This window comes from Danio aesculapii, chromosome 22, assembly GCF_903798145.1.
Source record: "Danio aesculapii chromosome 22, fDanAes4.1, whole genome shotgun sequence".
Classification (NCBI taxonomy): Eukaryota; Metazoa; Chordata; class Actinopteri; order Cypriniformes; family Danionidae; genus Danio; species Danio aesculapii.
Genome location: NC_079456.1, coordinates 13,493,134 through 13,637,312, shown reverse-complemented (window position 1 = coordinate 13,637,312; position 144,179 = coordinate 13,493,134). Strand labels below are relative to the sequence as shown.

Genomic DNA, 144,179 nt, shown 5'->3' with positions numbered 1-144,179 from the left:
ATTATGAGCAGCGTCTTTTGAGGATTCAAATACTTATGTCAGAATTCATTAAGTCTGATGTAAACATTTCAGCGCACTGGTACACCCAGACAATATTTATTCACAATGAGCTCGATTCCCATTCTCAGTCATCTGCGCTGGATTCCCGAGAGGAAACTTTTGGAGAAAAACAGGAAAATTTAGTTCAAAGAGGAGGGTTTTTAATCGATCCAGCAGTTCACAGTTCCCATGGGCTTAGATATGTAAAAAGAAGGTTTCATTTCTACAAAATTATTCTGTCGTTCTCCCATTCCACTGATCTCAGTTTTGTTTTGCCAGTGAGAGAAAGTTTGTTCTAATCATTTTGTCACAAACCTGGGCAGATTAAATTAGGCACTTGATATTTCTTGAACTTTATTCACATTTTTAATTAAATTAATTTTATATATTCAATCACCGGCCATTTTATTAGGTACACCTTACTAGTACTGGGTTGGACCCCCGTTTTGCCTTCAGAACTGCCTTAATCCTTCATGCCATAGATTCAACAAGGTACTGGAAATATTCCTCAGAGATCTTGGTTCAAATTGACATGATAGCATCATGCAGTTGCTGTAGATTTGTTGGCTGCATATCCATGATGCGAATCTCCTGTTCCACCACATCCCAAAGGTGCTCTATTGGATTGAGTTCTGGTGACTGTGGAGGCCGTTTGAGTACAGTGAACTTGTTGTCATGTTCAAGAAACCAGTCTAAATTAAATGCAAAAAATCCTCAGATTATGTGAATTTCCCATAAGAACGCCTTCGATTTTACATTTTCAAATCATTCAGGAAAATATTTCCACATAAATTGTGGGAAACCAAAGTTATTGTCACCATTCTTGACAACATAGTAATTCCCTGATTTAAATGAACGGAGACAACAAATTAAAAATAACATTCTGCTATCTGACATTTTTCTCAGAATGTGACGCACGCAAAAATTCCACATCTCTGCTAATGCTTTCTCCATGTTTGGATCAATCAAAAGATCTCAGATTTACTGCTATGCTGCAAAACGATACTAAACTGGCTTGTACTTTTCAATCTCTCTAAAATATCTCATCCCACAACGTTCATACAAGCATGAATAAAACCTCAATTTATGTGGTTAGTTCAAAGCCTAGCAAAGCATTAGCAATTACCCTAAAGAGCATAAAGGCACTAGCATCATGCTAACAACCACTCAATGCTTTTTAGTGTGCTAGTAGTGCAGTTGCAGGAGCATAATTAGCTTAGCTTTTTAAATCTTTGGCATAAAACATTGACCAAAAACCAAATTTTCTCCTCGATTTTGAGCAGAACCTGCTTAAAAGAACATTGCTAACTCTTTCCAGATTAGCAGTAGGGACAGAAAGAACTGCTAATGTCACTTTACTCCCACACAGGAGCATCATGTGCCAGTTTAAGACGTTTCACGCCACAGAAATTCAAGCTTCGAGGTCAAAACAGAGCGTTTCTGGACATAGTGTGACGACTCAATTTGAACCGCAGATGTAAACAAGTGAATCAGTGAAATAATGCGGAGAGCGTCAGGAAAAAAATAATGGCCTTTGTCCTCTGAGGTAAACAATGACAGAAGATATCTACTCTATTTTTCCTCCAACTAACCAGATGGGTTTGAGTCAGAGCCGTCGATTAGTGACGTCATGGCGATGGAGGCAGATGTGAGACGGTCGAGGGAATCTAAATATTTGCCCGTGACTCATTTCTTGTCCTGGGTGACCTTTCGTTTCGCTCTGTTGTTCCATCCATTGCTCTTTCTTTGTTTGTCAGGGATTTGTTGTCGTTGGCTTTTGCTAAAGATTGGTAGGTTTAGAGACTTTCTTGCTTTCCTTAAGGGTAAAGTGTGTATTTTTAATATTTCAATGTGCCGTTCTTTAACTTGACCCAAAACATATATATATATATATATATATATATATATATATATATATATATATATATATTTATATATATATATTTATATACACTACCTACGTCGGGAGATAACTGGACTTCTAGTTGATCATTTGCTATCAGAAGCCTCTAGATATGCCTTGATTTTTAATTATTTAATTAGGATAGTAAGGTCTGATTTTTCTTAGACAGAAGTCTTGTCACTAAACAGAATGGCAAAGAAAGCGTTCTTGCAGGACTCCCAGAGTTCATCAAGATTCTTTGGATTCATCTTCAATGCCTCCTCCTTCATCTTACCCCAGACATGCTCAATAATGTTCATGTCTGGTGACTGGGCTGGCCAATCCTGGAGCCCCTTGACCTTCTTTGCTTTCAGGAACTTTAATGTGGAGGCTGAAGTATGAGAAGGAGACTATCCTGCTGAAGAATTTGCCCTCTCCTGTGGTTTGTAATGTAATGGGCAGCACAAATGTCCTCAGGTTGTTGATGTTGCCATCCACTCTGCAGATCTCTTGCATGTCCCCATACTAAATTGTAACCCTAAACCATAATTTTTCCTTCACCAAACTTGACTGATTTCTGTGAGAATCATCGGTCCATGCTGGTTACAATAGGTCTTCTGCAGGATTTGTGATGATTGGGATGCAGTTCAACAGATAATTCATCTAAAAAATCGACCTTCTGCCACTTTCCTAAATTATCAACTAGAAGTCCAGTTATTATTTGTTGCTCTTACAACTTGGATCGACAGCAAGATATTTGTCAGGTAGACTGTAAACAACATCTAGCTAAATATATTACCTATAACCCATGACTACATTTTTGGGTATAAAAGTGTTTCAGTGACACTTTACATAATTTCAGCAAAAAACACTGTGTAACAATAACCTAAATATTCTAGGATTAGCGATGTTATCATTAGCATCTTGCTAATTATATTCCGCTTATTCCATTACTTCATTTAAGGTTTGTATTTCAAAAACTGTGTCAGCTTTATTGTCAAATTACATACATTCTGCAAAAACAATACATTGTGTTAGCAAAAATATTAAATTAATTACTATCTTGCTAAATTGCTTCATTTCTGAATTTGTATCAGTGCCATTTTACATCATTTCAGGAAAAAAAAACACTAAGCAAAGGATTTGGTTTAAGAATAACCTAAATATACATTATTTATATACTTTTTTTTTTTCAAATGTAAGACTCATACAGGTCTGCTGTTGCTACTCTAATTCACACTGCTGTCATTAGCAGCTTTATTGTTAGCATTAGTATTTAGCTTATCACATTAGCTTACTCATTACTAGGGCCAGACGGAATCTGCTGACATTTTTTGCTATTTCTGCGGAGAATTTTGGTAAAAATCTGCGGATTTCTGCTGAATTATTTTGGGAGTATCAAAACTAAAACCTTAATATGTGAAATAAATAGTAAAATCTTTTTAACTTTTATTTAATGTTTAAAATGCAAATCCAATTATATTTACTTTATTTGGTAAACAAAGCAAGTATATAATACTTAATATAATAGATCTACTAAAAGACAGAAAAATATTACTGTACAAGCTGCATTGTACATAAATCAGATGAACATTTCATATTAATCAATAATATCACTGTACTTAATTTAAAAACTAAATAAATATAAATTTACACACATTTACTCAAGTAAATAAACAGAATTAATGATGGGCGAAAAATCTGCACACGCAGATTTCGTGTGGGCCTACTCATTACTTTATTTTTGGGTTTCTGCATATAAAAATGTATTCGCTTCAGAGTCATGTAATTACATAATTTCATGAAAAGTGACACAAGCTCCTCCTCTCACATTACATAAACCATTGTGGCTAATAATAGCCAAAACACAAACTATGCTACACTTTTAGTTTTGTTTTGTTCAGTCGCTACTTAAGTTACCTATGTTAGCATTAGCATCTGGCTAACTATATATACTTTGTTTTATTTCTAGATATGTATATATTGACAAAAGTGTCAATATATTAGTATTACTACAATATTACTAGAGTAAAGTCATGGTCTCAAAACCACGGTTTTTAAAGCTGCAAACACACCAAAAAAAAAACAGTGTTATCAGAGTATTACTACAATGTTACTATAGTATAGTCATGTTCTCAAAACCAGGGTTTTTAAAGCCACAAACACACCAAAAGAGTCATGGTACCATTTTCTACAGTGGTCTCACAGTATTAGTACTATGATATTACTATAGTAAAATTACAGTACATACCAAAAAAACATGGTTATTACAGTCAAATTTACTATAGTAAAACCATGGTTAATTTTAATAAGGGCAACACACACAATTCCTTGTAATAAGAAGCAGGGCTTGAAAATTGATCATAAATATGTCAGTGGTTGATTTTTACTATCACATTTAGACTTTTGATTTGTAACAGCGACCTTAAAAGCGTCAGTCACATGGCCTTAAAAGCGGGCTCAGTTTGAATGGTGGTGACGCTCATGGACACAGGCTTTGGTCTCCTCCAGTAACCTTTTTCTCTGTCACTCCGGCTCGTCTTTTGGCCTGCAGTCAAACACGAGGGGTGTTACACTGATCTGTCTGTTTCAGTGAGTGTCTCTCTCTCTCCCTCTCTCTCTCTCTCTCTCTCTCTCTCCCAGATGAGCTCTTTGCTTTCCAGCTCACAACATCAATGTCATTATTTCAAAGTCTTTGCCTTTTTTTTTTTGGTCAACAGGACAGACTGTCCACCATGGGATGTGCAATCATCTCTGTCTCTATATCCCCTCTGCCCCAGTTAACTTCTTCCACCAGCAGAAGTGTAAGTAATCGGCTGATGCGCATCTGCTTTTGCTGCAATTCTGCTGCTTTTCAATTATAGAGTGAAGAAGCACAATTCAGATCCTTCTTTCATTAATTAATATAACAGCATAAATATAGCATTGAATGTGGGATAAAGAGTAATCAGTATATTAAATGAGCATAAATGAACAAATAACTGTTATTTTATTAACTTTTGGGTGTCTTTTTGTTATATTTCTTACAAAAAATGTTTTGTAAAAAATTGATAAAACTGCATACGTTTATATGTTAATTATCCTAATTATGGAATTTTCAAGTTTTCATAATATCAGTTTTGTTATTATTAATATTAATATTATTATTATTATTATATAGTATATTAAAATATATACAGTTGAAGTCAGAATTATTAGCCCCCCTGTTTATTTTTTTCCTCAATTTTTGTTTAACGGAGAGAAGATTTTTTTCAGCACATTTCTAAACATAATAGTTTTAATAACTCATCTCTAATAACTGATTTATTTTATCTTTGTCATGATGACAGTAAATAATATTTGATGTTTTTCAAGACACTTCTATACAGCTTAAAGTGACATTTAGAGACTTAACTAGGTTAATTAGGTTAACTAGGCAGGTTAGGGTAATTAATAAAGTTATTGTATAATGATGGTTTGTTCTGCAGACTATCGAAAAAATATAGCTTAAAGGGGCTAATAATTTTGACCTTAAAATGGCCTTTAAAATATTTTAAACTGCTTTTATTCTAGCCGAAATAAAACAAATAAGACTTTCTCCAGAAGAAAAAATATTATCAGACATACTGTGAAAATTTCTCTGCTCAGTTAAACATAATTTGGGAAATATTTAAAAAAGAAAAGAAAATTCAAAGGAAGGCTAATAATTCTGATTTCAACTCTATATTTTTAAATATATCTTATATTGTGAAGTACAGACTGTTTTCCATAAGTAATTTCTGTATTAAATGTATTATTTTGTTACTCTGTGTTATTATTATAGACTTTATGGTAACACTTTACAATTAGGTTGATTTAGTTAGTTTGTAACAATGAACAATACATTTATTGCCGTATTTATTAATCATTTTCTATATTAGTGAAAATGTTAGCTCATAGTGTAGTAACTAATGTTAAAGAGCACATCTTTTGATTTTAATAATGCATTCGTAAATGCTAAAATGTTTAGTAAATGCTGTATCGTTCATTACTTATAATAACTTATATTTACATTAGTAATTATACACCATTAACTAACATTAACTAATGAATCTTTATTGTAAAGTGTGACTGACTTTAAAATTATAGGCCTATTAATAGTTTTAATTTGTATATAATTTATAACTTATTTCAAAAATCCCATTGTTATATATAAATATTGTGAATTATTAATATTTAATATGCATCTTTTACCTGAAGAATTTATTGTTTTATTTTCCTTATTTCCGTTTAGTTCTATTACTAGTTGTAATAATATTTAATTCTATATTAAAATGTAATATTTTCTATCATATAATGAAAAAAAGTAAGTGAAGTTTTTTGATGATACCGTCGCTCTATTTGATCTGCAACAATATTTCTTTCGTAGGCTTCCAGTCTGACTTTCTACTGGACCCACTGTTTTTACATTTGACTTCATCACCAAACGTCTGATTCATCCTGTGACTCATTAGCATCGGATGATTAAAGTTCATGTTCACTGTTTTTAGAGTGAATGTTTACAGAATGGCTGGATGAGACTCAGTTAGAGAGAGAGAGAGAGAGAGAGAGAGAGAGAGAGAGAGAGAGAGAGAGAGAGAGAGAGAGGTGCTGTTTTCGAGCTCTGCTATAAACAGATTGTAATGGGAGGTCTGTGTTTTTGTGCACACACTGCTTCCTCAAGCTCCACTGTTTTCTCCAGAACACAGTGAGTGATGTTTAAATGTGAAGCAGTGTTGAACTCTGTTGGTCAGGACGTGAACTGCATGTTCTGCACCAATGCCAGAGTTTTCCGGGGAAGGGTATTGACCTTATTCTTCATTGCGGAAGTGTGCGCGTTTTTGCGATTGTTTTAGAACTTCCGATTCAGTTGCCTATGGGAGAAATGACTAGGAATAATAAACGGCAAAAAACGGTCAAACTACTTACTCTACAAACAAGTGTTTGCTTTACAATACAGACAAAGTAGAATAATATGATACGTAAATATCAGTTTGCAACACCAAGCAGCAAAACGAGCTGTTTTTAACGTTTAAAAATGAATGGAAGTGAATGAGACCGGAAGTTTCGAGCCAAAATGATTCAAATGGCTGCGCCCACTCATACGCGGAGAATAAGGTGAATCTTAGTCCTGGAGGGCCGGTGTCCTGCAAAGTTTAGTTCCATCCCTAATCAGACACACCTGGGCTAGCAAATTAAGCTCTTACTAGGCTTTCTAGAAACATCCTAGCAGGTGTGTAAAGGCAAGTTGGATCTAAAATCTGCAGGACACCGGCCCTCCAGGACCAAGTTTGGACACCCCTGGTATAAACAAAGGTCAGAGCCAGCTCCAAATGGGCTAGTCTGCTCTAAGTGGATGGGACTTGAGCTCCAAGTGGGCTGTACACACCTCCTTTCATTTATTTAATGTCTTGTACATGACACAAAGTCCAACCTATTGTGTTACACCTACCCCAACTCTAAACTCAACCTCACTGTAACCTATTGTGTTTTACTAACATCTTAACTGACTGTACTTTAACCCTAAATCCAACCTCAAGGTAACTTTGTGTTTATTTAATTCCACACCTACACCAACCTAAACCTCCCAGTAACCTGTTGTGTTTTACTATCATCTACACCTATACCTCAACCCTAAACCCAACCTCACAGTAACCTTTTGTTTTGTAATAACATCTAGACCTACCCCAACATTAAAGCCAATCTCACAGTAACCTTTTGTGTTTTATTTACGTCTACACTTACTGAAACCCTAAACCCAACCTCACAGTGACCTGTTGTGTTTTATTTACGTCTACACTTTCTGATTCCCTAAACCCAACCTCAGTGATCTGTTGTGCTTTATTTACGTTTACACTTACTGAAACCTTAAACCCAACCTCACAGTAATTTATTGTGTTTTATTAACATCTACCCTTTCCCAAACCCTAAACCCAACCTCACAATAACCTGTCACAATAAGCTTTTATTCATGTCTACACCTACCCCAAACCTAACCTAACCTACTTGCAGTGTAATGCCTCAGGACTACATCCATACATCTGGAATGGCAAAAAAAAGCGTTCTTGCAGGACTTCCAGAGTTCATCAAGATTCTTTGGATTCATCTTCAATGCCTCCTCCTTCATCTTACTCCAGACATGCTCAATAATGTTCATGTCTGGTGATTGGGCTGGCCAATCCTGGAGCACCTTGACCTTGTTTGCTTTCAGGAACGTGGAGGCTGAAGTATGAAAAGGTGCGCTATCCTGCTGAAGATATTGCCCTCTCCTGTGGTTTGTAATGTAATGGGCAGCACAAATGTCTTGATACATCAGGCTGTTGATGTTGCCATCCACTCTGCAGATCTCGCGCACACCCCCATGCCTAATATAACCCCAAACCATGATTTTTCCTTCACCAAACTTGACTGATTTCTGTGAGACTCTTTGGTCCATGCAGGTTCCAATAGGTTTTCTGCAGTTTTTGTGATGACTGGGATGCAGTTTAATAGATGATTCATCAGAAAAATCTACCTTCTGCCACTTTTCCAAATGATCAACTAGAAGATTATTTGTTGCTCTTACAACTGGGATCGATGACAAGACTTTTGTCAGGTAGTGTAGATAGACAGATAAAAAAACAGATAGATATAGACAGATAGAAATAAACAGAAAGAAAGATACGAACAGACAAACAGAATAGAATGAAATGATTGGATGGAAATGAATTGACCCTCCTGTAATCCAGGATTACAGTGTGATGTGTGTGTCAGTCGTGCTGCACATCTCCTGCTGTGTTTACTGCCAGATGAAGTGTTTTAATCCAGCAAACAGCACAAATCACTCCTGTGACTCAAGAATGACCGTCTCACTCATAACACTGAATCCTGATGACAGAGCATCTACAACAGTGAGTATCTATCTATCTATCTATCTATCTATCTATCTATCTATCTATCTATCTATCTATCTATCTATCTATCTATCTATCTATCTATCTATCTATCTATCTATCTATCAATTCATCTTTATTTCTATAGCGCTTTTACAATGTAGATTGTGTCAAAGCAGCTTAACATAGACGTTCTAGTAAATTGAAACTGTGTCAGTCCAGTTTTCAGAGTTGAAGTTCAGTTTAGCTCAGTTCAGTGAGGTTTAAATTTCACTGCTGAAAGTCCAAACACTGAAGAGCAAATCCATCAATGCGCAGCTCCCCAAGTCCCAAAGCAAGCAAGCCAGTGGCGACAGTGGCAAGGAACAAACTTCACCAGCTGATGAAAGTGAAGGAAAAAACCTCAAGAGAAACCAGGCTCAGTTGGGCATGACCATTTCTCATTTGGCCAAACTTCTTGTGCAGAGCTGCAGTCTAGGCGCCGGAGGCTGGAGAACGCTGAACATCCATTGTGGAGAAGCTCCAGGGGTGAATAGTATCTGTCTGTCTGTGTTCATATCCATTTACATATCTTTCTTTTTTCTATCTGTCTGTCAGTCTGTCTTTTTGAATGTTTCCTTGACATTTGTTTTACTGTATTTAACATTGTTCATAAATTCTTTCATTATTATTAAAAATAAGCAAGGAAATACTATATCGTTTACAAAACAAAAACCATGTAATGGACCAACAAGACTGTTTCAGGTCAGAGCTGTAGTTTATATCAGAGGTACTGATGAAACTCAACCCTACTTGAGCAGATACTTGAACAGTTACATGATCTGAGGGGCTCAGGTGAACAGCGGCGGCCCACCTCGTCTCATCGTCCAAAATCCACAGACGAGTAAAACAAATTAGGTCAATCCTGTCGTGACTTGGTGACATAGAAAGGAAAAAAACTGTATGGTATGTATACATAACATTACACATTATTTCTGCATAACATTTATGTTCAGAACTCAACATATGCAGGTCAGAATGAGGTTTTACAGAGCTTTAGATCTAATCCCACTTTGTCTATCCGTCCTTCCCTTTCCTATTTGAAGATAGATGGAGCGCTCATCAGGGTTTTTTCACTTTTATCCCTCTAGTAATATCCCAAACATAAAGAAATAAGCTGGTTTTAACCTTTGATCTTTATTTCATTAAATCTGTCATCCTCATGTAGATGGGTGGAATGTATAGATTGACATGTGAGAGGAAACTGCACTCATGGGTAAAATCTTTTTTTAATGCAAGGGAGATTACGAGCTTGATATTTTAATGTATAAAAGACAGAGGAAGACTATCCCATAATGCACCGTTCTATGGTCTCATACACTGGCATATCAGTTTCTTGAGTAAATCTACTCTGTCACCTTGTGGATGGCAGCACCCAACCCGCACGCTCTCCATCACCCTAAGATTAAGTCCACAGTTGTAAGGAAAAGGAGGCATGAATTGGTGAAGATTAATGTAAACTTATTAACAAAATAAACAACTGATCTGAAGAGGCAGCCCCTCATCAATGAATGTCGCTTTAGCATAAAACAGGAGGTTAAAATAGGCCAGGCCTGGTACTCTTTTGTTCCTCACTGTCATCATTCCTCCTTTTATCCTCTTTCTAGCTTCCCCATGGGTCTTGAAGCTGGTGTGGTGTTGAACTGTCATTCATTAACACTTGTGGCACCAGCCTTGCTCCATTCCATAAGTCTCGACTACCATAACCCCAGTAGCCCCTATAGACCAAGAGTGCCCCTTGGTAGACTGTGCTCTACTTCCATTTCCCATGGGCAGTTGTCACGGCGGGCATGGCATTTGGGAACAGGTGAGGTGACAGAAAGGAGAAAGTAGGATGAAAGTCAAGAGAGGGGAGAACAGCCTCTTGAACACACTGCTACCTCCAGGTCCAAGTGTACACTCATGATGTGGTAAATAGAAAGACTGATAAATGGATGTAGACTTTTCCGTCCCCTTGTTAGTCGCCAATGACTCTTCCGATTTCACGGACCCAGCAGTGGCTCCCCCATTCCCTCTCTTCTTTCATGGTTATCGAAGTTCTACGTAGGACAGGTGTGTAGTACTGTCACTCATTAAAACAGCCTGGTTCTGCTCCCAAAGCTCTCAGCCCTGTGCCAGTCATCACATGTACCACCCTCAGCCCTCGCTGACAGGGGGATACCCATGAGACTCTACTCCCTAGGCAGGCTGTAACAGTGGCTATGGCAACTGAGGTATAGGAGGAAGACAGACAGAGCCATTGAATTATAGAGAGGTGAGAATAAAATCAGGTTTCTGAACTGCTGAGAACTCATTGATGACTAATAAGGGGTTGGAGGAGTCTATTTGACAATCTGTCCATTTACCATATCATGAGTTTGGGCCTTTCAGCTGGTGGAGGACCAGGAGGCAACACTGTGTTCAAGAGCCTATTCTCACCTCTTCCGAGACTCACTGTCTCTCTTTATACTTCTGTCTCCATTCTGTGGCCTCATTTGTCTTTTACCCTAAATGCTAAGTCTGCCACAACAGCCTGTTTGTTGTTTGATTAAACAACAAAATGAAACCTTTTAGGATGTCCCAAACTCGTCTTAAGGCCGGCTCACACGGTGACTTTTTATAATCCTGAACGTTGGTAGTATGTCAGACTGGACGAACATGGCTCCCAAATCACACTGTAAGATCTCAGCTGTCATAAAGTCAGACTGAACGACAATAAAGACGTGCCAAACACGAAAGAAAATGCCCTCGGAGTTTGACGTCATCCACCCGTGACACTTTCACTTTCCCACGTTCTGAAATGATTCCTTACAGCAAACGTAAACAATCTGTAGTGGCAATTTTGCACACAGCGAGTCTCAATAATTAAACCAAAAAGAAAAACATTTTTGACATTTCCCCGCGGTCATTTTAATTGTCGCATGAATCACGTCATCAAATTCTGAGCTCTTATTGGTTCTTGGATTGACGCTCATCGCAGCTGTTGTCACACTGCAGGAAAGTGTCTGAAATCTTCTGACACTGCCAGAACTTCATAGGGGAAAAATCTGATCGCAACAAGCAATTAGCGGCTGTCAGTGAATGTCAAACCAATGATCAAAGATCACCGATTTTAGCGTAGGATTTCAGGAATCCTATAGGATTTCACAAATTTGTCTCAGATGACAGAATCGTGGCTGAAATGAGGGCTTTAATGACCAAATTGTAGCTGAAATTGCAAAAGGTGGACTGGTCTTTAATTAGCTGGTTTTGCTTAATTAGAGTAGGAGCTAAACAAGGAGTAGGCAAGGCAAGTTTATTTATATAGCACATTTCATACACAGTGGCAATTCAAAGTGCTTTACATTAACATGAATAAAAGAAACAAGTATAAAAGAAATAAAAACAAATAATAAAAATGGTAAAAAAATTAAAATAAAATAAAATAAATAAGCATAAAAGCAGATAAAATGTGTTATAAAAGAATTAAAAAGAAGAGAAAGACATAATAGTGTGATCTGTCAGACGTAGCACAGTGCTCATTCAGTAAAGGCACAGCTAAACAGATGTGTTTTCAGTATTGATTTGAATGTGCCTAATGTTGGAGCACATCTGATCATTTCTGGAAGCTGATTCCAGCAGTGAGGGGCGTAGTAGCTGAAAGCCGATTCACCCTGCTTTGACTGAACTCTTGGAATTTCTAATCTATTTGATCCTAAAGATCTGAGTGATCTGTTGGGTTTGTATTTAGTGAGCATATCTATAATGTATTGAGGTCCTAGGCCATGTAGTGATTTATAGACCAGTAATAATACTTTAAAATCTATTTTGAATGTAACTGGGAGCCAGTGTAAAGACCTGAGGACAGGTGTGATGTGCTCTGATTTCCTGGTTCTGGTCAGAATTCTGGCCGCAGCATTCTGGATGAGCTGCAACTGTCTGACTGTCTTTTTGGGAAGGCCAGTGAGGAGGCCATTACAGTAATCCACCCTGCTGCTGATAAAAGCATGAACAAGTTTCTCTAAGTCTTCACTGGAAACAAAGCATCTAATTCTTGCAATGTTTTTGAGATGATAGTATGCTGACTGCATGAGTAGAACTGCATGTCTGTGTGCTTGTCTGTCTGGACAAGATATCAATTGTCCACCATGACACACTTTTCGAGATTATACTATTGTTGTTTATTAATCATCATGATACCCTAAAATTGTCATGACACCATCAAATGTATCATGCATGATATTTGTTGTCAAACGTCTTTTATTTTCCTATTTAGAAAACATTTACCCAATTGAGCTTCATTTCAAATGTGTGAATGTTCAAGTACTGAAAGCGTAAAATTCATAATTGCCCTCCTGAAGTGATGCAGTTTGCACCCTCTCGCTGTGTCTGTGCCCTCCGCTAACAGTGTGAAATATTAATCACTTTGCTCTTTCTCTTTTCTCTTCTCTGCCAACAGCTGCTACTGTACAATAGCATTTCCCTCCCAGTTCCAAACAGACACTGTTTCATGTACACAGACACAAACACACACCTGTGGCTGCTCCTTTGATGACAGACACCAAACTCAGGTAAGGGCGATTTATACTTACTTTTGACCATGTAAGTTGACATTATGTTTGTAGAACTGAAATAAACCCTAGAACAATGTGCTGGTAGGGTGTTTATGATAAGATCTGTGTCCAGGACGTGCGATACGCATGTCACAATATGATACATTATTAAAAAACTAACCCAATATGCCTAAGTGTGCGATCACTTTGTATTTTTAATGGATTGTACTTTGTATTTTTTGTTATGAGCATAAAGCTATGCAGAACTCTTCAGTTTATGCACATATCAAACTATCCTTGACCAGTAATTGTATAACAAGCATTGAATGCTTGTTTACTCAGCTGTCATACCGCTTATTTATAATGGAAAATATTTGAGTCGCAGCATCTAACAGCTTTACAAAACTGTGCTGGATCCACAATTCAGGATGATAACGAACACAGAGACAATATATTGGGCATCAAAAATAAACTATTTTCAATTTAAATAATATTATAATTCTTCTACACTTTTTATGTAGCATTCAGTTAAAACAACAAATCTATATAAAATGGTTTATAAAATTTTAAATACTAACAAGTTATTCACACAATGATATGGATTAGATTATATACTAATTATTATTTATATTATTATGTTTTATAGTTATATTAAAATTATTATAATTATTCTAAAATTACAAATATTACGTTGTACTTGAGTATTATTAAAATTAAACGTTTTCATACCGCTTATTTATAATGACAAATATTTGAGTCGCAGCACCTAACAACAGAGACAATAGAGACAATAGATTGTGCTTCAAAAATAAAAATAATTGTTAAATTCAAATAATTTTATAAACCTTTTTATTGTAGCATTCAGTTAAAACAACTAATCTATATAAAATGGTTTATAAAATTTTAAATACTAACAAGATATTCACACAATGATATGGATTAGATTATAAACTAATTATTATTTATATTATTATGTTTTATAGTAATAACATTTATTATAATTATTATTGTTCTAAAATTACAAATATTATGTTGTACTTTAAGTATTATTAAAATTAAACGTTTCATACCGCTTATTTATAATGAAAAATATTTGAGTCGCAGCACCTAACAACAGAGACAATAGAGACAATAGATTGAGCCTCAAAAATAAAAATAATTGTAAAATTCAAATAATTTTATAAATCTTTTTATTGTAGCATTCAGTTAAAACAACTAATCTATATAAAATGGTTAATAAAGATTAAAATACTAACAAGTTATTAACACAATGATATGGATTAGATTATAAACTAATTATTATTTATATTATTATGTTTTATAGTAATAATAACATTTATTATAATTATTATTGTTCTAAAATTACAAATATTATGTTGTACTTTAAGTATTACTAAAATTAAACGTTTCATACCGCTTATTTATAATGAAAAATATTTGAGTCGCAGCATCTAACAGCTTTACAAATCTGTGCTGGATCTGCAATTCAGCCTGATAAATCGAACAGAGACAATAGATTGAGCCTCAAAAATAAAATAATTGTTAAATTCAAATAATTTTATAAATCTTTTTATTGTAACATTCAGTTAAAACAACTAATCTATATAAAATGGTTAATAAAGATTAAAATACTAACAAATTATGCAGATAATTATATGGATTAGATTATATACAATGTACTATTTGTAATTATAATTTATAGAAATAATTAAAAAATATATATTATTATTATTATTGTTCTGATGTCCATATATTATGTTTAACTTACTTGTGTAGTAATTTATTAATTATTCAAATAAACACTTTTAATAATTAACAATTATCAAGTATTGAGAAACATTAATTATGTTCAAGTATAATTTTATTATTATTGGTTATATACAGTTGAAGTCAGAATTATTAACCTAAATTGAGTTTACAGTCATCAATTGAGTTTAAACAACTCCTCTCACATGAAAAACAGTTAAAACTTCATTTGAAATTTGTGGTTTTTAAGGATTTAACAAACTTAATATAGGTAGAAAAATTATACAATTATGTTAGCATTACCTAAAAACGCAAGTTTTATTGAATACTAGTAACTTAAAATACTGTGTGGATTATTCGAATAAATAGGTACATTTTACTTAAAAAAAAACAGGTTTGACGAACTTAAAACTACAAGTTTGGAACTACAAAATTGATAAATTTGAGTTGATTTTACTTGAAAGTGTAAGTTGAGAACATGCAAAGTCTAATAGGACAAACTAAAATAAAATGAGTTTGAAATACTCAAAAGGCTGATGCAAATAGTTGCCTCAATTTTTTTAAAACATTCACATTATTTTTACAGTGTGCCTAGTTAATCAAATTGAGCCTTTAAATTTCACACAGCTGTATAGAAGTGTCTTGAAAAATATCTAACAAAATATTATGTATTTAAAAACGAGTTGAAAAACTCTTCTCTCCGTTAAACAGAAACTGTGGAAAAAAATAAACAGGGGGGCTAATTATTCAGGGGGCTAGTAATTCTGACTTCAACTGTACAGTATGTAAAACATTATACAGAACTTCTGTCATGTCATATTTCATTGTTATTATTTTAATATAAATATATTTGTATTAAACATCTGTAATATTACATCTGTAAGCTAGTAGGTTTGACTGAGGCATGGTTTAATGCAAACCCTTTTAGTTTCTCCACAGAACCTCCAGGATGCACCTGTTCTTCGTTCTTCCCCTGGTGCTGGAGGTCCAGTCTATCTCCATGAGCCATAACTTTACCTGTGACTGTATCTGCCATGAGGGATTCAAAAGTGCTTACTGTGCCAACAGTAATATCACCCAACTGCCCATCGCTCTTCCACCGTTCACCGAAACACTTTACCTGTCCCACAACCACCTGAACACCATCCCACCACGAGCCTTCAACACCACACGAAAACTGCATGTCCTATACCTGAACGACAACAATATTAGCATGTTAGCAGACGGGGCGTTCTTGCTACTGGAAGGTCTTAGGAGGTTGGACTTGAGTCGAAATCATATATTATCCTTGAGTGAAGGGTTTTCAAAGGGTCTCGGTTCCCTTCATTGTCTTTCATTGGCTGAGAACAGATTAACCAGCGTAGACAGCAGTTATTTCTTCCACATGGACTCATTACGAAGACTCAATCTCAGCCATAACTCCATCCACACCATCCAAATGAGGGCGTTTGGGTCTGTAAGTACGCTACGCCACCTACAACTTGACTGGAACAAAATAACAGTCCTCAATAATGGTATCTTCTCCATGCTACGAAGTCTTGAAGACTTAAATTTGCATCACAACCAGATACATAGCTTGGACGTTGGGGTACTTTCACCACTGACCAGCCTTGGTAAACTAGACCTCACCAACAACAACCTCTCCACGATTCAATTCAAGACCTTCTTGAGTCTCAATACGTACAGCACTCACATAATGCTGCGAGGAAACCCCTGGCGGTGTGACTGCGATCTTCAACGAGTTTTCCAGAAGCTCTGTAACGTCAAACGGCTGTTTCTGGATGACTACGACAGCCTCACTTGCTACTCATTTAACGACGAATTTAACGGAAATCACACTGTTTTTAAAGCGGTTGAGCTCTGTGTTGCAGAGATGGTTACTGTCCTGGTCATTACAATCACTGTGGTCATCACGGTTGTGGCGGCAATTGTCATGGCGGAGAAAAAAAGGAAAAAGAAGAACAAGGAAAAGCATTGGACTGAAGTCGGCGAGGTGTCTTGTGGATCACAAGACTAAATGAATGACAAAATATACATTAATCAATAACTCAAACTCTCATTACTTAATAAGATGATGAAATCTCACATGAACTATAACTGAATGAGCTCTATGCACAGTGTTTTTCAGCCAATGTTAACCTCCGGTGAGAGCTTTATGTGACTACTTTTAATTTCATAAGGTTCTACAGGTTTTACAGCATTGATGTTGTAATGTAATTCAAATATAATCAGCTAAATAGACTTAAGCATCCGTTTGGTTGTTAAAGTGTAAAAGGAGACGAATAAACGCAGGCGTCAAATTGCATTGACAATACTGGTAAAATGAATTTCCATATTTTTAAAGACATGCCGCGGAAAACTATTATTTAATGCAGTGCTTCTTGTTTGGTCTGATACACTTTATATCATCTCAGCCAAGTGGAGATCGCTGTTTTTTTTTAAAAGAACTCAGATCTTAAACGCAGAGATTTTCTATGCTGACTCAGGCTGAAATCTTATTCAAAAGACGGCATACACTGTAAGAAATGCAGATTTCCACACAATTCATTCATGCTGTCCCAACACAAATCGATTAAGTTAACTTAACACTAGCAAATTTATGTGGATTAAACATAAAAAAATTAAGTTGTCCCAATGAAATCTCAAGAATTGTTTCAGCTCATTTTAATTAAATAGTTTGAACAAGTAAAAAACTTTATTGTGAGTGTATATACAAGGAAGAAAAACGTTAAAAGGCAATGAATTCATGTGTATATTGAATTGTTATGTGTATTTATTTAACTGTATTGTGAGCTGAATGGCAGATGCTCTGAAAATAAAATATTATCTTACCTGCACTCGTTTGAAATGGACGTAAACTTTCCACGAAGTGAAAAAGACAAACAAAAAAAAGGTGTTTCGTTTGTGAACACAAGATGGCGCTAGATAGCTGTTTTTGCGTGTTGGTGTAAAATGAAGGGCTTAGTGGTGGCAAAGTGAAACAAGTTGCAACGATAAAATTATTTCAAATCAAAGCCTTTCCCCCCAAAAAAATTATTTAAATTTTTGATATTTATATATACATGGGTTTCCTCCGGGTGCTGCAGTTTCCCCCACAGTCCAAAGACATGTGGTACAGGTGAATTGGGTAAGCTATTGTCTGTAGTGTATGATTGTGAATGACTGTGTATGGATGTTTCCCAGATGGGTTGCAGCTGGAAGGGCATCCGCTGCGTAAAACATATGCTGGATCAGTTGGCGGTTCATTCCGCTGTGACGACCCCAGATTAATAAAGAGACTAAGCCGAAAAGAAAATGAATGAATACACACACACACACACACAAATATATATATATATATATATATATATATATATATATATATATATATATATATATATATATATATATATATATATATATATATATGTGAGGGGGGAAATAATCCGATATGTAATGCTAGCTAGTCATAAAGCTTGTCGAAATAGTGCCAATCTCTACAAAAGCATGTTGCTTGAGGACTATTCTCGATTTTACTCAACAGTGCTTAGAACAATGTACAAAGCTGAAGAATCTTGTTCTTCATCTTGCAAAACAGCTACGCCCAATTCATGTGATGTAGCATAACAGTAATTGTTGAAATTGATTCAATGTTTATTATTACGATTACATTCCTAACAGAGTGTGTCATATCACAGTAGTATATGCGTTATAATGTTTTTAATCACCTTCAGGTGGTACACAGATTAAATTACACCAATTACGATACTTGACCGTTGTTTTGCTACATAGTTTTAACTATGGTTATTTAACTTAAACTTTGGTAATTCATTAATACAGTAGATCTTGTGTACAGTATCTTCATTGGTATTGTCTTTTATGGTCAAATATTCAGGAGCCCTCCTTCTCATTGAAGCGACCTACTTAATATTCGAATTACAGGTCTTTACGATTGGAAGACTGTCCATAAACGTCAGAACGTTTGAATTACTATTCAGAAGCCATGCCTTCGAAAGGGAAATATGATACTGAGCAACGTCAGCACTTCATTATTATTCATGACGTAAGCCCCAAGTCGGTTTGTGTGCAGGTGAACTCTGGATTCTCGCCACCAAACAACAGAAATGCCTTGACAGGATATGAAATAAAGGAGAAATTACATGTTTGAACTGGCAGAAACGCCAGAAACCAAAACACGGTTCGTTACGCGAAATATTAATCGGAAATGGAAGAAAACCAACTTCATTATCGAACTGTTTCAAAGTAACCGACTCACCTGGAACTGCCGAGGCTACAGGTAAATAAACAATGACTGTTTTCACTTCGCATGTGTGTGTCTGTTTAACTGTAAACATGTAACAATGTAAAATACTGAGGCTTTGTATTTTTCATCATCTCCATTTCCTGCATTTCTTGACTAAGAGATGTTTTTAAGACCGGTCTTCCTGTTTTAGTCACGTTCTCGTAAGACAAAGAAGAAAATGATTTCTAAAATTAGCTGTAAGACTAAGTACCGAATAAAGTATAAAGTCTATCTTTTGTTAAATGACCCAGCAGTTAAGGAAGTTATGATACTTCCGTAAAAGTATGACCGTTTTAGACAGGCGCGCCATAAACCTCGATGACGTCATTGTGCAATAAACATCATCATGTTATGCACCTGTAATAAATGAAAAAATATGTACCTAGTAATTAATGAATACATACTATACACTGCATGCTACTTACTTTTTGTATGCCCAGTATGAACTGATAAACATGTTAAATTGCATTATGTGAAATATTGTCATATGCCTTTTTATGTTTTTAGGGCACACATAATGGTATTGTTTTAAAATTATGATTATTTTGGAGAATGTAGTATGTTATCTGGGTATTCATACAGAATATTTGCATACTGTGAATATGCTACTTCTGTTGCTGCAATAAAACTATGCTGGACTATCAGAAAAGACATGCAAATCTATGTTAATATTATAGTTCACTCACATATAAAAATTCCTGAGGGGGGTAAGAAAAACTTTAAAATAAAGAGATTTGAATAAAGAGAATCCTTAAATAAGCTAAAAGAAACCTTAATATCAAAACACAATACAACTTAAACTGATAGTTCACCCAAAATACAATTAACTCTCTCTAAACATGTTCCAAACGTGTTTGAGATTCTGTTAAACATAAAAGAAGATACTTTGAAGAATGTTGGAAACTGGTAGTCATTGAATACGTTTACATGGACATCAGTAATTGAATTATTTGCCTTAATCGGAATAAGACAATAATATGATTAAGGTGTTTACATGAGTTGCTTTTTGAATGTTCCTTTTATGAGCCCGTTATACATGTTATAGCAGATAATACGATTACCGTCCTTGTGTCATCGCGCTTACCACGTTTCCTCCGGAGTTTCATATAATTTCAAGTGTTTCATTTTTTATTTGTCGACATTAACTGCAGTTTGACACGTCCACTTTCATTCGGGAACATTTCAAGCATGCCCCCCTTGACAAACAATATATTGGATACGAGTATGAACTGCTGGAAGAGTGTTGTTTTATTGGAATTGATCCCGCATGCCGAATGGGTGAAAAAAACCCGCGGTATTTCGCGGTGTGTGTGTCTGTGGTGCTTTACTGACTCGGTAGGTGCAGAGAATAGTGTCACCAGCCGTGTGTGTATGGAATATCCTGTCGCAAAATGCGGTGAAAATCCTACACGACGGTAATAGTTTGATTGCAGTGTTTACATGTACTGCACTTCAATAATGCGACTAAAATCGGCATACTCCACACGTCATAATCTGATTTTTATTTATTTCGATTATGACCTTAATAGGATTAAATGAATCAAAAACCGTTGATTTTATGGTAGACTCTTAATCAGATTATTGTCTTCATCGTATTAAAATCAGATAATTGGTGTCCATGTAAACGCACTCATTGACTACCGTAGTATTTTTTCTTTACTAAGGATGTCAATGACTATTTTTCAAAATATCTTCTTATGTGTTCAATAAAAGAAATAAATTCATAAGGGTGAGTAAAAAATTAGCTTTAGTTTGCATTGGGTTTTGAAAGGGAGTACATTTTTGCTCTATTTATTTTCTTTTAGAAAACATCAATTTTCTTTTTTTCCAGGATTTATTTTCAGCATTTTACCCTATTCTCATTCCTTTTAAGTCAATTATGAAATCCAAAATGACCCTATTTGTTTTTTTTTGTTGTTTTTTTATATGAAACTACTAGTGTGTATACAGCTGCACAATATATCATTTGAACATCGATATCAAAATGTGTGCGTCACATAGTCACATTGCAAGATATGCAATGTTGAGTTGGGATTATGGATAGCCAGAAACAGGTCAAAACACACAAGATTTATGGAGATACTGCAGAATTGATCCATAATAAATGTATCATCTGCGTGTGTTTTTAAGGCCTGTGACTATGTTTGCATGTTAAGAACGGTTGAAGCATTTTAGTGAGGCATAAAAGTTTAATAAAGAGTAATTTTATTCAATACATTTTTTATGACAAATTATGTACCTGAATACTGTTACTCTCTCTCCCGAAAACCATAAAGCGTGGTTTATTTCGCTTTAACATTTGATCCATTGGGTTTATTTATGATACATAGTAGTTTGTTTATTAAATGCAGTGCTTCCCACACATAAACTTTACTTGGGTGGGCCGCCCAGGTATATTTGGTGACACTTTATTTTTTTATTATCATCCTTTTTTTCCCACTTTTTTTTTTTGTTTGTATCCGCCTAATAGCCAAACATCCGCAATCGATTAACCAGTGGAAAATCTCCTCTCGCCCTACACGTTTCCTACTTCTCTTTGTATGTGCGCAGTCAACTGTCAACACTCCCAAAGACAATCTCACATGCTCTGAAGAGACCCACAGAGACGCGCCTTTTTGAGACTTAAAAATGCGTCCGTCTGGGGTTTCTAAATCTCTTAAAATGTCAGAGAATCAGCTTTTGGTTTTGTTTTCTAAGCCGTCCTATGTGTTTTTGCATGACATTTTTATTTTAAGCTTGATTTACCTTCGCTTGGCTTCATAGCTGACAGCTTGTGCACAGTGGCAAGAGCAAGAGAAACACTATATAATTAATTATTTGATTTCAATGACTCCGATTTTTAAACTTCAATCCAATGAAAATGTACGCGCCCCCCGGTTTCACAAACAAGGTTTAAGGCTAGTCAAGATTAAATTGCATGTTTGTCTCAACTCAAAATAACTTACGGTGAGATGTCTTAAAATACGTCAATTTCATTTTTGAAATATGTCTCCAGGTGCACACCAGTAGTAAATTCTTATAAGGCCATTTTTATAAATAGCTTAATTTAACTAAAAAGGCCTAACTAAATAGGCCTATTCCTGGCTTAATCTAAGCCCTGTTTGTGAAACTGGGCCAGAGTATAATAAATAAAACTAATGTATTTCTCTACATTGATTTATCAACTTTCAATACTTTTTAAGACCCCATGGATACCCTGAATAATTACATATAAATATATTTACATTTCACTCTCATACAAATCATCCCAATCAATCTAAAGTAGTAACTTTGCAAATAGTGAAACTGGTGAAATTGCATATATATCTCAATATATATAGCAAAAGAAAAACGCAATGTCAAATTTTTCCAATATCAAGCAGCTCTAGTATCCTATCTACAGATGGCATCTTATATTAATTGTAAATGTCATTTTTAAAATATTCCATACTTTTTTTATGTTCTTTGACCCAACCAGAAACATCAAGCGTCCCAGAAAAGATGGCAGACGACAGAGTGGCCATCTTAACAGAAGATGAAGAGGAGCTGAAGAGGAAACACCTTGAGCGCTTTGACCGCCTGTCACTTGAGATTCAATCACCATCTCAACCACCTGAAAATGATGTACCAAATGATACAGCGCCCACCCCATCCCCTCAACACGACATGGGCTGCTGTGAACGGTTGTTCCTACGGGTCAACCGCCACCTCCTTGTGTCAAAAGTGTTTTATTTGTTCTTCTATGCCGCCTATGGTTCCCTTCATCCCCTTCTTGCTCTGTACTACAAGCAGCTGGGGATGAATCCAACTCAAAGTGGTCTCCTAGTGGGAATCCGTTATTTCATAGAGTTCTGTAGTGCCCCTTTTTGGGGCATTGTCGCAGATCGATTCAGGAAAGGAAAGGCAGTCTTGCTGTTCTCAATGTTATGCTGGATCCTCTTCAATGCTGGGATTGGCATCGTGAAGCCACCAATTATGGCATGTAAAGAGGAGAACATCCCGACAACAACAACCAAGGTACCAACTGTCCATCCTACCCCTTCTAATGAAACATACTTCCCCAATACTAGTTCAACAAGTCAAATGAGACGACGCAGGGATCTGATTGTACAGTACCCTTGGCAAACCATCCTTTCCTCCGTTGAGTCTTCAGGCTACATCTCTGAACATCGGATCAAACGGGATTCAAACTCGAGTTTTACCCCAGCACCTGAAGAACTGGCTAACATCACACAAACTAACCAAACCAGTTCAACCACACAACCCAAGCCAAGCACATCCATCTCAACATCAACCCCCAGCAGCACAAACACAACATCTAGCAGCACTACCAAGAGTACCACAACCAACCCAAACTTGCCACCCCCTGAGTATAACATGGACCAGGTTAACGCCATTTTTCTGCTGATTCTGCTCGTCATCATCATTGGCGAGTTTTTCAGTGCTCCAGCTATTACAATTGTAGATACGGTACGTAATGCTTTTTATTCAAAATTAGCTCAGGTATAGGGTTAATTTACACATAAGTTAAAATTCTGTTATTAGCTAAACTCACCCTTGTGTTTGGATTTAATCCCTTCTGACCTTTGTTCATATTCTGAACACAAACTCCAGAGTCCAGAAAAGGAGCCAAAAAACATTTTCACATTTATCATCATCACAGTTGCTGCTGTACCATGGCTGCTGCAGGAACATTGATATTACACATTGTATCATTGGAATATCATTGCACCTGCTGTAGCCATGGTATGGCAGCAAAGTTACTTGATTATTACACTGTAATAAGAGAACAGTTCCTCGCCATATCAATCTAGAAAATAACCTTAGTCTTAGTATATAACTACTAAAGAGTCAGATGTTAAATATAAAAATTGTTAAATTCTCAATCTCTGTCCCGGAGGTGTCCTGCAGATTTTAGCTCCAACCCCAATCAGACACACCTGGGCTACCAAATTAAGCTCTTACTGGGCTTACTAGAAACATCCTTGCAAGTGTGTTGAGGCAAGCTGGAGGTAAATACTGCAGGACACTGGACCTCCAGGACTGAGTTTGAGAGCCCCTTGTCTAATGGTGCACCCTGGTCTAATCTGTGCTCCTTATGAAGGGTAATATTAGCTATATGCACCAAAAACCATCTTTTGGTTTGAGTTACTGGCTTCATGAGGAAAAGCGAGATGGTGCCGCTTGAATCACACTGAACGCCTCTGTGCTTCTAAAAACGCAAGAGGCAATGATTTGGTATGGAAAAAAGCCCAACATAAAGCATGCAGGTCTCTGGGCACAGTCACTGAGTTCCCGTGAGCAGAAACTTGCAGTGCTTTGAGCTCTTCTGATTGGTCCAATGCTGTGGGACTGATAGTGATGAGCTGCACTGAGTGAGAAAGTTGAAGATCCTGGAGGTCTGGTGTCCTGCAGATTTTAGCTCCAACCCAATTCAGACACACCTGGGCTAGCTAATCAAGCTCTTACTAGGCTTTCTAGAAACATCCTTGCAGGTGTGTTGAGGCAAGTTGAAGCTAAATTCTGCAGGAGACCGGACCTCCAGGACTGAGTTTGAGAACCCCTGGTCTTATCTGTGCTCCCGCCAGACCCGGAGATTAGCTAAAAATTAACAAATCGTAAAACTCAACTCCTTAACTCTAATGGAGTGTTCCTTTTAAAACCTGTCCGTTATGAAACAGAAGTTAATATTGGTGTCCCTGGTGAAGTTTAAATGACAAATGAAAAACAAGACTTTATTAAATATTTGTGGGTCAATATATTTTCAAACCATGTTCATTTCTGTGCAGGATTTGTAGCATCGTAGCTAGTTACTTCAGGAACAAATCTTTACTCCAAGGGTTAGGGTTAGAGCTCCCTAGGGACATAAGGAATTAATCATGAAAAAAATCTGGTAACTTATCGTAAGAAATACTCTGTAGCTTTACCTTTTTAGCTTTTAAAATCAATAGAAACTCTGAAGTAGTCTAAAATGTTGGTTTAAATTGTTGTAGGTGACACTACACTACCTGGGTCCACACCGTGACCGCTATGGCCTGCAACGTATGTGGGGATCTCTAGGCTGGGGTCTTGCTATGCTCTGCATTGGCATCTGGATTGACCACACCAGCACCAACCTTATCATTGGCAACATGGAGTGCATTATGAAAAATTACAAGAACTACCACATTGCTTTCATTGTGTTTGGCGTATTAATGGTAGTCGCTCTGATCGTGGCAACTCAGTTTAAGTTTGATGTTCAGCACCATGGTACAAATGAAGGACAAGAGGTTGGTAGCCAACAGGAAAATGTCCGACCTAGAGGTTCCCCTGGAACAGGGAGCTCGGAGACCCCAACAATTGTCCAAGCTGAGGAATTTCACTTCTGGGACTTGATGCGACTGCTGTGCGGCGTACAGTACAGCACAGTGTTATTCGTGGCCTGGTTCATGGGCTTTGGCTATGGATTTGTTTTTACTTTCCTTTACTGGCATTTACAGGACCTGACAGGAACCACAACGCTGTTTGGTATTTGCTCTGTCCTCAGTCATGTGTCGGAGCTTGCTGCTTATTTCACCAGCCATAAATTCATTGAACTGGTGGGACACATCAGGTGAGGTTCCTGTGATTCCTTGTTGCTTTGAAAAGTGGTCTCAACCTTAATTCATTGTCATTAGGTGTATTTAACTTTATGCATCACTGCACAGACAAAATTGAAGCGGTGCATGCTGTTTAGAAATTTTGTCTGACTTGAGAAGGCACTAAAGCCATGTCACAGCTGGCTGAAATGAAACCGTACTTTCAGTGTGAGAGCATGTATCTCTTCACACCTGCAGGTGGCAGTATCTGTATTTTCATTCTCAAAGTTAAACCAGAACTAGATCTTCACACATTCAAACCATAAACAAATCAGCGTTTACATACCATTTTCACTACTACTTCTCACCACAGAGAGACTCGCTCATGCAAGATGTCTGATAATTTGATAATCCATTTTGGTTTGCAAATATTTAAGACATACAACGTAATGACACTTGTTCCTTCTTGACTTGCGTTCTTTGCTTGGTTTCTTCATTTCAGTTTTTGTTCCAATGGTCTGATTCATAGCTAAGCAGCCAATCCAACGTTTTCTTTCACTGATGGCCGACACCGATTCTACATACTGAATCAGGCAAACTTCCTCCAACATTAGGGCCAACAAGAGGCAACGTGTAACACACCAAAAAAACTAGCCTGACAAACTCTCACCAATGTGGCTGATGCTGCCCATTGGCCGATTGTCAGCTTGGTGTGTCTTGGCCCAAAGGACATGCTTACATTGAGCAACATTGCCTTGTACCAAATGTAAATGTACACGGGAATGTTTGACTTGTACTGCACATACAGTTAGGTCCATAAGTATTTAGACATTAACACAATTCTACCATTTTTGGCTTTATACACCAACACAATCCAATTGTTTTTCAGCCTAATGAAGGCTTGCTTGAGTGACAGCTCTTTGGATCTCATCTTGAGAGTTGACTAACAGATTCCAAATGCAAATAGCACACTTGAAACGAACTCTGGACCTTGTATCTGCTCATTGTAATTAGGATAATGAGGGAATAACACACAACTGGCCATGGAACAGCTTAGAAGCCAATTGTCCAATTACTTTTGGACCCTTAACAAGTGGGAGGCACATTTACAATCTGTTGTATTTCCTAAACCATTCACCTGATTTGGTAAATACCCTCAAATTAAAGCAGACAGTCTGCAGTTAAAGTACATCTTATTTGTTTTATTTCAGATCTATTGTGTTGGTGTATAGAGCAAAAATGTTAGAATTGTGTCGATTTCCAAATATTAATGGACCTAACTGTAACAGATTATTACAGAGACAGCTGTCAGATCTTCTAATGGGAGTACACCCTAAGGGCTTATTCCCACATGTCTTTGCTTCTAAAATGTGAGACACAACGTTTTGGTTTGGAAAAAAAGCACAGCATCAAAAATGAGGCTATCTGGACACAGCCACTCAGCACCTGTAAACAGAAACTTGCAACCCTTACTCCACCTCCGAGCTCTTCTGATTGGTCCACTGCTGTGGAACTGACAGTGATGAGCTACACTGAGTGTGAAAGTTGATGATCTTTTAAAGTGACAAGCTGCGTAGTGCTTCAAAGGAGATTGAAACATACTTCCTTGTGTTTATATTGAAAAATAACTAAAAAGTAGCGCACTAGAAAGGAAAAATACATTCTATGTGAACGGCCCCTAAGGCATAGACAACCCTTACATGGATAAAGCAATATTAAAATTCATTACAAAAATCATGACACGGTTGCATACTGGTTGCTGTCAGTATTGCCAATCCAAGCAAGCTAATGCATAAACATTCATATCTGTTGTTCTCATTTAGCTTATCAAGCTGTTAGCTTAGCCACATGCTAACATCAAATTCTATTGAAAAGAACTGTCAGCGTTCAGATTATCAGTGCTTTTGCTTTGGGATCAAACCATCATAATAGTAATAGTCATAATAAAAAGCATCTCACTGCACCTCGTGTCTCCAGCTCATTTGATCCTGGTCTTGAATCAGTGAGCCTTTGTGCGTAGCGCTGTTCTGCGACTCTGTAGGTCTGCGCTGGGATCAGTGAGCCATTGTTTGCTCGGAAGGCCTGGTTAAAGAGCACAAAGCCTTTTTCTGTGAGCAGTGGCCCAAGTCCACAATGCATTGCACAGCAGCTACAGTGTCCACTCTCTCTTTTTACAGAGAGAACATTCATGCTCTTATTTTTCTGTAAATACATAAAACCATTTGAATGATTGACAGATCAATATAAATTCATAAGCCACCCCCAACCTCCTTTCGAGTGATGTAATTTCTTGTAAAAGGCGGTTCAAAATCTATAGTTTCCCGTTCAGCATCATTCAATATTTTATAGACTCGCTTTCAGAGATAGCCTCAATAAACTGTAACAATTTTTAGGATAAGCTATGTGGTTAAATTTTAACTAAATTTATTATTGTTCAGCAAAGAAGAGGAGTCATCATGACTTAAATAAATCTTAATAAAGCATGTTTAAAAGAGTAATAAATGAGATTTAAATGAGATTCATTACAAAAAATCTGAAGAAAAAAGCTTTTGTTATGATTTTGCATGTGTTGCAATCATGAAAATGCATTTTTATTAATAAATAATAATAAGTTTATGCTTTCAAGTGCAACTGTCCTACATTTAAACTGGATACATGTTGTTGAGATGTTTTGTAATAACTATGTGTTAATTTTCTTCTCTGGCAGAGTATTGTATATTGGCCTGGCCTGTAACACAGCACGTTACCTCTACATCTCGTATCTGGAGAACGCCTGGACCGTCCTGCCCATGGAAGTACTTCAAGGTATGAACAACCTGTCATCAAGTTCTCATTGCTAGGAAGGGAGCAAATAAAATGTGGTAAATTCAGTCGTAAAAGACAAGAGATCAAGAAGTCAGTTTGACATCAGTTTCACCACCCTTTCCTTTGGCAAAATGATGAAGAATAAAAGAGTTAATGCTATTCAAGCATAGGAATGAAGGCCTGGATCAAGTCTGTTTACATTCAGGACAGACACTGTTTTGTTTGACTTCATCTGTTTAAAGAAAATCAGCAATGTCTGTTGCAGTTTAATATTAGCCACCTGTACTTTACTGTACCGGAATTTCCAGTTTAAACATATAATTTGTTTTCAGGACAGACTTGTAAATAAACTGAAGTATATAGATGCAGACTGGAGTTCATCTTTAGCTTATTAAACAATGTGTTTTATGTATCAGCACCAGACAAAGGAATCCATTTTTTGTATACATATATATATATATATATATATATATATATATATATATATATATATATATATATATATATATATATATATATATATACATATATATATACATATATACATACATATACAGTTAAAGTCAGAATTATTAAACCCCGTTTATTTTCAAGACACTTCTATACAGCTTAAAGTGACATTTAAAGGCTTAACTAGGTTAATTAGGTTAACTAGGCAGGTTAGGGTAATTAGGCAAGTTATTGTATAACGGTGGTTTGTTCTGTAGATTACTGGAAAAAAGTAGCTTAAAGGGGCTAATTATTTTGACCTTAAAATGGGTTTTAAAAAATTAAAAACTGCTTTTATTCTAGCCGAAATAAAACAAATAAGACTTTCTCAAGAAGAAAAATATTATCAGATATACTGTGAAAATTTCCCTGCTCAGTTAAACATCATTTGGGAAATATTTAAAAAAGAAAAAAAAAAATCAAAGGGGGGCTAATAATTCTGATTTCAAATGTATGTAATTTTTTTTGTTGTTTGTTTGTTTGTTTTTAACATCTTTACTAGTTTCCAGTTTTTCAGGCTTTTCTTAGTGTTCAAGTTCTGTTGTTTTATTTGGTTTGTTTTATTGTTGTTGGTTTCTTGTTTGTTTGTTGTTAATAACTTTGTTTTTTATACTGGTGTACTTGTGTTTCTAATAGTTTTATTTCCTTGGTTTTACTTTATTTTTTATTTTTCATCACTCAGATGCTGTTTGGGTTTGACAAAGCAATACAGCTGATTTATTTATCCTTTTGTTTATATCAGTATTAGAAACATTGTTAAATAAGACCACATAGATGAAAATAGTCAACACAATCTCACTGCAATTCATAACGTTTTAATTTAGAGACAAAGTTTTTTATTAATTTGTACAATATCATTCGTACATTTTACGATTTTATCATCCTCCAATGGGGGGTTGGGCTAGGGGTGGGGTTTGGGGAAATGCATCTTTAAAAAAAAAAAAAAAAACATTTTAAGAAAAATAATTTTATAAGAATTATTATTTTTTGACTCATATATATATATATATATATATATATATATATATATATATATATATATATATATATATATATATATATATATATATATAAAATTCATATATTTTTTTTCTTTTTTAAATATTTCCCAAATGATGTTTAACAAAGCAAAATATCTAGTCAAATATTATTTACTGGCACATCATGGCAAAGATAAAATAAATCAGTTATTAGAAATAAGTTATTAAAACTATTATGTTTAGAAATGTGTTGAAAAAACCTTCTCTCCATTAAACAGAAATTGGGGGAAAAAAATAAACAGGGAGGCTCATAATTCTGACTTCAACTGTATGTAAGTATGTATTATGTATATGTATATATATATATATATATATATATATATATATATATATATATATATATATATATATATATTTATATATATTTATATATATAGTTACGTCTCCTCATGAGCTCGGGCCAAAATAGTCGCAAATATCTTTGTCCTTTTAATAATGTATAAAACGTACTTTTCTAGTGTAATAATTATCACGAGCATGGAGTGATACATTTTCAAAAATAATATTAGTTTGTGTAATAACACACTGCATTGTGTACTTGTGCAGGCATAACGCATGCGTCAGTCTGGGCAGCATGTATCTCATATCTGAGCGCAGCTGTACCTCCTCCACTTCGGACATCGGCTCAGGGTATCCTGCAGGGGCTCCATCTGGGCCTGGGCAGAGGCTGCGGAGCGATGGTCGGCGGGATATTTGTTAATTACTTTGGTATTAATGCTAACTTTTCTTAAATGATTTTATTGCATTACTAATGCCAGCATGTACTCTGTATAAACTAGAGGATGTCTTATTTTTCCAGGCGTTGCTGAAACGTTCAGGGGAATTGGAATGGCCTCGCTTGTTATTTTACTCATCTTTTCATTTATTATGTACATCACTGGCCAGAATGAGAAGAAAGGTGAGCAACACATTTATTGTCACTCATTGGTTCATTTTCCATCGGCTTAGTCCCTTTGTTTATCAGGGGTTGCCACAGCAGAATGAACCGCCAACTTATCCACACTTATACACTATGGCCAATTTAGTTTATTAAATCCAGCCGGGGCTCAAACCAGCGACCTTCGACCCTTAAGGCGACAGTGCTAACCACCGAGCCACCGTGCTGCCCACATTCATATTCATAGATTATTATTCTTCAGTAACATCTGATTTTATTTGAAGTTGTCATTTCAGATCATTAGTATTTTGTGGCCTTGAACATCTAATACACATGTACATGAGAAAACACTGTTGATGTGCAAATGAACAGCCAAAATGCTTGCGTTTTCAGTTTTTAATGTTGTGTAAACAGCCCTCAGTTTTTTTTAATGACACCTGAGCTTTCTGTCCATTATCTAGGTCAGTGTTTCTCAACCACATTCTTGCAAGACCACCAGCACTACATGATTTGGATGTCTCCTTTATCTGTCACATCCATTACAGGTCATTCAGTCTCTGCTAGTAAGCTGATGATCTGAATCAGGTGTTAAATTAAGGAGACATGGAATATGTGCAGGGCTGGTGTTCCTCTAGAAACGTGGTTGAGAAACACTGGTCTACAGTAGGTAAACATTCCTCGAAAAGCTTAAAAAGATGTCATTATAAAGTGAGAAAACTTCATTAAAAATATCTTTATTAATATTTTGAAAATCTCATGGCTTTGGAAGGACCGTTTTCATTTTAGGCTAACTATCTCTTTTGAAAAATATTGAACAAGTGTGCTTTCAGTTGATCCTTTTAACCCCATACTTTAAAAAGCCTAAAAAGATGTCACAAAATAAGGTTTAAAGATCTCGTTGCTTTTTGGAAGGACAATATTCATTTTAGACAAACTATCTCTTTATTTATTTCAAGTTTTTATTGCAAATAGATGCACAACATTAGTAGACATTTGTCACTTTTCCAGCTTTTCCAGTTTAAATTTGCTAATCAGGGATAAAAGAGGAAACACACATGACTGTAACAGAATGACATGTATCCCTCATTTATACCAAAGCTATTTACAGAAGAAATGGGGTGTGGAAGCGATATTTACAGTCAAAATAAATCTTTTTTAGTTTTATAGCAAACAGAAATTTGGTTGAATGGGAGTAACATACTCAGTTCATTTGGACCAAAAGTCAACAAATTGTATCTTTTTGGTTATGCCCACAGTATGACATTTTCTCCATAATGATTATGTTTTTCAAAATGTCAATCCAAACCTGCATTTGTGGAGAATTAGGTTTATACCAGCAACTAGTAATAGCTTTATTTTAATTGAAGCATGTTTAACAGAGCAAGGAATTTTTCACAGTATTTCCTATAATATTTTTTCTTATTTGTTATATTTCGACTACAATATTAGCAGTTTTATTTTTATTTTATTTAAACCATTTTAAGGTCAGTTTTGTTTGATTGTCTACAGAACAAACCACTGTAACTTGCCTAATTAACCTAGTTTAGGCTTTAAATGTCACTTTAAGCTGAATACTAGTATCTTGAAAAATATCTTGTAAAATATAATTTACTGTCATCATGGCAAAGATAAAAGAAGTCAGTTATTAGAAATTAGTCATTACAAATATTATGTTTATAAATGTGTTCCAGTTAAACAGAAATCAGGGAAAAAATATACAGGGGGGCTAATAATTCTGACTTCAACTGTATATTTGTTATCTATCTATATAGCTATCTCTTTAAAAAATGTTGAATGTGTGCTTCCATTTTATATTTTGAACCCTACAGAAGACAAGATGCTAGCAGAAAACATCCCTATCCCGTCCAGCCCTGTTCCCATCGCGACCATCGACCTGGTTCAGAACACAGCGGACGTGGCGACACCCGCTCGACCCGAACCCAAACTACCAGCCCGCAAAACTCAACACCAGGAGGAGCAGGAGGATCTGAATAAACCTGCCTGGGTCCCGTCCGGCTCTCCATGGGTTTCAGTTGCTCTCCTGGTTTACCAGATCAGAGAGATGGTGCTTTTGGCAAAAGCACAGCCCACTGTTGAGGTCCAGCCACTGCAGGTACAACAGAGCATGACAATCACTTATACGAATATCAGTTCAAAAAATGATTCATGGTTTCTCTTTTTCATGCATTCCATGGCAGAAAGGTGAGAATGCATAGATTTAGTTACATTGTTTTAACGAGTATTCCAACTCCAGGGTGTCCGTGAGGTTTAAAAACTAAATTTTAGGCCTTAAAATGTAGGCATGGGCCAGTAGAAGATTCTGACGGTATAACCTTGGATAAAAATATCACGGTTTCACAATATCACGGTATTGTAATTACTGCCCTAAAATATATTCTTTTTAAATGTCTGGATAAAAAACAAAACCTTTTTTTCCCCTTTGAAAACAATATATTTTATTTTTTAAAGAATAAATATGAAGTTTATTTTTGAAACTGTAAATATGTCAAGTTGAATAATTCAAATGAATCATTGACTTCTGCTGTCTTCATAAGTTTCAAAAACACTGATTTCTGTCCAATTTAAAATGGCATCTTTGGGGTTTTTTTCTGCTGGAGATACTGTTGTCCTAAAAAAGCAAACAAAAAAAGTAAATAAAAAATCTTACACATACCTTAGAAATGGTATTACAGAAAATTTTGGCGGTTTTAAAACCTTGACTTTTCCAAATTGCGGTATATCTTGAAAACGGTTATCGTCCGATGCCTATTAAAAAGTCTTACAGTTACAGAAATATTGTGTTGTAGGTCCTAAATCATTTTAAACAGGTCTTAAAATGCCTGTATTCATGTAAAGGCCAGTTCACACCGGGACTCTTTTTGCTCACATTTTTTGTGGACGTTTAATGCTTCATGACTAAACAAAGGGTGCCAATGTGATCGTGCACACCAACACGCAAAACGGCAGGCATAAAAGCGTCATTTTTAAAGAAACACTTCATGCTTGTTTTTATTTGTTTGTTTGTTTTGACACGCCACATCAAAAACTTTACCACCAATCAGATTGGCACTTTTGTTCACGTGCTCGAAGCTGCTGAAGTTACAGTAAACACCACTTGAAGGCGCTTAAGTGGAAAACAGTCGAAGTGATCCTAGTTTCATTTTCATTCAATGAAGAAGGTGATGGTTGCTTGATTGGATATGGTTGCGGCCGGAAGTTAACGAGAATTATTATATTATTTATTCAATTTCCCATTTTTTGTATTTAATTAACGTCTACACTCACCCCAATCGTCACAGTCAAGTAAAAACAGTAGTTGTACCGATTATTATTTATGCTATCAATTAAATTACCCAATAAACTGTATTTTTAACGTAACCCCTAAACCCATAAACGTGAGCGAAAAGCATCCTGGTGAGATCCAAATCAAACCAGCACTCATCCAGTCACCATCATTCCATCTCAATAGAACTTTTAAAAGTTCATGTGTTTAACACCAACATGATTTAATTGTCTTCCTTACAATAGGATTTGTTTAAAAGTTCATGATGTATTCATGGTGGAGACACTGGCCTGGACAGACTGTTGTGCATACATCTCGTTTAGTACAGTTTTTAAAAGTTGTCTATTTTTGTTTACAACTAGACTTTGCTTGTTTTGACACATAATTTAAAATATGTGGTTAAGAAATAACTATATTTTTTGATGACGCAAGTAAAAATCCATAGTGTTTAGCCCTGTATAAATCTAAAATTTCATTCATAATGGTCTTAAAGTCTTAAATTTGACCAGCTGACCTCCTGATTTTTGTTTAGCAATTTACAACCTCATATAATATCAAGTACGACTTTTTGGGTCTCATCAAGGCTCCATTTATTTGATCCAAATCAGCAATATTGTGATATTATATGAAATATTTTTGTGTTATTTATTTTTGGTGATGCAAAGCACATTTAATTTGCTCTTGAAAAGGTAAAATAACTGTAAAATAAAAATCTATTAAATAATCATTAATAACTAAACTAAAATAAAAACAATTTGCACAAAAACCCAAAATACGCAAGAGAGAATATTTTATTTTAGTTTTTTGTACAGACATTGTCTCAATTTATTTATTTCTGTCTTTGCTTTGGGTTTTTTATTTAATAGGGATAATGAGGGAAAGAAATACATTTAATAAATGTATAATGTATAATTTAAAAAGTAATAAATGTATTAAAAATAATATAAAATGTCTTCAATCAAACGTTTACACAAACTTTCTGAACTAGAAACCAGTTGTCAACTGAATTACTCAGCATCTGGAAGATCTAAAATCTGCAAACATTGTCACGTTACTGAGATGCTAATTAAATGTGCTAACCTGATTATTCTTCTAACCAGGATACAGATGAGGTCCGCTCGGACTCTCAAGAAGACCAATCACCTCCCGTCTTTAGCGACACCATGCAGAGTGAAAACACTCCCAGTGGCCTTCAGGACCACCCCGGCTCACCCACTGCACAACTGAACGTCCCAACACGGGAAACACAGCCTCCATCACAACCTATCAGCTGACACCAAAAACAAAACTGACCCGGTAACCACCGACTGCATTTTATCTAGACTTTTTACAAATCTACATTGGAAAAACACAGGAACGGGAAACTTTTTAATGGCCTTTGTAGGATTTTTAACTTATTTCCAGGTGTTTTGCACACAAAAAAATATTATAATAAAGCCTGGTGGGTTTTAAAGTGTAATGTGTGGCTGTTTTTACTTGCGTCCACCTCTAGAGGGCAGCAGAGACAAACACATCCTATAATAAGGAGAAATTGTTCTCTTTGTGAAAATCTAAATTTAGGAAGAGTTAAATAGGTGAAACCTTGTTATTATTTACACTTGCCTAACATCTTCGTCATTGTAAATTACATGGATTTTGCTTTCACACTTTTACCTTTGACTTGTAGTGTAGGTGTGAACGATTTTAAAAGGGGATTTTCTTTTATTGAGATTAAAGAAACTAGCATTAGATTAGATCACATTTTAATTATCAGAGGTCAGTTATGTCCTGTTATCAAGCAAAGCAGACCATACAGCTCTGCTTGTTGTATATACAGAGGTTTCCTGGTAATAAGATCAGATCAGAGTTGTTTGTCTACTATGTGCGAGAATTATTATTATGATTATCATTCCCAGAATTCATCTCTTTCAGTGGAATCAAACACCTTATTTGCAGCGCACACCCACTCACAGCACAGATTTCATCTCCGGTGGGATTAGCTGTCACTAGCGCAATATGCCCTCAGACGACGCTCTGCCAAGTGTCGGAAATCAGCTCAATGCAACTTATAATATCAGGATGTTTGAGCGAGACTAAAACGTAAAGATGTTTGACAACAAAATGCTTGTTTGCTTCTGAGCAGTTCGGTTTTGGTGATTTTAATTCATTGGTTCTTTTTGCTCTTGCTCATTTTTTTAACACTGTTTTTTGATTGTTTTGCTTTTTTTGTTCCTTTTTATTTATTTTCTTTCTGTTTCTTTATTTTGTTTGTTTTTGTCATTTATTCAGTTTTGTTTAATGTTTGTTTATTTTGAGGGGTATTTTGAAGGTTTTATTTATTTATTTATTTTACTTTGTTTAATTTTGGTGTTTTTATTTATGATTTGATAGTCATTGTCTGTTTTTTACTTTTTTATTCTTTTTTTATTAGTTTTTGTTTCATGTTTGTTTTTGTTCATCTTTCTATCAGTTTTTCCTAAATGTTTATTTGTTTTACAGGGCTTTTCGGTCAGCTTAGTTTCATGTATTTTTGTTTCATGTTGCATTTTGTTTGTTTATGTTTTGTCTCTCTTGTACAGTTTTGTTGTATTTTTTTGTTTTATTTACTTTTTTGCCTTTTTTGTTTAGTTTGTTTTTGGTTAGGAGGTCTTTTTTTGTTAATTTTCCTATTTACTGTTTTTAGTTCATTCATTCATTCATTCATTCATTCAATTTCTTTTTGGCTTAGTCCCTTTATTCATCAGGGGTCGCCAGAGCGGAATGAACCACCAACTTTTCCAGCATATATTTTACACAGAGGATGCCCTTCCAGCTGCAACCCAGTACTGGGAAACACACATACATTACTGACAATTTAGCTTGCCCAATTCACCTATAGCGCATGTCTTTGGACAATGGTGGAAACCGGAGAACCTGAAGAAAATGGGGAGAACATGCAAACTCCACACAGACAGCACCTCTCACTGCGCCACTGCATATATACTTTAAAGGAGAGAAGATTTTTTCAACACATTTCTAAACATAATAACTGATTTATTTTATCTTTGTCATGATGACAGTAAAGAATATTTGACTAGATATTTTTCAAGACACTTCTATACAGCTTAAAGTGACATTTAAAGGCTTAACTAGGTTAATTAGGTTAACTAGGCAGGTTAGGGTAATCAGTTAAGTTATTGTATAACGATGGTTTGTTCTGTAGACTATATATAGTTTATAGGGGCTAATAATTTTGACCTTAAAATGTTATTTAAAAAATTATTTTTAAAAAACAGTTGTTTTTTTTCAAGCCGAAAAAAATATTGTAGGAACTGTGAAAATTTCCTTGCTCTGTTAAACATCATTTGGGAAATATTTAAGGGAAAAAAATTCAAAAAAAAAAAGGGGGGGGGGGTGCTAATAATTCTGACTTCAACTGTATATATATATATATATATATATATATATATATATATATATATATATATATATATATATATATATATATATTACTATTAATATTAATAATATAATATATTCATACTGCTTGGTTTTGTGAATAGATTTCTTGTATTTTTGCTCTTCCCGGTCATGTAATTTCTGGAATATCCTGTTCCAGACATTTTTTGTTATTTTGTCCTAGTCATAGAATATCAGAGATTTTTGTTTGTCACTTTAAATATTAGTTTCCTTTTCTAGAAATATCATTTTTCAAAACCATGTTTTACTTTGTATTTTTTAATGCTTTGTTTTTGTTTTTAATGTTTTGTTTTTGTCGTACAGTTTTGTTCTTTGTTTGGTTTATTTTTCACGTTTTTGTCTTTTGTTTTGTTCAGTTTGTTTTTGGGTAGGAAGTCTCAAGGTTGCCATTGGAATTTCTGGACTATCATGGCATTTTAAAAGATCTGTTTTATACATTGATATCAGGATTTTTTAAAATTTTGTCCAAGTTATGTGATATCAGAGATTTTTGTTTGTTTCTTTAAATATTAGTGTCCATTTGTCTAAATGTATTTATTCAAAACCATGTTTCTTATCCTATTCATTCATGCCTGTAGTTAGGGTTAGGCTATTTTTAGCTCCCTTTTATCAACTGGCAGTCACTGAAGTCAAATGCAGAATTATAAGGCTTACATGTCAGGATAATATAAAAGTTAAGGGGCTTTGGATTCAAAATGACCATTTCAAAGATTGGGTGTTAAAATATGACAGAAAAACAAAATGTAAAACTACTATCAAGCTATCAAATATGGGAGAGGGAGCACTTTGCAGTCACGCAAAGAGTAAGTACTTGAGATTTTGTTTTCCAAAATCTGAGTTAAATGATTCATTGTTGTTCTCATAGTGGCTATTGTAATGCTGCAAAATGATATCCAATACAATTTTAATATTATAATTCAGCAGCCTGTTTTATTATTCATTATAGGTCATGGAAATTCAGCTTTTAGTCAGTGTGCGTCAGGGAATTTGATATGGGGTTTAGAGTGCGGGAACTATAAAAAATACTGGGTTCCACACAATAACTTCATGTTGTCCCAACACAAATCGTTTAAGTTAGTTGTTTTTACAAATTTATGACGATTGAACATGAAACAATTAAGTTGTCCCCCAAAAAACTCAAAAAGCCCATTTTAAATAAGGAGTTTGAACAAGCATCAGCACTTTTTGAGTTCTGGTTCTCTTGTTTTTGCCATGTTTTTATACAAACAGTATATTAAAAATATCATTCATGCCTACAATAGCATTGCAATTGCATTAATTCTGGAAACCAGGCAGAAAATTGCCACAAATTGTCTTGAAAAGTTGTGTCTCGGTGGGAATCTGTAGCAGTATGATGTGCATGGAGTGAATGTGACAGACGTCAGGTAGGTTTCGGTAGGGTCTGGAAGGGTTGAGTCATTAGCGGAAGAGACTGCAGGTGACTGACATATACTGATGCAGACATCCAGCTCTGCCTGACTCGCATAACTAAAACAGGGGTGCTTCTCTGCTTGGGACTACCTGCTTTATGTTTTCTTTTGCTTGTATGTTTGTTTTCATATTCGGTTTGTTGTCTGTTTTGTGTTTTGTTCAGTGAGGTGTTTTTGTTTTTAGTTGATTTTTGTATTCAGGTCATGTTTCTTTTTTATGTTTGTTTTGTCTTACATTTGTTTAGTACAATACTCTTTCTTGTTTTTATGTTGGCTTGTTTCATGTTGGATTGTTTTACAGTTTGTTTTGTTTTGATGCATGTTGACTTTCTCCTGTTTGCTCCTGTTTGCTTCTACCTTATTTTGTTTAGTTTGTTTTTTAGTTGTGAATAATGTTTATCAGATCACCTTTTCCTTCCAAACTTCAATGCATTTTAACACCGTTTTCTCCAAAGTTAAATCTTCAGGTTTCTAACCCCCATCCAAAACTGCTGATCCAGAGAATAGTCTGGCTTTCTGAGCGAATATTTCAGCGGCCTTCAAACACAGTGTGGGCCGCTACCGCCTGCTCACAAATTCCTCAAGCCAACATCCAGCCCAAGCTAAGGGTTATTGGGGAAAAGCATAATGTCCTGTCTAAGAGGTTGCTGAATGGCTGTTCTGACCTCCAAATAGATCCCAATCAGATGCCAAAAGTGAACAACAAAAGGTATTAATAATATACTGTACTGTTATACTGTAAGAAATCATGATGGTAATGTTTTGTCCATGCATAAATTGCCCTCTCCACTTTGAAAATAGGTTCATTTTACAGCTCCCCTAGCGATAAATATTTGAGTTTAGCATTTTTAAAGCCAATCAGCCGTTCTCTGGGTCTGATGGGAGCCCTTTAGATTAGCAAAGATCAAATACTATATAAAATCATGATGGTGATGTTTTGTCCATGCCTGAATTGTCCTCGCTATTTATTTATTTTTATTTTTTTAAATAGGCTTACTTTACAGCTCCCCTGGAGATAAATATATTTCTTTTACCATTTTAAACCCATTCAGCCCATCTCTGGGTCTGATAGGAGCCCTTCTAGCTTAGCATAGATCAAATACTATAGAAAATCATGATGGTAATGTTTTGTCCATGCCAAAATTGTCTTCGCCACGTATTTTTTAAAATAGGCTCATTTTACAGCTCCCCTAAAGAAAAATATTTGAGTTTTACCATTTTAAACCCATTCAGCCGATCACTGGGTCTAATCAGAGCACTTTAGCTTAGCTTAGCATAGATCAAATACTGTAAAGAAAATTATAAGGGTAATGTTTTGTCCTTGCCTAAATGGTCATCTCCACCTTTTTTAGAAAATAGGCTCATTTTACAGCTCCCCTAGAGATAAATATTTGAGTTTTACCATTTTTAAACCCGTTCAGCCGATCTTTGGGTCTGATGGGAGCACTTTAGCTTAGCTTAGCATAGATCAAATACTATAGAAAATCATGATGGTAATGTTGTGTCCATGCCTAAATTGTCCTCACCACAATTTAAAAAAAATAGACTCATTTTACAGCTCCCCTAGAGATAAATATTTAAGTTTTACCATTTTTTAATCCAATCAGCCGATCTCTGGGTCTGATGGGAGAACTTTAGCTTAGCTTAGCATCGATCAAGTACTATAAAAAAATTATGATGGTAATGTTTGTCCTTGCCTTTATGGTTCTCTCCACCTTTTTTAAAAATAGGCTCATTTTACAGCTCCTCTAGAGATAAATATTTCAGTTTTACTGTCTGATGGGAGCACTTTTATCTTAGCTTAGCATAGATCATTGAATCAGATTAGACTGTTAGCATCTATATACTAAAACCAATGGAAAATTAAAAGTTGCTATTTTCTAGGCCCTGCTATTTTTCTTCTATAAAGAAACTTTGCTGCTGTACCATGCCTGTAGCAGGGACGATGATATTACGCAGCACCAGAAAATAGTCCCCAACTAGACATATTCTTCTATAATGAAAAACTATAATGTTGGTTATATTGACTGATTTTCAGGCACTGCATATTATCATTGTGCCTGCTGCAACCATACGGCAACAAAGTTCCTTAATTTTTACGTAGAAATGAGAGTATAGTTCCTAGTTATACTGACCTATAAACTAGGAACTTTCATTTTCCATCAGTCTTAGTTTACAATGCAGCTACATAATAGTCAATCTTTCAATATAAAAATGATAGAAACTCTGTGGTAATTTTTGAGAGAAATGCTAATGGTCTAATCCGATTCAGTGATTTATGCTAAGCTAGGCTAAAAAGGCTTTTGCCAAATTCGGAGATCAACTGAATGGATTCAAAAATGGTAAAACTCTACTGTTTTTTAAGTATAGTGTTCCTTTAACATGTGGATACCAAGTAAATTAACTAATGTCTTAACATGATACACTTACAGGAAATGCACTAAGTAAGATGTCATATAAACAAACACTGATTTATAAGAAACTGCTAATTTGTTATGCAGACTGAGCAAGAACACTGAGTCATGCTCATTGGTGTATGAAAGAGAAGTAGATCTGGACTGCAGATACTTGAATCATTTGTTGTTGTAGCTGTTGTTGTTGGTTTTTTCGCTGTTGAGATGCATTTTGCTGTTTTTGCGGGTTGTGGTTGATGTTCAGACGACACCAGATTCAGGAAAAGGTTTCTGCAGATGCTCACCAAGGTTTCGCCTTGCTCCGAGTCACTGAGTGTTGAATTTCCGTCTTACAATTATCATTAATGGAGTTATGGTTTTCCTCTAGTGAGGTGGGAGGAGTCGTGGGTGGGGTTGTTTCCTCACGGGCCTCATTTTTCAAATCTGAGGTCCCGAACATCAAAGGCTCCTCGCTGATAATCACCACGCCTGATGTGTTTACTGCATTTCAAAGCGGCGATTGAGTTTATTATCTTCAATTATGCCGCTCTCATCTAATGAGTCCTTTTGTTTTGTCAGATCTCAGAATTTCCATTGTTCCTTATAGCTTTGTTCATGAAGAAATGTCACATTATTCACGTCGCACGCAGGAGGCTTTCATGTGGAGATAAAACCTTTGAAATGTCACAAGTGTGGCAGGTGAAAGGGTCCCGATCTTTTCCAAGTCATTAATTCACTTCGTTAGTCTTGAGAGAGCTTCGGAGGTGACATAAACGGTTTCTTGTGCCTTTATACGCTGATGTTTGTTGTAGTAGAAGCTTTAATTTCATATTTAAACATCAATCAATTTTTATTATTGATGATAATCTGTGAACAGCTTGTAAATAAACCTGTCTATGAAAGCATGTAGAGTGATTTATATAACTAATCATGAAGGCTGTGAGTTGCTATGTTTGTGCAAACAGCCATATCACAATGATCAAATGCTTTCTTCACTACTGTTTTCTCACTGCCGCCATTTTGTTATTGGGAGAAACGAGCTCGGCACACATTCAGTGTGGATCATGAATGTAACAGCACATTTATGTCCATTTGCTAAGTATTTTAAATGCTTTTTAGTAAAAATAATTGTCCCAGTTTCTTAGTTTTTAATTTCATTAGCACATTTCTTTCATCATGTGAAGTCTTTTTAGCATGTTGCTACTTGTCTGCTAAGTGTTTTGAGTGTTTTTAACACCTTGGAATGCATTTGTTATTATTTTAGTTCTTTAACATCGATATGCATTGTCTAAACAGTTTTGAATGATTTAAGCACATCCCTATGCAGTTTCTAAGCTGTTTTGGGTGTTTTTAGTACATCGCTATGCAGTTGCTAAGCTGTTTTGAGTGTTTTAGCACATCACTATGCAGTTGATTTCTGAGTGTTTTATCAAATCACAAAGCAGTTGCTAAGATGGTGTTTTTAGCAAATCGCTATGCAGTTGCTAAGTTGTTCTGAGTGTTTTTAGAACATCACTATACAATTGCTAACATGTTTTGAGTGTTTTAGCACATAACTATACAGTTTCTAAGCTGTTTTGAGTGTTTTTAGCACATCTCTATACAGTTTCTAAGCTGTTTTGAGTGTTTTTAGTACATCACTATGCAGTTGCTAAGCTGTTTTTAGCACATCGCTATGCAGTTGCTAAGCTGTTTTGAGTGTTTTTAGCACATCGCTATGCATTTGCTACTTTTTTTAGTTCTTCAACATATCAATATGAAGTTTCTAAACAGTTTTGAATGATTTAAGCACACCGCTATGCAGTTTCTAAGCTGTTTTGAGTGTTTTAGCACATCACTATGCAGTTGATTATTGAGTGTTTTAGCAAATCACAAAGCAGTTGCTAAGCTGGTGTTTTTAGCACATTGCTATGCAGTTGCTAAGTTGTTCTGAGTGTTTTTAGAACATCCCTATATAATTGCTAACATATTTTGAGTGTTTTTAGCACATCGCCAAACAGTTGCTCACTCTTCTGAGTGTTTTAGCACATAACTATACAGTTGCTAAGCTGTTTTGAGTGTTTTTAGTACATCGCTATGCAGTTGCTAAGCTGTTTTTAGTGTTTTTTGCACATTGCTATGCAGTTTAAGCTGTTTTGAGTGTTTTAGCACATCACTATGCAGTTGATTTCTGAGTGTTTTATCAAATCACAAAGCAGTTGCTAAGATGGTGTTTTTAGCAAATCGCTATGCAGTTGCTAAGTTGTTCTGAGTGTTTTTAGAACATCACTAAACAATTGCTGACATGTTTTGAGTGTTTTAGCACATAACTATACAGTTTCTAAGCTGTTTTGAGTGTTTTTAGCACATCTCTATGCAGTTGCTAAGCTGTTTTGAGTGTTTTAGCACATCACTATGCAGTTGATTACTGAGTGTTTTATCAAATCACAAAGCAGTTGCTAAGCTGGTGTTTTTAGCACATTGCTATGCAGTTGCTAAGTTGTTCTGAGTGTTTTTAGAACATCACTAAACAATTGCTAACATGTTTTGAGTGTTTCAGCACATAACTATACAGTTGCTAAGCTGTTTTGAGTGTTTTTAGTACATCACTATGCAGTTGCTAAGCTGTTTTTAGCACATCGCTATGCAGTTGCTAAGCTGTTTTGAGTGTTTTTAGCACATCGCTATGCATTTGCTACTTTTTTTAGTTCTTCAACATATCAATATGAATTTTCTAAACAGTTTTGAATGATTTAAGCACACCGCTATGCAGTTTCTAAGCTGTTTTGAGTGTTTTAGCACATCACTATGCAGTTGATTATTGAGTGTTTTAGCAAATCACAAAGCAGTTGCTAAGCTGGTGTTTTTAGCACATTGCTATGCAGTTGCTAAGTTGTTCTGAGTGTTTTTAGAACATCCCTATATAATTGCTAACATATTTTGAGTGTTTTTAGCACATCGCCAAACAGTTGCTCACTCTTCTGAGTGTTTTAGCACATAACTATACAGTTGCTAAGCTGTTTTGAGTGTTTTTAGTACATCGCTATGCAGTTGCTAAGCTGTTTTTAGTGTTTTTCGCACATTGCTATGCAGTTTAAGCTGTTTTGAGTGTTTTAGCACATAACTATACAGTTGCTAAGCTGTTTTGAGTGTTTTTAGTACATCGCTATGCAGTTGCTAAGCTGGTGTTTTTAGTACATTGCTATGCAGTTGCTAAGTTGCTCTGAGTGTTTTTAGAAGATCACTATACAATTGCTAACATGTTTTGAGTGTTTTAGAACATCGCTAAACAGTTGCTCACTGTTCTGAGTGTTTTAGCACATAACTATACAGTTGCTAAGCTGTTTTGAGTGTTTTTAGTACATCGCTATGCAGTTGCTAAGCTGTTTTTAGTGTTTTTCGCACATTGCTATGCAGTTTAAGCTGTTTTGAGTGTTTTAGCACATCACTATGCAGTTGATTACTGAGTGTTTTATCAAATCACAAAGCAGTTGCTAAGCTTGTGTTTTTAGCACATTGCGCAGTTGCTAAGTTGTTCTGAGTGTTTTTAGAACATCACTAAACAATTGCTGACATGTTTTGAGTGTTTCAGCACATAACTATACAGTTGCTTAGCTGTTTTGAGTGTTTTAGCACATCGCTATGCAGTTGCTAAGCTGTTTTGAGTGTTTTAGCACATCGCTAGGCAGTTGCTAAAGTGTTTTGAGTGTTTTTAGCACATAGCTATGCATTTGCTACTTTTTCTAGTTCTTCAACCTATCAATATGCATTTGCTAAACAGTTTTGAATGATTTAATCACATCGCTATGCAGTTTCTAAGCTTTTTTGAGAGTTTTTAGCAAATCGCTATGCAGTTGCTAAGCTGGTGTTTTTAGCACATTGCTATGCTGTTGCTAAGCTGTTCTGAGTGTGTTTAGCACATTACTATACAGTTGCTAAGATGTTTAGTGTTTTTAGCACATAACTATACAGTTGCTCACTATTCGGAGTGTTTTTAGCACATCGCTATGCGGTTGCTAAGCTGTTCTGAGTGTGTTTTAGGACATCACTATGCAGTTGTTAAACTGTTTAGGTCATTTTTAGCACATTGCCTGTACCATGGAGTCAGATTAGCTGGAACTTAACTAGCTAGCCAGCTATTCTGGCTTCGTGGTACAGGCCCCTGATCTGAGTGATCTGAGCACGTTGCAGTTGCTAAGCGGGTCTGGGTGTTTTTAGCACATTATTATGTGGTTGCAAAACTTTAAAGTTGCTAGGATATTGTTGAGTAGTTAATAACCCAAGCTTTTTCATTATTGTTATGGCTCCGGTGTGATGGCTTAGTTTAACACCTAGCATCAGCATTACATAAACCCTTGCTACAGTGAGTGATTTAGTGAGATGTATCACATTTGGTGGGCATTGTTGTGGCGTTGAAGGTTCAAAAGAGGGTGAAGTGTCTGTCACTGTCGCCCACATGCTCTCTGTCGTCGGCTGCTGAAGGTCAGTGAAGGTGTTCTGCCATTGTGCTAGTCATAAGGACACTAATATGCTAGCAAATATGAGTGTGTGTATGTGTATGTTTGACATTGGCGCGTCTGCATGTAAATTTCTGTCATCTAATCTGTAGTTAAAGCTCCAGCCAATAATCCATTTCACACTCTGGGTTATTTTGTGGCATCCACAGTCTTAAAAGACGCCAACGGCACGCCACCTAATCCTGCCAAATAAAGGCTCGGTGTGAGGATCCACGCACTGCACAAACACTGACATCGCCATGCTAATCTGACACACGTCACTGCTGCTGTTGGTGGAGCTTTGTTCATCCCAGCTCAAGGATATCATCTTACAGTTCATGAAGCACCATAAACGGGTCAAAACCGGATTGTAGATTGTGTAGCTTTGTTTGTGCTGAGGTTACTTGTTGAATGTATCACCTATAGTGTTGACTTTAAAGGGCAAATAACATTTGAACTAATCTACATTATATTAATTATTACATTTTATTATTATTATTTTATCATAACTACAATAAAAACAACTTTCATTTCACTATTTCAAATTTAAAAAGTTCTGTATTATTAAAATCTGAATTATCCTATTTCCTATTTCAGTATTAACTAAACGAAAAAAATCAATTTTAATAACATTTTATATATAACATTCAATAAAATAATACAAATTCATCAATAAGTTACAATTGGGTAAAAATAAAAATAATGGGTAACAAATGTACCTCAAATCTAAAATATAATTTGCATTACTTTGTTTAATAGGATAGTTTTTGCTATTTTCGTTTGTTAATCTTATTTAAACAATTAATACTGCGAAAATATTTAAACTAATATTTTAACACTATCTCTATATATCAACAGAATAAAGAAATAAAGTTAATTCTGCAACATTGAAATGATTGAAATTATTCATATACCCACACACACACACACATATGTACGCACATATACATCAATATTTAGATCTGGTGACTGTGCAGGCCATGGGAGATGTTCAACTTTACTTTCATGTTCATCATCAGCTTTGTAAATTGGTGCATTATCATCCTGATACAAGACATCATACAATGTTTGAACCATTGGGTACACATGGTCCTCCAGAATGCTTCCATAGTTGGCAGTGATGTGCGCATCTAGCACAAGTATTGGGCCTAGGGAATGCTATGATTTTGCAGCCCAAACCATCACTTATCCACCCCATGCTTCACAGTGTGGGTGGTACTTTTCTTTGGGGCTTTTCCACACCGTAACTCTCTCGGATGTGGGAAAGACAGTGAAGGTGGACACGTCAGAGAACAATACATGTTTTACATTGTCCACAGCCCAACATTTTCACTGCTGGCACCATTGAAACTGACGATTGGCATTGGCACGAATGACTAAAGGTTTGGCTATAGAATCCCGACCATGTAAATTGACCCTGTGGAGCTCCTGACGAACCGTTTTGATGGAAACAGGAGAGTTAATTCAATTCAGCAGTGAGTTAGGCAGCTGTGGTTTTATGTTTTTTGAATACAATCCAGGATAGCACCCGGACATCCCTTTCAGACAGATTCCTCTTGCATCCACAGTTACTCCTGTTGGATGTGGTTCGTGCTTCTTGGTGGTTTGCTGTCATTACTCTCGATAGCGTGGATCTTGATACAGCAAAAAGACCTGCTGTCTTGGTCACAGATCCACCAGCGAGACGCACATCAACAATTTGTCCTCTTGTGAAATCTGGCCAGTGTTTCAGTTTCATTGTCCAACCCCTGTGTCAGCTAAAAACAGAAAACTGAGGCTACAATTCACACGTGCTCACCAAAATTGGTCAATAGAAGATTGGATAAACGTTGCCTGGTCTGATGAGTCTCAATTTCTGCTGCGACATTCGGGTGGCAGGGTCAGAATTTGGCGTCAACAACATGAAAGCATGGATCCATCCTGCCTTGTATCAACAGGTCAAGCTGGTGGTGGTGGTGGCAAACTTTGGGCCCATTAGTACCAATTGAGCATCGTGTCAACATCACAGCCTACTTGAGTATTGCTGCTGACCATGTCCATTCCTTTATGACCACAGTGTACCCATCTTCTGTTGACTACTTCCAGCAGGATAATGCGCCATGTCATAAAGCGCTAATAATCTCAGACTGCTTCTTGAACATGACAATGAGTTCACTGTAATCAAATGGCCTCCACAGTCCGCAGATATCAATCCAATAAAGCACATTTGGGATGTGGTGGAATAGGTTTGCATTATGGATGTGCAGCCAACAAATCTGCAGCAACTGCGTGATGCTATCATGTCAATATGGACCAACATCTCTGAGGAATATTTCCAGTACCTTGTTGAATTTATGCCACGAAGGGTTAAGGCAGTTCAAAACGGGGTCCAAACCGGTACTAGTAAGGTGTACCTAATAAAGTAGTCGGTGAGTGTATTCCCTTATTCTGTCTCTGCAAGCCAGACCCATCACTTCACAGCAGTTTTCTCTCTCCAGCAAGTTCAGCAAAGCATTGTAGACAGAAGTGTCTTCTGCATGTTAAAACTCGACTCAATTAATTAAATCTGAATGTGAGCGTGAAGTTGGATGCCAAAGGAGGAAGAAAGAGGATTTTCTGAGTAACTGTCAGCTTAACCATTAAAAACCACAAACCCACGCGAACCCTGTCAAACAGCCCAACCCGACGATGACAACAACTCCCACTCCGAGCAGGGGCCCCCTAAACACACACACACACACACATGCGCATGGACGAAGTGAGAGGTGCTCGTACGTCACAGACAGCCTATGTGTGTGTGTGTGTGTATGTGCACACATGTGCGTATGTTGTGTGTGTGTGGGCGAGGCGAATGTATGTGGGTGTTTGAGTAGGAAGACACGCTTGACTCGCATCAGCTCTGCAAATTAAAGGAATCTTCATGTTTTTTGTTTAGTTTTTTCCATCACCACCCCCTTTTTTCATCTTTCTCTCTCCCTGTCTTTCCTTATGTTTCTCTAGCGTGTGTTAGAGGTCAGCTATTTCCAGATATAAACCGAATAAGATTGTGTGTGGCATTATATGGGAGTTTGAGATATGTATGTGTATGTATATTTACTGTACATCAATAAACAAATATCATAATTTAACCATCTTTATTAGCTTCTTTGCTATATTGAAGACACATAGTGGCATGTTAAAACATTCTGAGCAAGGTTTTTTTTTATCTATATGTATACATTTTAATATAATACATCTTCTACAGTATTTTATAAAACTTTTCATTTAAATGTACACTTATTAAATCCAACCAAAAATGATTTGTGTGTGTATACTTTGTGGCATATATTCAACAAGCTACTGGAAATATTCCTCAGAGATTTTGATCCATATTGACATGATAGCATCATGCAGTTGATGCAGATTTGTCGGCTGCACATCCATGATGTGGATCTCCCATTCCACCACATACCTTTTGCTGCTGTAGCCCGTCTGCCTCAAGTTTGGACGTGTTCAGAGATGCTTTTCTGCATACCTTGGTGTTATCGAGTGGTTATTTGAGTGACTGTTGCCTTTCTATCAGCTCAAACCAGTCTGACCATTCTCCTCTGATCACTGGCATCAACAAGGCATTTGCAGCCACAGCCACTCACTGGATATGTTCTCTTTTTCAGATCATTCTCTGTAAACCCTAGAGATGGTTGTGCGTGAAAATCCCAGTAGATTTCAGCAGTTTCTGAAATACTCAGACCAGCCCGTCTGGCACCAACAACCATGCCACGTTCAAAGTCACTTAAATCACCTTTCTTCCCCATTCTGATGCTCGGTTTGAACTTCAGCAGATCGTCTTGACCATGTCTGCATGCCTAAATGCATTGAGTTGCTGCCATCTGATTGGCTGATTAGAAATTGCGTTAACGAGCAGTTGGATTTTAATTATTTAAATGCACTTTTCCACATCATTGATAAATCATTATGCTACATTTGAAAATGCATTTATTTTAAAACCAAAGTCATTTGAAAATATTTCATCTAAATGTCTTTTGTCGTTATTTTTGTCATAAAACCGTGGAAAAGTACATTTTCACAGTAATTATTAAACCAAAATCACGACTTTGTAGATGCGCATTCTAGAATTTATTCGGTAAATGTGTTTCCATCATAGTTAATGTGCATTTATTCTTATCGAATATAAGTTTATCCTACTCAATTGTGCGCAAACATTTTTTATGCATATTTACATATATAAATACATAAATATAACCCTATTCATGCATTCATACACAAGTATAATGCATTCTGTCAAGCAGAGTCAGGTAAAGCGACGTCGTGAAAACATCATCAGATTCCCTTGAGAGCAGATATGCTTTACGAAACTAGTAACAGAATCTGTGATTGCAGGCAAGGTGCTGTCACTTGTCATTTCTGTCACATAAGATGGAAAAAGCCTTGGAAGAGCTTTTGTTTTGAGGAATAGACCAACACAGAAGTGGGGAGGATGACAGCAACCACCACGCACTTCCTCCAGGGGCTGTTCGCCCGGGCCTCTTTCCCAAAATAACTCAAGATGCTCAGGCAGATGGGAGGCTGCTGATGCGCCCCTCCATTTAAAGATGCATGATTACTTTCCATTTTAATACGCAGCTTGTGCATTTCTTAAAGGATTAGTAGTTTGCTTCCAGAATCTAATTTCCCTGATAATTTACTCACCGCCTTGTCATCCAAGATGCTAATTTCTTTCTTTCTTCAGTCAGAATATATATTTTTTTTGTTTGTTGATGTTTCTCTGTGGACTTTTATGGTGCTCAGTGGTTTGAACTTGCAATCTGCAGCTTCAAAGAGCCCTAAATTATCTGAGCTGAGGATAATAATCAGTCATTTTGTGTTAAAATAAAGGTGAAGCTGTACTTAAACCACATTTTGGAAGGTCAAACCACTGAGCACCATAGAAGTTCACTATGTGGAGAAAAATCCTGCATGTTTTGAAAAAATAAAACATCAAGAAATAACCAAATCAACATCTTGAATGGCAAGGGTTTTGCTTATCAGATGTGAACTAATCCTATTAGCTATTATGGGGGAAAATGCTGGGTTGTTTTTAATTCACTCACTTTTGTGTCAAATATGGCCAAACCCAACTGTTAGGTTAAAATTTTCAATTGGGTTTGTCCATATTTGTCCCAAAATTCATCGTTTTCCGAGTGTAGTTTGATGTAGATTCTGCTGTTGTTTTAGTTTAGGTGTTAATATAAGCTGTAGTTTTTATTGATATGCGACAAAAACATCGTGGCTGTTTTGAATGTACAGTCCTATTATCAGTGTACTCAAGTGGGCTTTGGGGGGGATTTCTCGTCTAAGAAAGCGTGTGTGAATTTCCTGTCTGTAGACGAGAAGAATCATCACACAGGTCACATCTCTGCATTGTATGTTGCTTAACGTTTTGCATGGTTTGACATTATAAAACGTGTTGTCAGTTCGTAACATGCACTGGTAATATGGTTTGTCCATATTATTAAATAATTAAAGCTGCATCTATTTTTTACTTTTAGCAGCCAGACCTGAAACTGATATTTCATAGTGTTTATATCAGTGCTGGAGTGTAACTTTTTAACTTTCAGTTTTAGTACATTCAGTTTCATTTTAATAGCTTTTTTGCAGCCACAACTTTAAAACATGTATTTAATAACCAAACTTAACTTTCTAAAGTGATCCTTGAAGTAAAATGTTTAAAATATTCAATTTTTTTTCTTGTACTCATACAGAAACTAACATAATGTGTAATCATAGTGTAGTCTGGGCTGCAGTTTAATTTCACATTGTCAATATTGCCTTTTGGCGTCCTTTTTTATTAGCTTGTTTCACAATGAAAACCAATGCATAAAGTTAAAATTGCTACTTTTTTTTAAACTAAACATTTGTTTTTAGCAGTCAACCCTGCATGTATTTGTTCTGATACAATGGGCTCTATTTTAACCATCTAGGTGCAAAGTCTAAAGGGCATTGAGCAAAAGCATTAAGGCCGTGTCTGAATCCACTTTTGCTATTTAAAAGACTTAAAAATAAGGATTGCGCCCCGGCACATGGTCTAACAAGGTTGTGCTTATTCTTTTAATGAGTTATGGATGTGTTTTGAGCATTACCTGCATTAAACCAATCAGAGATTCATCTCCCAGTCCCTTAATGAGTCAGTTGTGTTAAAACTGAAAAAAGCCCCCCACAAGGTGAAGAAGGCATAGAGGTAGTGTGTTTTATATTTATGTAGAAAATAATATTTTTTGATATGTAAAGATATTTGTGTATTGCTGTACATCTTGTGTGTATTAAGGATTGTGTAAGCATTTGAACCTGCATAGACGCATAATGTGCTCTGCGCTGGACTTTAGACCAACTTTGACTTGGTCAATGGCTAGGTCCATTTTAGTTTTTCAAAATAGTAACGCACCAACAATGCGCCTTAACAACCTATTTTTTAGACCGGCACACCCATGAGTCCACAAAGTGGCGCAAATGGATTTGCTATTTAAACAACGTGGTGCAAAACATGAAAATTAGGGTTGTGCAACAAATTGTGTCATGCACGTCTTGCGCCGGGTGTATGATAGGGCCAGGGCTGGCGCGTCCATAGAGGCTTGCTCTGGCGCTGGATAGGGCCCAATGACTTTAAAGTCCTCATGAAATCAAAATACCTTTTTTTAGATGTTAGCATCAGTATGCTAGTCTAAATCATATCTATAAGCTAGTGTCCTCCAAAACGGTGACAAAAATCGCATTTAGAAGATATAAACATCCAAACTTTGCATATTGTCACTTCCACCTAAAAGGATCACCTATTTTTTTTGACGTCACCTCATAGCCTACTTCTGTTTAATCAGTCACAACTTTTTATCATACATTTACCTATATCACTAACTTTTAAAAGTAAAACCTTTCATGAAAAACATTTACCGTTGTCCAAAAAAGTGCAATAATGTGCCCCGGTTTCCCTTATTTACATCTACGAACATGGACACCACAAAAAAGTTAACTGGCCCACAGAAGGCTGTGTGGGTTAGCGTCGAAAAAAACACTCTATCACCAAAGTAATATTCCTCAATATGTCATCATAAATGTGTGTGTGCGCGCGCGCGTGTGTGTGTTTACCGTGTATGACCGTTCAGGTCCTCTCTCTTTCTCTCTCTCTCTCTCTCTCGGCGGTATTCCGTCCCACGCGCACCGCCGCCCACGCGAGGATTTGCGTCAAACCGGCGCGTGGGAGTGAGAGAGCAATGCAGCTTTACATCGGAATATCCCCGCACAAGAAAGAGAGAGAAAGAGAGGTAGACAGATCGAGAGAGAGAGAGACAGAAGCGATGAGCCTTCAACGCACTTTCTCTCCTGCGCGAGAGGCGGAGCGCAGCCTCGAGACACCGGCGAGCACCGGGAGCAGTCGCGCGCTCCAGCTGCGGAAAAGAGGTACGTAAAGATGATATCCTACACAATTTATGAATGCATGTATACAGGCATTTAGCTCTGGAGGGTAGACAGAGCAGATTCTGATGGTCTGAGCTGCTATGGACTTGTATAGAGAGAGTTCTGTCTGTGCGTTAGATTCACTGGTGCATGTGAGGCAATAGCTTGAGGTGATTTGCAGTTTGCATTGTGAAGAATAGTGTGATGCACTGTTGTGTTTGAAGCAGAATGAACTTGTGTGTGACATCTCTGTTTGCATTTGCATTTTAAAGTGGTGTAATGGTAAAAGAATTTGACGCTAAGTTAGGTGCCTTTGTGCACTTGAGAAAGATGCATGAACTGTGCCAAAAGGATTTCCCCTGCTGTAAAGTCGGTCTGAATCAAAATATCTGATAAATTACTTGCATGGCCAGTGTAAAACTGTCAAATGTTGCTATAAGGAACAGAAGATGGACAGGTTATTTCAATTTACAGTCATTCATTTCTGTTTGAAAGCAAAATAAGCATTGTGTTGACTACAACCTTTTGCAAATGCTAGATTTTTGGATATAGTTTGAGATTTGAATGCATTAAAAGTTTGCATACAAACATTGTTCATTGATATGACTCAGTTATATTAATCAGTGTAGATGCCAACATGAATTATGTGCTAATGAAAACGTGTACATACTGTATGAAGTTGCCTAAATAACATTTAAACCCACAACTTCTTAAGCTTTGATTTGAAATGGTACCATATGTCTATAAGCTTGTACAGTACAGTCCACTGAACACATTTATCTTAACACAATTAGGCTACATTTTCATTCCTGTCAAAAATTAAATATGGCACTATGTTACCCTGGCCAAAACCTGTCAAAATAATTAACAATTGCTTCTTAGTTAATCATCGTTTACATTAAATCTGCAGACTACTGCAACCCATGATAAGTTCCCTCCAAAGGCATTAGGCACATTCAAATCAAGACTGAAAACACATCTATTTAGCTGTGCCTTTACTGAATGAGCACTGTGCTACGTCCGACAGATCACACTATTATGTTTTTCTTTTCTTTTTCATTCTTTTATAACCTGTTTTAACACATTTTAATCTGTTTTTAATCATTTTTATTATTTGTTTTTTATTTTCGTATACTTGTCTTTTTTATTCTTGTTTATGTAAAGCACTTTGAATTGTCACTGTGTGTGAAATGGGCTATATTGATAAATTTGCCTTCCCTTGCCTTGCCAAAAGCTTTTGAAGTTGTTACTAGTAGTTTAGTACATATTGACCATAGTCAATAAATGGGTAAATGACAAAGTTGTTCTGCTAGTTTTCAAGCTTCATTAATGTCTTTGCAAATACCCTGTTTACTCCTAGTATAAAGATGCATTTTTGTCGATCCAGTCATGTGGACAATGCTATATACAATTGTAAATGGGGTCTGAAACATTTCAAGTTTTGATTGCTTGTGTGCTTGAATGTGTTCAAACTGTTACTAAGGAACACATTGATAACATTTCGGTTTGACTGGAACAATTAATAACCACAGCATTTTACATCTAATATCTTTATATACCCTTTTCCAAAGTGTTCTTTTGGATTCATATGGACATTGTGAGAATTTATTTCACAATATTAGAAAGATCAGAAAAAGCATATACGGTAGTCAACATTAGAAGTGAATCAAAAATGTTTTTCAAAATTGTCCTAGGACAAGAATGGGTGTTGTTCCGTAGTTTTAGGATAACTTTGAAAGATGATGATCCACTTAAAATGTTCACACGCCTTCCCGAAGATCCTCCCCTCAAAGAAATCAGGAAAGTTGTTGAAAGTTAACCAAGAAAATTAAAATGTGTCTTTTATGTTTAAAATACAGACAAAGTGTTTGTTTGCAAACGTTAAAGTTAGCTAGTAAAATGTTGCCTTTCAGACAAGCTTGAATTGACAGTGCCATGTTTTGTTTTTGCACATGTAGCCATGTCAGTGCTCCTGCCACGCTCCTTGGGAGAGCTTCAACTCTATCGTATCCTGCAGAAGGCAAACTTGCTCTGCTACTATGAAGCGTTCATCCAGCAGGGCGGCGACGATGTGCAGCAACTCTGCGAGGCTGGCGAGGAAGAGTTCCTCGAAATCATGGCCCTTGTTGGAATGGCAACCAAACCCCTTCATGTTCGACGACTCCAGAAGGCGCTACGGGATTGGGTAACCAACCCTTCCCTCTTCAATCAACCATTGACGTCTCTTCCCGTCTGTAGTATCCCAGTGTACAAACTCCCCGAAAGTTCCCCTGGCGTCCACAGCAATGGACAACAAAACCAGCTCGTCGTTCCTAGGGCTTTATTACCCACAAGCCCCAGTCCCGGAAGGCTGGATCTCAGCAGGGACGGGACTCCAGGTTGCTCACCGTTACAAGGTGCAAGTGAGAGTCGTTTCTGGGGAAGCGAGAGCGAGCATAGTTTATCTCCATCAGGAGCTTGTTCCCCGTGTTCACCTCATGATGCCCTCGATACTCTCGATTCGGCTGGTGTCCAATGTGTGATTGAGTGCGTAGAGCGACTCGCCCAAACATTGTCCAAGAGTAACCCTACGGAGGTCAAAGAACACATTCGTGCTAACAAGAAGCTCAGTAAGATGATCGGCCACATCTGCGAGATGAGCGACGACGATCCACAGAAGGAAGTGGAGATTCGGAAATACAGCGCCATCTATGGGCGGTTTGATTCTAAGAGGCGGGACGGACGGCAGCTTACAATGCATGAGGTTTGGCTGGTTCTTCTTCTAAATCCCGGCTCACACTGATTTTTAATAACCATTTAAAATTGTAGCTTGTCAGACTGTTGCCAAACATGTAAGCTGTAAGATCTTGGCTGTCGTAATGTCAGATAATCAAGACTCAGTAAATACAAACACACACAAGACTCATTTGGAGTTTAACGTCATCAATCCATGACCTGTTCAGTAACCTGCATTCTGAAATGATATTTTACAGTAAATATAAACAATCTGTAGTTTTAATTTTACTCGTAACATGCTTGATAATAAAACCAGGAAAAGAATAATATTTAAAAGTTTTGTTATTTCCTTGAGGTGGTTTGAAGATGATTGTGTCATTAGGTTCAGCACTCTTAATGGTTCTTGTTGAGTCTCACACTGCAAGAAGAGTCTTGCTATAGCTATAAATCTGTGAAAATTTCCAACTAACGATCAAGGACCACAGATTTTTGTCTTTAGGATTATAAGAATTTTTTAGGATTTCCAAAATTTGTCTCAGACAACCAAATTGTGACCGAAATTGCACTGTGTGAGCAAGTCTTAAGACAGAGGTGGCAAATTTGAACCTGGAAAAGGTGCAGTCCTGAAAAAACTGTCCACATGAGCATGGGTATTTTCAACACCACAGCTTTTTCTATGCAGTTTGGTCGTTCGTCTACACTTAAACACAGCATCAGGTCACTGAAAGCACTTAGCTTATCTCGAGCCCTGGGCTCCCTCCCATTAGCAGGACGAGAGGGGAGTTTGAGGTCAGATCTCGATGAACTCCCCGACTTGTTAATGGCCAATGACAGATTATAGGGATAGCTATACTGCTTACTTAAAGCTTGTCTATAGTACCAATTTGGTATGGTCAAATTACTTTTATCACATGTTTTTGGACCGTGGGAGCAAACCGGGAACTAGAGAACCCAGGGGAAACCCACACGAGCATGGGGAAAACATACAAACTCTGCACAGAAATGTTGACTGGTCCAGTAAGTACTTTTAACCAGTGGCATTCTTGCTGTGAGGAAACAGTGCTAATCACTGGGCCGCTATGTTGCCCGATCTTGAAAAAGGAGGGAGGAGTAGGGGTGGGAGGGGGGATTCTTCAAGACGAAGATACTAAAGTAAGAAACTCTGGTTATTTATAGTGAGTTAGGAATTAGCTATAGTGAGTTAGCTAATGCAGGCCCAGCCATGGACAATCATAAGTACGTGCTCCTCTCGAAATTAGTTTCTACATAAACTTCACTTAAAACTCCAGTTAGGGTGAATATTTTCAAAAACACTGCTGTCTGTGTAGATGGTGAAACCGGAGTTATTGGCTTGTCCATGGAATCATTTCCTGTGTGTGATGTCAAATTGTACACTTGGGTCCCCGTTGTTTACAAAATGCACATCTCTGTGCACCATGTTGACAGCTGAGCCAATATTAACCCTTTTTTGAAGCTTCTAATTGGCCAACATGACTTTGTTTAGGAGTATATCTCCACCTTTTGCTTTAGCATGCTCTTGACAATGGCACTTCATAGAGCGTTTTTGCATGTTCATGTGGACAATTTTTTTAAGTGAAGTTTCACAAACTAATTTCGAGAGGAGCACGTGATATGATTGACTGCAGCTGGCCACTCATCTACATTCACTAGTTAGCCAATCAGATTAACCCCAACTCACTATAAGTAGCCTAGCTAGAACTACTCTCTTATCTTCGTTTTCCGAAGAAACCCCCCATCCACCCCTTCTCCTCATTTCTTCCTTTACCACGGGAAGCTCTCGAGAACCACCTGATCTCGTACTCCCCTCATATGCTCTATGGACCAGGCGGGAGCCCTGGGCTCACCTATCTCCGAGCTCAGGGTTCTCTCCTGGGACAGCATGCCAAACCTGCTAACAGTTGTCAAACAATATCTAAGTGTGAACTCTTGGAACCATGCTTGTGTGGATGAGATTTTTAAAAATGAATGAGGAAAAACTCGGTTTACAAAAATACCCATGTACTTGTAGACATGACCTTAGACCTTGATTAGGTTGTTCATGTGAGTTTGATTATGGGTGGAGGAAAGGTTTTCAGGACTGCGGCTTTACAGGACCTGGCTACTCCTGTGCTACATTAACTTGTGATTAGCAAAACTTGTTTTATTGTAAATTACTAAGTGATCTATGTTTTCGTTGTTTTGTTTATTGTTTAGCTAACAGTGAATGAAGCATCTGCTCAGCTGTGTATGAAAGATCTATCACTGCTGACCCGAAGAGATGAACTTTTCTCACTGGCCAGGCAGATTTCTCGTGAGGTGACCTACAAGTACAGTCGCAGGAGCAGCAGGTAAAGGGCTGGTGGTCACACAACACTTTTCATTTCATTGACTTTCATTTATATGCCTGCAAATTTCACAGGGATCCAAAGTTCAAAAGTGTTGATTTGGTGAACTCTGACATATGAATTTGAATCGCTTAAAGACATGTCACCAATAGAAGTTGGGCTTTCCCTTTTTGTTGAAAAACAAAGATTTCTGAAAATCAGAAAAATTGCAAAAGAGATGCCATTTTAAGAATTAAGAATCTAAGAATTTTTTGAGTGCTCAATGTCTAGTGCATTACTAGTTTGCAATTTTTTACATATCTTTTGATTCAATAGAAGATCTGTTGTTAAAATGATTAATTAATGCTTTCCAGTTGTTGTCAATTGGTTTGTTTAAAATAGAGATGTACTGATACTAAAATTTTGTTTGATACGATAAACGATATCCTTATATTTGGAATCTGATTAATATATATATATATATATTAGGGTTGTCATGATACTGGAGTACTGGTATTCGGTACCAATCGATACTGAAGTTTTAAAAATATCCATTTCCCGCTAACATTTGAGCGCTACTGAGCACGTTCTTAAACAGTGATAATTTGCCATTGTGTTCACGTGCTCAACAGAAATGACTGATTGGCCGTGAAGGTCATTAGTTCACTGAATTCTTTACTGTTTACTGAGTGTAACCACAGATACAAGGACACTGGCGTGTTTTAAAGTCACGTCGATCAGCTGGTTTGTCTATAAGCTGACATACGAGTGATCCGCTGATGAATCACGACTTAAAAACGCTCCAGTGTACCTGCATCTGTGGTTACACTCAGTAAACAGCGGTGAGTTCGGTGAACTGATGAGCTTCACAGCCAATCACAGTCATTTCTGTTTAGCACAGTAGCGCTTAAATGTCAGCGGAAATGGATGTTTTTACTATTTCTGTATCGATTGGTACCGAATTCCAGTATCGTGCAACCCTAATATATATATATATATATATATATATATATATATATATATATATATATATATATATATATATATATATATATATATATATATATATATATATATATACACACAGACCAATATATATAAATCTTGATTCTGAACCTGATTCCAGAAACACAGCATTCATTGACTAATTCCAATATGGCCGCCGAAGCAACCTGAGCTTAAATAGTAGCTAGGCTTAAAGAGGGAGGGGCTTTCTTATCCAATCGAGTGTCTGATTGGACAAAATTTTCACACTATAAAAATCTATTCGTTGACTTTACTTTTAAACATTTGTAGTAAACGTTACCTTAAAATCTTTCAGTAAATCAACCGTGTATAATTATAAAAATTGTCAACTTACCAGTTCCGAGTTGCAGTGGGTTTACTCACTTTAAGTAAAGTCAACTTGTCCCATTGGAGTAAATGGGCTTTTTTTTAAAAGTAAAATAACTAATTGCTTTTTACAATGTATAAAACTGCACAAATAAGATGAGTTATTAATTTATTTTGTCCATTGTATAATTTTAGAGTACATTAGCATATACTTAACAAGTAAACTTGCTTAAAAGTCACAAAACATTGGGTTTTAGTTTTATTTTGGGTCATATACACTCAGAAAAAAAGATTATTTTCTAAATTTATGCTCACATTTTTAGCAATTCCACTACTTTCATTGCAATTACTTGTTTAAAGACACTGTAAACTCAAAATCCCTCTTTATTTTAGGTCCCACTGCGTTGATGAAGACGAACCCTCTCCCAAACGGATTAAATCTGAAGTAAGTTTAACTCAGCGTTCATTTGATATTCATAAACTCCACTGCTACAAACATCTTTATTTGCATGACACGCCTCAGCTTTGTAAATCGAGCTCCAGGTGGTTTCTTGGGACTTCTTTATTAGTTTTGCACTCTTGTCACGATATTTATTGCCATCCGCCTTCCCGTTGTGTCTGAATTAGCGCAGTGTTTGTGCGCTCCATCTCAAGAGAGTAATTAGTGTCATGATTCACTCCGAAATGTCGCGTTCACACAGATTTTCCCAAGAGCGGCGGTCTGCGCCTCTGGGTGAACATCTTAAAAGTAAATGAAATTGTTTTTGTATCTCTGTGGTGCCGCAAAGTCAACAAAACCACCGCAAACAAAAGTCTCAAGACGTCAAATTAAACTGAAATTCGCTTGTTTGTTTTGAAAGGAAGTTGTTTTATGGGGTTCTCTGAAATGCATAACTGACATATTATAAACATTAGTTATATGTATAATACTATATATGATGTGTATAATGATAAATTAATATTATTTTTTATTAATTGCTGTTTAGCTTTATTATATATTTTATATCTGAGGCTGTTGACCTATTAACAGATTTTTTAATCCGAGATCAAAAAAGTAAATATTATGTGAATACAAAATTACAATTTTAGCATGGAATCATGTATTTATCAATATTTACTCTACTATATCTTATACACTTACTGACCACTTTGTTAGGAACACCTGTCCAACTGCTCGTTAATGCAAATTTCTAATCAGTCAATCACATGGCAGCAACTCAATGCATTTAGGCATGTAGACATGGTCAAGACGATCTCCTGCAGTTCAAACAGACCATCAGAATGGGGAAGAAAGGTGATTTAAATGACTTTGAGCAAGGCATGGTTGCTGGTTGGTGTCTGAGTATTTCAGAAACTGCTGATCCACTGGGATTTTCACGCACAACCATCTCTAGGGTTTACAGAGAATGATCCGAAAAAAGAGAAAATATCCAGTGAGCGACAGTTCTGTGGGCGTAAATGCCTTGTTGATGCCAGAGGTCAGAGGAGAATGGCCTGACTGGTTCCAGCTGATAGAAAGGCAACAGCAATTCAAATAACCACTCGTTACAACCGAGGTATGCAGAACAGCATCTCTGAACGTGTCATGAGCATTAACATGAACACGTCCAACCTTGAGGCAGATGGGCTACAGCAGCAGAAGACCACACCGGGTGCCACTCCTGTCAGCTAAGAACAGAAAACTGAGGCTACAATTCTCACAGGCTTACCCAAATTGGACAGTAGAAGATTGGAAAAACGTTGCCTGGTTGCCTGATTTCTGCTGCAACATTCAGATGGTAGGGTCAGAATTTGGCGTCAACAACATGAAAGTATGGATCCATCCTGCGTTATTTCAACAGTTCAGGCTGCTGCTGGTGGTGTAATGGTGTTTGTAATTGTTTCTTGGCACACTTTGGGCCCATTAGTACCAATTGAGCATCATGCCAACTCCACAGCCAACCTGAGAATTGTTGCTGACCATGTCCATCACTTTATGACCACAGTGTACCCATCTTCTGATGGCTACTTCCAGCAGGATAACGCGCCATGTCATAAAGTGTCAGTAATCTGGTTTCTTGAACATGACAATGAGTTCACTGTACTCAAATGGCCTCCACAGTGACCAGACTCAATCCAATAGAGCACCTTTGGGATGTGGTGGAACGGGATATTCACATCATGGATGTGCAGCTGACAAATCTACAGCAACTGTGTGATGCTATCATGTCAAAATGGACGATAAAAACTCTATGGCAAAATGGGGTCCAACTCAATAAAGTGACCAGTGAGTGTATATTTGAGATCAAAGAGTGTTTAAATGGTTTTAATTTATAACCAAATTTATAACTAAAATATTACTAAATATGTTTTTCTGGATTGTATGCATCCAAAAGAATAAATATTTGATTAATAAACTGACATTTAAGAATAAAACACTATTTAATAAGTATTGTATTTATTATTATTATTATTATTATTATTATTATTATTATTATTATTATTATTCAGTTTTTTATTACTATCTGAATGGGCTATATTGTTTTTTTAATACTAAATTAAACAATATATATAATTTTAAATACATTTAAATAATTTAAAAAATTTGTATAAAGTAATAGTTAAGTAAATATAATAGTAATATATATATATATATATATATATATATATATATATATATATATATATATATATATTTGTATAAAAGTTAGGATTTAAAAAATCTAGACATTAATCAAGATTACACAAATAAATGCATAAATGCCATGGTTGAAATTTCTTTTCAAAACAATAAATAATCTCGATGTATATGATATAATGAACATTATTGTTTTCGGATCTCTGTCAGTCTCCTAAGTCAACAAAAGCACTGAAAACAAAACTCTCCAGCTGTCAAATTAAAGCTGGAATTAGCCGGCTTGTTTTGAACGGAAGTTGTTTTCGTGTGGTTTTCTGGATAAAGAACAGCAAACGCACAATCATTCAGGCGGAGAAGCACACAGTGGACTGAAACACATAATTGACATCATCCTGTGGGTGCTTTCTGAATTACCCACGCATTGCTGTGGCTGTCGAACGTCATACGTGGACACACACACACACACACACACGCACACACACACACATAAGTGATGACCTCAGAGGAAAATGTGGAGGTTGGAAAGGGGTGACACAAAGTGAAAAATTGGTTGAAAGGTGACAACGGCTAGTCTTTTAGAATAACAACAGAAATATTGGTGAAGATAAACAGGAGCGTTGCCATGGCAGAGAATTTGTTTTGAGAAATAATATGTGTTTCAAGTTTGCATACAAATTTAAGTAAATAAAAAGCAGCAAAGATAATTTTTCAAAGCATCTAAAATTATTAATTTATTCATATGTACATAATTTTAATTTTAAAATGCAAGAGATATTCAAATTATTATGAAATTATAATAAATGAATTGGATGAATTCATGCATCCAACACCCAATTTATTAATTATAAATAAATAAATAAATAAATAAATAAATAAATAAATAAATAAATAAAATAACATTTTTATTAAGCTTTACACTTTTGTTTTAAGCTTTATTTTTATTTTAGCTCTCACTATATAAAATATTTATTTAGGCTTTTATGCATATTATGTATTTTTAAGAACCCAGTAAGTTAATATCATTTGAATACTACATTTAATTTTTCTAATAAATTATAATTATGATATAGTTTTGAATAGTTATCATTTATTCAATTTCAGGACAGAAAGCTTCGAGAAAAAAGGACAAAATATATTTATTACTTAATAAAGAGTAATATAATAATAATTCCTAACTTAAAAATAAATTATTATAATTTTGTCTTGACCTAAAAAAGTTCATTATGTTTCATCTGTAGATTGTCTTACGTGAAGTATTTAAATGAATTCTAGTATCTGCTTGTTAAGTGTGACGGCACACGAAGCGGCTTCCGGGTCCAATTGCTCCATCAAACTGTATGGGGAGGTTCAACAAATGTTAATAATAAATGTTAACAAAGCTATATAATACTTACGAAAATCACAATCGCAACATATATATCCATGCCTAATATTTGATGGCCAGAATGAGAATTGTTTTTTCATAAATTCTTAAAATATTGGTGTTTGTGATGCAGCAAGTCCCGAGACTGATGTGTACACCATGATTTAATATAAAATTCACTTTAATGTGTGATAGGACTAAAAAGTGGTCATAAACGAATATTTTCTCAATTCAAATGAGTAGCGGCTTGGACCCAGAAACTGTATTTCGTATGTCACGACTTAACAAGCGGATTATGCAAAGAAACAACAATCAAACAATTACTCTGTGCTTGTATAAATGGCCAAAGTTTCAGATTGTAAGTGAAACCCATCCAACAAACCTTTAGCAGCATTATAGGTGTAGTTTTAGGAAAGCTCAAATGCAACACAAGTGTAAAACATGATTATTTGTGTGGTTCCTCCCTCCAGCAGCGTGACTTTCCTCCTCTGGCACTGCCGACTGCAGATGTGATGAGTCAGTTTGTGCTAACAGCTTTCTCCATTTGTGCAAATGTCATGTGTGCACTGGAGAATCAAATAAAGGAGGCATCTTGAAGAAATGAAACTTTCTTACTTCGGCTGATTGTACTGAAAGTTGTTTTTTTTTTCTTTTCCATGAGCTCATCTTTCTCTCTTTTTCTTTGAGGATGGTGTCTACGATCTTCAGGAGGCCCTTCAGGTTCTGCATTCGCGCCAGGAGACGGTCAAAGAGCAGCTCGCAGTCGCCAAATCTAAAGGAGAGGAGACCATCAGACACAGTCTACAGGTAGATCCAGAGGCCACAGACACACACTGATGTTTGCAGGATTTCTTTTGAACCATTTAGTGTTTAAAGGTTTCATTTCAACGTTTTAAAGGGATAGTTCACCTAAAAATGAATATTTATTCCGCATTTACTAGTTTGAAATGTTTTACTGTTTCTCTTTTCTATTGAATGCAAAATAAGATATTTTGAGGAATGCTAAAAGTCTGTTAGCCTTAAATGTTTGAGAGGTTTTGACCTTTTCAAAAGAACTTAGTTTGAACTTTATTTGAAAGTGCGAGCTCCTTTTAAACAACATTTGCATTGGTTTCATTTCAACAATGTTTTAAAGATATAGCTGAAGTGTTTTAAAAAGAGTTTATTTAAATGTTTGAAAACAGTGTTTGTTTGAATGTTTTAAATTTAGTTTGAAAGTTGTTTGAACATTTCGATGTCCTTTATGAATGCTTTTAAACATTTTTGAAAGCTTACAACACAATTTTGTTTGAACAAACTTTAAATCGAAGTTTAAACAATTTTGGAAATAAAAATATTCAAAGCTCTTTTTTTAAAAAGCCATTTAAAATATATCTGTTTAAAATAGATTTCATTTAAAGACTTAAGTGTTGTTTTTGAAGTCAGTTTTAAAGCAATTTAAACATCAGCGATTATCGCAAGTGAAACTCATCCCGGTGTGCACGAGGCTTAAAGGTTTGAAATGTTTTGAAACCTTTACAACAGAACTTTTGTTTGAACTTTATTTCAGTGCGATTTCCTTTTAAACAATGGGTTTGTATTGGTTTAATTTCCACAATGTTTTAAAGATGTAGCTGAATGTTTAATAAGTGTTTATTTAAAAGTTGTTTGAAAACAGTGTTTGTTTGAATGTTTTAAGTTTAGTTTGAAGGTTTGTTTAAAAGTTGTTTGAACATTTTAACATAATTTACAAATGTTTTTAAACATTTTTGAGCTTTCAATGCTATTTTGTTTAAACAGGCTATTTTTCACAATTGTTCATGAAGTTCATTTTTTTGTTTTTTAAAGCTGTTTAAAAAAAGTCTTAAGTGTTGATTGAAGTCAGTTTTAAAGTCAACAGTTAGACTAAACTGTTTTCACATTAAACCAGGAAAACATATATTATGCTTTTATGTCTGCCATTTGGCTCATCGGTCTGCATATTCACCTTGATGCACGTTGTTTAGTAACAAGGCATTAAACATAAGTGATAAATCCTCCTGGTGTGCATGAGTCTAAAACGTTTAAAATCTTTTGAAACATTTTCAACAGCATTTAGCACTAGAACTTTGTTTAAAATTGTGATTTTCTTTTTAACGTTTGTTTTGAAATGTTTGTTCTGACTAAAGCATGTTTGGAAAATATGTTAGAATTTTGGTTTAAGTACTTTAAGTTTTGAGGTTTGTTTGTAAGTTAATGCACACACTTTTAGTGCATATTTTTCATGCCCTGCTCACATTGAGTGTTTGTGTGCACAGGTACAGCTGGACTCTCTGTTGGCCAAACAGGTGGAGCTCCTGCGGGATGCAGCCGTCCAGGAGAGATTGAAATCTCTGGACTGGCGGATTCCAACAGCGGCTCTGAAATACCTCACACCCACCGCTCAGCACTGCAACAGCGGACTCTCCCATCTCTCTGGTGCATTTCCCTTACATTTGCTAGCTGCCACTTTACCGTTGTTTGTATAAGAAGTTGTGTAATTTCACCTTTCTGCTTTTTAAAATCCAGGCGAAAGACCTCTAAACTTGCGCCTATCCGATGTTCCCCTCGGTCGTCAGTTGGCCAATGAGCTCAAACGACATCATAAACACAACACAGAGGAGCGACATCAGAACCAACACAGCTCTGAAGAGAGAGTGACGGCGACCAAAGGTTAGTGCTTACACTTATGGTTAATAGCAACACCGGTGGCCATTAAATGAACTGCAGATAATGACTTTTTTCTTGCTCTCTCTTTCACAAGTTATGGGGCGTTCACACCGAATACACATTGCTTGTAAAATCAAAGACTATAGAATACACAAGACATGTCACTTATACAGTTTTAAAAGGTGAAAAGTATAATGGTCAATATGGCGAATGAAGCCCCGCCTTCTAGTACAGGAGCCAATCATTGATCACTATAAACTGACGATTCTCAGGGGGAGGGGCTCGGACCAGACGTGAGTTTCTGCAGATTTTGTGTGATTCAAACGTTTAGAAATAAATTAAAGGAGATCGTTTTCATTTTATTGGGGATTGTGAATATTAAATCTAATCGTAATTTGACGTTTCCCCATTCAGACAAAATCCCCGAGCATACTGCCGAGAGGTGTTTCAAAAACAACAGACACATAATCACTTCGGTTTCATTGCAAAATGGCTGACATGGATTTTGTTGAGGGGGTAGCTGTGCTTTATGTGATATGGAAGGCTTAAAAAAGAGCAATGGACTCAACTCTCTTCGGCCACTAGTAGAGCAAGCTCCTGATTGGTTAATTCAGCGCAAATTTCCCCCAAAGAATAGATTTTTCAACTGGATCAGTTCACGAAAATTATGCGTTAAGCGCGTCAACAACCCCAAAACAATCCATTCGCAACATGTCATTCGCTCAAATTGCGTCTTTCGCACAGCCTCAGTCAGGATAGCAGATGTCTAATTTTGTCTTTGCATTGACATAACATGTAAATCACTCATACTTAACGATTCATCCACGTCTGGTGTGAACACACCAAACATCGTTCCCAAAAATTTGGACATGCCTTTGTAGTGATACAAGTAATAAATATTGTAATAATTAAAAATACAATAAAAACGAAGTAAATAAGAGCGCGTTAAGAAAAAACAGCAAGTTAAGAAAGCATCTGTTGTTGAAATGTTGATTTTTGTACAAACGATGCCATTCAGTAGCATCATGTCAACAGGTGAGGTCATTACACTGTTTTTTGTAAGCAATTAACATGTTTATTTAGCAAAAACTACATTAATTAGCATTGTAAACTTTCCACTTGAGGCAAAATGCATACATTTTTTTCATTTTAAACAAACACTGCTCTTTTAAACTTTCTTTTCGTCATTAAATCCTGAATAAAATGTATTACATATGAAATCACGTATAAAACGTAAAAAATGTATAGATATTTTTATTATTAAAACAGTACAATAACGTCACAATAAACTTGTCGAAGAATTAACAACCCGAACAAACTGGTGTGACTTTAAAATCAAAAAATTGAAGAGGGAAATACTATTATGATAAATGTTGGCCGATAGCCAATAACGATTTAAATTTTTTCATGAAATCATTTACATTTGCAATTCAGATGTCCTCTACAATTCATCCCTCTAGCAAAGATCTTCTAATGTTGGGTGACGACTTTCAAATGGTACCAATCAAAACGCCTAATTTATCGGCTTTAATATATCGAGCTTCGCAAAATATCATTAGGTTTATATATATTAGCATAAATAAAAAATTGTAAAAAACAATTTAGATTTTTTTTATACTAGTTTCATTACTGGGCAACAGGGAAAAAATCACCACATTGGACAAGAAAAAAAATGATGATGCTGCAATAAATCGCGGCCAATGTAAATTGGTTGTGTCGATTTTATTGCGTTAATTTTATTTCGACGTACATTTGTGTCACTGTGTAAGGACCTTAATACTGTAAATCTGCTTACTTTGAAGTAATCGATTGTAAAAAGTGCTACACTTTTCACTGTACCTCCAATGCATTCTGGGATTCCTGCACATTTCGCAAAGAATACATGTGGCTGTGCCTTAAAAACTGTCCAAACCGTGGGACCTCTGAAGTCAGCGTAACGTTTTTTTTTTCCCGCCCACCTTCTGGAACAGCCTTCAAATGCTGTCTAGGTAGAGCTCTAATCTTCAAAGAAGAATCTGCTACACGATTACCACAGCTCCTGTTGGACCGTGCAACGAACTGGCACTGTTTTATCGCAGTATCACCCTGGCACATCGACACCTACAAACGCGCTCCATTAAAACCCCCCCTCAAACGCTTCAAACGTAACTTAACTTTCTTTTTGGTAATGTATGCAATCTCTGGCATGCAAATGTAGCACTTTCTCTGTGAAACTCCTACCTGCCTGCGCAAGCTGCGTTCGTGAGTAGGTGAAAAAAAGGGGGGGGCGTAAGGATTCACTCGCTTGCTTGACGTTTTCGGGTTTTTCTTCCGCCACCAATGTGGGTAGAGCCTGATGTCAATCAGTGTCATTTACTGAGCACACTGATCTCAATGAGCTGAAAAATACGCTCAATGCACTCAACTGGGCTGTTGGGTTTGAAACGGCGTAAAAAGTACCAGGCTTTATTTTGGCGTAAGCACTTGCGGCTGACTGGAATTGGCTGAAATTTGATGAAAATTCCAACATGGTGGATTTTTTTGTGGGGCACTTTTACTATTGGTGAAGTGTTTTTAAAAAGCACACAGTGCACTAAATGCATGCATTAATAAATGATATTAATAAAGCATTATAATGCAATCTCAATACATTCTTAAAAGTGTTCGGAATTTGAAGTTCTAATATGTCATTCATTTCATAGATTTTCTTAAATGTAATCAAATTTTTATTGAATTATTTTTAGGATTTTTTTATTGTACAAAGTATTGTGTGCATTAAACTTTATTATGCAAAAAATCTTAGCCTTTAATGCAAGCATATCTTCAATTCCACAAGTTTTCATATTTAATCTTGTTAACATATTTATATAAATCACTAAACATACTAATTAAATGAAAATATATTAATTAATTTCCAAATATATCCTACAATAAAGTTATTTATCATATGAAGAGATCGTTTTATAGTGCAAAGGTTTACGTCTGAGACTAATTAATCACATAAAGTATTAATAAAGTATATAATAAAGTAATAATAAAGTATTTTAAATACTAAAAATAAAGTATTTTCTTGCATCTTAAAGGTAATTTTACAATTTTATATTCTAGAACTTTTACATTTTTAAAAACATCGCCATATAATAAAACATATTTGTTTGCATTTGCTTTTTGGCACTTGTACTCTTGTTTAACATGTTTTAAAACCACAGATGAACCAAATGCATACCGATTAAAATGACAAATTAAGACATTAATAAATATATTTTTTAAAAGACTGTGCACATAAATTTGAATGAAATTCAAGGTTTATTGAACAAAAATAAAACGCAGTAGTAGTTTATAACATTTTAAACTATTTTCATAAAAATCATGCTTATTTTTCAGATTTCTCTGTTTTGCTAAATACAAAATATTATTCAGCTAAATATTTATCGTTATTTAACTTAAATAGATTGTTTGCTCATTCTGGAACTTTTATAATTTCACTTTTTTTATAATCAAAGAAATTTTAAAATAGCATGTCTTGTCTTATTTTTTTTATTTTATTGTATTTTTTGGGGTGGATAAATTAGCTAAATTTTAATTTAAAAAAATTCCAGTGAGTAATAATTTATCACCATTCAATAAAAATAAATAATAATAATTAATAAAAATTTGTAACTCTTTACAATCAAGTTCTACATTGTAAACATTAAATAAATATATAAATAAAAATAATTAAACACACTATAGACACTATAGAGACACTATAGTTAAAGACACATTAATAAATAAAAAAATATATATTATTAATATTCAGCACACGCGGATAAATCGTGCTATTTTAAATAGATGCGTAAACATTTTGAGTTTACTTGCTTTATTCTCGCGTCAAATTCACTTCACAATAGATGCGGATTCGCGTCATGAACAGGGCTTCTGTCTGCCCGGTGACTCTAGCTTCGTTGCTAAATGGCTAACATGGATTTTATTGAGAGAATAGCTGTGTTTATGTGCTTTAGGAAGGCGGAAAAACAGTGTCGATTCATTTGGCGCTGTGTCTGAGTCCACTAGATCCATTCAGAGGTGCACCCAGTTCATCAACATCTCCAGAAACTATACCTGGATGATGAAAGCTTTGAGCGGTGCTTCTGACTGAGCTGAGCCCAGTTTGATGAACTGTTGTCTGATGTCTGCAGAAGGATTTTCCACCGGGACACCAACAACAGGCGCTACATCATAAACACTCCCCTACAAGAGAAAGCTCCTGATTGGTTTATGCAGCGCGAATGTCCGCTAAAGTTTCCGCTAAAAGATTTTTCAACTCAAGCGATTTGCACATATCGAACCACAGGATGTCTATTCGCATCTTTGCATTGACTTAACATGTAAATCACTCGCGCTTGCTGCTTGATCCGCGTCTGGTGTGAACGCAGCACAATACTTCAAAACATTAAAAAAGATTAATAAATATACAATGTAGCAACTTTATTGTTAATTATTAGCTTATGTTGTTGAATGCAAATAAATTTCATTTATTTCAATCTATCTTTATTGAGGAAAATCTACGATACATTATTAAGGACTCCAAATTATATAATGTTGCCTTTTTATTTCAGAAAACGGGTCTCAAAAGGAGCTTTTGGACAAGAAGAAGATCAAATCAGAGCCAGAGGATTCCAGATAACATCCTCAACATCTTTCCCAAAGCGCCGTTTGATTGCTCAGTGAATCTAGTACCGAAACTGTGTGGCCTTACGAACTGTAAATGCCTAGAGATTAATTTATTTTGTTTGTATTTTAATTTGTACGAATTATTTTTAGTTTTAATTTTAGAACATAAAACATGAATGTCCTGCAGTCGGTGTGGACAGAGAGCTGTCTTAGAGTGTATTTGTGACTGTACATAATCTGTGTTTGCATGTCTTATTTTTATTGAAACTATTCGTTATTCAGCACTGAAGTTTCGTAGAAAACGCTTGTGTGTAGTCCTTAGATTAGTAGGTGATTTTAAGGTTAAATGATGACATTCATCTGTTCGTATTGGTTTGTCAGTGAGGATGAACGTAACGTGTACTTTGTAAAAGAAAACTGAATATGTAGAATTAGCTTTGCGTGTTTTTTGATCGCATCACTTTCGATGTTAGCACTAGAAAACAAAGTGTGTAATGTATTTGTTTCCAGCCTTATTCTCAGCATAAAACACTGTGTATATTGCTGTCGTTAAATGTTACAATGTGACAGATTGTTTGCAAAAAATGTTCGCAAACGTTTTTTATTTCGGTCTTTGTTAGTTAGCCATGCTAGTCTGTTGTGTACTAGTCTTTTTCTATGCACATTTGTCAAGTGTTTGTATCTTGTCTTTGTAAAATTGTTGTACGAATAAAACTAATCCAGAAAAGTAAAAACAAAATCGCATTTTTAAAATATAGAAACTACTTAAAATCATAGGGCTCTATTTTAATGATCTAGGCGCAAAGTCTAAAGCGCATGGCGCAAAAGCATTAAGGGCGTGTCTGAATCCACTTTCGCTGTTATGAGGATGGAAAAATACTGTCTGCACCGCCTGGTGTGTGGTCTAACAGGGTTGTGCTTGTTCTCTTAATGAGCTATGGGTAGGTCCACATGGAATCTGCTAAATTGTCCGTAGTGTATGTGTGTGAATGAGTGTGCATGGATGTTTCCTAGTGATGGGTAGCAGCTGGAAGGGCAACCGCTGTGTAAAACATATGCTGGATAAGTTGTCGGTTCATTCTGCTGTGGCGACCCCTGATTAATAAAGGCACTAAGCCGAAAAGAAAATGAATGAATGAATTTTAGATTACAAGGGCAAACCACAAAACTAGCAATGTAAGCTAACAAAATAAATACGGTTCTTTTATTCATGAGTACTTTAAAATTAGATATATGATCTCGCACATTTCATTTACAAACAGCCGCACCCGTTGTGACGTAATTAATAAGGTTGATAATGTTTAATAATACATTTCACGTCTGATTTGCTATTTAACTTCCCACAATTAAGCTAAGAAGTTAAAATGCGGATCATAATCTGGAAGCAGTTCATGAATCAAGCTGATCCAGCAGTTTCCGGTGCTGTTCATGTCAACACATACGTTAATGCTAAGCAGATATGCGCCCACACACACACACACACACACACACACACACACACACACACTTTTTACGTGTTCATTAGCGGTTTAGATCTAAAGCAGCCCTACACAGGTGTTCCTCGGGAGACACGTCACTGCAGTAAGCTACCACCTACAGTATGTGTGTGTGTGTGTGTGTTACTGCGGTGACCCAGATGTGTGGGCGGAGCTTAAATGTGGGCGGAAACATTTCGAGCAGAGAGGCTTGCAGTACAGACAGACCTGTTTATAAGAGTGAATGGAAGCGAGATAAACAATTATTGCTTTATTTAGCGATTAAACAGCATAATTTTAATTGAATTTCAATTTAAAATTATTTTCAATATAGCTTTCTTATATATTAGCCTACTTGAGCAAAATGTACAAAATATAATTAATATAATTAAAATAATGTGTAATTATTATTATTATTGCCATTATTATTGTATTTTAATATTATTCAACTAATAATTTAATTAACATGATTGTCTAATAAAATAAAACGTAAAATATTTACAATATTACAATAATTATAAAAGTATTAAATACCTTGTGTTTTAATTATTAAATGATTTATTAATAATATAAATCTAAATGTTTAATATATAAATACATTTCTGAAATAAAATATTATTCATTCATTCCTTTTCTTTTCGGCTTAGTCCCTTTATTAATCTGGGGTTGCCACAGCGGAATGAACCGCCAACTTATCCAGCACATGTTTTACGCAGCGGATGCTCTTCCAGCCGCAACCCATTTCTGGGAAAATAAAATATCAGATTATATATATTTATTTTTATTAGCTATCAAACATGTTTACATGTATAATAAAATCTGAAATAATATTTGAGTAATTTATATTATGATGTGTACCAAATGTTCTAATAACATAGAACGCATGGAATTATATGTAAATTATAATAATTCTGGGTATTTAATATTGTATGAAAGATTATTAAAGTAGCCTACCTGTGAAAATATTTAATTTGTTTCATATTTAAACCAATAATGTAGAACATATAACGTAGAATTGTTTTATTTTTAAAAAGTTATCGTAAAGCTATCAGTTATTTTATAAAGTTACTGCATTCTACCTGTGTAATATATTAATAATAATCATTTATATATAATAAAATATATTTATATATGGGATGTAATATATCTATTTTTAAACTTTTAAATTTCTTTTCAACTTAAATTACATTAAGAAGTAAATTTAATATAATCAATAATAAAATTATAAATAAAAAAATTCTAATTCAACTGGGAAATTAATCCAAATAATTGTATACTTTCGGGATTCATTTACAGTTTTAAAATCCAGTTATAATTTAAAGTGGTTTCTTAAAAATAAACATAATATCTAAAAAACAATGTTACAAAATTGTTTAGTTTCAGAACAATAAGCTTTTACATTTGTTAAACATAAAACAATAACATATTTCATAAATGAAATTTTATTTTATATCTATACTAAAAAATGTAATATTTAAATAAAGTATATGAATAATGATAAATTATTATATAGAATATATAATTAACACTACACATATGTAATTGACCAATATATATATATATATATATATATATATATATATATATATATATATATATATATATATTGAAGTCAGAATTATTAGCCCCCCTTTTGAATTTTTTTGCTTTTTGTTTTTTGAAAACACATTTTAAGGTCAATATTATTAGCCCCTTTAAGCTATATTTTATTCGATAGTCTACAGAACAAACCATCGTTATAAAATAACTTGCCTAATTACCCTAACCTGCATAGTTTACCTAATTAACCTAGTTAAGCCTTTAAATGTCATTTTAAGCTGTATAGAAGTGTCCTGAAAAATATCTAGTCAAATATTATTTACTTAGGTGAATTGGGTATGCTAAATTGTCCATAGTGTATGTGTGTGAATTAGGGTGTATGGATGTTTCCGAGTGATGGGTTGCATCTGGAAGGGCATCTGCTTATTCCGCTGTGTGAAACATATGCTGGATAAGTTGGCGGTTCATTCCGTTGTGGCGACCCCAGATTAATAAAGGGACTAAGCCGAAAAGAAAATGAATGAATGAATATTATTTGTCATCATGACAAAGATAAAATAAATCAGTTATTAGAAATGAGTTATTAAAACTATTATGTTTAGAAATGTGTTGAAAAAAACTTTTCTGAATGAAAAAAATAAACAGGGGGGCTAATAATTCCATATATAATGTAATATATACAGTAGTAAAAAAACAGTCACAAGTCTGTCATTCTTTCAAATGTCCACAAGGTGGCATAACATACTAAGGCATTGCTACTATTTTAAAGAAAAATCCATTCCTAAAATGAGTAAGAGGTGTAATTTAACCTAATTATATCAATCAGTCGTTTGTTACAGAAGTTTGCGATCAGACATTTTTAGAATCGTTTTCGGCCACCACATTAAACTTTTAGAGTGACTGTGGACATTTTCTCTTCAGATTCTCTTTGCTACTGAGTTTTGAGTTGAGCTCTCAGGCATTCACTGTTTACACTGGCCATTATTACTGATTACAGATCAGTCATCCGGCGAGAAACAGATCTGACGCTCAACACAGTCGATATCACGCTATAAACAACCAGCTACAGACGGCATTTTAGCATGCTAGCCTAATATGATATCACATAAAATGACAATAATGACTCCCTGACCAACAATTATAATGAGCCAAAGTCTGAAAATGCGTCTATAAACACATTATTATTCCTAAAAACCTTCATTTTTATCGCTATTGTAAGAAAAGTCATAATGGGACAGGATTAGCATCACATCAAGATTCAAATTAGCATACTATTAGATTACTAATTTAATTGAACACCAAACATACCTGCATCCCTTTGCAATGTAAGTTTCCACCGTCGAATGAACCCCACTGTGACTTTTATCAGGGATTGGTTAGTAAAAATAAATAAATAAATAAATAAAAATTGCACACCGTTTACCTTAACTAAAACAGTTAAGTTACCTTTTCAAATAGTAAAGAACTAATATGTTTAGGCTACAGCTAATAGGAACAATTTTGAAAAGGCACCGAGCTTTTCTCCCCAAGAGTATATTGCTTATAACAAGCATATATTATTGTTTACGGTATCGCTATTTGTATTTGTTATTCCAAAAGGGTTAAGACTGAATCAACAATGTATAAACACAATTTGTATTACAGTTGTATTAATACAATTGAATAATTAGGTGCAGTGTAATAATTAATAATTAGGTGAATTAAATTAATATATTTATATGTTGATAAGAATTAATTTGTTAAAAATGTATTAATATGAATCTTTCACACACACGTATGTATTAACATGTAGGCCTAGTTAATAATGCTAATATTATAATAATGCTAATATGAATTCATAGTAATTATATGTTTTAAATATTACAGAATAAATAGCTTATATTATAAGAAATACGTTTACATTGAATATTAGTTATTTATTTGTTATAAAAGTAATTCATTACCTAAATTACCTAACATTTCCCAGTGATGGGTTGCGGCTGGAAGGGCAACTGCTGCGTAAAAACATTCTGGATAAGTTGGCGGTTCATTCCGCTGTGGCGACCCCAGATTAATAAAGGGAATAAGCCGAAAATAAAATGAATGAATGAATGAATGAATTACCTAACATTTAATATTAATTAATTACTATATATAATTAGATGTGTATTATATTATTTTATATTATATTTATTATATTAAGTTTATTAAAATTTTACTCATGTCCAGTTCTGAACTCAAGCTAACAGGTTTGGAAAAATGTTTTAATTTTACAATAAAATACTTATGCAGAACATATATTTTATAATGTTTATTTGATATTATTTTTATTTAGTTTATTTAGTTTATTTTTGTATTTTTTTAAATGTACATTTATTTAATAATAATATTTAATATTATTAAAATCCATATTTTATCGATTATTGTTATTATCATCATCATCATCATTATTATCATTATTATTATATCATTAATCGCATCCAGAGTAGTGTCCACTGCACGTGACACTGAACTGCACAGCAAAGGGAAGTGATGTGCGTCATAATGATGATTGACGCACACCCCATCCAATCAGCGTTTGCTACGACGTCCCTGTGACCAATAGCGTGCGCGAGCAGCGTTTTAATGGGCGTATTTTATTCTATAGCGTGAAAACACACCGAGGGACGAGGGAAGAAGAAACACCGGCACGATTCAGTAAAATAGCAGATCCACAAATTAACAACTAGCACATAATAATAGTCGTTTTATTGTCGGAAATATTTTATTTAGTCTGTCAGGTCTGAAATGTTACACTTTAGGCTCTCGAGGGCGTTAAAGGAGATCTGCAAACCCAATGTAAGGCGCGTTTGGAGAAATAATACAAATGAAACAACGGTCGCCGGAGGACGCGCATCTTCATCCAGACGAGCTCTGTGCACGCAGACAGATGCGGCCAATGACAAGTGAGTAAAGCCGAAAACCAGCTCTAAACCTTCCTGACACATGTGGCTTTGACACAACAGCAGTGTTGTAGATAGCAGGTTTGGTTTCACTTTGACATTGAATGTATTTCATTCATTCATTCATTCATTCATATGGGGGCCCCGCATTTCCTTCAGAAGACTCTCAGGCCTTGATCGTGATTGTGAATGATTTCTTTCTGCTTTTGATATCATTTAACATTAACTGTAAGGTGGTCATGATGGTAAACACTGAGTACACCAAGAGAAAGAGCTTACACAAAAAGGCCGGGGGCCAAATTCCCAGGGGCCTCTGTGTGATGTCCTCTGTGAATAATAGGAAAGGTTGGATTGTAGGGCGGGATTTGATGTATATTTAGTTGTTTTGTATGAAAATCATGATTTATTTTCTGTACAAATCTGCATATTGCAAGTGCAAAAGTTTGTAGAAGGTCCTACAATTCTGTCGAAGGACCTATATTTCCAAATCAAGATGTGTTTTTGTGTATGTGGTGTGTTACACCTGGTATTTGAGGTTTAGCAATGTAAAACAAAATATTAAGTCTATTATTTTTAGTTCTCTTTTAAAAAGAGTCTTTAGTGTATAAAAATATCATGCATTATAATTAGTCAATCTTTGCTCTGTTCTCAAACAAACTGGTTTGAAAATGCACCAATTTATATATGTAACTATATATAGTATAATATAGTAATATTAGCTTTTATTATAATAATACAGCCTAAAGTGACATTTAAAGGCTTAACTTGGTTAATTGGGTTAACTAAGCAGGATAGGGTAATTAGGCAAGTTATTGTGTAATAGTGCCTTAGTGATGATATACAGCCCCATCGCACTGGTACGAGTGTGATATTGCATTCTGAACAGTTCGATGGCAGAATCATGTGTATAAAAAAGAAAATCAAACACAGAGAGTCTCAAAACCCTTTTGAAAGAGGAACTGCTTTCTTCTGCCATTCCTTCACAGAACAGCAGAAACCATTGCTCATTCACCAATGTCACTTTAGAGCTATTATTTGAATGATTCTCTAGCGTAATGTCTAAAGTGATGACAAAGCAGGTGATTTTGCTCACATTTTAAGATTATAAGGCATGAAATGCCATCAGTCTACAGAGATCTCCCAGTATTTCCCTGTTGCAATCGGGAGGTCACAATAGTACTATAGTATAAATTCCACACTACAACATACAAAAGAGAGAGATCGACTTAGAAAGTCATTTACCTGTTTAATAATGATTTCATCAGCTGTAGTTTGAAGTTACGCTGTTTTTCTCGTATTATTATGCGGTCTCTGTTGCCATCTTGTGGATGAACATCATGAACCGTCTTTGCTCAAAGACAAGCTAATGGCCGCCGATGCGCTGTCTCTCAGAAATTATAAATATTTAAAATAGGCACTATCCTTATAAATAAACAGCGTAGTTGCAATCAAAACAACTACATTCTCGCCTAAAAAGCCTCAAAAGTACATTATGTTGTCCAACAGCAGCAGTATTTTTCAAACTGTAGAGTGTCCTCTGCTTGTCGCAGTGTGTGGGTGGAGTAATACACAAGGGTGAAGGGTTCTCCAGTTCTGTCTGGCCAGTAACAGCACTCGTCTATATATATATATATATATATATATATATATATATATATATATATATATATATATATATATATATATATATATATATATATATATATATATATATATATATATATATATATATATATATATATATAAATTTTGTAAATAGGCCCAGTTTTATTACCAATTTATTATTTGATTTTACAAGAGTTTGTTGTTAGCATGTTGCTAAGCTATTAGCATATTACTCAAATAAGGCCACATGAAAAATATAGACAGTTGATTTTGTGTTTGCGGCTACTAACGTAATTCATCAAATAGCAGTAGAAATGATGCGCAATTGATTTTAGTTGATGTGTACTTGTTAGCATGAGTGTTAAGTGTAATTTATCAATCAGGAGAACATTTTAAGCACAGTCTGCTGTTAACATGATGCTAAGCTAACAATACTCAAATAGCACACAATTTGCTATTGGTTTTAACATGGCTTGCTGTTCCTATGTTGCCAAGCTAACAGTGTAATGCATATGTAGGCAAACAGGATAAACCTTGCAATTGATTTCAGCAGAGTTTACAGTTAGCATGTGTTAAGGTGTAACATTCAATTAAACAAACAAACAGAACAAAGGGGAAATATTCAGTCGTTAAGCACAGTCTGCTGTTAACATGATGCTAAGCTAACAATACTCAAATAGCACATGATTTGCTATTGGTTTTAAGATAGTTTGCTGTTTCTATGTTGCCAAGCTAACAGTGTAATGTTATGTTCATAAACAGAGCCAGGACTAGTCCTTAGTTTAAATTTGAGCACTTAAGCAGCTTTTATTAATTCAATAAATACGTGTGTGCAACTTGGGACAAAACATTGTCACTGATGTATTTTAACAAATGATCAAATGCAGTTTAGACTAGCCTTAAGCCTAGTCTATTAGACAAATGGATAATATATGTGTGTTTTATAATCCCTTGTCACACCAAAAGCAGTCTGAAACTGTGATAGTGTCCTTACTAACTTATCAGTTTATTTATTTCAGACAAGGTTATTCAGTTCTTCAAATGCATTGATCTAAAGCATGCTAGATCAAGGCACTTCCTCTTCCTGTAACGACGACATTCAAAGCTCGGAAGTGTCGAGACCGGGGATTCCTCGCAAAACATTTCCTCTTAATCTGCTGCTCTCCAGTCGACCTTCCAGTATGCGCTGCATGTGTCAGAGTAGCCCGGCCTGTCATTTTAGCATTCACTGCTTTCATTTATTCAGTATACGCACTGAGTGTTTGTCCTTGGAGAAATGGACTGACCTTTTTCCCCATCTGTCTCTCAATGAAGATCATGTCTCAGCTTATCGTAACATCTGTGTGCTGTTAATGATGCTGAGGAGCTGCCATTTACTGTCATCACTGAGCTCGCTTGTGTTCGTGTTCAAACATGTAGTATCCTGACTAGCCTGCTACATACATACTGTTAGCATACTGATAAGTTAACAGCTTATTATACAAACCGATATGTTATAATATTTAGTTTAGGTTTAGTTGCATTTAATTAATAAATTATTAAATAAAATTAGCAATAAAAATAATATGTTACAATATGCTGTTGATTTCAGTTAATATTCAAAATATTCGTGGGATGTGCGCCAATATATGGTAGACAAGTTCGATTGCCTGTAAACTTTGCTTCTTTTCTAAATAATATAATTGCTAATAAATTAAAAATGCAATTTATTCAGTATATCTATACATCTTCCAGACAGTTTTCTGTTAGCATTTTCTAAGCTAACAGTGTAATAAGGAAATATTAAAAAGATTTATAGTATTAAAAAGAAAGATTAGTACAGTTTGCTGTTAGCATGTTGCTAAGCTATTAGCATAATACTCAAAGAAGGTCACATGGAAAATATTCACAGTGAATTTTATATGTGTTTGCAGCTACCAACGTAATATTTCGTCAGATAACAAAGTAGAAATGATGCGCAATTAATTTTAGTTGACGTTTACTGTTAGCATGTGTTAAGTAAAAAGTGTAATATTCATTTAAGGAAATAGGAGAAAATATTCAGTTGTTAGGCACAGTCTGGTGTTAACACGATGATAAGCTAACAATACTCAAATAGCACACAACATGCTATTGGTTAGGGTTGAGCCAATAAACGATATTATATCGAATCGCGATAAAATTGATGTCAATAACAATGATAAGCTCTGGACTTTTTAACTCTGTGTTGATCCAAGAGCCGATCACTCAGCGGAAATGTGCAACAATGAGAATCTAAAGTGTGTTGATATTAGAGATGTACTGAGTTTTCAGCCACCGAAAATTTATCGGCCAAAAATATGTTATGCCATTTAATGTCTCTAATTTTTGTGGCTTCAGTCATTGTTGGGGTACACTTTTAAACCTGGGAGCATAAACAACTTGTATCGAAATATATAACATTATTGTTCAATATGTAAAATAATTATAGAGATTGCTTTTTTACCATGTCGCCCAGCCCTACTATTGGTTTTAAGATGTTTGCTGTTACTATTTTGCTAAGCTAACATTGTAATGCTCATGTAAACAGGAGAAGCAATTCAGAATTGATTTCAGTAGAGCTTATCGTTAGCAGGTGTTGTAATATTCAATTAAAGCAACAGATAATAGGAGAAAAGCTTCAGTTGTTGCGCAGACTTCCATTAGCATGAAGCTAAGGTAATATACTTATCGCAGACTATAGTCACTATTGATTTTAAGAGAGTTTGCTGTTACCATGTTGCATAGTTAACAGTGTAAGCAAAGTGCACACCAGCGAAACAAATTCACACTTGATTTTACAAGAGTCTGCTGTTAGCATGTTGCTAAGCTATTAGCATATTACTCAAATAAGGCCACATGGAAAATATACACAGTTGATTTTATGTGTTTGCGGCTACCAACGTAATTCATCAAATAGCAGTAGAAATGATGCGCAATTGATTTTAGTTGATGTGTAGTATGCGTGTTAAGTGTAATCTATCAATCAGGAGAATATTTTGTTAAGCACAGTCTGCTGTTAACATGATGCTAAGCTAACAATACTCAAATAGCACATAATTTGCTATTGGTTTTAACATAGTTTGCTGTTCCTATGTTCCCAATCTAACAGTGTGATGCACATGTAGGCAAACAGGATAAACCTTGCAATTGATTTCAGCAGAGTTTACTGTTAGCAGGTGTTGAGGTGTAACATTCAATTAAACAAACAAACAGAACAAAGGAGAACATATTCAATTGTTAAACACAGTCTGCTGTTAACATGATGCTAAGCTCACAATACTCAAATAGCACATGATTTGCTATTGGTTTTAAGATGGTTTGCTGTTTCTATGTTGCCAAGCTAACAGTGTAATGCTTATCTAATCAGGAGAAGCAATTCACAATTTATTTCAGTAAGAGTTTAGTGTTAGCATGTGTAAACATTTGAGTTGTCGCACAGTCTTCCATTAGCATGAAGCTAAGCTAACATTATACTTATCGCACACCATATTCACTATTGATTTTAAGTGAGTTAGCTGTTACTATATTGCTAAGCTAACAGTGTAATGTTTGTGTAAGCAAAGGGTGCATAGGTGAAGAAAATTTACAACTGATTTTACAAGAGTTTGCTGTTAGCATGTTGCTTAGCTAATGAGCATTATTTTCAAATCTAAATTTACGCATAAATATTGAGGAATAGACAGTATGTTTAGAATAAATCATTTTTATTGTGTTCATGTTAAATATTAGTGTATCTGTTACCATCTTAAATGATATTTTCCCCTCACAGTACGTAGCGGAGTATTCTAGAATTGATATTTCAATTTTTTAAAAACCAGGCCAAACAAACTGTAGTAAAACATAGCACATTTATCTTCCCCTTTAAGTGTTTATTTGTCCACATATGGTACCCAGTATGCTGCCTATGTAGTCAACACACTTTGTAAAACAGCCAGTAATTAGCAGTAGTTCAGCAACAGTGAAGAACATAAGCTGGTTGTCAATGGAAACCTCACATTCGGGCAGATGCTGTGTGATTTCTGTGGAGTCAGCCTTCCCCCCCTGCTTCTTTTTTTAGCCAAGTTGATTGGTTCATTGATTGTATGCACCAGTAGTTCATTTGTAAACCCAATACATGTTTAATCTCTCTCTTCCAGAATCATCCTTTTGCTCTCACAGTGTTCATAAGCATCATATAATGCTCTCTGGCATGCTATCTTGTTCACTGCACTGTAATTCGTGGTGTCAGGTTACAGAGGAACATGTGCTCTGTCCTGGGGGAGTCGTGTGGCCTCTTGATATCTTCATTTTCACACCAAATAGAAGTGGTGTTTTTTTTCTCATACAATATAAACGTGCATTGCGGATAACTAGTGTTTTGATATATTTTTCACCTCAGTTACACTAAACTGCATGAAAATATCTGATGTTTACATTTAATGCCTGGAATGCCTTGGCAATCACATAGCAACCAATCAGAGCAGCCTACTATTTTAATATTGTCAGTCAAGCACCCTTGTTTTTAATAATTTGTAAAAAAAATTTTTAGAAATGTATCTTATTCTTATCCATTCCACAATGATAAAATGTAGAATAAAAAAAACATTTATCGGCTGATACTGATATACTGATTCATTGTGAATAATTTATTGTCTTACCCGGTAAATAATGATAAGATTTAAAAGTAACGTTTATCTGCCAAAAAGTCCTATGTCTGCCGATATAATGATATGGCTGTCAATATATTGTCTTATCCGACAGATAACCATAAAATTGATAATAAGCATTTATCATCCGATATCGATGTAGCTGCTGTGATATTGTGTTACGGGGGTGATTACGATAAATTTAATAATAAGCATTAATAGTACAATACCAATATGGCTGCAGATATATTGTCTTATTTGACTGATAATAGTAAAATGAATATTTAACGTTTATCGTGTGATACCGATATGACTGCAGACATATTGTCTTATTGGACTGATAACTGTAAAATTTATAATAAGCATTTATCATCAGATACCAATATGGCTGTAGATATATTGTTATATTTAGTTGATAACTGTAAATTTAATTATAAGCATTTATCGTCAGATACCGATATGCCTGCATATATATTGTCTTATTCAACTGATAACGATAAGTTTGATAATAAGCATTTATCGTCAGATACCGATATGCCTGCATATATATTGTCTTATTCAACTGATAACGATAAGTTTGATAATAAGCATTTATCGTCAGATACCGATATGGCTGTAGATATATTGTCTTATTCCACTGATAACTGTAAAATTAATAATAAGCATTTATCGTCAGATACCGATATGGCTGCATATATATTGTCTTATTCGACTGATAACTGTAAAATTAATAATAAGCATTTATCGTCAGATACCGATATGGCTGCAGATATATTGTCTTATTCGACTGATAACAGTAAAATTAATAATTAACGTTTATCGTGTGATACCGATATAACTGCAGACAGATGGTCCTATTCGACTGATGACAGTAAAATTAATAATTAGCGTTTATCGTGTGACACCGATATGACTGCAGATATATTGTCTTATTCGACTGATAACTGTAAAATTAATAAGCATTTATCATCAGATACTGATATGGCTGCAGATATATTATCTTATTCGACTGATAACTGTAAAATTAATAAGCATTTATCATCAGATACCGATATGGCTGCAGATATATTGTCTTATTCGACTGATAACTGTAAAATTATTAATAAGCATTTATCGTCAGATACCGATATGACTGCAGATATATTGTCTTATTCAACTGAACTTTAAAATTTATAAGCATTTATCATCAGATACCGATATGACTGCAGATATATTGTCTTATTCGACTAATAACTGTAAAATTAATAATAAGCATTTATCATCAGATACCAATATAACTGCAGATTTATTGTCTTATTCAACTGAACTTTAAAATTAATAAGCATTTATCATCAGATACTGATATGGCTGCAGATATATTATCTTATTCGACTGATAACTGTAAAATTAATAAGCATTTATCATCAGATACCGATATGGCTGCAGATATATTGTCTTATTCGACTGATAACTGTAAAATTATTAATAAGCATTTATCGTCAGATACCGATATGACTGCAGATATATTGTCTTATTCAACTGAACTTTAAAATTAATAAGCATTTATCATCAGATACCGATATGGCTGCAGATATATTGTCTTATTCGACTGATAACTGTAAAATTATTAATAAGCATTTATCGTCAGATACCGATATGACTGCAGATATATTGTCTTATTCAACTGAACTTTAAAATTAATAAGCATTTATCATCAGATACCGATATGACTGCAGATATATTGTCTTATTCAACTGAACTTTAAAATTAATAAGCATTTATCATCAGATACCGATATGACTGCAGATATAATGTCTTATTCGACTAATAACTGTAAAATGAATTAAGCATTTATCATCAGATACCAATATAACTGCAGATATATTGTCTTATTCGACTGATGATGATAAAATTGATAATAAGCATTTATCAACATTAATCAAACATTAATAATAATAATTTATCTAATACCGATATAGTTACCATTACATTGTCTTATATTGATTATAATGTTATTATTAATAAGAATATATTTTTCGATACCGATATGGCTCCAGATATATTGTGCATTAATAGTTTTAAAGCAACATGAGCGAAAGTACACGATGACAGTATTTACATTTTTGACAGAATTATACCCTATAAACACAATAAATAAACTAACTCTAAATTATACAACAAATCTTTTACATCAACACAGTGCAATATTTTTTTCTCAATAACATTGTATCATTACACCTTTCGTAATAGTTTCATAATTGAAATATTCCAATATTAGATGTTAGTGACTAGTGAAATATCAGTCAACCAAAAGGGATTTTGCTAAAATTTGGTTTTAACAATAAACGTACAGCATCAATACTAACAGTAGTATCAGATGAATCATTCTCAGCAGACTCACTGCCATCTGAGGTTTATCTGAAGTGATGGCACCAGCTGACACGTGAGTCTGTGTGTGTGATGTGTGTGTGTGTGTGTCACGCTGGCATGGTAGTCATCAGTTCATGCCATTTCTGCAATGAAAAATGCATCTTCAGCCAAATAGCAATGTCAGATTATGTCACAATTGTTCATGTGTTGTGGAATATAAGATGAGAAAAAAACGTGGAAATATTGTGGTACTTCTCAGTTAGTGGCAGCTGGTTCATTTTCTGGGGTTTTAGTCACCAGGAGCCAAAATATGTTGTGTTGAATCTATAAACATGCGGCTCTGTTGAAATGTCAGCTGTTTTGCTGGTTATTTGAGCGATTTTCATTGAGCTGGAAGAAGATAATGAAGATGTTGTTACAGAATCATCTCACTTCCAGGTGTACACACACACACACACACACACACACACACACACACACACACACACACACACACACACACACACAAATACAGTATATTCATGCTCAGACTCGTTTTCACAGGGTTTGTGATTCTACTTGAGGCATTTTAGCAAGGACATTATAACCTTACACATGCGCACTAATTATAGTTATTTATTTCGTTTTACTTCGACACAAAAATACATTGTTTTTTAAATATTCACTTTAAATACCATAGCATTTGAATATGCTATGGTAAAGCTCTTATACCATATTATCACCACAGTGCTTTGTTGTCAATGCTTACTGGAAATTTGAATATGTTTATTTTTTTAAAATATGTTTATGAAAAACACATAAAAGTACAGATAAAAACTTTTTTGCAGTTTATTTTGATCTATAAACCCATTTTTGGAAGTTGCTAATGAGTGTTATTTACTAATTATTACACACACTCCCTGGCCACTTTATTAGGTACACCTTACTAGGTACTGGAAGTATTCCTGAGAGATTTTGGTCCATATTGACATGATAGCATGTCAGTTTTGGTGAGTCTGTGCCAATTGTAGCGTCAGTTTCCTGTTTTTAGCTGACAGGAGTTGCACCCGGTGGGGTCTTCTGCTGCTGTAGCCCATCTGTCTCATGGTTGGACGTGTTGTGTGTTCAGAGATGATCCTCTGTATACCTCGGTTGTAGCGAGTGATTATTTGAGTTACTGTTGCCTTTCTATCAGCTTGAACCAGTCTGGCCATTCTTCTCTGACCTCTAGCATCAACAAGGTATTTGCGAAATTATCATTTTGAGACCAGGCATGATCAGACGGTCTATACCAGATGTCGAATTGGACATTCTAGGTTGACGCATTCATATTTATTAAATAACGAAGAATTGCCTAAATGTCATAACTGCCAGACTCCTCTTACCATCAAACATATTTTGTTGGAATGTAGAAGTTTAAATTCCATTAGACAAAATTTTTATAAGGAGAGTAATTTGATGGATATTTAAAAAAAGGGACCACCAGGAAGAGTTAAAAAAAATAGAACTGAAAAATCATATTTAACTTTGAATACATTTTTTGTGAATTTTATCTAATTTATATTTGATATATTTGTCTAAGTAACTTTTTTAGTATAATACAAATTTGTTTTTATCATGTAATATTTTAATGTATATCCATTTGGCTACGAAATAGCCATAAGTTGCTGATGTGGCAATAAATATGTAATAAATAAACAAGGTATTTGCGCCGCAGAACTGTCGCTCACTGGATATTTTCTCTTTTTCTGACCATTCCCTGTATAGTCTAGAGATGGTTAGGTGTGAAAATAGATCAGTATATCAGCAGTTTCTGAAAAACTAAGACCAGCCCGTCTGGCACTAACAACCATGTCACGTTCAGAGTCTCTTAAATCACCTTTCTTCCTCATTCTGATGCTCAGTTTGAACTGCGGCAGATCATCTTGACCATGTCTACATACCTAAATTCCTTGAGTTGCTACCATGTGATTGGCTGATTAGAAATTGCATTAACGAGCAGTTGGACAGGTGTACCTAATAAAATGGTCTAATAAAAGTAGCTGTTGCTAATGATTTATAAAACACAAACTTTTACAAGAGTTTGAAGTTATGTTTGGAAAACTATAACTTACTTTAAAGTGTCAAATTACCTAGAGAATTGTTCGTGTGTTTCTGAAATGACCAAATAGCAGTTAATGCTAATAACGCTAATTCTCATTTGTTATCACGTTTACTTCAGTTATATAACTATTAATGTCGAATAACCATCATAAAAAAAACACACAAAGAGTGTGTTTATTGAGCCTTGTCATCGAGTGGATTATTTCCGGTGTGTTTGTGTGTAAAAATAGTGGAGTGTGTGTCTGGCGCAGTGCCTATGCATTAGCGAGGATCAGAACTGAGACTTTGCTAGGAAGTGAAGGCTTAACTCTGCATCATCAGGGTTACGGGAAAGGAGGGGGCGGCTGCTCTTGTCAGGTTACGTGTCCTAGTTTGATGCTGTATCATGTCAGATGGACCAACGCTGTGTTTGGGACACACCGAAATGTGTCTGAAATCACTTTAACAACAGCCGATGCAGATCTATCAAGTAGTGTTTGACTGTTTTGAGTAGCTATTTTAATGTTGTTTATATGACAGTTGGCCGAAATGTTTCCATACATGTTTTTAATGATGTTTTGCAATGTTTTAATTTAAGATGAGTTAAGAAAGCAGCTTTTTTCAGGAAATAACCCAGATTTTTAGTTATAACATTACAGGAGAACTTTTGTTATTGTGAATCGTTGTTATTTACTGCAAAAAGAACAAAAATACGATGACAATATGTGACTCTGAACTACAAATCCAGTTTGGAAATGGCCAACAATACATTGTATGGGTCAAAAATATTGAGTTTTCTTTTGTCGACAAACTTTATTAAGTAAAGTAAATTTTGTAATTGTATCAAACTCAATTTTTTGATATATGTGAACTTTATGTGGACCATTTTAAAGACCATTTCAGAATATCTCTGCCAAATATTGTCTAATACTAAGATAAGTTTTTATAAAGCTTATATATTCATTTTTCAGATGCATCTTAATGCATCTTAATTTTCCAAAATTGACCATTGTTATGACTGGTTTTGTAGTCCTGTGGTCACAAATGTCATTGCTTTTTGATAAACACTATTGGTCAGTTTGCAATTAAATGACATTTTCTTAATCATAACATATTTGTGTGTTTATTTTTGTATTTATCAATTTGTTCATTCATTTATTTCAGTTGTCAGTGTTTTTATTGCCTGAATGTCTCATTTCTCTTTTATTTCCCTCTCTTTTCGGTTGTTCTGCCTACTTTGCATTTGTTGTGTAAGTATCTGGTTCTTTTTATTTGGTGTCTTTTATTTTACCCTTATGGTAATTTCATGCTCATGCAAAATGCTTTTCTTTTTTCAATGCCTTCATTCCATATTCCAGAACCACATTTATCATCCTGAAATGACATATCACAAAACTCCCGTTACTTCAAACCACAAATAATTATTCCAGGTTTAAAAAATTATTATTTTCCCACCAAATTTCTGAAGTAACCTCACTTAAATAACATTTAATTCATTTCAGGATGGTTTGTGGTGCGAATATTAACCAAAGTGCTTCTTTTTAAAGGCGTTATTATGAGTTCTGTAGCTGTCCCAAATGTAGTTCCTAAATTTATTCTAGAAAGTTTTTTTTCCCCAAATGCATTACTTTGCTTCTGCTAACACAATTCTAACCCTTGCAAACCTGAATTGACCCTTCACAATTATAATACAAGTCTACCTTTTCTAACAGACTAATGTTTTTCCTTGGAAAAAAAATCAATGTCAGACAGTGATTTAAACACTCAAAAAGTGATTTTTACTGCTTGTTTAAACTGCTTATTTAAAATGAGCTGAAGCAACACAATTCTTGAGGGTTTTTTATGTTCAGTCCACTTAAATTTGTAAACACTGAAGTCCCTATAATCAATGGGACAACATGAAGGAATTGTGTGGAACCCAGCATTATTTTACAGTGAATGAAACATTCTCATGAACAGTTCATCAATATAACTATCTAACAAACTTATCTTAATCTTAATAAGAATATTATTATGAAATAATATGAATCATAAATATGAAGTTTCCCATGTTAATCTGACATGACAATTAAAAACTAGAGACTAGACTAGAGAAGAACTTGACTAGAGAAGAAGAAGATTAAATTAAAATTCCCAAGTTTGTAAATCTTTTGCAGATGTTTTCACATTTTTGTAAATTTAGAAATTACAAAGAAGGGTATCTGGCAAATGAAATAGTAGTAATAATAATAATAATAATAATAATACTAATAATAATAATAATAAGAAGAAGAAGAATTACAAATAAGAATTTTCCAAGAAATTAACACATTTTTTTGTTTGCAAATATTCAGGAAGGGTATTTGACTAATTAAATTGTAACTTTTATATAAATTATAAGGGTCACGTGACTCCACATGCGGTAGGGAAAATAATAGAAAAAAATCACCCTGGAAAATTTTGATCGATTATAGATTCTGAATGTCTATTTCGATTACTTTTTTGATTAAACGCCCAGCCCTACTAAATGTAACATTTTTGTAAATAACCAATTTACAAAGTAAGCAAATTATGCGAGGGTTTTGCATAAAGGAAATTTAGAAATGTGCTAATGGTAATTGACAGATTAATGGTTTAATTTTTTTACATTTGTAAATGACCAAAAAAGGTTTTTCATACAGGAAAATGAAAATTTGATGTGATAATTTACAAAGAGAGCAAACAAATTAAAGCATAGATTTGTCAAAAGAGGGATATTTGTAAATCATTTCTTAATTATTAAGAAGCAGATTTAACAATAATTTTGTTTAAAAAAAAAAAAAATAAATAAATAAATAAATAACTTCATCGCCTCTGCACTTTTGGACGTCCCGAGTTCAAATCCCAACTCGTGGACCTTTCCTCTTTCTCCAACTTGTTGTTGTCGAACAAACTATCCTGTCAATATAATAAAAAAGGGGGGGACACTGCAAAAATAAAAATGTAAAAAAAGTTTCATCAACAGTAAAAAAAAAAAATCTCCTGTCTGACATTTTGAGAGTAATTCTGAACTCAATCTTACTGCATTTTCTCTCCAGCTGCTGCCAAACCCTTTTCCTTGAGTTTATCATCTATTTTTGTTGTGTGTTCACTGGATTCTTTGTTCATCTCTTCATGTCACAGGAGAAGGAAGGCAGGCATTTTGCCCAGCCTGGAAGATCTGCTGTTTTACACCATCGCAGAAGGCCAGGAGAAAATTCCTGCTCACAAGTTTACCACGGTAAAATAAAACACCAGCTGGCACCCAGGCTAGCAAGGCTGTCTCTAGCATATCTTTTCAAGCTGTAACTGTAGATAGCACATATCTTGCTTTTCAGATAGTTGTGTCTAGAATAATGCTTCACTCATAATGTTGTTGTTTTTAAGGCGCTGAAAGCCACAGGTCTGCGAACTGGAGACCCTCGTCTTAAGGAGTGTATGGAAATGTTAAAGGTCACCCTGAAAACCACTTCAGACGGTGCTCTGGATCGACATCTCTTCAAAAAGTAAATCTATATCCTGTATTTAACATGAGCTGCATTTGTTTAGCTTAAAGTGAGACATTAGTTTTTTCATGTACTCGTCACTTTTGGCTTTCCATAAAGTGTTTTTTGTCTAGTGTAAAGAAAAGAGTTTCTAATATTTTGTAGTTTATCAATTTGCATCTGTAGATTTCATTTACAGTACATGTTTTTAGGGCGTTTTTTTTTTCATAATTAGATTTTTAGATTTTCCTGCAGGCTGTTAGAGCCCTCAACTCTAGTCAATTTACCCCCTCTGAAATCCCATCCACCCTCTCCAACTCCAGTCAATTTACCCCCTCTGAAATCCCATCCACCATCCCGATGCATTCCTGATAGGGCTGGCCGATATGGGCAAAAAAATCATACCTCTGTATTTTTAGGTGGAATGACGGTTTACAATATATGTCCGGTATTTTCCCATAAATGGTTTGTTGAGAGTTAAAGCCTTTATTAAAACTTTATTAAACAATTTTTGAGCAAAATATAATTCAAGCACAGGGGTGTCCCTCCCTGTTTACAAATAAACAGCTGCACAAAAAACAACAACTGCACAAAATCTTTGATAAATAAGATACAGTACAGGTTTTTCTCCTGCTTAAAACTGTTGCATAACATTTCAAATTATTTAAAAAAATCTTTGATAAATACAGCACAGGTTTTTTTCCTGCTTAACACTATACACAGCTCTACTGTGCTGTTGTGCAAATAACAAAGTAAGCAGAACCATAGAAAGCATAGCTACACTGTCAGAGCAAAAAACGAACACAATTATGTCACAATTACAGTATTGTCATAAGTAATCCTGTATACCACAGCTGTGTGATTTTATAAACAACAAATAAAACAGCTGTATATGTTTTTTAGTTACACATTTACTAGTATGTATTGTGCACAATTATTAAACAGTGCACATATCGAAGATATCTAAACATAAGTCTTTCACTCCATGTAAAAAATCCTACACTTTTTCTTTTGTTATGTTTTGACTAAACTTATTTTAATAAATATTAAGTAAGGAGATAAAAACGAATAGCCAATAGACATGAGAAGTAACGAAATAGTTTCAGAGTACTGAGATGAAATGCTGGTTAAGCATGTAAATGTAAACAGTCATTATAACAGACTAGAACGCAGAGCTAAATGTGATAAAACGTAAATATAATGAAGAGACCATTGTGTAATAAATACTGAACTTATAATCAGTAATTATGAGGTGGTTTCACTTTCAATATGCAGTATAAATTGGTCCCATTTTGGCGTTTTTAATTCTTTTGAACACATTCAGGTGCTGCTTGTCAATTTGACAGAGCTTCTATGTTCATTCTTGCTGTCAATTGCGGAAGAAACGATTGATAATAGGTTTCTGATAAACCGCTGTGACAGCTGCAGGCCCTATTTTACGCGCCTGCACGCGAGGGGGAGTCAGATTTGACCGGGAAGTCAGATTTCGATACAACACCGGCACTGTATGTTCCTCTGTGTCGCCTGTAGTGATGGGTCGTTTTTGAACGACTCGTTCATTTTGATCAAATCTTTTGTATGACTCATGGAGTAAATCATTAATTTGTGCAAGTGGAGCTCGCGTGCTAGCTTGGAATGGTCTGTTTCACACAGAATGCGCACGTGTGGCCTCAATCTATCAATGTGAAAGATATTGGAAGATACTGCATCATATCAATATACCGCCCAGCCCTAATTCCTGAGTAGGTCCCATACAGGTGAGTGGGCTTAACAAACCACCTGTAGAAAAACACCCTCTCATCTCTCTGACCCTTGCACCAGGTTGCACATTTGCACTATAGACACTTTCTTAATCGCTTCATGTCTCTTGGAAACACTGTGCAATTCAAATTGTGCTTCTTTCAGGTGAGTGGGCTTGACAAACCACCTGTAGAAACACTCTTCTCTCTTAAGCACCTGACACTTTATCTGAACTCCATCTTACAAGGACTCAATAATGAAAGCGATGTTTACTATAAATGTACCACCATCATGTTGCGCTGCTTGCTTTAACCTTAAATACCTCATTTGCACACTATTCACCTCTAATACCTCTCTTGCACAATATCGTGCACAGCAGTGTTCAGTCTCATGTAAAAGTATGTGTATAGCCTGTCTTATGTGTATAGTTTAAGTATTTTATTTTATAGTACATCCTAGTTATGCATAGGTTTTTTAAAATAGCTCTTATGTCCAGTGTTGTGTTTGTATTTATGATTAATCCATGTAGCACCGTTGTCCTGCCAGACACTGTTGTCCTCTGTATGTCCACACATGTAGCAGAATGACAATACAACTCGAATTGACTTGATTTTGTTCATATCTTTATTTTTAAAGAGGAATTTGATCATTCAAAACATGCTACAGTGTTTGATAGATTTATTTAGCCGTATCTTTGGCCTATGGGTTTCACAGAGCTTTCGTTTTGCAAGGTCAGAGCAGATTTTATTATTGAAGGTCCGGCTGTAGATAAATTATTTAGTTTCACTCAGAAATTCAGAAAATGGCCTGTATATAATTCAGCATGTCAGCTCTTTATTACACAAGTTCAGGTTTTGTTTTTTGGTTCATTTTTGCTAAATAAATTTTATAATTTATTATAAATAATAAAAACTGTTAAACGGTATCAAATTCTAGGTTTGCAGAACAATTACAAAGCACTTGTGAGTTGCATAAATCTCCATCATCACAGTTTTCCTCAAAGGTTTTTGTGTTGTATTTTCTCTTTTATACAGGTGTGTGCAAAGTAACATTGTGCTGCTAACTCAGGCTTTCCGGAAGAAGTTTGTCATTCCGGACTTTCAGTCGTTTACCTCTCATATTGATCAGATTTATGAGAGCGCTAAGTCACTGTCAGGTGGTCAGGTATGCTAATAAGATAATAAAAAAACAATACAAGTTTCGGATGCAGATTGTTTACTGATCATTTTATGTTTTGTCTTATTTGTAGGTGGCAGATTACATTCCTCAGCTAGCGAAATTTAGCCCTAACCTCTGGGCTGTTTCTCTCTGCACTGTAGATGGTCAACGGTGAGATTTTTGACACTCTGATGTTAATATAGAATAGACTTGATTTTAATGTCACCGACTATGTTTCCATCCACCTGTTTTCATGCACATCACATGAGAAATGCTTAATGGAAATGCTAATATGCGCGTACATTTTGATAATGTGCATTAAAAACGTGCAAGTAATTTATAAAAAAGAAAAAAGCCCACATCGGCATTTCCCACCAATTTGTCTTGTTGACATTTGGCACCGCTTTATCAGGAAGTGACGATTTTGTTCTCTTTGACTCACTGGATGGTTTATTCGCAAATGTTTTATGCGATATTTCAGTTTTGCGCATAAGTTTCATTCGCATCTTTAGGAATGCCAATAAAAGAGGATTAATCTTTAATTGTTTCGAAACTGAACGAAATATCTGGTGTAGGTAAGCATAACTTGATTTATTTGCTAGTTTAAATTAAAACCTGACCTTTTATGTTTCAGATACACTGCAGGCGACACTAAAGTTCCGTTTTGTCTGCAGTCGTGTGTGAAACCGCTAAAATACGCAATTTCGGTTCACGATCACGGCACCGAATACGTCCATCGCTTTATAGGAAAGGAACCCAGCGGTCTTCGTTTCAACAAACTCTTCCTTAATGAAGATGGTGAGGATTGATTTGATGGATGTTTTCGAAATTTACATTGCATATATCTGGGCTTCATTCACTCAGAATCATCTTTGTTGATTGATTGATTCGTCTATTTTTCCAGATAAACCCCACAATCCCATGGTAAACGCTGGCGCCATAGTTTGTACCTCCCTACTCAAGGTAAATCGCATTATTTTAGTCCATTTTTATTTGTGATTAAAACTGTGGCCTTTAGCTGTGCTTCCTACACAGTGTGCTAAGTTCAAAACAATAACCTAAAAGTGCCTTACCAAGTGTTTTTGGCTTGATATGTTTGTGAATATTTGACGTGAGAACGGATCACAAGGACGAATGGGTTTAATCTGATTACTTCCCCTCTCTCGTCAGATTAAGGTTATGAATAATCACGTTGAAAGGATTATATTGAAGAGGGAAGCTGAAGTGGGATGGGGTAGATAAAGGGAAAAGAGCAAACATGCGAGAAAAAGAGTTTAGGGTAGTTTAGCATCTAGACTAAAACAAGTTAATGTTCAAGATAGATTTAGTTTTGTTTGCCTCAAATCTGTTGTTAGCATATAAGCTAAAATGTGTGTCAAAATGTTAGCTGCAAATGGCTTTGTTTACCTCACTTTGTTCTTATTTTGACAATCTGAAGTTAGCATCTATGCTTTAATGTAAATTAAAAATGCTAGCTACGCAGCGCTTTTATCTCGCATTGTAATTTCCACAATCTGTAATGCTAAAACGTGTCAACCAAATTAGCTGCACAAGACTTTGTTTACCTTGGTTTGTTATAATCTTTATGATTTGTAGCAAAGTAATAGCAAATAAAAATGCTAGCTGCACAGGGCTTTTTAACCTGTCATTGTTATCGTTTCTACAATCTGTAGTTAGCATCTATGCTAAAATGTGTGTAAAAATATTAGCTGCACAGGGCTTTGTTTACATCACTTTATTATAATCTTGACATTCTGTATGTAGCATCCTTGTTAAATCTTACATTGAAAAAGCTAGCAGCACAGGGCTTTGTTTTATCACTTTACAAAAACTGTAGTTTCCATTTGTGCTAAAATACGTACTAAAATCTTAACTTACTTACTTTATGGGGCTTAACTTACTTTATGATTTTGATAACTATAGTTAGCATCCTTGTTAAAGCATACATTAAATGCAAACTGCAGGCTCGCATCCATGTTAAAACATATCAGCTGCACAAGGCTTTGTTTAACTTACTTTGTTATAATTTTAATAATCTGTATTTAGCGAATAAAAATGCTAGCTGCACAGTGCTTTTATCCTATCATGTCATTTCCACAAGCTGTAGTTAGCATCTGTGCTAAAATATTAGCAGCATAGGGCTTCATTTATCTCACTTTGTTACAATTTCAATCACTTGTACTTAGCACCCTTACTAAAGCTTACATTAAATATGCTAGCTGCACAGTGCTCTTTTTACATGGCATTGTTGTTGTTTCCACAATCTGTAGTTAGGATCTATATTAATGACAGGCCTCAACTTACTTTGATTTTGACAAACTCTAGTTAGCATCCTCGTTAAAGCATCCTACGTTAAATGCTAACTGCAAACGCCATTGTTGCTTTGTTCTTTGCAACGCTAGCATCCATGTTAAAACATATTAGAACCAAAAACATATTAGCTTCACACAAAAAATAGCTTCACGAGGCTTTGTTTAACTTACACTGTTATCATTTTGACATTTTGTAGTTAGCATCTGTGTTAAATCTTAAAAATGCTAGCTGTACAGGCTTCTTCATACCACATAGTTGTAATTTTTACAATCTGTAGTTAGCATCTGTGTTAACGTATATCAAAAACATTAGCTTGACTAGTGTTTGATTTTTAAAAACCTTTTCTGTAGTTAGCATTCGTGTTAACTTAAATATGCTAGCCATACGGGCTTCTTCCCTGCTGAAAAATCCAGCTTCAACCAGCCTAGGCTGGTTGGCTGGTTTTAGCTGGTTGACCTGCCTGGTTTTAGAGGGGTTTTGGCCCTTTCCAGGCTGGTTTCCAGCCATTTCCAGCCTGGTCTTAGCTGGTCAGGCTGGAAAATGACCAGCTAAAACCAGCTTGACCAGCCTGGTTTAAGCTAGACATAGCTGGTTTTGGCTGGGCTCCCAGCCTGGCTAGGCTGGTCAAGCTGGTTTTAGCTGGTCATTTTCTAGCCTGACCAGCTAAGACCCGGCTGAAAATGGCTGGAAACCAGCCTGGAAATGGCCAAAACCCTTCTAAAACCAGGCAGGTCAACCAGCTAAAACCAGCCAACCAGCCTAGGCTGGTTTAAGCTGTTTTTTTCAGCAGGGTACATCACATTGTTGTAATGTTTACAATCTGTAGTTAGCATATGTGTTAACTTTAGCTTCACTGGTGTTTGTGTACATAATTTTTTGTTGGTAGCATCTGTATTAAAAATTAAATATGCTACATATCACATTTTGTTGTAATCTGTAATTTAGCATCTGTGTTCAAACTTATATCAATAGCTTCATTAGCTTTAGTTGGCTCAGTTAGCATCCTTGGTAAAACATTTGTCAAAACTATTAGACGCACAGAGAATTCTTTACCTTCGTTGTTGTCATTTTCACAATCTGTTAAAATAGCTAGCTGCACAGGGCTTTCTTTACCTTACAATGTTATAATTTTGTCAGTCTGTAGTTAGCATGCTTGCTAAAAGCATTAATTAGAATATTTGCCTCAAAGTGATTTATTTTCCTTACATATTTGCCACTTTTACAATCCTATCATCCTTGCTAAAACATGTTAAAAATGTTAGCTGCACAATGTTGACACGTTTCACAATCTGTAGTTAGCATGCTTGCTAAAACTTGAGCTTTAAATATGCTATTTGCACAGGGCTTTGTTTACCTTTCCATCATGACAGTATAAATAAATGTTTAAGCACATTTATAACAAGAAAAGCTTTTGTAACTAGACTTTTTTTTAAGATAAATGCACTGCATGATGCACACTTTGCTCAGGCCTGTCGGGGTGGTGATGTGTGATGTCTGTGTGAAGGATTTTTGTGGTTTTATTGTTGTTGCGTATTTTACAGCATTAGGAACTGTGGGAAATTTTGACCCTCCCAACAGGTCAATGACGTTGGTAATTTCCCTTTCATTTATTTGTTTTTCCTCATTGAACAAATTTCAAACGCCGCTAATGCTAAGCTACATTAGCACAATTCATTTGCTTTGACAGGAAATCTAATGCCATTCTGCTTAATTACTGTGGGAACAGGATCAATTTTTATTTTGTTTTTTGTGATTGTCTTATTTTTTTGGTGTTTTTTAATGTAACAATTCAATTATTTAATAAGATGCAATGCTTTTAAACATTTCTTCAATGTGGAAAACTTATTTTTGAGAGTTAAATCAGTGCATAACTTGAGATGGACAATGTCTCACTGTAGTTTCTCTAGAAATCTACTAAAACAAACTTACAGACAGCACACAGTTCATATGGCTTGACAATTTTTGTAGTCTTTTAGTTTTGTCTGATTTATTTTCACACCCCCTTTAACAACTTATATTTGTGATTTCCCCCAACAATAATACTGTTTGCCTTTTTATTTCTTTGAATCAGTTTACTCAAGTCTAGTTGAGTCAGAATCCTCATTTAATTTTTCCATTCTTCATTTTTAATGCCTCTTAAGTTGTAGAGAACTGATTTTATTACAATTGCCCATCAAATTCATAGAATTTCTGTGCTTACAATGTGTGTCTAAATTTGTAGATTTTTTTTATTAATTAAATGGCAATGCATAAAGAAACTTATGTTAACCTAAAAATATTTAGTTGTCACAATACAACAAGACATTCATGCAACTTATTTTTGACTTTCAGCAGGGTGTAAGCAACGCTGAGAAGTTTGACTATGTAAGTATAATAAAATGTATTTATGTCAAGATATTTTCTGTAAAACGTTCAATGTTTAATCAAGTGTTTTGCTTTAGGTGATGAATTTCATGAAGAAGTTGGCAGGAAATGAATATGTTGGTTTCAGCAATGCTACGTAAGTTTTTTTTTCTACATTTTTATGTTTATTTTTTCATATTAATCACAATACTATGGTGACAAAAGTGCTTAATTATTTAAACTTATCCAAAGCCTATTTAAGTATACAATCAGCAACAAAAATTTACTTTAATTTAACTGGAATGATCTGAAATTGAAAATACATTAGTGGTCAAATTTTACAGGTAGTGATGCTTAAACGATTTAATATCAATTTTAAATGCAACTCCGTATCAAATTTCAAGAAAGTTGTATCAACTTAGTTTTAGACATTCCTTGTGAAAACGCATTTGAAACCGAATTGTCCTGAATTTTTTTTTTCTTGGTAGATTTCAGTCAGAGCGATTGTCTGGAGACAGAAACTTTGCCATTGGATACTACTTGAAGGAGAAGAAGGTATGTTTAAACATTTTATACCAATTAAAGACCATTAAAAATCTACTAAAACATAATTTTTTGCCTACATGTATGCAGTGTTTCCCAGAGGGCACCGACATGATCTCCATCCTGGACCTTTACTTCCAGGTTAGTTATAGTTAAATAACCATTTTTTTCACACTTGTTGGAAATATGAATCTTGTAATTTTTTTTATGAGACCATATATAAATAGCAATAATAATACATTATGAATAGGTATTAACAATAAACAATCACTTTAAACATAAGAAATGCCTGTTAATTAACATTTTCTGCATTTTGTTCCCGCACTTTAGATGTCAAAGATTTAACTTCCGAGTAGCAAAGGGATATTTCTTTATTACTAGCATGTTTGAATTAATATATTGTTTAGGAAATAGTGCATGGGAAATAAATCTGTAAACCAACAGGAAAAATACTAGCAGCTAATTACCTGATTTTTTTATCGTAATTTAAATGACCAACACAGACAATGTATCATTACTAAAAGAAAATGTGTAAAATATATACTAATATAAATATAGATATATATAATATACTTAAAAAAATGTCAATAAAAGTCACTTAATGAAGTCAGAAGTTAGATTAAGGCTGCATTAATAAAACACTTAAGGCTGATTTATATTTCTGCATCAAGCGCACATGTATGGTGCGGTGCAGCCTTTGCGCTGTCACATAGACCTCGCCGTGGCTGACACCGCCGCTGATGCGCACCTCTCAAAAAATGTAACTACACGTCACAACAATGCATATCGCAAGCTCTGCGATTGGTCGGCTGGGTAGCTGTGCCGAATGTGGGCGGAGAGCAACGAATTCCATGGAGAAAGTGTTTACAAGTGTCAAGTCCCACTGAGGAGCTCCAGATGGAAACTTTTGTTTTGCGTTTACCTTATGATTAAAGTTGTTGCACGTCTGCTGGTAACATTCCGAAAAAACAAAACACCCACAAAGAAACACGACAGAGAGGAGTATAAAAACTACTGCCAGCTAGCGTTTAGGAAGGGTTATTGCAGAGCAGCACAAACACTACACACAAGTATAAATGCAAAGCTACATGCAAGGCATGCACGTAGGTCACGGTAAATGCTCAATACAAAAGTATAATCCAGCCTTTAGTTCACAGAAACACAGTTTTCCTTGCTTTTATTTATTTTTTTTAAATCTCTGTCTACATAAAAATGCTTTGTTAAGGGTATACCGAACCAACAGTTGATGATAAAAGCCGTTAATGCAGGGTTCACACCAAATATTTTCTCAAGCAAACTGCATATAAGACAACAAGCGCAAGAACAAAGGTGAATTACGGTTTAACGGTGCCAACAATAAGGAATACGCAACATGTTTTCTGCAAATGTGCGAAATTTGTGTGTTCTGCGTTTGTTGTGAACCTAGCTGTGTTGGCCAATCAGAAAGGAGAAAACAAAGCACATGCTGATGTCATGAAGCGAAAACTCCATTTGTAGTGTCTGTATGCCAATTTGCACATAACAGCACCACATATAAAGTTATATATAGTAATATAGCTCTACATACACTTGTAAATTTTTATATTTGCATTCACTACTTACTTCTGTTTTTTTAAATATATTTATTATCTGTTTTTTTGTCCTGTCTCTGTAATTCTGTTGCACTGTAGAAGCTCTGTCACGAAAACAAATTCCTCGTATGTGTGAACTTACCTGGCAATAAAGCTCTTTCTGATTCTGATACACGACCACACTGTGGTTTCAGAAAACGACACTCTGGCCAGAGTTTTCAGAAAGTTGCGGTTTTAGTCACAGGATACTCCATTTTAGTGTGGACAAGCAGCAAAACAGCATAGAAAAAAAAAATTGGATTTTGAAATTACCTGTGTTCATGTGGACAGGGCCTTAAAGTCCCATAATGCACTGGATATTATTAATAAATGGAAAACACCCAAGATTCATTAATGGTTATTTTTTACATCTGAAACTGACAGCGTTTGGTGTAAAATACTTACGAATTTAAGGTGCACGATGCAATTATTTGGAATCTGTGTTGGATCAATGCCAAAATCACACTTGCAGCCAATCAGCATTAAAGGGGCGTGTCTAGTAAGGATAGTTCAGAAATCAAAAAGGGGCGTGGTCCTGTTGGGCTATGTGCATCTTTGTTTTGGTGCTTTGTTTTGCAAAATTTGACATTTGGATGCCACATTCAAATGTGAATGTTTAAAAATGATCGTCTTTGTCTGTTTAGCTGTGTTCCATTGAGGTGACCTGTGAAAGTGCCAGTGTAATGGCAGCAACTCTGGCGAACGGCGGCTTCTGTCCAATCACAGGCGAGCGAGTGGTGAACCCCGAGGCTGTACGAAACACTCTGAGCCTCATGCACTCCTGCGGCATGTACGACTTCTCCGGACAGTTCGCTTTCCATGTACGTTTTGCATGCACCCGTGGAAATATTTAATGTATTTAATATTCTAAGGAAAGCAAACACATCTGCAATTTGAAACACAATGTTGTTTTATTGTTGGTAGGTTGGTCTGCCGGCTAAATCAGGTGTTTCTGGAGGCATCCTGCTGGTCGTGCCCAACGTGATGGGAATCATGTGCTGGTCTCCACCTCTTGACAAACTGGGCAACAGCGTGAGGGGAATCCAGTTTTGCACGGTATGAATCTATATCATCTCAGCTGGTTAATTGTTTGATCTATTTAAAAAATCTATAAAATATTCATTTAAATACACTTCAAAGAGGACCTATTATGCCCTTTTTTACAATATGTAAAATAAGTCTCTGATGTCCCTAGATTGTGTATGTGAAGTTTCAGCTGAAAATACCACACAAATAATGTTTTATAACGGTTTAAAACTGACCCTTTTAGGCTTTGATCCTATTTGTGCCATTTAGGTGACTGTCGCTTTAAATTTAATTGAGATTGTGCCTTTTTAAATAGAGGGCGGAGCTACAAATGCCTTTGTGTCAGCATAGTGGCAGATTCAAAAACAAGAGTAACTTCCTATGCTAATAAGGGAGAGATTGTCACTAATGGGCGGGGCTTTCCCCCTCTTATGACACGTACAAAGGGAGAATGTCAATCAAAGTGCTTCTGCAGTTTTTATCAAGTGTGATTATAAAAAACTTAATAAGCTTATTAATGTTTACCATTAGAGGCTGGATATATTCACACACTGCTGTGTTTAAACCCCTTATAAAAGTGCTTTTTGCATAACAGGTCACCTTTAAAGTTAATATTTGTGAATGATTCATTTGTTTTTTAAAATAACAACAGCATAATGCATTCTGACAATGTTTTGTGGTTGTTGTTGTTGTTTTGGTAATAGTTTTATTGAAATTTCTTGGTTGCGCTTTTACTACATTGAGTCTACCGTTCTTTTCTTTTTCAGGATCTGGTCCAACTGTTTAATTTCCACAACTATGATAACTTGCGCCACTTTGCCAAGAAACTGGATCCACGCAGAGAAGGCGGAGACCAACGGGTGAGTGACAGATTCATTCTTTTAACTCAGACAACATGCAGCTAATGCAAACTTAAGGCGGATTTATACTTCTGCATCAAGCGCACATATATGGTCCAGCGCAGCCTTTGCATGGTCGCATACCTCTCGTCGTGGCTGGCGCTGATGCACCTCTCTAAAAAATGTAACTACACGTCGCAATGACGCATAGCGCAAGCTCTGTGATTGGTTGGTTTGGTAGCGCTGGCTAGTGAGGGTGGTGCGAAGGAGAGCTGCGAGCCCGTTGGAGTGAGAAGTTTCAAGTTCTGTGAAGGAGCTCCAGATGGAAACTTTTGTTTTGGGTTTACCTTATGATTAATAGTTGTTGCACATCCACTGATTCCCATCTCACAATGAGCGAGTTTGAGCTACTTGTACATTAAGGTAGCGTTCAGAAAATATAAAACACCCATGAAGAAACTCAACACAGAGGAACATAACCTCACCGCCAGCTAGCGTTTCGGAAGTGTTATTGCACAGCTGCACAAAAAAGCATGCAGAAGTATAAATGCACAACTATTCGCAAGGCTTGCGCCATGGGTCACGGCAATCACTCGACGCAGAAGTATAAACCAGCCTTAATGTAACTGCCACAAATGTATCTAATGTTTTTGTAGAAAACGAACAAACACACACACGAATAATGCCACATTGATCAAAATTAGAGAACAGCAGTGATTGTAGAAGCAAGAAACACTCCTAAAAAAAGCTACTTGGAAAAGTACAGGCTCTTGCTTTGAATGACTATAAGAATAAGTAACTCATGAAGTATGCTTTTTTTGTGCTTGTATTTCTATTAGGAACTTTTTAAATTGGATTATAAGCAGTGACTTCGAAATTGGATCTCTAATTTTAATCTGCTATACACACACACACACACACACACACACACACACACACACACACACACACACACACACACACACACATATATATATATACAGTGCTCAACATATATAAGATATACACCCCTCGCAAATCTCTCATTTAAATTTATATTTTCTAAAGGAAGCTATGCAATATTACATTTGTGCATATACATTAGATTAGTCAGTACTGCAGACAAATCTGGAGCTTATCTAACAAAATAACTTACGATAACGGGCCAAAATAAATACATCCACATTTATGTTAGAGAAAAATATTAAATAAAAAAAAAGTTAAAAGAGCAAAATTCAAGAGAAAACTAAAAATCTATAATTTTTTGTTGAAATTTTGCATGAATTTAGATGTATTGTCTTTTTATTTCTAAAGATGTTCTGTGACTAAAATATTATTTAAAAAAATATATCTGTTTAATAAATCTGTTTTGTTTAAATGCACCAAAATAAATTACCTATATTCTCTGAGATATAAATGGATAAAAGTATTCATTTTCAAAATGGGGTGTACTCGTATATGTTGAGCACTTGTATATGCATTGTTTCTATACAATATATTGATAGCTTTTAGTTTTACTCACCCAAAAGGCTCCACACATAAAGTAGTTTTTAAAATTATATTCTAATTTTGTACCCATTTTAAATAAATGTTCTTATTTTTTATTTATTTGAATTTTTTAACAAAATGGAAAAACAGCTAAAATTGAATTTAATAAAATATAAAAAATAGATTTTGATAGATGCAAATAATCCTGTAAATTGACATATTGTCAAAGCGCGTGTGTAATATATGTGTGCTGGCAACCTGTCCTGCAGTCTTTTTTACTTCTCTCAGCCAGTTCTCATTTCTAGTCCTGCATTCTTCATTATTTGCCCTCTTCTGGAGGACCAGCATCCTTTCTGCTTTTAAACACAGTAATCTACCACCAGTGTGCCTTGATTTGGGTTAAATTTGATTGTTCTGCTTCTTTGCTACCAAATAACACCTAAACGGCTCTGTTCTGATTGGCTGGCTTGCTTAAGTTTCCAGCGTTTCAGTGTTTTCTTCTTTCTTCGCCACCCGTACTAATCAAAGCAGGAAATGCCATGATGACATGATCTAATCTGATAATCTATCCGTGTCCATATTGGTTGAACCGCAGCAGCAGAGTCTTGAACCGCTGGACTATGCGAGCCTTCAGCAGGAACTCGCGCTCACTGACAAAGTGTGGAAAAAAGTTTGTCCCGAAACAGATGCGGACACTTCCACCACTGTAGTCTATAGGATGGAGAGGAACTAGGACAGTCAACAGTGTCTGCTCTTTTTCTTCCACCAATCTTTGGGTTTGAAGAGGTGTTTTTCACTTGTTTTTTTTTGTTTGTTTTGTTTTTGTGTTTTTAATTATCATTTATCTTTTGTTTTTTGTTTTTTTTTTGGGGGTGGGGTGTTTTTTATTCTTGTTTTTAGTTCAGTTTTGTTTATCATTGGCTTGTTTTGTTTAGGTTTTTAGTTTAGTTTACTTTGTGTTTTCTTTATAAATTAATTTTGTTAGCATGTTTTGATTTGCTTTGTTTTTTATTTTACTTTGGTTTCATTTGTTTTTGTTTAGTGTTGTTGTTGTTGTTTGTTTGATTTCTTTGTGTATTGACGTTGTTTTTTTTTTAATTTGTGAGTTTTTTAATGCTTTGTTTAGTGTTGCACCAAAAATAAAAAATATCTGAGCTGAAAGTTTTAATTGGAGATGCACTTGGCCAACTTTTATAGAGTTGTTTGTTTGCTTTTTTTGTGTATAGATGAATTAATATATCTGACTTTTTAATGAATTTGTCCTAAATGCTGAAACTGTTATCTTTTGTTTGTTTATTTAATATAATTCAAATAATTACTCAAATGTATTCATAGTCAACACTCAAATTAAAAGTTATCAAAATAATATTTATCACTTAATTGTTTAAATTTCGGTGCATCTCTAGTGTGTTTTTGTGCTTTGTTTTATTTACTTATTTTGTGTTTGTTTTTAAGAAGCTTTGTTGGTTTTTACCTGAAATGTACACTATCTGCCAAAGCCCCTTTAAAGCTGCAATTTTGTTATAATTGTGCAATCTAATTTGATGTTGAAATTGGGGGAATCAGCAAGGACCAAATTATGATATGAAATATCAGTATCTGGGTAACAATACAGTAATATTTTATTGAGTAAAAACTGTGAAATATTGTGTTAAGACAGAGGTGGTATATTTAGTTTTATTTAATTTTCCCCAATCCGCTTGTTAAGTGTGATGTCAAGCGAAGCAGCTTTCGGGTCCAAGTGCAAGAGTTCTAGCTAAAAGAAAGACTTTGTCCAGAAGAAAAACATATTATCAGATATACTGTGAAAATGTCCTTGCTCTGTTAAAGATTATTTGGGAAATATAAAAGGGGGGCTAATAATTCTGACGTTAACTATGTATGTATGTATGTATGTATGTATGTATGTATGTGTGTATATATATATATATATATATATATATATATATATATATATATATATATATATATATATGTATATATATATATATATATATATATATATATATATATATATATATATATATATATATATATATATACATGTATATATGTATATATATATATATATATATATATATATATATATATATATACATACACACACACACACACAGACAGACAGACAGACAATAACCAATGGCCAGAAAGTGATAAATTTTGTATAAATTGTACAAATATTGGCGTCTATGATCCAGCAAGTCCAGAGACTGTTATGCGCACCATGATTTCATATAAAATTCACTTTAATGTGTGTGATATGAATAAAAAGTGGTCATGAACAAATATTTTCTCAATTCAAATGAGTGACCGCTTGGACCCCGGAAACTTAACAACTTACTACTTAACAAGCGGATACTAATTTAAATGATTGTTTATTTACTTTCCTAGATTAATTTGAATAAATATCTAGTTTGTAAGTAAACAATTTGAACTTGAACCTAACTGACAGCAAAACAGAGTTTGTTAGGGCTGCTTGAGTGTTCTGGAATCCTGTTTGAATTACAGATGTTATAAGATATAAAAAACGTTTATAGAAAACCACAAAGACCTTCGGAAAATTGTTCTGAACAGTTACTGTTACTTTTATTTGATGTTTTATTTGTAAATTCTGTTTGTGATGTTTAAATGTCTTGTAAATGTATGTTCTGTTAACTTATTTCAGGCAGTATTTGGTGTTTAAATGCAGTGTGTTTTATGACAGAATTGTTAAATGTGAACAGGTAAAGTTGTAGTCTGTATAAAGTATAACTTTATAAATCAGTCTAATTGTTTACTTTGCACAAAGAAATCATACATAAGAAAACAGATATTGCTCAAACCAAACGAGTGGTTAATGTTACTTTTAGTGCAGATGGTTGACTCTGAGCAGAGAGGAGAGATTGTGTAACTAATGGTTTCACAATGCAAGTTAGTCTTGATGCCAAAACTGCTTTTGAAATGTCTGTTATCCAGTGTTCTCCTGGATTAAATATCTACTGTAGCTGTTTACTGATACCTGAAAGGTTTTCATTACATTGTCCATTAAGGAAATTATTTCTGAAACTTTAACTGTGCCTCTTGAGATTCAGGAATGTAATTAAAAGTGAATTTTTTGGTTGTTTTTTCTACCATCAACTGACAACTTGAATTTATTATTGTTATTTTATTAAGAATGTCTTGCAAGTGACTGTTATGGCATTTATTTAAAGCACAGAACATTTTCATTGCCCTTATGTAATGTTTCTGCAAAATAAATGTATAACTTTGCTAAATGCATTCATTATGTTACATACAGTTGTTTACTGTTTTAATAAATGATTGATAAACACATAGTTTCTTTTACTTAATGTGTCTGTTGGTTGTATATGACTAATTATTAAAACATTGTGAAGAACTGTGAAGAATGTGTCAGTTTTGCTTTGTTTTTGTCATTTTCCATTTGTCTTCATTTTGCCTGTGTTTTGATTGTTTCATTTCTGTCGTGTTAAATTGTTTTGACTATATTTTGTGTCCTGTTTTGTGTGTCTTGTTTTGGTAGTTTCATTAGTTTCTTTTTTTTATACTTGTCCCATTTTGTTTGTTAATTGTGTCAGTTTTGCTTGTGTCCTGTTTCATTTGTTTTGTTAGTTTCTTTTGTCCTGTTTTGTTTTTCTTGTTTCATTTCTTTCATTCAATTAGTAACATTTATCGTGTCCTGTTTGTTTGATTTTGTTAGTTTTGCTTGTGCTGGTTGGTTTGTTTGTTTTTTTTTTGTTTGTTTGTTTTCTGTTTTAACTTTGTTTGCTTTATTAGTGTCCTATTTTGTTAGTTTCAATTGTTCCATTATTATTATTTTTGTCTGTCTTATTTAGTTTTATTAGTTTTATTTATCAGTTTTATTTTTGTAGCTTTATACTTTTGTTTTGTTAATTTAGTCTTGTTTTGTTTGAGTGGTTTTATTTTTGATCTGCATTGTTTTTTGTTTTTTTTATCTTTTTTATTTTGTCTTGGTTTTGTTTGTTTTATTAGTTTTGTTCGTGGCCCATTTCATTTGTTGGTTTGTTTTTGTCCCATTTTATTTAGTTTCTTTCATTTTGTCTGTTTTGTTTTATTAGTTTTATTATTGGCCTATGTTTTTTGTGTGCGTGTTTTTTTTTTGTTTTTTGTCTTGTCTTGGTTATGCTTCTGATGTTTCAGGTTGTTTGCGTCCATTTTGTTTTGAAATTCAACTTTGATGTCATTTTTCCACAGCCTAAAACTCACCCAATAGGTTTTGGGGTCCTTTGGCGAAAATTGCTGCAAATTTGATGCCTTTATGCTAATGTCACGAATGTTCCACATTTTTTTTTTTTGTGTGTTCTTTCTTTTCAGGTCAAGTCTGTCATCAACCTGCTTTTTGCAGCCTACACAGGGGACGTATCTGCTTTGAGAAGGTCACTTTCTTGAATTTTCTGCAAAGTTTTGCATTAAATGCTTAATTTTGAGCGTCTCTTCACACATTTTGTTTTTTTTCTTTGCATGTAGGTTTGCCTTGTCATCGATGGATATGGAGCAAAGAGATTACGACTCTCGAACGGCTCTTCATGTAGCTGCTGCTGAAGGTTAAATTACTAGGAACTTCTCTATTTGTTTTTATCATGTTTTTTTTAAGCCCCAAGACTTTGTGTTTGTTTCCTGTGACTGACCTCATTTCTCTGTGCGATGTTTGGCAATAATGCTAATGTGCTTCTTCTGTGGGTTTCAGGCCATGCTGAGGTTGTGCGTTTTCTGCTAGAGGCCTGTAAAGTGAATCCAGTGCCCAAGGACAGGTATGAATGTCAAATACTGCAACAATGCAGATCTTTGTGTTTTGCTGCATACCTGCTTTTACCAAAGTGTAGAAAGTGGGTCACAAAAATTTTATATAACCTTTGCAGCAATGGTACTTTAAAAAATCTGACTAGCTAGCTAGCAAAAAACAGAGAACATATAAACATGTTTAAACTATTTACATCATGGTGATAATGTGTTTAATCATGTTAAAGCATTAAAATATGTTAAGTAATGTTAGAAATGATAAAAAATGGAAAGGGAAATCATGTTAAAAACAAGCTAGCAACATGTTATACCACATTATCAGTGTGTTCATTCACATTGAAACATGCTAGCAATGTGGTAAAACATGCAATGAGTGTTAAATCATGCTACAGGCATGTTAAATGTTTGCAGCGTGATAATTCATGTTAGAAATATCTTAGTAACTGGTTAGCAAAGCTTTACATTATATTAGAAACATGCTAAAATGTGTTAGCAATGTGTTATACATATTACATTAGCAGTAGTTCATTTTAAAACATTCTACCAACATGTTAAAATGTTTTAATTGGTGTGTTAGTAAACTAACAAAGAGTTCATACATGTTAGAAACATGCTTGCAAAAGTGTATTCCATACTTTTGATGTGCAAATTCCCAAACAGGCTAGCAATGTGTTAAAACATGTATAGGGTTGTAAATGATACTACAAACATTTTAAATTTGTTAACTAGTGTGTTAGAAAATGCTGAAACATGCTAGCAAAGACTGAAATTGTATTTAAAACATGGAAGCAGCATGTTATGTCACATTATTGATGTGCTAATTCACATGCTACATGTGATGCATGCTAACAATAGGTTAAAACATGCTTCAAACATATCAAAGCATTTGCATTGTGTAAATTCATTTTAGAAATATGTTAGCAAAGTGCTAAATTATGTAAGAAACATGCTAAGGAATGAATTGTACATGTTAAAATATGCTAGCAGTAGTTTATGATAAACATGTCAGCAACATTAAAATGTATTAAATAATGTTAGAAAACTAGCTAGCATAGAGAGAAATCACGTAACAAACATGCAACCTGTTATACCAAATATATACCACATGATGTGCTAATTCATGTAGAAAAAAGCTCGCAATGTTAAATTAAAACATATTTGATCACATCATCAATGTGCTAATTCACATGGAAACATGCTAGAAATGTTAAATCATGTTAGCAACATGCTAAAATGTGTTAGTAATGTGTTAAATCATATTAGAATCATGCCAGCAACATGTTTTATCACATCATCAAAGTGCTAATTCACAAACAACATGCTTGTGATGTTAAATTATGTTAGCAACATGCTAAAATGTGTCAGTATTGTGTTAAATCATGTTAGAATTATGCTAAAAACATGTTTGATCACATCACCAATGTGCTAATTCACATGGAAACATGCTAGAAATGTTAAATCATGTTAGCAACATGCTAAAATGTGTTAGTAATGTGTTAAATCATATTAGAATCATGCCAGCAACATGTTTTATCACATCATCAAAGTGCTAATTCACAAACAACATGCTTGTGATGTTAAATTATGTTAGCAACATGCTAAAATGTGTCAGTATTGTGTTAAATCATGTTAGAATTATGCTAAAAACATGTTTGATCACATCACCAATGTGCTAATTCACATGGAAACATGCTAGAAATGTTAAATCATGTTAGCAACTTGCTAAAATGTGTTAGTAATATGTTAAACGTGTTACAAGATTAGTAGTAATTCGAGTGAGCATGTTAAAAATATTCTATCAGTGTGCTAAAAGGCTTACAAATGCTAACCCCAGGTGCTGTGCCTTTTAAACGTCATATTTTTTCCTCAAACAGGTGGGGAAACACTCCGATGGACGAAGCCATTCATTTTGGCCATCACGATGTGGTAACAATCCTGCAGGACTATCACAACACCTACAGCCCGAAGGAGAGCAGCGCCGACAGCGAAAAAGAGACTGCAGAGAAAAACCTTGACGGGATGTTGTAGAGATGCTCTGTCGTGTGTGTCTGAGGTATGCATTTATACAAAGAAAACGTACAAAATGCTAAAAAAAAGGACGTGTTTGGCCACTTTTACCCTGTTTTGTGGTGTTTGTGTGTGCGCGTGATGTGTATCCTAGTTTTATCGTACACTCGGAGGAATGTAGCCTCATACAAGTCTTATTTAGCAGTATCTTCACGTGAACATACAATTTAAACTTCATACACTATATATAAAACGTGTATATATATAGTTCACTTACAGTCATAGAAGCAAAATGATGTCAAACTGATATTTAAGAACGGGCAGCTTGATGCGTGCGGGAAACGTTGGGTGGGAAGTGTTTGGATTTATTTTTATATTTATTACATTTGTTTTCTTTATCGTGCATTTTAGTCGATAGTTCTGAGGAACGGTAGTAATTTATGCCTTTTTATTTTTGATTGTATAGCATCTTGTGATTATGCTACAAATGATGACGCTGTTCTTTGATTGTCAAAAATTATTGCACTTTTGATTTTATTATATTTATTCAACTTTGCTTACTTCAAATGAAATTTGAAAAAAACGTTTATTTATTTTTTTCAATTTCATTTTATCAGTTTTCAATTTGTTAACAAAAGTTAGGTGTCACTAATAATTACATTTAACAGCATTTGTTAAACTAGGTTGATATTAATTCATATACAGTGTTAATTTCCTGATTGTTCAACAATATGTATGGTATAAATGTCTGACTTTACAGAAATGTAGTAAAGTATAGCCGAGATTAACAAATGCTGTTAAAGTATTATTTATTGCAACCAAAAGAACCGTTTTCGCACTTGCATGTTCATTGTACTCCAAGAAATTGCTCAATTTGATACCTTGATCTGCTTTGCAATATGTTATTAAAATGTTTAATATTAGTTAAGTATACTGGTATAAAATACAGGATCTGATGACGGTTTACTTGGCCAATGTTAACAAAATCAAACTTGTTACCAAATTCTCTTTAAAGAACTAGAAGGTCCATTTTCATAGCTGCCTGATTACTGTAGTACAGGAATGTGCTGTATTTGTTACATATTTTAAGTGAATAATTAAAGTTTCTATGTACGTAAAGCATAAATCTCAAACTCAATTCCTGGAGGGCCGCAGCTCTGCACAGTTTTGCTCCAACCCTAATCTAACACAGCTGATCCAACTAAGCAGGTGTGAATTGGAGGTGGTTGGAGCTAATCTATGCAGAGCTGCGGCCCTCCAGGAATTGAGTTTGAGACCATTGCTATAAAGTGTTGTGGAAATTGCTTAAAGGCATTGTAAGGGCCATAGTCTCACATTCCTTTTCATTGAAATAGATTTAATTTCTGTATTTGATTCCTATTAAAAGTTGTTGTAATGTGCTAATGAAATGTAAAATATATTCGTACATTCCTGCTCATCATACTACAAGAGTTTCCTATGTGTGACACCTTTACGATTGAGATCACAATGTTATAATTTGATAATATATTTAAGTAGACGGATATTAAAAGAATTCCCACTGCTTTTTGTATTTAATAACGTTTGGACTTTCAGTTTGTTTATGTAGCTTTAGTGTTTAGGACAAATTATTGTAACTGGCTACGCTTGCATTACATCGACAAAAGTTTTTCCTTTTAAGATTTTTATACGTTTCACATTTAGACGACAACGTTTTTTAAAACGATCCATGTTTACAAATATTCGCAAAAAAACAGCACGAAAACGCTGTTTTTCATATTTAATAACTTACGGACTTGTAATTGGTTTACATAAGTTAAGTCTTAAGGACAATTTCTTTTGTTCCTGACGAAGGTTCAATGACAAAATAGTCAAAAATTGAACAGTTTTACTTTAGTTTCAAAAGTGTTTATGGAAACTTTCGAATACGACAACAATTTCAAAATGTCCCGCATTTACACAAATCCACAAAAACAACTAGCTGCATAAATGCAATAGCTGCATTTGGCACTTTGTAAGTAAACAGTACCTGTAGGGAAGTGACGATGTGTATAGCGATGTGTTATGTCATGCTACGTGTCGGAAATCGCAAATGCTCAAATACTACTACATTTGAATTTAAACTTCACAATCATTAGAAAATGATGTTCTTTATAGTATGAATGGTCTTCAGAAGTACTACATCTGCCATGTTGTCATTATCACAAGACTTACCCACGTCAGTGGTGCCACTTCACTCCCATTCTTAAATTCTTTAGCGCAGCCTCATGGGATAGTAAATCCAATGAGAATCTCACCAGTTGTAGGTCATCCGAGTAGTTCTCGCCTATTACTATGAATTTGGACATGCTACTCAGCCTGCATACATTCCACGTACTATATAGTAGGGAAGTATACAATTTCTATAATTTGCTGCGTGTGTATGGCCTCTGTTTTTGTTTGTAACGTGAAGTAAATTTTTGCAAATGAAGCGTAAGGAAACACTTGAGCAGCAAAACTACTATGTACTCCGCCATTGTTGTGTGTTTATTTGCTCTTGAATTTAATCTATATTCCCCTAAACGCATACTATTTACATGCATGATGTCATCGCTTTTAAATTTCACTTTCGTTTTCAGGTGTTTACACAGATACAACTACAACGGCATTTTCAAATCCTTCCACTTTGAAACGGTTTCAAATGTATTCAGTTTTAGTCCCAAAAACACTGTTGTTTTGTAAACGAACAGGCAAAATGTATAAAACGTTTCGCATTTTTGCCTGAAAACATCGTGTAAACAGCCCATTATTGTACTACAGAAATACACTTAATTTGATTCTTATTTTCAGATATTGTAATGTTTCCCCGAAATTCCTAAAGTCCTAAAAAGACATGTTTCATACCAGCCTCTTTATTGTACCAGTTACTCACAGTAAGTTATTTGTAATTTAATAACTTAAATAGATTACTTCTATATTGTTCTACGTGTAATTCCTCTATTTGATACCCGTCTACTTAACTAATTCAAATATATTGAAATGTTGTCGAAATTACTTTAGAGCACCAGAACAACTGCCCTCTCACTGTAGACTTTCCTGTATTTAATATGTTGATGATCTACAGTATAATACCTTTTCATTTCTTAAGATGAATATTTTGGTATTAAATACAGGTATTTTCTGGGATATTCTGAAAATGATATTTCTAATGTTTTCATTCTGGTAACACTTCGACAGCATGAACTTAATGATACCAAAATTACATCATTTGTCATTGTACTACAAGTAATTCCTGTATTTAATACACATCTACTTAATGTTACCAAACAAAAACTTGATATTACTGAAATTATCTTTAAGCACTAGAAGGACCAGTTTTGCATCTGCCTGTTTATCGTAATACTCACATTTCCTGTAATTGGCACCTTAACCCTACAGGGCACTCATTGAAATGCTCAATGGAAAAGTCCTGGAGTGGCACTGGGGGTTATCACAGGACCATTGAAGTTTTAGAATTTGAGACATTGTAATCAATATCAATGAAGTTCTTCACCTTATAAAGGGTTAATAAAGGGTCTAACACTAATAGGGTTGTAACGGATCATGCTTGATCCGTGATTCATATGGATCACAACGCACGGTTCGGAACACATGTGACCCGTTGATTAATACTTTTTTTTTTTTGCTTGTTGATTAATCCTAAATTTGTAACGACCGCAGAGAGATCGCCTCTCACATCATTCAAATCACATGTCTGAAAGTATTTAGGCTTTCCTGTAAAATGTAATGATGACTGAAGAAGTCATGGTAGGTTGTTCAGGATGTGGTGGCTTTCTTAAGTTATTAAAGGTGTTTTCTGTCACTTCTTGTTTAGCCTGCATTAATGCATTCAGTGTAGGCTGCACGATTAATCATTAAAAGATCGGGATCTCAACACCCACGCTACATAAATTATAAATGATGGTGATTTGCATGTTTATTAATCCTTCGAATTGCTGCATTCAAATCTGTGTTTAAAAAACACAAAAATCAAGAAAGAGATTCAGTCTTAAGTCTTTTGAGTTAATCAAATTACAAACAGTCAAATAACACAGAGGTACTTGGATAACAGTTTATAGTTTAGATAAAAACACTGATGTTTGTGGTTAAGTTTAAAATCACAGTCATATGCATTTAACGACACTCAAAAATTAAAGTTGTAGGCAGCGATAACATTATTTAACTAAAAGGTGGCAACAACCAACTATCAAAAATATGCCACTGAATAATTCTTCAAAAATGACCCATCTAACAATGAAACATGACCTTTTATGAGTGGATAGCTGAAAATGAGACTAAAAATAAACATGGGTTGTACAAATTATAATGTCAGATTTCTACATTTAGTGCTACCAGCAACAGCAGTAGTAACAGTGAATTTTTCACAGTATTGAATATTTTATAATTAATTTGTATTCAGCTGATTCTTTTTTCATTTTATTTTTAATCAATTTACAGGTTCTAAATTCTGTTTGTTAAAACCAAAAGTTTCTTGCAGTACTGTTTCTGTAATAAATGGAAAGCGGTCTCTTCCCCCCCTTTTGGCTGATCTGAAAAATGGTCCAATCCATGACTAAAAAAACTTAATGTGATCTAAACCGTGAGATTTGTGATCCATTACACCCCTAAACACAATTAAGCAAATGTTGTGTACATTTTTTTTGTGTGTTGTTATTGTGTGCAAAAAGAACCAGGAAAATTTTAGATTTTCAGTTTTATTCTCAGCACATAAAGAAATGACAAGATTAAAAGTTGAAAATGAACAAACAATCAGAAAGGTTGTGGCATCAACACCTGAATGCATTGGTGTAAATGCAGTCTAAACATGTGTCATGTAGTTGTTTTTATGTCTAAAAGCACACGTTTTAAGCGAATAAGCTCACAAATTGTTTTATTGTACAGTACGATGGACAAAGAGGCACGTTTACTTGAAGAACGCCTCCAAAGCTGATTGTGTGTGTGCTTGTTTTCTAGTGGGACACTATTATTGAAGTATTGTAAATGGCGTTTTTTATTGTGTCTGTATGTGCTTTAACTGTAAAAAATTTGTTTTGGAAAAAAAAAACGACCAAAAGATTCACAACAAACAAAACTACAGTAGGTCATTATTCGTATCTTAATTGGTTTTACTTGTTGCACTTTAGCAATTTTGTGTAAATTGTTTTTCGTTTTTACGAAGAAAGCTGTTACTTTTATTTTTAGCAGCGTTTGTTATTTACTGCTGCGAATGTATCGCGATGTTGTGAAATCGAACTTTGATTTTAATATTTAGTTATGTTGTGCTGTAGATGTTTGTTCGTACCTTTGTTCGAATTATATTCCACATTCGAAATGTAAAAACAATAAAGACTTTCAACAGTGGTTTTCGTATAGCGTTTTTAAACGTTTATCTTAATTCGTTCAAAATATTTACAAAACAGTGGCTTGAAAGATGTGTCTGTTGGGGTTTTCGTATATTTTTGGTCGGTGACAAACATTTTAAGGTGCAATTTTTTTTAAGGCTTTTCCAAACAAAATTGAAAAATGTTAAATTTAAATAAGAAGAATATTTCTGTTACACACAACACCACAATCCAGTGCACAAGAAGAGAAAATAAAACTACAGAGTACAAAAAATAGATAATACTAAATGAAGCACCAGCAAATTCGGAAAATGTAAAATTGATTGACATATATAGAAACGGTGTTTAGGAGAGTAAACCCCTAACAGCTTACATGTTAAATCAGAATTTTCCTGAAATTCCTTTGTTCTGGGTGAAACTGACAAAAACACATGTTGGAATTTTATTTATTTATTTATTTATTTTTTGCCTCAAATCGTAAAGAAGGAACTTCAGAAATTCTTTACTTAAAGAAAACAAAGCCTATTTTAGGACTATTTTAATTGCAATTATGATTTGCAGTTTAACAGTGTAATTCACATTAATGGGATTGGATTTTTTTTCTGAAAATGCGTTTCCTTTAAACTCATAATAAATGTTTAATTTCTCTTTTATATTACAGTAAAAATGATCAATATATTACATACAAGACATACTATATATCAGAAAAAAAATGCTTTTGAACACAGATCATTTCTTTCTTGTTGTGTTATTGCAGCTGGTGGGTTTAACTGAAATGTAGGCTTTTTGGCTTTTAGTTGTATTTATTCATAAAATGTTTACAATATTAGCTCCTGGAAACGTGAGGATTTTCATATTGTTGGTCTGTGTCAAAAATGTCAAAGGTGCAAATAGAAATATATTTTTCACATAAGATTAATTAAATAATGGCTTAACTGTTTAAAAAAGTATGTAATAGTCCTTAAAATAAGTTTCGTTTCCTTTATAGAAAATACAGAAGAAACGTTTTTCTGAAATGTATCCAATCTTGAGATTCTTGTCCACTCTTTTTCTTTTCTTTTATATTACTTGGCATTGTAGAAAATGAAGTGCTATTTTAAAGTAAGTGCTCTACGTTCATACACACATTCCCTGCTTAAAATGTTGCTTTTCTTTTCTAGAATAAATGCTGAGGTTATTGTGGGGTAAATTCAAGCTGTTTTTTTTCCGCTATAGATTTTTTCCGCTAGTGAATGAGATGAGGATAGGTGAATACAGTGTTTTTTTTTAGCATGAAAAGGAGAGGAATAACAGAATTCTTCCTTTTTCATTTGCATTATTGCAAAAAAACAGCGAAAGAAACCATTCGAGTCACTCGCGTTTTCTATGTAATTGTCATCAAGTCTGCTGCCTGCGAAAAGAAACAAAAATAATTCATGTTGATGAAATTTTATATATACAGTTGAAGTCAGAATTTTTAACCCCCGTTTATTTTTTTCCCAATTTCTATTTACCGGAGAGAAGATTTTTTTTCAACACATTTATAAATAGTTTTAATAACTCATCTCTAATAACTGATTTATTTTATCTTTGCCATGATGACAGTACATAATATTTATTTAGATATTTTTCAAGACACTTCTATACAGCTTAAAGTGACATTTAAAGGCTTAAATAGGGTAACTAGGCAGGTTAGGGTAATTAGGCAAGTTATTGTATAATTATGGTTTGTTCTGTAGACAATCAAAAAATATATAGCGTAAAGGGGCGAATAATTTTGACCTTAAAATGTTTTTCTAAAAATTCAAAACTGCTTTTATTCTAGCCAAAATAAAACTATTATCAGAAAAAAGAAAAAATATTATCAGACACACTGTGAAAATTTCCCGGCTCTGTTAAACATCATTTGGGAAATCATTAAAAAAGAAAAAGTTATTCAAATTCAAACAGTACTTACCTCCAATTGTACAGTATCGAATCGATTCTAAAATATAGAGAAATAGATAAAACAAATTAATACTGAACGATTACATTTCATTCTTTTTTTGTAAATATATATACATTAATATGTCCTTACCATGCGCTCCAGCTCGCCGTAGACCTCAGGTGACATTGGCATGAGGTTCTCATTATATTCTTGTGGTTTCCTATTTTTAAGAATTATAATGTTTAAAAAATGTTTTTGCATGGCTGATGTATGAAAATCAACAAAAAAAGGTATTTGTATGCCAGTCCAGTAGATGGCGATGTCACGGTGTAAGGAAACACTAGGTGTATGCTCACAACAGTCATGTAATCCACCATAGTTGTTTTGGTTGTCAAGCACTCTTGAATACTATAAACTTTCACAAATATATTTTTTTTGGTTGGTTCACTGAGACTTTAAAGGAGTGGTCCACTATGATATCATATTTTAAACTTTAGTCGATGTGTAATGTAACTGTGTTAACTAGACAACATCTCTGAATGTAATATGCTCAAAGTTCAATGCAAAGGGAGACATTGGCTTTTACAGAGTTAGCATGGCTAAGCCTACAGCGAACGAATTTAGGCAATACAAAAACATATATCCAGGCTAGTGAGATCACATGGACTTCCGGTTACGTGCATTTATCTCGTGCACACACCCTGCGCAGCGAAGGGGCGTGGCCAGAGGCATTGTAATGTTAAAGCAGAGAAAGCTAAAATGCCATCCAAACGCTGCTATTTCCACAGAGCTTCTTCTGTTTCTGTATTTGGACTTCTAAAGGACACGACACAAAGACAGAAGTGCTTACAGTTTAATTTTAATTATGTTCCAGAGAATTATATAACAAACATATAGCTCTAGCATTTGACAAAGGAGAGCTTCCAGAATCTCTCCCAGTTCAGTGCTGGATTTGGTTAAAACTCCTCCAACAGACGAAGCTGTGAGCCACAACCTGTAAGTATTTTTATTTGTTAAAAATGATCCATTACATGCACCGTTTCTAGCATTAACGGTATGTTGTAGTGAGGACGTAAACAAGGATGTAAACTATTGGAAATGCTCTCTATGCATGTCTCTCTATGCATGTCTCTCTATGCGTGTCTCTCTATGCGGCTCTCTCTATGCGACCGCTTTCTGTGTGTTCTACGTCTCAAATAACAAATTTGCAAAAGATATGGGAACGTTTCATATAACTTACACATTTCTTATTCTAAATGTATGTGAAAGACACTTATCAGGTTTTATTTTAGAGAGCAGGCGTGAGCTGTGTGCTCTTCATTTCTGTCCGATTCAGGCAGCTAATGCTGCTAACAGCTGCTCTGATTGATAGTGTTTACACAGCGGAATCACAGCACATTATGTAAGCGGACCAATCAGAGCGTCTTGAAGGCGGGCCTTTCAGAGGAACTAGGAAATATGACAGTCGTTTTTATGTTAGCTGAGTAGCGGTTTTATAATCAAAGTAAGATATACGAGAAAATAATGTGATTTTCTACAAGTGAAGCATGAGCATACATTGCTTTGCATCTTATACACACAACCAAGCCTTAAAAATACACCGTGGACCACCCCTTTAATGGTTTTGTATTCAAAAATGTCCACTTTGATACCAGTTTTCCGAACTTTGCCTTTTTATGCCCAAAATATGTAAATGAACCACTAGTGCCTGTAAATGTTCTGTTTTGAAAATGGGGTCTTACAGGACTGATTTTGGTTGCTAAATATAAACATACATGTGAAACTAAATGTTAAATCAAAATTAAATGTATTTTGTTGAAAAAATTTAAAAAGGAAATGTAGGTTTTATAAATATAGACTTTGTGTGAGTAATCATAAGTTTCATTCAGTATTGGCTAATACCGATAAGGCTAAAGAAAGATATCTCATTGAACACTTTATTCAATCAGTATATTGTACATAAATTGTACGTGTTTTGTAGTAATTGACTTACATTTCAGAGATGGAGATGAGAGTGGTGCTGAGATATCCCTCATTTGACTTCTTATCAACGTCCATTGGTTCTTGCTCTGCATAAACGTAAAGAGATAAAAGAATGAGCAAGTTATTATTTTAGATTTAAAAACAAAAACAGACCATTGGATCTAGTAAAAATGTAAAGGATGTCAGTTAAGGCTGTCAAAACTTGTAAACATTAAATCTAACAGATCATTTCCCCTACATCGAGGTCTGAAGGTCAACCTACATTCAAGTCTTCTCTAGCTATCCATCATTAGCCTAGCAACTAACTTAGAACAAGCTAATTTGTGATGTCAATGTTCTAACCATGATAAAAACATGCTAATTCATGTTAATCATGTTAAAACCTCTTAACCATTTGGTAAACAAGCTAGAAATATGTTCTTTTAAACTAGAAACATGTGACCGCAACATCTGAATGCTAACAATCATAACCATGGCTAGGCAGCATAATAATGTGATTAAAAATAAATGTTTGAAACATGCTAATCCTGACTATCAACATGTTAGCCATTCAATAAAACCTGTTTTAAACATGATAATTCACATAACTACATACTTGAATAATGTTGACAAGCTAATTTATGCTAACAAGATACTCGCACATGTTAAAAATGTTAGCCATTTGGTAAACAAATGCTATTTTAAGCTAACAAACTGCATAAACATGTTGGCCATGCCTAAACCATACTAATTTTTAGGAAACTAGCTAATACAACATACTGACCATGTGATAAAACATGTTTGAAACATGGAAATCTATGCACGCCACATGATAAAACATGTTGACTATTTAAAAAACACATTGATGAGATGATGTTTCATGATAGCAACATGTTAAACATGCTAATTAACATGACCTAATTAAACAATTTGAACATGTGATAAAACATGCTAATTCATGCTAACAAGATATATACAACATGTTATAATTAAACTATTTGGATGTGGTAAAACATGCTAATTCTGGTAAAATGTTCCTAAAACAAGGAAGGAAACCCGCTAATAAAACATATTTACTGTGTGATAAAACATTCTTGCTACATGGTAATTCTTGCATGCAACATAAAACCTTCTGTTTGTTAAAACACATTGGAAACATGATAGCAGCATGCTAAAACATATCGGCCATGTGGTAAAGCCTTTAGGAAACAATGAAATTTTTAACGAAACATGTTAGCAACATGCTAACTGACTTCTCTGAGTAAAACTTTCGAACTTCAAGCTTTTCAAAAATTTCAGAGCTCATTTTTCGAAGTCAACATCGCAGTTTTGTCAGAGACTTGACTCGGCTAGTTTTCGCACTTTAATTACATTTATTCATATATAATGGATATTTTGTGTGCGTTTCTTACTGTCTGTGGGCTTGGAGTAGTATTTCTTGAAGGCGTCGTCTTTGGGAATCTGAGGATACAGGAAGCGCAGAGGGTTTTCTGGAACGTTGTCGGCGGCCATTACACGGTAATTTCGAATGATGTCAGGAAGTGAAACAGCGGAGAGCTCCTTCTTTGTGTACGGCTCTACAGAGCGAATCTGTGGATCCTCTAAACAAACACATTTAAAAAATTGCGGTTAAAAAAAAATCTGATACCAAAATGTTGTTTTAAAGTTTATTTATTTGATTGTGGTTTTAGTTATTGTTGGCAGTGACGTCTCACCATTTGCGTCGTGTTCGACCCAGCTGAATGTAATGGCTCCATCACGGTTGCTTTCACTGAAGCGCAACAGAAACGTCCCTGGAGCTTTGTTGTTGAGCAGAGATTTAGTTCGATCTTTGGTCACAAATCCCATGATGCACCTGTGTGAGGCAGACAGGGTTAAAGTAATGTTCCTGCTTGTCCTTTTGGCTTTTTAAAAAAAAGATGATTTAATTTTTACTATATATATATATATATATATATATATATATATATATATATATATATATATATATATATATATATATATATACGGTTTATTTTATATTAGGTTCCTACATCTTACCCATCATCCCACAGGCTCAGCAAATGTCTCCTTATCAGGTCGAGAACTGCTTCAATCCACAGCCAGAAAGTGAAGTTCTTCTCACTGCCAGACTACATCAAACACCAGACTCGAATCAGATTATTTATAAACCAGAAGAACCACTGCATTCAATCCTGGAGATTAAACAATAATGCATACAAACCTTACAGAATCGGTTCCAGGGAATCTGAGCTTCAGGATCCGATGCCGCTTTAGGACCTGCGGGACAAAATTCACATTTACACCTGGTGTGTCATCTGCTGTTTAAAACTAGCCTAGTGCGTCGTCTGCTGTTAACTAAAATCTAGCCTAGAGCACAACCTAGTGTTAAAAAGTAGCATAAAGCAAAAAAACTAGCCTAAATTGCCATCTGCTGTCAAAAACTAGCCTAGTGCGACGTCTGCTGTTAAAAACAAGCATACAGCACCATCTGCTGTTAAAAAAACTAGCCTAGTACGTCACCTGCTGTTAAAAAACTAGTCTAGCGCATCGTCTGCTGTTTAAAACTAGCCTAGAGCACAACCTAGTGTTAAAAACTAGCCTACAGCACCATCTGCTGTTAAACTAGCCTAGCACGTCATCTACTGTTTAAAAACTAGCCTACAGCACCATCTGCTGTTAAAAACTAGCCTAGCGTGTCGTCTGCTGTTAAAAGCTAGTCTAGTGCATTGTCTGCTGTTTAAAACTAGCCTAGAGCACAACCTAGTGTTAAAAAACTAGCCTAGCGCGTCGTCTGCTGTTAAAAACTTGCCTAGCGCATTGTCTGCTGTTAAAAACTAGTCTAGCACATCATTTGCTGTTAAAAACTAGCCTACAGCACCATCTCCTGTTAAAAATTAGCCTAACGCGTCGTCTGCTGTTAAAAATTAGACTAGCTAGCACATCATCTACTGTTAAAAAAACTAACCTAGAGCACCGGCTGCTGTTAAAAACTAGCCTAAATTGCTGTCTGCTGTTAAAAACTAGCCTAGCACGTTATCTGCTAATAAAAACTAGCTTGGAGCATAACCTAGTGTTAAAAACTAGCTTACAGCACCATCTGCTGTTTAAAACTAGTCTAGCATGTCGTCTGACGTTAAAAACTAGCCTTAAGCACAACCTATTATGAAAAACTAGCCTACAGCGCCATCTGTTGTTAAAAACTTGCCTAGCGCATTGCCTGTTGTTAAAAACTAACCTAGCGTGTCGTCTGCTGTTAAAAACTAGCCTAGCCTGTCGTCTGCTGTTAAAAACTAGCCTAGAGCACCATCTGCTGTTTAAAAACTAGCCTAGAGCACCATCTGCTATTTAAAAACTAGCCTAGAGCACCATCTGCTGTTAAAAACTAGTTTGGCACATTGTCTGCTTTTTAAAACTAGCCTAGTGTGTCCTCTGCTGTTAAAAACTAGTCTAGCGCGTCGTCTGCTGTTAAAAACTAGCCTAGAGCACCATCTGCTCTTAAAAACTAGTCTAGCACATCGTTGGCTGTTAATACTAGCCTAGAGCGCGCCATCTGCTGTTAAAAACTAGCCTAGCACGTCATCTGCTGTTAAAAACTATCCCAGAACGCCATCTGCACCTAAAAACTAGCCTAAATTGCTATCTGCTTATGATTTTGTGTTTTTTCTTTTTTTTTTTTTTTTTGTGAAATGCACAATTTGGGCTGGAAATGCAGCTAATATCATTCTCACCTAGCAGTTTATTTCCCAGCATGCTTAACTGTTCAGGATTAAGGCCTCGTTTGGTGATGGAGGAAAACTGCCAGCTCAGCACTTCCTGTAGCTGACCCCATGTGGCCGGTGGAGGAGTCACGAAAAACGACAGGTTCTGGAGAGGATAAAAGGAGAAAACGGTGGAAAACCATGTGTTGAGGTAAGATCAGATGTACTGCTTAAGCATCTCAAGAACATCAGCATTCAAGAGGACGTACAACTAAATAGATTTGTAGTTTTATTTATGATTATTTTCAATTCGATGATTTTTAAAATAAATTTTGCTGTCTGCTTTTTGTCAATTCTATTCATTGGTTTATTTCAATTGTCAGATTTATTGTAAATTCGTTTTAATTATTTAATTCTATTCAGTTTTAAGTTAATTAAATAAATTGTAGTTATTTTATTATTGCCATTAATTTTAGCATTAGCTTATCTTAAATCAGTCAAAGCAACAGTGTTTTTTTTTGTATGTATTTACATATTACATGTAATATTTTAATAAATTGAACGCTTCTGACATTTTACTTTCATTTTTTTCTATTTAATTTAAATTTTATTGTAGTTTTATGTGTTTTAATATGTATTTCTCAAAATTTTGATCGTTTAAAATATTTAGGTTAATTTTTTGCATATAATATTTATACTTTCAGTTGTTGTTCATCTATTATAGTGAGGAAAGAGCATTTACCTTTGGTTCAGAGGTCAGCATGTTGTACCACATGATGGACGCCCATCCACTGGGCAGCTGACTGACATTGGAGATCACGACTATGGGCAGAGATGTGGTCTGAAGAAAGAAAGAGAAAATAACATATCTAATGTTTATGATTTGGTGGTGATTGTTTTAAATTTAGTTATTTTCTAGAATTTTCTGACCTCAAAGTTGATGACCAACCCAGACCAGCAAAGCTCAGCATCAAAGGTGATGGAGTGAAGCTCCTCCGTGACGATCAGCGGTCCCTGAAAAGAGTTGAGCCAAAAATAACATTCAGATATGCGGAAATTGCATTGAAATGTTGCACTTTGGACACTTGGAGCTTGTATTTTCCTGTGGCGTTGAGCTTAAGTGTATCATCCTTGTTAGCATCCCCCATGTAGGAACTGCATGTTTGAATCATATTTCATGTGGGGCAAGTAGAACCACCAATGTAAACCATGGTTTAAATTGGTGCCGTGACCCGGGTGGGAGAGAATCTTTAGGTCAACTAGTAAGATCTGTGCTGGTAAGCCTTTCTCCCATTCTCAAGAGGCTCACAAGTGCCTCATGCTAGAGACTGTGGTCTTTAGTGACCTATATTGCGTGTTCATCTCACTGAAACACTGGTTTGAGTACTATTTGGAGTGGGAAGAACTGAGGGGTTTAAGGGGGTAAGTGTAATGAAGGCTGGCTAGTAGGATTATGAGGTGCGCTAATGATTGATTCTAGAGGACGATGTAAAGCCCATGTTAATTTACCTTAAATTACTTATCCACCTAAAAGCTCTCTCCCACCAGGGTCACGGCACCAATTTAAACCTTGGTTTACATTGGCGGTTCTACTTGCCCCACATCAAACATGATCCGGACATACATTTCCTACATGGGAGATGCTATCAAGGATGATACAGCAAAGCAAGGGTCTGGGTGAATCAAGTTTACCAGCACATATCTTACTAGTTGGCCTCCATTACACTTATCATCCTAAAAGCTCTCTCCCACCTGGGTCATGGCACCAATTTAAACCTTGGTTTACCTTGATTTACATTAATGGTTCTTCTTGCCCCACATCAAACATGGCTCAAACATGCATTTTCTGCATGAGAGATGCTACCAAGGATGTTACAGCAAAAAGAGGGGCTGTGTAAGTGAGGTTTACCAGCACAGGTTGTACACCCTTGTTGCACTCACTCATCTAATAGCTCTTTCCCATCCGGGTCATGGCACCAATTTAAACTGTGGTTTACATTGATGGTTCAACTTGCCCCAGTCCAAGCATGATTTGATTCAGCATTTCCACATGGGAGACAAGTATGCTAATAGGAATCCTGTCCAAAAGGGAGGGTATGGGGGAGTGAGGTTTGCCCACACTAGCCAAGTGTTTATTTTAGGCCCTGTTGCATATTTGCAGCATTGCATGGTTATGATGAAATTCACTTTGCCACGATTCCCTGACCATTGTCACAATTCCCAACGCTCTTTGCTATAGCAGAGGGGAAACTTTTCTGTGAATTATGACTCTATGAACAAACTCTCACCTCACTGGTTCTGTTTCCAGTAACTTTCCTCTCTCTCAATTGCTGTAAAGTAAAAAGAATAATGTTATTTTTATATTTGACTACTTTTCTAAACTGTGGTTGGTTCAGTTAGCAAAATGTTTTGTTTTTCATCTCACCAGATGACGAAATTCTGCTGCCATTCCATTGGACTCCTCCATGTTCATCACCTTCATGGATGTTCCCAAGATGTTGAACATACGAAACCTAAAACAGAAGCATTAGTGGGTAAGCTGAAGTGGAATTGGGCTAGTTTAAAATAAACTGCTTTTAAAGAGAAGATTAGCAAAACTAAATTCTGTCACTGTTTATGGTCAGTATTTAATGTAATTTTGTTTAAATGCGTAGTTCAGCCAAAAACTTAGAAATACACACTCAAGTGGTTCTAAACATTTATATATATTTATAAACACAAGATAATCTGAAGAATCTTGGGGAAAATCAGCCATTGACATCAATAGTAGAAACAAAAAAATTGTGGATAAGTAAGTTATGACTGAATTTTAGGGGGTGAATTATGCCTTTAATTATTTTTACAGTGATTAAAATGAAAAATATGGACTACTTTTATACTTTTTTTGTTGTTGTTGTGAATGACAGAATTTCTAGAATAACCACCCCTTTAATGGTATACAAAATAGCAAAGGATGAAGTACATACCCTTTTCGTTTTTCAACGATATCCCTGCAAGGCATAAAAAGACACGTTAACACAAGACCATACATAATACATTTGCAGTATTACATAATGTATGCTAAATCTAAAATTGATTTACATGAGTGACTCATTACCTAAGTACACAAAACCTGTACGCAAAAAACCTACATTAATTAATCCAAATCAAAGTTTTGTTGAACACTCACTTATCAAATTGCACCTTCACCCGAAGAGTGTGGTTAAATTCCTGAATTTTTACGAGCAGCCTGGAGCCAAGAAAATGCAATTCGTCATTCATCATCTGAAACAGGCCTCCACTTCCAGAGAAGTGTGAATAATCTGCCAGGTGTTTACAGTTACCGTAATTTGAGGGTGAACAGAACTCCTGTCTTCAGCACTAAAGGTCTCTGCAGTTGGGTCGGCATGCATGGCTGTCTCTCCACTACCAAAGAGCTGAAAACACACAAATCATTCACTAGCTATGATTCCATTCACTTGTTTTTATGTGTATTTTGGATATAACATTAAAATTGCAAGATAAGAGGAATATTTGAAAATTGCCATTAAAAAAACATGCGCACAATTGAGTAGGGTTGTCAAATACATCGAGTCCGGTACCAATCGGTACCGAAATATTCAAATCGTCCATTTCCCACTAATATTTAAGCTTGTATTTAAACACCACGGATATTTTTTAAAAATATCAAATTCTGTACTAATCGGTACTCAAATAGTAAAAACATAAATTTCCTGCTAACATTTAAGTGCATACTTAAACACCACTGATATTTTTGATAGACGTTTAAAAAAAAATGTTTTAAAGTATCGTATTTGGTACCAATCTGTACTGAAATGTTATAAACATTAAATTTCCTGCTGACATTTAAGCACGTACTTAAACACCACTGGCGTTTTAAAAAATTTGTTTTTAAAGTATGAAATTCGGTACCAATCAATACTGAAATATTAAAAACATCCATTTCCTGCTAACATTTAAGCGCATACTTAAATGGCACTAATGTTTTTGATGGACATTTTTTAAATTTTTGTTTTTAAAAATATCAAATTCTGTACAAATCGGTACTCAAATATTAAAAACATTCAATTCCTGCTAACATTTAAACGCATACTTAAACACAGCTGACGTTTTTGATTGACGTTAAAAAAAAAAACATTTTTAAAAGTATTGTATTTGGTACCAATCGGTACTCAAATATTAAAAACATCCATTTCCTGCTAACATTTAAGCGCATACTTAAGCACAACTGATATTTTTGATTGACGTTTAAAAAATGCTCCTTTTTAAAAGTATCGAATATGGTACCTATCGGTACTGAAATATTAACAACATTTCCATTTCCAGCTAACACTTTGAGCACGTACTTAAACATTACTGATGTTTTTGAAGGACATTTGTCAAATTTCAGTACCGATTGGTACTGAACTTGATACTTTTGACAATCCTACAACTGAATAGGATAAACTTTATATACGATAAGAAAAAAAATAGCATAATCTATGCTAAAAATACATTTAGTGAATAAATTCCAGCATGTTCTTATTTTATTTAACAGATCATGTGGTATGCATGATGGGACGGCATGAATGGACAAAACAGGGGATCGACCATATTGCAAAACATCTGAAATGTAGCTCAAATGCCTCAGCCAAACTCTATATCATCAAAATGGTCTAATATTACATCCCAGAACAATCTTGAGTGTCTGCGCTCCAAAAGAGCGTTCTCGCACCTTAAAAACACCACCGTACGTTCATTTTGTTTTGTCTAAATCTTCTGAGGTGCAAGTAATTTATTATATAAGAACAATAGCTTCTCTTACCACAGCAAATTCCATTTTTGCTTATAATATTTGTTGCCAGTTTATCAGGAAGTGACAATTTTGTTCTCGTTGACTCATTGGATGGAAACTATGCTGTATTAACAAATGTTTTATGTGATATTCCAGTTTTGCACAAAACTCTAATTTGCATCATTGACTGTAAACATAAACTATCTGTGAAACCTCCAGGAGTTTTCAGCAGTGGCATAACAAGAGAAGGATTCTTACTTTGTGACGAGATTCTTGAGGTTTGACATGATCCTTTCGTCCAGAGAGATTTTGCTGCAGGTGATGGGATCTGTGCTGTATGACAACTTCTGCTCGAGCTCCAGAAGTTTCTTAAGCTGCTGTCTGCTCTGAAGCAGAGACTCTCCAAGAGAAGTAAACCTAAAAGGCGGCGCAACAAAGAGAACTCTGAGATATGGCTTTAAATATGTGACATGATTTAGTAGAGCTTATAAGGTGTAGTCATATTAGCAATGTTTGTAAATATAGTGCCCGAAAAATGGCTATGAAATGTGCTTTTTCAAATATTTACCAAGTACTGTTTAAAGAAAAGAAGTACAATTTTACAGGAGGGCTAATGATTTTGTCTTCAACTATATATGCCTTCTTTGAACATATTTATTATTGTCAATACAATATGTAAATACAGTCGATATTAAACCACTCATGCCATTATTTGACAACCATGAAACTACAAACATTGTTTATTATAACATGCAGTGGTGTCTATGTATGCATGTCTTGTAAAGAGGATTATTAATATAACAAAATTAAACAAAATCATGTAATATTATGTGATTGACGCACTGCTTTTAACTAAATATGTTAAACTTCTTGCTTGTTTTGCCTATTTTTTTGCCAAGCATGTTTGAGGCCTGGAATCAAAAAACGTTTGAAAATGTGTTTTTAAAAATTGCACCACCCTATGTTTAAAAATGTTTTGATTTTTTTTTTCTGAAAGTGACATTGTTACCTCGCCACCTACTGGCCCGGCATAATACAACAATTTGAGTTCTTTTTGTTGGTCTGTGTTCGTGTCATGTCATCTCAACGCAAACATTTTAGAGGGCTCTATTTTAACAATCTAGGTGCAAAGTCTAAAGCGCAGGGCGCAAAGTCATTAAGAGCGTGTCCAAATCCACTTTTGCTATTTGAAGGATGGAAAAATACGCTTTGTGCTGCGGCGCATGGTCTAACAGGGTTCTGCTTATTCTCTTAATGAGTTATGGGTGTGTTTTGAGAATAAACCAATCAGAGTCTCATCTCCTATTACCTTTAAGAGTCATGCCATGGTGCAATTGCTATTTACATGGCAACTTTGTAAGTGGAAAAACTGAATGCTTCGCTAGTAAGAAAACAGTTAAACAGATCATCTGCAGCGCGAGAATGAGAGAATGAGCCTCCACCAATCGCCCTTTACTTTCACTTTTTTTTTCTCTCTTTCATGCATAAGGAAATGATGTTGTACGCACGGACATCTGTTAGCCTACATAATTAATTTAGTTTGTTAGTCAAAGATTTGTTTCAAAACTATTTCTAAATTCAGTTCTAATTTGCAGCAAACGAATAAATGAACAATAATAACGAAGTGTGGTTAAAAAAAGTTTGAGAGTTATATTTAAATACACATGCTGTGCCCCATATGGTCTAAAACCTGACAGGTGGGCAAATCTAAGCTTGTTTTTAATAAAACAAATATAAATATGCATATAATAAATAACACTGCTAATAATAATAACATTATACCAAAACAAATTGTCATGAATAAATTGAAAAAGCCCCCCGAGATGAAGGCAGTGGTTTTTATATTTATGTAGAAAATAATACATTTTGTAATATTTTAATACTTTAATTTTTTTTAATTTGTAAAGATATTTGCGTATTGCTGTACATCCTGTGTGTATTAAGCAGTGTGTAAGCGAGGCGCACAACTAACGCCCTCTGCGCTGGACTTTAGACCTGCTTTCAGCTGGTCTATTGCGCAGTCTATTTTAGTTCCTCAAAGAAGCAACGCGCCAGCAATGTGCCTTAACACACCTCCTTTTTAAGACCAGAACGCCTATGGGTGCACATAGAAGCGCAAATGCATTTACTATTCAAATAGCGTGCTGCAAAACGTCAAAACGACACTTGCGTCGAGCTGAAACTAGCAAACAACATTTGCATCGTGCCTCGCGCCGCATTGCGCCGGGTGTATGATAGGGCCCTTAAACTTTGACCAACTTTGACTTAAATCATGTCCTAAATACATGCGACGCAATGCTGCGGCACACAATAAAAGCATTTTTGGCAGCCAAATTGTTTTGGCGCTGGAATGCAGTCACGTCGCATGTTCATTTATTCATTTTCCTTCGACTTAGTCCCTTTATTCATCAGGGTAGAGGTCTGCACCCGACCAGATTTCTTGAGGCGCAGGAAGAAATTTCTGAATAAAGCATGGGAGCGGTTGGTAACTGATGTAATTTGAACAGGAGCGAGCGGTCTAACAATCTCGCTCCCGACTCTCGAGCGAGCACATGTATGTATGTGTGTGAATGAGAGGGAGCGTGATGCTGTCTGTGTGTCACTTGCTTGGTGCTGTGTGTCTATGTCTATGTGTGTTTATACAGACAGCTGGTTATAGGCTGTCTGGACTCTGTATTCCTGCTAGCGTGAACCGTCGCGGTGGATATAAAAACGGGGCGGGGCGGGCAGCGGGACAACAAATGCTGAATATAAGCGGAAGCGGTCGTGTTCGGACTAAACCCTGGCGGGAGCTAGATTAAAGATTTAGTCCCACGCAGATCTCTACATCAGGGGTCACCACAGTGGAATGAACCACCAACTTATCCACCATATTTTTCGCACAGCAGATGCCCTTCCAGCTGCAACCCAGTACTGTGAAGCATTAATACTGTTTCACATTCACACACATACACTAAGGCCAACTTAGCTTATTCAATTCACTTATACTGCATGCATTTGGACTGTTTTAGAAACTACTAACTGTTTAAAGAAATAGCTACTCTATATCATAATATAAGTAAATCTGTGCTTTGCATTTGTTACCAGTTCTGCAACTGGTCCAGGCAGACATTAGTTAGCCCGCCGATGCAAGCCATCTGTTGACGACGTTTCCAATCGACCAGTTCTACCGAGATCAGCTCACAGATCACCGGTTCCAGCAGGTTCAACACCTCGGACATCTGAGTAATCGCCGTCTATGTGGACACAGTCAACACTCAATGCAACTCTTGCACATTGCTAATCAGTTAGCATTACAGGAACGAGGAAAGAAAATGCATCGGCGGTGTTCTCACTATTCTTTTTTCATTGAGTTTCACAAACATGCCGTGGATCATCAGTTTCTCGCGGTTCAGGTCCTCCTTTGAAATGGTGCCATTGAGTTCGTCTGTTGAACAAATGTGCAATCAAAACAACCGTAAATACATCATTTTTAGAATAAATATAAAAAATTATATTCCTTTCTAGACTTGTTGGGAAGCATTGAACAGTTCTGACCTGACCTACTGACAATACTGATTGTACAATACCGTGTCACTCACTCTAGTTTACTCACAGAATGTTTTTACTGTCAAGCTAACTTTTTGCTTGAGTTCGCGGCTACTCGTGGCTACTTCGTGTCGTGCCTACTGCACCATTCCCACTGTGAGGCAATAATTTGCCTCTATTTGTGCGTTTGCATCGACTCTGTCATTTACTTGTGCGAATGCTTAATTCTGCGTTTGGTGTGAACCCAGCATTAAGGTCACATTCAAAGGTGACCAGCAAATTTTCTCCTATTATGTATGTAATATTGAGATTCTCGTCTAGGCAAGGTTTTTATCGTTTTATTTTTCTAGGGACAGTATTGAATATCTATACTAATGGGTGGGTGACAATGTGTCTCAGTGGTTAGCACCGTCACTTCACAGCAAAAATGGTCACTGGTTCGAGTCCCAGCAGGATCAGTTATCATTTCTGTGTGAGTTTGCATGTTCTCCCTATGTTCGTGTGGCTTTCCTCCGGGTGCGCCGGTTTCCCCCAAAGTCCAAAAACATGCGCTATAGGGGAATTGAATAAACTAAATTGGCCGTAGTGTATAAGTGTGTGTGGATGTTTCCCAGTACTGGGTTGCAGCTGGAAGGGCATACGCTGTGTAAAACATATGCTGGATAAGTTGGCGGTTCATTCCGCTGTGGCGACCCCAGATTAATAAAGGGACTAAGCCGACAACAAAATGAATGAATGAATGAAGTATACTTGTCGGAAGAAAATAGCTAATTCTAACTTTTTAAAACACTTTTCAACAGATTTTGCTAACAAATGATGCACTGTTCAATTTCTATACTAATCAAAAAAGATGGCTAGCTCTTTCTTGACGCACAATGATCAACTATCGTAATTCAGTATAATTTCGCAAACTGAATTAATGTTGAGTTTCTACACTGCAAAAAAATAATAATTTTAACATTGTTGGACAAATTCTCAAAAGCTGAGTGAGCTTTTTTTTTTTTTTTTTTTTTTTTTTTAAACGTCAATCAAAAACGTTCTATGTTAAAAAAAACAACAACGCTATTTCTGATATAAGGTTGAGACCCATTTAACGCTCTTCAACAAATATTTACAATTAATTTTGAGTTTCTGTACTTTCCAAAAAGAAAAGTGCTAGTGGGTGGCATGGTGGCTCAGTGGTTAGCACTGTCGCCTCTCAGCAAGAAGGTTGCTGCTTTGAGTCCCAACTGGGCCAGTTGGCATTTCTGTGTGAGATTTTTGCATGTTCTCACTGTGTTGGTGTGGGTTTCCTCTGGGTGCTCGGTGTGGAAATGCACTAGTTGTGGCGGAACGGCATCCGCTGTGTAAAACGTATGCCGGAATAGTATTCCGCTATTGCGACCCCTGATTAATAAGGGACTAGCCGAAGGAAAGTTAATAAATGAAAAGTACTAGTTTATTCGCATTAACCATATCTACAAGCTGATTTTGCAAAAATTGGTTTAGAATATGTTTGCTATATTCACCAACAGAGTTTTGAAACTTGCTTCACCACTGATAAACCTTTTTTTATTGAGTAGTAAATTATTCGGATGTTTTCAAAGAAAGCGTGTTGTTACCTCTGCTTAGGTGAGTTTTATTCTTGAAGTCATATTCATCTTGCAAATCTTCCAGATTTTTGATGGTTTGCTCAGCGTCCTGAAGGGAAATCAGAAACGATATTCACACAACTTGCCCGTAATAAATAAACACGAATTATTAAATTACATTAGCCACCATGTATATTTACCTGCACTTTGTTCTTTATGTCTTTCACCCTTCCGTCCATTTCACGATTTTTCTCCACAACCATGTCCTGTGTGGGGTTCGGTGTTGGAGTCTGCAATATTAAACAAATTACTCTCTTTGTGTCACTATATAATAAAGAATCAAGCGTTTTACAGAGAAAAAAGGATCATACAGTTTTGGAACAACTATGGTGAGTACATGAATTTGACAAAAGTGAAGTTTTAAATGTTTTGAAGTGAAAGGAACACTTTGGAAAAACAATGAGCACCATGGTCTTATATGTCAGCGCACTTAACCACTAGGCTGTTTGCGCCGACAATCGGTTGACTTTTACCATTTTAAATCCATTCAGCTGACGTCCAGGCACTTTTAGCTTAGCTTAGCATAGATCATTAAATTAGACCATTAGCATCTCGTTTCAAAATAATCATTTATATATAATATATATGGTGATGCAGTGGCGCAGTAGGTAGTGCTGTCGCCTCACAGCAAGAAGGTCACTGGTTCGAGCCTCGGCTGTGTCAGTTGGCGTTTCTGTGTGCAGTTTGCATGTTCTCTCTGCGTTCGCGTGGGTTTCCTCCGGGTGCTCCGGTTTCCCCCCTTTGCATGTTCTCCCTGCGTTCGCGTGGGTTTCCTCCGGGTGCTCCGGTTTCCCCCCACAGTCCAAAGACATGCGGTACAGGTGAATTGGGTTAGATAAATTGTTCGTAGTGTACGAGTGTGTGTGGGTGTTTCCCAGAGATGGGTTGCGGCTGGAAGGGCGTCTGTTGCGTAAAAACATGCTGGATAAGTTGGCGGTTCATTCCGCTGTGGCAACCTCAGATTAATAAAGGGACTAAGCCGAAAAGAAAATGAGTTAATATATATATTTCCTATATAAAGCTTGACTCTTCTGTGTACCAAGACAGACAGAAATGAAAAGTTGCTATTGTCTAGGTCGATATGGCTAGGAACTGTAATCTCATTCTGCTGTAATAAAGGAACTTTGTTATTGTACCATGGCTATACTTTTGAGCGAGATGCTAACAGTCTAATTCATTTCAATGATCTATGCTAAGCTCAGCTAACAGTGCAGAGATTGGCTGAATGGATTTACAAATGATCAAACTCAACTGTTTAACGCTAAAGGTGTTGTAAAATGGGCCTATTTTCCAAGCATAAGTTAAGATTTTCTTGAAGGTTTTGGTGGTAAAGTTGGTGCTGGAGATCAACTGACCACTGACATATTCGCAGTGGCTATAATCTTTCTTTCCTCGCGAAGGTTTCTGCTGATGATCATCGCCATTGAAACAGGATCGTCTTGGAAGAGGTTCTGGAAAACAAGATTTTGATAAGTCATTTGCATTTAGCAAGCTGTTTTTCTGATCTGTTCATTGCCTAATGATATCAGTGGCTCTGAGGCTAACAGAAAGTGTCATGTGGTCAACAGGCACCTGCAAGTTCCTCTTAAACTTGCGGATGTTGTGTTGGTTCAGGAAGTCTTTCTCCATCACGAAGCGGCTGTGTTGGTGATCCAGCTGGGTCAAAAGATCATGAAACCTCACCGTGGCCAGAGACTCGTTCTCCACGTTTGCGACATGGTCCCTTTGGGAAACGAAGAAGAGTTAAGACAATATATTACGACAATATTTTTGACACAATTGCTTTTTTTTTAATCAAGCCTCCCTGTATATTTTTCCCTGATTTCTGTGTATTGAAAAGAAGATTCAACACATTTCTAAACATAATAGCTTTAATAACTCATCTCTAATATCTGATTTATTTTATTTTTGTCATGATGACAGTAAATAATATTTGACTAGATATTTTTCAAGATCCCAGTATTCAGCTTAAAGTGACATTTAAAGGCTTAACTAGGTTAATTAGGTTAACTAGGCAGGTTAGGGTAATTAGGCCAGTTATTGTATAACGATGGTTTGTTCTGTAGACTTATGAAAAAATATATAGCTTAAAGAGGCTGATAATTGTGACCTTAAAATGGTTTTTAAAAATTTTAAACTGCTTTTATTCTAGCCAAAATAAAACAAATAAGACTCTCTCCAGAAGAAAAAATATTACCGGAAATACTGTGAAAAATGTCTTGCTCTGTTAAACATCATTTAGAAAATAAAAAAAGAATAATAATAAGGGCTAATAATTTTTACTTTAACTGTAAATTTATTAACAAACCATTTATACAGAGTAGTCTACATTCAAAGTGAATTAAAAATGTTTTTCATAACTGTCCTAGGACAAAAATGGGTGTCGTTCTATGCACATAAAAAAAGGTCAAATGACTGGCAACTACGGCTGCCAAACAAAAAACGTAGTTTTCTTTGTTGAAATAAAGTGCAAAAATAAATCTACAGATATTTTCATTAAACTGTTTACAGAAGAACATTGTTATTTTACAGACTTTCTGGGGAAAAAACACAAGATACAACTGATTAAAATTCTCACAACTTTAGAATTACAATACTTTTTAAACAATGGGTAGCATGGTCATAAACCTTAATATAGCAAGGTGCACAAGTAATTACAATTTATTACTTAAATTTTTCATCATTTTAAACGTACTTCAAAAAAAATAGGAAAAAACACTGTAAATAATACAGCAATTTTATTGTATAAAACATAAATTATATATTACATAAATTACAGTCAAGATGTTAATTTACAGATATTGTTTGTAATTTTTGCTGAGTTTTAAATACAATTTAAAATAACAGTAAAAATACTGTATAAATAACACCGCAATTTCCCTGTAAATAAAAATGACAGTAATTTGTCGAAGAAAGTACCTAAAATGAAAGTCAAACTGTTAATTTAGAGAGATTGCTTATAATTTTACTGAGTTTTGAATATAATTACGGTGAAATTACTGTAAAAAATTTAGAGATATTTTCTGTAAAATTCGTTTTTTTTACAGTGTACTTTTAGCACAACTTTGAAAGGTAAAAGGTGGTGATCCACTTCAAATGTTAACTGCTGTAGTACGACGTCACGTGTGATAATAGTAATTATTTCATGTTTACTTCTAGGGAGTATTTTTACAACACAGTTTTTAACTAAAAACTTAAAGTTTTATGCATTTTCTTTTTCATTTAGTCATTTTAGGGGCCTGAAATAGCTAACTTTTGAAAATTATTTTCTCACGTTAACTAAATGGCGAAAATACTCAACAAATAAAACTACAATGACAGACTACAGCAGTATATGTACACGGGATCTTCAGCTGACATCATCACCTGGCCTGAAATTTGAAAATATGGCAGTTTTAGTCATCTTCATGTTGACAGTGTTGTTGGAACCCAAATCTTTAGATCATTGTCAAGTAAACGCACCAATATTTGATGTTTTAAATAAGTAATGCAACAAAATGTGGCTCTCTGGTGCCCCCAGCAGCTCTGGAGGACCTACAATGCTGTTTAAATGGTTCTAGTGCAAAAAAAAACTGGAAGGTTTTCTGTAAGACTTCACATTTAAAGCAAGTACACCTGGAGTTTGTTTACTAACAGAATGTGAGCTTAATATGGAGGCCTTGTCATAAAAGTACTATTTCTAAAAATGAGTAGATTTCGTTTTCATATTTCCTTATATTTATGTAATTAGCATGTAATAACCATGTTTGTTAGCATAAAAAACTTTTAATACAACTATTAGCATAGCAAAATCATGGTTAATTGGTAAAAACTAATTAATTTTTGCAATAAAACCAGTTCATTTTTGTAAGGTTTTAAAATGAATTGCTTTAAAATCCTTACCATTGTTTTTAATTGACCTAATATTCTCATTTATATTAATAAATAATTACTTATATTTCAAATATGATGTGATATTTTTATATTATAGAATAAATAGTATATATATTAAATATATTATCAATATTTAAAGTAATATTTGATATTTTATTACCTTTGTTATTAGTATTTTTGTTCATATTTTAAAAATTCTTAAATAATTTTACACTTCTAATAATATTTATTCTAAAGAGTTTGTTGAGTGTCAGAAGATTAGACAGCAGTTGTTTAGCATTATTAAACTTGCAATGGATTGTGGTTTGACATGGTTATAAAGTTTAAAGAAGGTATAAAATCACCAGTCGTGGCTTTCTATCCAGCCGCTGAGATATTGTCTGATGGCCATGGGAAAGTTGTCGTCGTACAACTGGTCCACTTGCTCCAAAAACTTTGGATCCAGCTGCTGAAGCTCCAGCCACTGAGTCATTGCTGCGACTGTGTGGACTCTGAGTTCAAACCAATAAGCATGTGTGTTTAGGAATTGCTGGCTTCATATACAAGACAACTTTTTTTCTTGTGTCAACAAAGCTAAGCAAGGTACAAAATCTCTGTTTAGGTGTTTTGAGCTTTGTGTTGTAACCTTAGAAACATTTTGCAAGAATATTATTTGCATAGTAAAACAACAAATATGTATACAATGTATTTTTTATACATAAAACAATATATTTTGTGATGCGATTATTTTTACTTTAAAAATGCTACAAAAAACAATCTTGTAGTGCAAAGGGCTTTTTGTTATGGCGATAGTGCTTGTAAATCTTTATTATTATTAATATTATTATTACTATTTAAAGATTATGTTATTAATAAATATTTTATACATTTTATATACCACACTTGAGACATTTAACATTATAGGTAAGGTCCATGTTTTTATATATCTGTATAATTATTATTATTATTATTATTATTATTAATTAAAAAAAAATAGGTTATTATTATATATATTATACATTTTATATACCCACAATTGAGACATTAAACATTATAGCTAGGGTCCATTTTGGCTGAATTGTTTTTATATGTCTATATTATATTATTAATTAAAAAAAATATGTCATTATTAAATATTTCATACATTTCATATACCTACAATTTAGATATTAAACATTATAGCTAGGGTCCATTTTGGCTGAATTGTTTTTATATGTCTGTATTATTATTAATAATAATAATTTTAAAATTATGTTATTAAATATTTTATACACCCACAATTGAGACATTAAACATTATAGGTAGGGTCCATTTTGGCTGAATTGTTTTTATATACAGGTATCTGTATTATTATTATTATTATTACTATTAATAGAAAAAATCTGTTATTATTAAATATTTTATACGTTTTATATACCTACAGTTGAGACATTTAACATTATAGGTAGGGTCCATTTTGGCTGAATTATTTTTATATATCTATATTATTATTAATTTAAAAAAGACATTGTTATTATTAAATATTTAATACATTTTAAATACCTATAACAATACATATTATAGGTAGGGTCCATTTTGGCTGAATTGTTTTTATATACAGGTATCTGTATTATTATTATTATTATTACTATTAATAGAAAAAATCTGTTATTATTAAATATTTTATACGTTTTATATACCTACAGTTGAGACATTTAACATTATAGGTAGGGTCCATTTTGGCTGAATTATTTTTATATATCTATATTATTATTAATTTAAAAAAGACATTGTTATTATTAAATATTTAATACATTTTAAATACCTATAACAATACATATTATAGGTAGGGTCCATTTTGGCTGAATTGTTTTTATATATGTATTATTATTATTGTTGTTGTTATTATTACAAACTGTTTATATGTATGCGAGACTTTGCTTTGCTTTGTCCCAATTCACATAGCTTGCACAAACATGTGGGTGGGCGTGCTTTAAAATGAAGACGTTTTATCTTTACAAGAAGTTTTATTTTTAATGCATAATAATAATAACAATATAGTTGTGTTGAACGTTATTATTGTTGTTATTATAAAATTACAATTCATGAAAACACGATGCTGATTTGTAAATCGTCCACATGTTATGGCTTGTTTGGCTTTCTAATGTGCAATATTTTAGTCTTTTTCCATTGCTTTTCTATTATACATGCTTAAATACCGAGCGAAATATTAGGATTAGATGTATTTTTATCATAACAATATGACGCATTAATCCAACATAAGCAAAACACCCTGTAAGTTGATCTATCAAGCAGAAAACAACTTGAATGCGGAAATCAAAGTTATTATTTAGGTACTCACCCTCAAATGTTATCCAAATACGGTACAGTGAGAATCCGCAGGTATATGTTTAATTTGTCACATATAGCAGCAAGATAATACGGAAGAACAGGCCTGTTCTCTGTTTTTGTCGATTTGTTATTGACTTTCCAGTAGATGTCCGACGACTCCTGTGTGTGGAGCTCTTGCGTGCGTGTTTGAGTGACAGCTGCCTGAGCCAATCAGGGAGCGAACTGCTGTTTGTTGCGAACACATAGCCAATCAGCGCGACTGGGCGTCTGTCATGACGCAGTGTGGAATTTTGTGCCAGACGCTGTAGCGTTGATCACGTGATTTATAAGAAACTGAAACTTCGAAGCACAGCAGAGAAACATTCTTATTTTATCAACCGTTAAAAAATCGATATAAGAGTGCATGTTAGGATCTGTTTTATGATGTGTTTAAGAAAATACCTGCATAAGTGACGCACTTTTATTAAAACCCGTGCGGCCATTTAAGGTAAGGTTCTGAATGAAAAAAACAAAAACAATTTGCGTCTACAAAGATGCAGAGATGGTGTGTTTTCTTCTTCTAAAATGTCCACTCATTGTCTTTATGACTTAGTCCCTTTATTAATCAGCGGAATGAACTGCTAACTTATCCAGCATGTGTTTATGCAGCGGATGCCCTTCCAGTCGAAACCCAGCACCGGGAAACACCCATACACTCCCGCATTTACACCCACACATACACTACGGCCAATTTAGCTTATTCAATTATAACATTTTATCTTATTCAATGGTTCAAGATGTCTTTGGACTTGTGGGGGAAACCACTATTACAATGTCTCCTTTTAAAATGTATGTCTATATTTTTCTTGTTAACATGTTTATTATGTTGGCTTGAGAAAGGTTGCTATATCTTTTCCAACTGATCCGACTTACGGTTTTCTAAAAACTGTCCCAGAAAATTCGGAAAAGCCCCATCGACTTAACATTGGACCAAACTTTGTGACCCCATAACTTTGCGCCAGACTGTCATACAGACTACCAATCTGGCGATCACTGATGACCTTTCAACTTACTAGCCATACCCTAGCAACCACTTACAGCACCTTAGCAACTGTCCCATAGACCTCCATTGTAAAAAACTGCAATTGACTTTACATTGGACATACTAACACAGCAATTCATACTAGTATTATACTAATCCATGCTAGAAACATAATAACAAACATACGAATCATACTAGCAGCATGCTAATTCATACCATAAGCATACTAGCAACATGCTAATTCATACTAAATTTATGTTAACAACATACACTTAATACTAGAGACATGCTAGTAACATGCTAATTCATACTAGAACCATCCTAACAACATGCAAACTTATGCTAGAAACATGCTAATTCAAACTAGAACCATGCTAACAACATGCAAACTTATGCTAGAAACATGCTAATTCAAACTATAACAATGCTAATTTATATTAGCAACTGCCTAGCAACCACTCAGAACACCTTAACAACCACCTAGCAACCACTTAGAACACCTTAGAAATCACCTAGCAACACCTTAGTAACCACCTAGCAACATCTTAGTAACCACCTAGAACACCCTAACAACCGTCTAGCAACGTCTTAGAAACTACCTAGAACATTCTAGAAACTGCCTAGCAACGCCTTTGTTACCAATTATAACACCCCAGTAACCGCCTAGCAATGCTTTAGCAACCACCTAGAACACCCTAGCAATGCCTTTGCAACTGCCTTGCAACCACTCAGAACACCCTAGCAACATCTTTGCAACCACACAAAACACCCAAAGCGTTAGCAACAATGTAGCAACACATTAACAATGACCAACACAGCCTTAGCAACCAGTCAAAACACCCTAGCAATGCCTTAACAACTGCCTAGCAATCACTCAGAACACCCTAGCAACCGCTTAGCAACACCTTAGCAACCACCTAGAACACCCTAGCAAGCACTCAGAACTCCCTAGCAACACCTTAGCACCCACTCTGAACACCCTAGTAACACCTTAGCAACCACTCTGAACATCCTAGCAACCATTTAACACTTTAGCAACCACTCAGAACACCATATCCAACACCTAGCAAAAACATGCTCCATACTAGAAACATGCTAACATGTAGTTATCTATCTATGCCAGCTGTTTCAAACTTCTTAAAACTACTTTATTTATTTAAACCAGTGGTTCTCAAAGTGGGGTTCGAGACCCCCCCCCCAGGGGTCGCGGGACAATGATCGCCTGGTGATTTCCAAAAATCTATGTATTTTTATTAAACCGTAGGAATTACCATATTTTATCGATAACCTACTGAAGAGAAAAAAATTGTTACTATATACTATATAGATACTATAGTAGCTTATAGTTACCAGTTCTATTGGATTGCGACTTCTCAGGTAATTACATTATAGTGGAGACACAGCAATAGCGTCAAATAGCGTCAGATTAAACTTTCTGGCCAATTTACAGCACTAACATACATAAAAAAAAATTTTTAACGAAGAATAGATTAGGGTCTATTGGTGTGAGTGCCATTGCATGCAAGGTTTCTATATTTATAACCACCTCAGAGGATATTGGGGGTCGCGAGTCACTGGCATTGTCATTTTGGGGGTCACGGGCTGAAAAGTTTGGGAACCCCTCATTTAAACTTTAAGACTTTCAGACTAAGCTTTCTCAAGCCACCATAAAGTTTGTTTGCGAACTTTACTTTTCTAGTTACACTTACCTAGCAACCACCTAGAACACCCTAGCAACCACTAAGAACATCCTAGCAATGCTGTAGCAACCCCTAAGAACACCCTAGCAATGCCTTTGCAACTGCCTAGCTACCACTCAGAACAACCTAGCAACACTTAGCAACCACTCTGAACACCCTAGCAACAACTTAACACCTTAGCAACCACTCAGAACACGATATCCACTGCCTAGCAAAAAAACATGCTCCATACTAGAAACATGCTAACTCATAGTTATCTATCTATGCCAACTGTTTCAAACGTCTTAAAAACTACTTTGGGCTGTGTCAGTTCACCTATCCTTTTTACACTTTTTACAAATGAATGTTCAAGTAAGCATTCACAGAATTTTATTTTTAAATATTCCGATGACACAGCCATATGTTTACTTTATGAGAAGGATGATATTGGTGTTATCTACCAGTCAGAAATTAGTCGGTTCATTGAGTGTTGTGATATTTATAAGCTAAAAATAAATACTAAGAAAACAGAAGAGATGGTATGTCACCAAAGTGTATAGGTGACCATCGTCAAGTGGTTGTACACGACCATCCTATCACTCAGTCAGAAACCTATAAGTACTTGGGCATTTGCATCGACTGTTCTTCACATGGAAAACACACATTGAGTGGGTTTGTTCTCGTTTACACCAGAGATTGTATTTTTTACGGAGGTTGCGTCTTTTTGGAGTTAACCAGAAGCTGTTGTTTTATCAAGCAGTACTTGAAAGCATTGTTAGATGTGGTATCACAGTGTGGTTTGGCAACCTATCTGCTCAGTGTAAATCTAAATTGATGCATCTCTTAAAGACAGGATGGAAAATTGTTGGGCACGATGAATATTTTAATCCTCAAGTTTTACATGAGAAGTGTGTCCTCATTCAGGTGGAAAGGATTGTGAACGATCCAACTCATTTTTTTGTTTCCACAGTAGGAACTGCTTCTCTGAGGTAGGAGAAATAGAGTCCCAAAGTGTAGGTTAAACCGTTATAAGAAGTCCTTTGTTCCTGTTTCAGTGGGTTTATTTAACAAGAGCCTATCTTAATTATGTAACTGCTGTATTTTGTATTGGTTTTATTGCTTGTTTTTATGGAATGTCTTCAGCAATATGGTGATGCCCATAACAAATTTCCTGTCGAGGTTAATATTTACTACTTACTACTACAGTTATTTAAACTTTAAAACTTTCAAGCTTTCTCAAGCCACCATAAAGTTTGTCTACGAACTTTACTTTTCTAGTTACTCTTACTCCCCTCACACGTTCTGCCCAATTAGTATTAATAATCTTTAAGTTATTCTAAAACCAGCTGCGTTAAACCTGAGTAAAACTCATCGTTAAACTTTTTTAAAAATAGTTTAATGAT

The 144,179-nt window shown here is 35.0% G+C and overlaps 5 protein-coding genes across 9 annotated transcripts; 4 read left to right on the top strand and 1 right to left on the bottom strand.

The window, feature by feature from the left end:
* The first annotated feature begins 13,291 nt into the window (after positions 1-13,291).
* On the top strand, positions 13,292-17,368 carry LOC130216356 (insulin-like growth factor-binding protein complex acid labile subunit). The gene is made up of 2 exons (XM_056448244.1): positions 13,292-13,358; positions 16,015-17,368. The coding sequence occupies exon 2, from the start codon at positions 16,036-16,038 to the stop codon at positions 17,101-17,103; it is 1,068 nt and encodes a 355-aa protein (XP_056304219.1). The 5' UTR covers positions 13,292-13,358; positions 16,015-16,035; the 3' UTR covers positions 17,104-17,368.
* Positions 17,369-19,133: 1,765 nt separating this feature from the next.
* mfsd6a (major facilitator superfamily domain containing 6a) lies at positions 19,134-35,857 on the top strand. The gene is made up of 8 exons (XM_056448125.1): positions 19,134-19,362; positions 22,826-23,817; positions 25,341-25,939; positions 28,612-28,709; positions 30,785-30,946; positions 31,038-31,136; positions 32,945-33,228; positions 35,499-35,857. The coding sequence occupies exons 2-8, from the start codon at positions 22,849-22,851 to the stop codon at positions 35,670-35,672; spliced, it is 2,385 nt and encodes a 794-aa protein (XP_056304100.1). The 5' UTR covers positions 19,134-19,362; positions 22,826-22,848; the 3' UTR covers positions 35,673-35,857.
* Positions 35,858-53,295: 17,438 nt separating this feature from the next.
* On the top strand, positions 53,296-71,908 carry nab1a (NGFI-A binding protein 1a (EGR1 binding protein 1)). Its single transcript, XM_056448612.1, has 8 exons — positions 53,296-53,544; positions 55,500-56,284; positions 58,471-58,604; positions 60,306-60,357; positions 64,580-64,699; positions 66,169-66,328; positions 66,419-66,562; positions 71,137-71,908. Exons 1-8 carry the CDS (start codon positions 53,358-53,360, stop codon positions 71,202-71,204), a joined length of 1,650 nt encoding a protein of 549 aa, XP_056304587.1. The 5' UTR covers positions 53,296-53,357; the 3' UTR covers positions 71,205-71,908.
* A 4,931-nt stretch (positions 71,909-76,839) lies between these two features.
* Positions 76,840-111,632, top strand: glsa (glutaminase a). Of its 5 annotated transcripts, none has more exons than XM_056447670.1 (18): positions 76,840-77,129; positions 90,908-91,004; positions 91,151-91,269; positions 94,023-94,152; positions 94,238-94,317; positions 94,781-94,944; positions 95,051-95,109; positions 98,791-98,823; positions 98,901-98,959; positions 99,291-99,357; positions 99,436-99,486; positions 101,600-101,776; positions 101,880-102,011; positions 102,749-102,841; positions 108,620-108,681; positions 108,773-108,849; positions 108,993-109,056; positions 110,920-111,632. In XM_056447670.1, the coding sequence occupies exons 1-18, from the start codon at positions 76,972-76,974 to the stop codon at positions 111,071-111,073; spliced, it is 1,776 nt and encodes a 591-aa protein (XP_056303645.1). In that variant the 5' UTR covers positions 76,840-76,971; the 3' UTR covers positions 111,074-111,632. The 5 variants fall into 5 exon arrangements, with proteins under 5 accessions (XP_056303645.1, XP_056303646.1, XP_056303649.1 ...); XM_056447671.1 differs by having other exon boundaries at positions 90,914-91,004; positions 110,920-111,631; XM_056447674.1 differs by lacking the exons at positions 108,620-108,681; positions 108,773-108,849; positions 108,993-109,056; positions 110,920-111,632 and adding an exon at positions 104,886-105,541.
* Positions 111,633-115,748: 4,116 nt separating this feature from the next.
* stat1a (signal transducer and activator of transcription 1a) lies at positions 115,749-140,265 on the bottom strand. The gene is made up of 25 exons (XM_056447669.1): positions 140,087-140,265; positions 138,111-138,255; positions 135,466-135,616; positions 135,249-135,344; positions 134,034-134,123; positions 133,864-133,942; positions 132,070-132,161; positions 131,819-131,970; positions 128,993-129,151; positions 127,284-127,376; positions 127,130-127,189; positions 126,927-126,950; positions 126,386-126,473; positions 126,249-126,290; positions 124,891-124,974; positions 124,703-124,801; positions 123,991-124,126; positions 122,484-122,539; positions 122,300-122,391; positions 121,975-122,114; positions 121,672-121,860; positions 120,291-120,366; positions 118,448-118,517; positions 118,328-118,354; positions 115,749-117,781 (listed from the first exon to the last, which is right to left on the bottom strand). The coding sequence occupies exons 2-25, from the start codon at positions 138,236-138,238 to the stop codon at positions 117,755-117,757; spliced, it is 2,250 nt and encodes a 749-aa protein (XP_056303644.1). The 5' UTR covers positions 138,239-138,255; positions 140,087-140,265; the 3' UTR covers positions 115,749-117,754.
* Positions 140,266-144,179: the final 3,914 nt, after the last annotated feature.

Coding starts and splice junctions, on each gene's coding strand:
- mfsd6a (XM_056448125.1), top strand. CDS start 22,849: ATGGCAGACGACAGAGTGGCCATCTTAACAGAAGATGAAGAGGAGCTG. Junction 28,710..30,784: donor GCCCATGGAAGTACTTCAAG/GTATGAACAACC, acceptor GTACTTGTGCAG/GCATAACGCATGCGTCAGTC. Junction 33,229..35,498: donor TTGAGGTCCAGCCACTGCAG/GTACAACAGAGC, acceptor TCTTCTAACCAG/GATACAGATGAGGTCCGCTC.
- LOC130216356 (XM_056448244.1), top strand. CDS start 16,036: ATGCACCTGTTCTTCGTTCTTCCCCTGGTGCTGGAGGTCCAGTCTATC.
- nab1a (XM_056448612.1), top strand. CDS start 53,358: ATGCAGCTTTACATCGGAATATCCCCGCACAAGAAAGAGAGAGAAAGA. Junction 56,285..58,470: donor GGCAGCTTACAATGCATGAG/GTTTGGCTGGTT, acceptor TTTATTGTTTAG/CTAACAGTGAATGAAGCATC. Junction 66,563..71,136: donor GAGAGTGACGGCGACCAAAG/GTTAGTGCTTAC, acceptor TTTTTATTTCAG/AAAACGGGTCTCAAAAGGAG.
- stat1a (XM_056447669.1), bottom strand. CDS start 138,238: ATGACTCAGTGGCTGGAGCTTCAGCAGCTGGATCCAAAGTTTTTGGAG. Junction 135,345..135,465: donor AGTTTAAGAGGAACTTGCAG/GTGCCTGTTGAC, acceptor CTTGTTTTCCAG/AACCTCTTCCAAGACGATCC. Junction 118,355..118,447: donor ACGGCGAGCTGGAGCGCATG/GTAAGGACATAT, acceptor TCTATATTTTAG/AATCGATTCGATACTGTACA.
- glsa (XM_056447670.1), top strand. CDS start 76,972: ATGTTACACTTTAGGCTCTCGAGGGCGTTAAAGGAGATCTGCAAACCC. Junction 108,850..108,992: donor TCATGTAGCTGCTGCTGAAG/GTTAAATTACTA, acceptor TGTGGGTTTCAG/GCCATGCTGAGGTTGTGCGT. Junction 109,057..110,919: donor AATCCAGTGCCCAAGGACAG/GTATGAATGTCA, acceptor TTCCTCAAACAG/GTGGGGAAACACTCCGATGG.